Here is a 143,131-nt window from a genome sequence, read left to right as displayed (position 1 = left end):
CTGGGAGAGTCAGCTAAAGAATGGCAGATCTGTCTCTGAGAGACCTCTCTCTCTCTTTACTCTTTAAAAAAAGATTTATTTATTTATTTGAAATGCAGAGCTAGGGCCGGCACTGTGGCGCAGCGGGTTAACACCCTGGCCTGAAGCGTCGGCATCCCATATAGGCACTGGTTCTAGTCCCGGCTGCTCCTCTTCCTATCCAGCTCTCTGCTATGGCCTGGGAAAGCAGTGGAGGATGGCCCAAGTCCTTGGGCCCCTGCACCCACGTGGGAGACCAGGAAGAAGCTCCTGGCTCCTGGCTTCAGATCAGCGCAGCTCCGGCCGTTGCGCCCATCTGGGGAGTGAACCAGCAGATGGAAGACCTCTGTCTCTGTCTCTACCTCTCTCTGTAACTCTGTCTTTCAAATAAATAAGATAAATCTTTAAAAAAGCATATATTATCTAAGTATTTTAAAAAAAGAAATACAGAGCCACAACTGAGAGGGAGAGACCAAGAGAGAAGGAGAAAGAGAGTGAGCCTCTATCTGCTGGTTCACTCCCCAAATGGCCACAGTGGCCGGGTCTGGGCCAGGCCAAAGTCGAGAGCGAGGAGCTTCATCTGGAACTTTCATGTGGGTAGTGGGGGTCCAATCACTCAGATCATCTTCCACTGCTTTCCCAGGGACATTAGCAGGGAGCTGGATAGGAAGTGAAGAAGCTGGGACTTGAACCAGTGCTCAAATGCAATGCTCTCATTGCAGGCAGCAGCTTACCCAGCTGTGCCGCAATGCCAGCCCTTCTCTCTGTCTTTCAAACAAATAAATAAAATTATGGAAAAAGAAAGTGACCATCATGAGTGGGTTAGTGCCTCAGTCCCTGGCTTATCAGCACACATAACAGTTCTCTCCTCTGAGAGAGAGGGAGAAAGCTGCATGGCAATGCTGGAGCCTTGTGGGAAAGGGAGAATTTGAAGTAAGAGAAGGCTCCGCGGGCCAGGGTAAATTCGGGCCAGCCTTGCAGAGGCAGACGTTGATGTCATTGAAATGGGAAGAATCTGCACGTGAGGCCTCTGTGGGAAAGCTGGTCAAACGGTTGCATTTTGCTCGCTGATGGCATCTTTAGGAGAGTATAATTTACTGCTCTGAGTAATGCCCCAGCCAGGCGCTGAGGAAGGCGGTCACTTCCAGTGTGTAATGATAGATCCCTGGGGCTGTGGTGCGGGGAATGCAGGCCCTGGGCAGTGGCCCAGGCTCTTCACAAGCCGTAGCCATGGTTACGGGCTGAATCGTGAAGTCAGAAGATTGATGTGGAAGTCCTCACACACACACACACACACACACGTACCCCAGCACTTTGAGATTAGGCATTCAAGCAGTACTACGGATGGAAGGTTTGTGCTCCTCACAATTCATAAGCTGAGATCCTAACCCCCAAGCTGAGGGTGTTGGGATGGGTCCTCCTACAGAGACCTCTTGCATGGGATTTGTGTCCATATGACAGAGACCCCAGAGAGTTCCCTCCCCTCTGGGAGGACAGGGAGAGAAGACAGCTGTCTATGAGCAAGGAAGTGGACTCCCACCACTCTGGTCTGGGACTCTCCAGCTTCCTGTGGGATGATACATAATTGCTGTGTAAGCCAGCGTGAGGATACATAATTGCTGTGTAAGCCACCTGGTCTCTATAGCAGGAGAGGGGACGCTTGTTTCTGCCAAGGCTCATTTGGATATTTGTAACAGCATTCATGGGCTGTACAAAATTATCACATTAAAAATTAGCCTACTTTGATTGACTGAATTTTGAGAACCATGGCAGGCCAAATGATTTTACGGGCCATATATGGCCTGGCAGGCTAAACATTCCCCACCCCCATGTCTATGCTACAGCAATCAGAACAGATTAAGAAAAGGGCTAATTAAGTTCAAGTGAGGTTATTTGGGTGAGCCTTCACCCAATCTTAGTGGGACGCTTATGATAAGATGTTTAAGCACAAGAGAGACACCAGATGTGTGCCCACAGATAACTTGTTGAGACCCAGTGAGAAGGAGGCCATTTGTGAGATGTGGGAGAGAGGCGTCAGCAGACGCCAACCCTGAGACACCCTGGTCTTGAGCTTGGAGCTTCTAGAAAACAGAGTTGTGTTGTTGAGTCTCCCCAGGCTGTGACACTGGATTATGATGCCCCAAGTTACTGCACAGCTATGAAGGGGAGGACATGTGCTTGGCACATCCAGTTTCCCCCATGCCCTCCTGTACCCAGGTCAAACCTTCACCCTCACTTTCCATGTGGTTGTAAGCCTTTGTCACCCTCTTGACCCTGGTGAGTGCCCTGAAAGAAGGGATTATATTTGATCAACTTATATTTTTTCTTCTAAGATTTATTATTTTTTTAATTTGAATGGCAGAGTTACATAGAAACGGAGGGAGGGATCGTTCATCTATTTGTTCACTCCCCAAATGGTGACAGAGGCTGGGGCTGGGCCAAGCTAAAGCCAGGAGCCTGAAATTCCATGTGGGTCTCCATGTGGGTGGATAGGGGCCTAAGCACTTGGGCCATCTTCTGATGCTTTCCCAGGCACATTAGCAGGGAGCTGGATCAGAAGTGGAGCATCTGGAATTCAAACTGTTGCCCTTCTGGTGTGCGATGTTGCAGGCAGTGGTTAACCCACTGCACCACAACACTGCCACAACTTTTATTTTCAACACCTAGTGCTTTTATTCCATTGTGAGGCTTAGGAGAGGTATCATTAAGCATCTTGGTGTCTGTCTTGCTGAAGACATCGTTCATTCATTTATTCAGTTATTCAAAGTATTCATTGATAATTGGCTTTGTGCTGGGCACAGTGCAAGGTTCTAGGGGACCATCATACATATGGATTCAGAGCAGTCAATACATATATTGCAATACAGTTTGGTAAAATCACTGTGGGTAGAACAAACTGGTAACCAGACAGGAAAAGTGAATTGTGCCCATCTTCTACCCCAGGGAGTACAGGAGAGGACTCCTGCAAACACCTTAAGGTGTCTCCTTTCAGATTTGCTCATTCAATTAGATTGGTTGATGGTGATTCCTGCAAAATGGCCAGCAGCATTGTTAGGGCATATGTGATTCCAACAGTGGGCTTGAAAGTTTACTTTCTACAGCCTAACACACTAAGACTTCGAGCTGGATCCACTCCTAGAGAAAAGAGGAAAATTCAGAGCTTGCTTTGGAGACATTTCCACCTCCTCTTTACTCTGGTATGTGCTGAGAGCTGGCCAAACCTCCCTTGACAGCCCGTCATTTGTCTTACTTAGGTTTTGTCTTGGCTGGATGTTATCATGTTTTGATGAGAATGACATTTCTTTGGGAAGTCTGAGTGCAAGTGTACTGAGTGCATCCAATGAGCTGTGGAAACACGGTGCGGTTAAGTGTACTGAGCTTGGCAGGAAATACAGCAGGAAAGTGGGTAAGCAGGCATCCACCTTTCTGCTTGCTTCTTTCTGTCTCTTTGTCTGCTTTGTGTTAGTCCCTACCATCCACCTCGAAAGCAGCAACTTTTGGTTGTGGGTCACAGAATTAGAATTCAAGGTGATGACGTGGTCTTTGAGTACCCCAGAGAGAATGAGCAGAAGTAGGGGTTTGGGAATCAGATCTGAAACAAAAAGAAGCCTCAGATGACATCGACAGAGAGGAAATATGATGAGAAAACACATTCTCTTGAAAAGCACGAGAGGACTCACTGTGACAATTCGCTGTACCATAGTGGGGAATCTGCAAACTGGTGGTGCGTGACTGAGCAGACTGAGCGTTCACAGAGCCGAGACAGGGCGGTACTCCCACTTCCCAGCAAGGATGGGCTAAGCCTGGAGCTCAAGGAGCTGAGGAGCTGAACAGGGAGGCAGGCCACCTGCCCAGGAAAACAACTGAGGTGCTTCATCCAAAGGCTCTTTTGCTAGGCGAAACCACTAACACTGGTATGTTTGCAATGGGAAGAAAAATGTTTACCTGGACCTGCTTGAGGAACTATGGGCTCTAGGAACTTGAGGCATGTCCTGGCTTATTTCATGGACAGAAACGCCTCATTACCCCTGAGTAAAGTTGGCCAACTTGAACCCTGGCTTCCAGCCTTCTTCACTGCCGTAAAGCCAGATCTCCTGGACTCAAAGAAACTTACTCTAGCCATTGAAAAGAATCATCTAATAAAGGATTTTTGCTAACATAATTAGAAAGTGCATTACATCTCCTAGCATTGTTGAAGGACATCTTTTTAGAGAATGGGTTATAGGAAGGAGGACTGTAGGAAATGGGCTAGACAAAGTAAGCTGGGAAGAAAGTCTGAGAGACAGCCAGACATTCTGGTCCTCATGGAGTGTAGGGCCATGAAATCCCTGTGCCCTCCTTTTCCCCAGGCAGGCTGTTTGCCAATAACCAGGACAGCTTCACCTAAAACTCTTGATTATTACAAGCTCACGGTCCTCTTTCTCCTCTGCTTGACTCAGTTTGACAGTTCATCCTTAGCTAATCTGAGTCACAAGCCTATAGCCTTCAGCGTTGCTCTCTGTGATTCCTGTTGTGCCTTTCAACAAAAAGGTGGTGATTCTGGGCCCCAGCATCCCTATGGCATGATTTCTCTTGCCACTTTACACTTGACCTGAAGGTGAGTGCACCTCACAGTGTGGTCTTTGGGCCACTGTTTGTTGCATGCCAATTAAGTTAGCAGGTTGGTGGCTGGTTTGGCAATTTTGGAAAAAAATATGATGGTGGATATCAAGTTCCAAGAACTTAGGAATATAAGATTATGTATTATCCCAGCAATTTTAGAGCATTCTTAATTGTTACACTTTTTTTTAAAAAAAAGATTTATTTTTATGTATTTGAAAGAGTTACAGAGAGATGTAGAGACAGAGAAAGAGGTCTTCCATCCACTGGTTCACTAACCAGATGGCCATAATGGCTGGAGCTGCACCGATCTGAAGCCAGGAGCTGGGAGCTTCTTCCCATCTCTCACATAGGTGTAGGGGCCCAAGGACATGGACCATCTTCTACTGCTATCCCAGGCCATAACAGAGAGCTGGATCAGAAGAGGAACAGCCATGACTAGAACCGGCGCCACATGGGATGCCGATGCTTCAGGCCAGGGCTTTAACATGCTGTGCCACAGCGCCGGACCTATCGTTATACTTTTGAAAGGAATCCGAATTCTGCATTGATGAGTTGGCCTCTGCTTATATTTAATTAGGGGTATTATTTGAATCTATGGATGGTGTTAGTAGGTTATTGTGTGTGTGTTGTTAAGTTTTTATTGGTTATTTTTTCTGTCTGCCTTGTATCTCCAATTCAGAGACATGTTAAGCTACTGGACTCATTCAATGGAATATGAAAGTCCTAAAAATTAATAAGTAAAATTATACAGCTCAAAGTAACATCAAAAATTTTAAATAAGGTGAATTAGGACTCTAATGTAGTATTGAGTGGAAATGTGTGTATTCTGGAAGAGGTAAACTCAGGAATGATAAATATTCATTCATTTGCAAGTGTAAGTAAAGAGCAAATAGAATGTGTCATAATGAACATGTAGGGATGCACTTTGTTCTTTGCTGATTTCCTCATTCCCTTCTTCTCTCCTTCCCTGACGTGTTTTCTGTTGTGAAACCATAAAATAATAACTTTGAACTCTTCAAAGCCCTACATAATTCTCAATCAAAGCAGAGGTTCTTTTCTGAAAAACTGATCAAATTTGTCTGGGACAAGTGTAAAATCACATATTTCAGAGTAAAATTGACAGATATTGCTCCCAAATGGGAGAAGGCCCTTGAAATTCCTGTACCAATGGTCAGGTGTGGGGATGCATCCCAGAGTAGCTTGTTACCCAGACCTGCAGTGTGAACACAGAGACCAGACTTTGAAGGATGGGTGCCAGGGGACAATGAATCCTGTTTCCCCAAGGCTGAGCAGCTGTCTCCCAGCTGTTGTGTATTTCAGAGCTGAAGACAGATGCATGCAGATTTCCCACTGCATATGGAAAATGTGAGAATTTGATGGGCACATCTACTTGAGCATTGCATCTGCCCTGGGAGTTTTAATTGATTAGTAAAAACCCTATGGACATAGAAAACAGATGTCAGCTACCCACCAGTAATACTGGTGAGGATGAATCCACACCAGTAGTTAATCTGCAACCTTACACTCCCTGAGAGGAATTAAAAATCCTTCTATAGTCAGGGAATATGAGTTTGATTAGTTTTAAAATCTATGCCTTCCTCCCATGCTTGAGCACATAGGTGAACTATATTTAATAATACTGTGGTCAATTAAGAACCATTCCTTTTATGTCAGTTCTCATATGTGAATTGGGTGTTTCACACAGAAGTCACCTTGACTTCCTCATCTGTGCGGTTTGGTTTTTTCCATTGTGTTGGCTGTCTAATATCTATATCTTCTCCACATGGTAAGGATTCTCCATCATGTGCAGTGCTAGTGCCTTAATATCCTACAGTCCATTGCAGAATCTGCATTTGGAGATGTCTTCTTATCCTTATTTGTGATATTCACAGCAGGGGCTTATGGTTTAGAACCAGCCAGTCAGACATTCAATCAGGACTTGAATTTGGAATAAATGACAAAGAACACAGGATCAGTTAATAATTAGTCATGGTGTCCAGGTATATGCAGGGTCTGACTCCACTGATGGCAACATTGCAGCCCAAGTGTTCCTATTGGAAAACGATTAACTTCTTACTTTTCCTGCATGTTTTCCAAGTCTAGTTGCCATTTCATTCTATGAGTAGCTCATTTGTTTTCAATGCAAGGCTTTCCTGCCTAAGACATCCTGTGCTGATTTCCATTGCTTATATCCAAATTCCTAATTGACACACAATTTTTTGGTCTACATGTGGTGGGGAGCAGTGATGATGATAATCAAAAAAAGGCAGGGGGAAGACGGAGGTTAAAAGTAGACCTGGAGGTGAAAAACAAACATGAAGATGCAGACAAAAACAAAAAGAAGACAAATAGGGAGGTTAGGAAGTAGCTGAAAAATTCAGATTCTCACAGCTGCTTTAGAAGCAACACCTGTTCCCTTTGTTATTCCATCTTTCCACACACTGGTAGTTTTTTTTAATAAGAGGTGCAAAGCAAAAGTGACTTCCCTGACCATCTCTTCCATAATTGTAAGAATCAGGCTTAGAATATGAGAGGAGTTCACAAAAATTGTGGGAAAAAATGGAATTAAAAATAAATTAATTTTGGTGCTAAAAATTGAAATCCATGCACAGTTTTTTTTTATAATATGCAGACTTTTCACAAATCCATCAGGAATCTGCAAATTATGGTCTATAGGCAATCATTTATTCTTTTAAAGATTTATTTATTTATTTGAAAGAGGTACACAGAAAGAGGAGATGCAGAGAGAGAGAGAGAAAGAGGTCTTCCATCCATTGGTTCACTCCCCAGATGGCTGCAATGGCCAGAGCTGCGCCGATCCAAAGCCAGGAGCTTCCTTTGGGTCTCCAATGTGGGTGCAGGGGCCCAAGGACTTGGGCCATCTTCAACTGCTTTACCAGGTCAAAGCAGAGAGCTGGATCGGAAGTGGAGCAGCTGGGTCTTGAACTGGCGCCCATGTGGGATGCTGGCACTGCAGGCCAGGGTGTTAACTTGATGTGCCACAGCACAGGCCCCAATCATTTATTTTTGCAAATAAAGTTTTATTGGAACATAGCCATGCTCATTCGTTTCTGTATTATATATGGCACCTTTGGAGTCACAGTGGCAGAATTGAGTGGCTGAGACAGTGTGGGGGTCAGAAAGCTTTTACAGAGAAGCTTGCTGACTGCTGGAATAGAACATCTGAATCTCTAGGAAATGAGATTTGGAAATGTAGTCTTTTCTTATTCTTCACTTCTCCTTGCCTAAAAGCCCTCTTTTCCTGGCTAAACTTCCCCACGCTAACTAACTGTAAAACCTTGGGTACGTTACTTCTTTTCAGACTGTTATTTGCTCAAACATAACAGAATAGGGGAGTTGAATTAAATGGACTGCAGGTGGCTTTGCTTTTCTTAAAATGCTGGGGTCCCCTTACTGCTTAGAAAAACATGTGACCTTTCCACTGACACACACTGCAATTAGGTGCATAAAACTGGCTGATTTTGCACCAAAATCCACCCTAAATGGGGCCAGCCAAGGATGTAGTCATGGAGCCTGAGCTTTGATTGGATTTGTGGGAAGCCGTGCAGACAAAGGAAGCAAATGGCTCCGAAATACGAGTGCACTCACTGTGTCACACCAGCTTCAGGAACCAATGGGACGTGGTTGGGTGGACTCCTGGTTTAGACTCCAAGGATGCCTTTCCTCTACTGCCTAGCTTAAGACTCGGATAAAGAAATGCATTTGGGAAGGCAGCTTCAGCTCTGCTCCCTTTGTGGTTCGGGTGGAGTGTCTGGAATTGACATTACTCACATGGAAACATTTCGTTCCTTAATACTTCCAGGATCCTGGAATAGGCTTGTGGCAAATCATGAAAGCAAGCAGGACAGAGCTGCCTCATTATTTGTTGAATCAAATAATTAATTTCCAAGGCACTCAAGGTTTTATATGGGTTATTCCTAAAATTATGGAGATTTATTCCCTCTGTCTCTATTTCTGTCTAGAAATCTATCATTTTTTTTCAAATGCATGTGAAAAAATAATAGAAAATATCATTAAAATTGCACCAAGCTCTCAGAGTACTTACTGAGCACCAACATCTTATAGTGCTTATTTTGTATTGATCTTAAACTCTTAGTATGTTTAATGATTCAAGTCCTATTTTTAATTGCTTAATCACTAGAAGGAAGTATAATTAAATTTATGTTGACTTGATGTTTTTTTTCTATTAATTTATTTTAGTTTCACCCTCTTTTTTTCTATCCCTGAGCTATAATAATGGCCAACATTTGATTGTTGGTAGATGACAGATACTGTGCTGGAAGAGAGTACTTTACCATAGTACTATCTTATTTATTTATTTATTTTTTTTGACAGGCAGAGTGGACAGTGAGAGAGAGAGACAGAAAGGTCTTCCTTTGCTGTTGGTTCACCTTCCAATGGCCGCCGCAGCCGGTGCGCTGCGGCCGGCGCACTGCGCTGATCCGATGGCAGGAGCCAGGTACTTCTCCTGGTCTCCCATGGGGTGCAGGGCCCAAGTACTTGGGCCATCCTCCACTGCACTCCCTGGCCACAGCAGAGAGCTGGCCTGGAAGAGGGGCAACCGGGACAGAATCCGGTGTGCCGGCGCTGCAAGGCAGAGGATTAACCTAGTGAGCCGCGGTGCCAGCAGTACTATCTTATTTAATATTCACAATGAATGTTAAGACAGCTTCCTTTACTAATGAGGAAACTGGGACTTAGAAAGTTATTGGCTCCTGCAGGAATCTCCAACTGCTGCCCTGACCTGTGGGTTTCAGACTTTGCCAGCTGCCCCCCACCCCGCAAATGGGCAGTTCCCTAAAATAAGTCTCCCCCTCTTTCTCTCTCTCTTCTCTCCTCTTTGTCTGTTTCACTGCATAACCCTGACATTCCTCTGATGATAAAAACCTCCCATTTTGAGTAATTAGTGTTAACCTTTGAGGATGTGGCTGTAGCTCAGTAAGGTCTTTGAGAAAACTCTTGCTCTCCTTCATTATGCAAATGCATTTTGCCTGGTAAATGACCAGGAGGCTGGCATCGCATGGTGTCAGTGGGAACCAGGGTCCCTGAGTGTCAGAGTGGCTTCTGTTTCAGGCTTCCTCAGGATCTGGAGCAAGCTCATTTATTCTTTAACTACAGAGGTTAATGTCAGTTTTTTAATAAACAAAACTGGGTTAGGTGAGTTAGTCCTGGGCGAAGTCATACTACATTAGTATCCAGTATGTAGCTAGGTCATTTGAATGAGAAAGACTCAAAAGATTGTCAATGAATTTCCTCAATACAATTGAGTTGTCCTGGGTGCAAGCTCTGTGGGAAATAAAACTCTTGTATAACTATGTTGCCCTCTGTCTGAAGAAAGAAATTATTAGGAACAATCATGAATTCACTATCTACAATTTAACCAAAGAAAAACTCAGACCAACATGCATGATGTGCTCCAAGTGTGGCTTGACCATCTATTCTATGGCAAGAACATTCCTAGAGAGGGGATTGGCTCATCAAGTTATTAAATCTATGCTGTTGTTTTGAAATTCCAATCCAGCCTTCATAATACTGTCCTGGGTACTGAGACAGGAATTCTCTAATTTTCTGCTTTGTCAACCAATGGGAGTGCTACTAGAAAGTGCTGGAAGGAAATAGGGTCCTAGAAAACCCTTGCTCTTCCTTCTGCTTGTTTTTGTGAGCATTATTCAAGCAGGGGCCCTTTGCCCTGGAGCTGTAGTGGGTTCTAGGTCAGTGCCTTTATATATTCTCAGGAAATGCTTTATTGCACAGTTCCAGTGAGAGGTCTCCAGAGAGACAGAACTACTAGGAGATAGAGGATGGATAGATAGACAAGATTAGGGGAATTGACTCACATGATTACGAAGGTTGAGATGTTTCATTATAGGGTCAGGAGCTGGAGACTCACGGATGCCTGTAGGGTGGCTCAGTCCAAGTTCAAAAACTTCAGAACCAGGAAAAGCTGGTGGTACAACTCTCAGTCTGAGGCCAAATGTCTGAGAACTTGGAGGGTCACTGGTCTAAGTCCTGGTGTGTAAAGGCTGGAGAGCTTGGAGTTATGATATCCAAGGGCAAAAGGAGAAATATGTTCTTGTTCCAGGAGGAGGGAGGTAGGGAGAGTGGATGGGAGAAGGAGAGTGAGAGGTGGAGGAAGGAGATAGTGAAAAGGAGAAAGAGGGAGAAGGGCTGAAGGGAGGAGAGGGGTGAAGAGAGAGAGAGAGAGAGAGAGAGAGAGAGAGATTGTCTTTCCTCTGCCTTTTTTGTCCTATGGGCTCCTGGCTAATTGGATGGTGCCTACCTACACTAAGGGTGGATCTTCCCCAGCCAGTTGACCAACTCACAAGTCAATCTCTGGATACATCTTCAGAACTATACTCAGAAATGATGCTTTACAAGCTAGCCGAGTATACATTAATCCTGTCACACTGACACCTAAGAGTAACCATCACATACCCTAACAAAGTATTCCTGCTCTGAGTCCCAGTCCTACAGGGACCCTTCTGCCAGCTTCTAAATTTGAATAACACCAACCTCTTCCCATTTTTCCTCCAGCATTGGGGATGTTATGTCCTGCCATTACTATTTCTGTATTCAGTCAAGTCCTTACATTAAATTCTCTCTGTTGAAGCACCTAGTGTGGTTTCTGTGTGACCCTTGACGACCACAAATGCTGGTGACTATGGTCATTAACATTATACAAAAAATTCTTCCATGTGCCTACACACAATATCATGGTTGTCACTTAGCTCTCAGGTTAGAAGGTGGCTTCTCATGTAGATTTGCCTGCAAAGAGAATTTGTTGTTCAGCCAACAAATATATAACACACGTAATCAGCTTGAGAGCTATGCGTTTGAATGCCGGGATTTATGTCAATTTTTGACAGACTTATTTTTGGCCATGGGACACTGCCAGTGAGTTCCCTGAACCTGCTCAATGAGAGTCACACATTAAGCCATGAGATTCCACCTGGGTGATGACACTCTGACTTGCTGACCAGCCCACTCTCACGTTCGTGCTAGGACACTGCTCCATCGTGGTGGCAAGCACAGACCTGTTGTCATTAAAATGGCAATGACTAATATGAAGAAGCAATGCCCCCTTTCTGAGAACCCTTTCTTTCTTTCTTTTCTTTCTTTTTTTTTTTTTTAAAGTCAGAGTTATAGCAAGAGAGGGAGAGACAGAGAGAGGAGAAAGATCTTCCATCTGCTGGTTCACTCCCCAAATGGCCTCAGGGCTGGGCCAGGTTGAAGCCAGCAGTCAGGAGCTTTATCCAGGTCTCCCATGTGGGTGCAGGGGCCCAAGCACTTGGGCCATCCTCTTCTGCTTTCTCAGGCACATAAACAGGGAACTAGGTCAGTAGTAGAGCAGCTGAGACTCGAACTGGCGCCCATTTGGGATGCCGGCGCTGCAGACAATGGATTAACCAGCTATGCCACAGTACTGGCCCCCAACACTGTGTTTCTTTCTTTCAGTTCTTCTCCAAATAAAATTCCTCTTTAAAAGATCTGAAAATATCTTGAACCTCAAAATATTAACAATCCAATGCAGTCAAACTACCTAATTTATGGGGTGCATTTCAAGAAATAATTGGTTTAAATCGAAGGGATGAGTCTTTTCTTTTATAATCTCAGGATTCACTGGGCTGAGTGTAGTAATATTTTTCAGGAGATCACACTCCAACTGCTCCTGAAAATCATGCAAACAGATGCCTTCTTTAGATGCTTTTTAAGTTGGTGTTGATATAAAGACACGTTCAATTCAACACAGTTCTTGACTGTCCCTTGCCAGACCATAACTGATCTTTCTGGCCCAGGTCACAGTGGAACACCTTGGGGGAAGCACTAGGGCACCCACATCTCACAAGGGCCTCCTTTGTAAAGCTAAACAAATATTTGCCTCTGGCTTGCTAAGCTGGCGCATATAACCGGGTCTTTACACATACACTCACATGCGTCTACACCTCTGCTGCTCATAATCATGGCTGCACCATTAGGGCTGCAGCAAGCAAGATTCGGTGGATCTTAGGGATCCTCTGTGAGTGTTCCCAGCCAGAGAGAGCTGTGCAGAATTGGGACAGCAGCCCATCCTGAGGGGTTGCCTGGGGCAGATTCTGGCTATTGTCCATATCCACCCTGGAGGAAAGAATTATGTTCAACTCTTCTTATTGCGTGTTTAGAAATGGATACAGGGGACATCCTAGAGCATGTATGAGCTGAAATGATAACTACAAGTTGGCTTTAATAATAGGTCATTTTTAGGCCTGCTCCGCGGCTCACTAGGTTAATCCTCTGCCTTGTGGCGCCAGCACACTGGGTTCTAGTCCCGGTCGGGGCACCGGATTCTGTCCCGGTTGCCCCTCTTCCAGGCCAGCTCTCTGCTGTGGCCTGGGAGTGCAGTGGATGATGGCCCAAGTACTTGGGCCCTGCATCCCATGGGAGACCAGGATAAGCACCTGGCTCCTGCCATTGGATCAGCGTGGTGCGCCGGCCGCAGCGGCCATTGGAGGGTGAACCAACAGAAAAAGGAAGACCTTTCTCTCTGTCTCTCTCTCTCACTGTCCACTCTGCCTGTCAAAAAAAAAAAAAAAAAAAAAAAAAAAAAGGTCATTTTTTTCTTTATTTGACAGGTGGAGTTAGACAATGAAAGAGAGACAGAGAAAGGCCTTCCTTCCGTCGGTTCACCCCCAAAATGGCCTCTATGGCTGGTGCTGTGCTGATCTGAAGCCAGGAGCCAGGTGCCTCCTCCTGGTCTCCCATGCAGGTGCAGGGCCCAATCACCTGGGCCATCCTCCACTGCCTTCTCGGGCCACAGCAGAGAGCTGAACTGGATGAGGAGCAGCTGGGACTAGAACCCAGCACCCATATGGGATGCTGGCACCGCCAGGTAGAGGGTTAACCAAGTGAGCCACAGCGCCGGCCCAATAGGTCATGTTTTCATATGCATCTTATAGGACCGTGCTGGCGTGAAGTAAAAGGGACCTGTGTTGAGAGAATGGAGATTCTTCTCTGGCCCTGATTTGCTGCATGCCATCTATGAACACGAGCAATTGGACAAATCTTTTCAGACTACCATCTCTGCATGGCAAGATCAACTTTTTATTTTATTTATTAATTTTTATTTAAGGTATACAAATTTCAGGTATTTCATATATACAGATTTAAGAACATAGTGATACTTCCCACCCACATTCCCACCCTTCTTTCTCCTCTCTCTCCTATTCCCACTCTTAATTTTTACAAAGACCTATTTTCAGTTTACTTAAGATCAACTTTTAAAAAGTTTTCATATATGCTCTCTCTGTTCGTTTGCTAAGACCGCCAAAGCAAAGTGCCACGGAGAGAATTTATTGTCACAAGGCTCTGGAGGCTCGTCCTCTTTTGAGAACTGTAAGGGAACAATCTGCTTATGCCTCTAGCCTGGTTTTGAGTGGTTTGCTGGCGATCTTGGGCATTCCTTTACTTGTAGGTACCTGTCTGTCTCCGTGTCCAGGGTTTGCCTGTTCTGTAAGGACACATTTTGTTGGATTAGGATCCAGCAAGGGACCTCATCTTAATTGGATCATGTATGAAGATGCTATTCCTCAGTAAGCCCATGCTCGCCAATACTAGGGGTTAGGAATTCAGCATCTTTTAGGGAGATGCACTTGAACCCACTGCACGCTCTGACCACAGATCCTTGTGGACAGGCCTCCCAGCAGCACAGAGCTGCCTCCTTCACTCCACCATCAGCCTCCTGTTGATCTCCCTCCGTGTCTCTGGAGAAAGACAGGAAGGCACAGGCGGAGCAAATGGAGGGAGCCTAAAGCTGACACTGCTTTCCAACTGTGTGACACCAGACAGGTCACTCCGCATCTCTGAGCTTCGCATTCTCTACAGGATGGAAAGGATAGACTTGCTGAGAAAAGTCAGCGAGTTAAAGCAGATACACACATTGAGTAACTCTGACCTGAAATGCTCCTAAATCTGGAAGTTTTGTGCACTTACATAACATCATAGGTAGAAAATTCCTCACTGACCTCATGTGACTGGTCACAGTTAAAATGTTGGTACACCAAAAATATTATATAAAATGATCTTCAATGGCTTTATGCATATAAAATGTATATAGAACATAGATGGATTTTGTGTTCAGACTTGGATCCCAGCCCAAGATATTTCATTATATAAATACAATTTTCCAAAATTTGAAAAGACCTGAAATATAAAACATTTCTAGTCACAAGCATTTTGGATAAGGGATACTCAACCTGCACTCAGTTGGCACAGGGTAAGTACTCAACAAATTATAGATATTATTATTATTGTTCTTCATTCTTTGAGTAAAAGAGAGGACTGGTCAGTGACTCCTAGTCCTGGATGCACATTAGGTTGGGGAGGGCATTTGGGCCAGCTGTTGGGTTGTTGCTTGGGACTCTCACATTCTATATCAGAATGCCTGATCAGGTCCTGGCTCCTCTGATTCCCATCCAGCTTCCTGCTACTGTGCATCCTAGGAAACAGCAGATGATGGCTCAAGGGCTTGGGTCTTGGCCACCCATGTGGGAGACCTGGACTGAATTCCTGGCTGCTGGCTTTGGCCTGGCCCAGCCCTGGTTGTTGTAAGCTTTGAGGAATGAACCAGTGGATGGAAGATCTCTCTCTCTCTCTCTCTCTCTCTCTCTACTTCTCTTGCTCTGTTTTTTTACCTTTCAGATACAAAATGAAAATAAGTAAGAATCATTTGAATATTTATTTGAAAGGCAGAGTTACAGAAAGAAAGGGGACACACACACACACACACACAGACACCTTCCACCAAATTGCTGCAACAGCTACAGCTGGGCCAGGCCAAAGCCAGTAGTCAGGAGATTAATCTAGATCTCCCATGTAGCAAACAGGAGCCTATGGACTTGGGCCATCTTCTGCTGCTTTTCTAGGTACATTAGCAGGCAGATGGATTGGAAGTCAAGAAGCTGGGACTTGAACTGGAGCCTGCATGGGATGCTGGCATCACAGGCGGTGGCTTAACTCATTGTGTCACAATGCCAGCACCAGTAAAGTTCTTAAAAAAGCATCATGTGGGGAAATTTCTTTTTTCCCCTGTAACACTGTTAATATATTGTAAAGAAAAAGAAGAAATATTTAAAGACTGTAGAAGCATGACAAGGTTAAAGGCAATAACTTTACAAAATAATGATTAATAAAATGGAACCTTCCTTCATGACTCAATATATAGATGAGTCTTAAAAGATCAATTTTGAAAGATACAAAAATCTCAGTTAAACAAAATAAATTAGGTATGTCATGTAATAAATGCTATTCCTAAAATATGGACAATCTTGGGTTTTTAGAGTTTTTTATTTTTTTCTCCCAGAAATCTTTTATTTAAGGAATACAAACTTCATGCATTTCATAAGTACAACTTTAGGAAAAGAGTGATTCTTCCCACCATATCCATCCTCCCACACACACTCCCACCCCTCTTCCTCCTCCCGCTCCCATTACCATTCTTATTTTTTACTAGAATCTATTTTCTTTTTTAAAAAATATTTATTTATTTATTTAAAAGTCAGAGTTTCACAGGGAGAGGAGAGACAGAGAGAGAGGTCTTCCATCTGATGGTTCATTCCATAATTGGCCGCAATGGCCGGAGCTGCACCCATCCAAAGCCAGGAGCCAGGAGCTTCTTCCGGGTCTCCTATGCGGGTGCAGGCAGATTTACACACACACACACACACACACACACACACACAGAGCGAGAGAGAGAGAGAGAAAGAGAGAGAGAGAGATAGAGAGAGAGGTCTTTCCATAAATGGCTGGAACAGCCAGAGCAAGCTAGGAGCCAGGATCTTCTTCTGGGTCTCCCACATGGGTACAGGGGCCCAAGCTCCTGTGCCATCTTCTACTGCTTTCCCAGGCCATAGCAGAGAGCTGGATTGGAAGTGGAGCAGCCAGGGCTTGAACTGGTGCCCATATGGGGATGCCAGTGCTGCAGGCTGGGGCTTTAATCCACTGTGCTGCAGTGCCGGCTCCAAATTTCTTGATCTCTTGATACATCGGGTTATTAATCCTTTATCAGTTGCATAGTTTTTTTTTTTTTTTTGATAGGTAGAGTTACAGACAGTGAGAGAGAGGGACAGAGAGAAAGGTCTTCCTTCTGTTGGTTCACTCCCCAAATGGTTGCTATAGATGGTATCGTGCCAATCTGAAGCCAGGAGCCAGATGCTTCCTCCTGGTCTCCCATGCAGGTGCAAGGGCCCAAGCACTTGGGCCATCCTCCATTGCCCTCCTATGCCACAGCAGAGAGCTGGACTGGAAGAGGAGCAAGTGGGACTAGAACCTAGCACCCATATGGGATGCTGGTGCCGCAGGCGGAGGATTAACCAAGTGAGCCATGGTGCCGGCCCAGTTGCATAGTTTGCAAATAATTACTCCCATTCTGTTGATTGCCTCTTCATTTTGCTGAGTGTTTCTACTGACGTACAGAAGCTTCCCAACTTGATGTAATCCCATTTGTCAATTTTGTCTTTGATTGCCTGTGTCTCTGGGGTCTTTTCCAAGAACTCTTTGCCTATGCCAATGTCTTGCAGGGTTTCCCCAATGTTCTGAAATAATTTCATGGTATAGGGTTGTAGATTTAGGTCTTTAACCCATTTGGAGAGGGTGTTTGTGTAAAGTGTAAAGTAGGCTCTTGCTTCATGCTTCTGCATGTGGAGATCCAGTTTCCCAGCACCATTTGTTGAAGAGACTGTCCTTGTTCCAGGGTTGATTTTGGCTCCTTTGTTAAAGATAAGTTGGCTGTAGATGTTTGAATTGATTTCTAGCGTTTCTATTCTGTTCCACTGGTCTATCCATCTGGTTTTGTACCAGAACCATGCTGTTTTGATTATAACTGCACTATAGTGTATCTTGAAATCTGGTATTGTGGTGCCTCCAGCTGTGTTTTTGTTGTATAAGAGTGTTTTAGCTATTCAGGGTCTCCTGTGTTTTCATATGAATCTTAGCATCATTTTTTCTGTTTCTGAGAAGAATGTCGTTGCTATTTTGATTGGTATCCCATTGAATCTGTAAATTGCTTTCAGTAGTGTGCACATTTTGATTATATTGATACTTCCAATCCATGAACATGGAAGATTTTTCCATTTTTTGTGTCTTCTATTTCTTTTTTTAATGTCTTATAGATTTTATGGTGATCTTTGACATCCTTGGTTACATTTTTTCCAAAATATTTGATTTTTTTGTAGCTATTGTGAATGGACTTGATCTTAGAAGTTCTTTGTTAGCTGTGGCATTGTCTGTCTATACAAAGGCTATTGATTTTTTTGTGTTGATTTTATAACCTGCCACTTTACCAAACTCTTCTATTAGTTCCAATAATCTCTTAGGGGAGTCTTTTGGATTCCCTCTATATAGAATCATGTCATCTACAAATAGGAATAGTTTGATTTACTCCTTACTAATCTATATCTCTTTGATTAGGTCTTCCTTTACCGTTGGTTCACCCTCCAATGGCCGCTGCGGCTGGTGCGCTGCTGCTGGTGCGCCGTGCTGATCTGAAGCCAGGAGCCAGGTGCTTCTCCTGGTCTCCCATGCGGGTGCAGGGCACAAGCACTTGGGCCATCCTCCACTGCACTCCCTGGCCACAGCAGAGAGCTGGCCTGGAAGAGGGGCAATTGGGATAGAATCCGGCGCCCCAACCGGGACTAGAACCCTGTGTGCTGGCACCGCAAGGTGGAGGATTAGCCTATTGAGCCACGGCGCCAGCCTGATTCTTTTTCTTGACTAATGGCTTTGGCTAAAACTTCCAGAACTATATTGAATAGTAATGGTGAGAGTGAGTGTCCTTATCTGGTTCCAGATCTCAGTGGGAATACTTCCAGCTTTTCTCTATTCAATAGGAAGCTGGCTGTGGGTTTGTCATAAATTGCCTTGATTGTGTTGAGGAATGTTCCTTCTATACTCAATTTCTTAAGGTTTTCATCATGAAAGGTTGTATTTTATCAATGCTTTTTCTGGATATACTGAGATAATCATATGGTTTTTGTTCCTCAATTTGTTCATATGATACATCAAATTGATTGATTTATGAATCTGAACCATCCTAGCATACCAGGGAAAAATCCCGCTTGGCCTGGTTGAATGATATTTATGATGTGTTGTTGGATTCATTGGCTGGAATTTTGCTGAGGATTTTTGCATCTGAGTTCATCAGGGATATTGGTCTGTAGTTCTCTTTCTCTGTTGTATCTTTTTTTCAGATTTAGGAATTAGGGTGATACTGGCTTCATAGAAGGAGTTTGGGAGGATTCCCTCCCTTTCAGTTGTTTTGAATAGCTTGAGAAGAATTGTAGTTAGTTCTTCTTTAAATGTCTGGTACAATTCAGCTGTGAAGCCAGGTCCTGGGTCTCTCTTTGTTGGGAGGGTCTTTATTACTGATTCAATTTCTGTCTTGGTTATTGGTCTGATTTTTCATGGCTCAATTTAGGTAGGCTGTATGTGTCCAGGAATCTATCCAATTCTTCTAGTTTTCTTGATTTGTTTGCATATAGTTCTTTGTAGTAATTTCTGATGATTCTTTTTATTTCTGTGGTGTCTGTTGTTACATTTCCTTTTTCATCTCTAATTTTATTGATTTGGGTCTTCTCTCTCTCTCTCTCTCTCTCTCTTTGGTTAACTGGACCTATGGAGTGTCAATTTTGTTTATTTTTTTTAAAAACCAGTTCATTTCTCTGATCTTTTATATTATTTTTCTGGTTTCAATTTGATTTCTTCTCTAATTTTAATTATTTCTTTTTTCCTACTTGTGGGGAGCAACTTGGACTAGACTGTTACTGGAATTAAGACTTATTCTATGCATCTGCTCTCCCACAATATGGCGCTGGGAGAGGAGGAAACAGCTTCTACACAGCTGCCTCCAGTTCAACCAATAAACAGCAGGACCTGCTCCTGATTGGAGGAGAGCAGCATACTCGGCGTGTGGGTAGCAGAGTTGGGATTGGTGGAAGAGGACTATAAAGGAGGAGAGAGACAACATGCACCAGGAACATCTATCTGAAGGAACACCTGAGCAGCCCCTGAGAGAGCCGGCCGGCGGTGTGCTGCTCCCCCGCGGAAGTGGGGAAAGTGGCAGGGGGAACCGCCCTTCCACGGAGGTGGAAGGACGGTGGCCAACCCGGGAAGAACCAGCAGCAAACCCGGGAAGGGCCGAGCAGACAAAAGAACAGCGCAGGGTCCTGTGTCGTTCCTCCGTGAAGAGGGGGAGCAACACCTACTAGCTTTGGGTTTAGTTTGCTGTTATTTCTCTAGGTCCTTGAGATGTATTGATAGCTTATTTGGTGCCTTTCCAATTTTTGATGTAGTCATTAATTGCTATAAACTTTCCTCTTAACACTGCTTTTGCTGTATCCCTTAAATTTGGACATGTTTTACTGTCATCTTCATTCATTTCTCAAAATTTTTTGATTTCTCTTTTAATTTCTTCAGTGACCCACTGTTCATTCAGGGGCATGTTGTTCAGTCTCCGTGTGTTTATATATGTTCTAGAGATTCTTGAGTTGTTGATTTCCAGCTTCATTCCATTGTGGCTTACACAAGAGGCAAAGTATGATTTTGATATTTTTGAATTTTCTGAGACTTGTTTTTCATGGCCTAGCATGTTGTCTATCCTAGAAAAAGTTCCATGCATTAGTGAGAAGAATCTGTATTCTGCAACTGCAGGATAGAAAGTTCTGTAGATATCTATTAGGTCTATTTTGTCTATACAGTCAAATAATTCTGTTGTTTCCTTGCTGATTTTCTGTCTGGTTGATGTGTTCATTGCTGAAAATAGGGTATTGAAGTCACCTGTTACTATTGTATTGGAGTCTATGTCTCCCTTTTGATCCATTAACATTTCTTTTAAATAGCCAGTTGTCCTGTAAATAAGTGCATATATATTCATAATAGTCACATCTTCCTGTTGAATTGATCCCTTAATCATTATATAGTGCCCTTCTTTGTCTCTTTTGACATTTTTTTTGTGTTAAAGTCTATTTTGTCTGATATTAGGATGGCTACACCAGCTGTTTTTTGGTTTCCGTTGGCATGGTTTCTGTTAGCTTCATGTTAGCATGTGTTTCTGTGAGTGGTACATCTCTAAACATATTTTGTAAAGCTCAATGAGTGGTGACAAATTCAATTTCTGATTGTTATGGAAGGTCTTTATTTTACCTTCATTTATAAATTAGAGCTTTGCAGGGTATAGTATTCTGGATTGACAGTTTTTTCTCTTAAGATTGGGATATATCTCACTATTCTCTCCTAGCCTGTAGGGTTTCTAATGAGACATCAGCTGTGTCTAATTGGAGATCCTCTGAAAGTAATCAGGCATTTCTCTTGTGCACATTTTAGAATCTTTTCTTTATGTTTTACTGTGGAGAGTTTGACTACAGTGTGTTGTGGTGAAGATCTTTTCTGGTCATTTCTATTAGTTCTATGTCTCTCTCTCTCTCTCTCTCTCTCTCTCTCTTATCAGAGGAGAGGTATGTTGGCAAAGTATCATGCAAACCTCCTCTCCTCAAAGGAGACCAATGCCTGGGCGCATTTTACAGTTGGTACAGTTATTCATTCATTGTCCAGTTGATACATTCACGGTGCCACAAGAACTAAACAGTGTGAGCACTAATCCTGCAGCAATGACTCTCACCAGGGAATCAGGGTTCCCCAAGCATGTGGAGCTGCCTGCAGTGGCTGCCCACTCAGCCACACCCTGCACCCTCACATTCAGCCACAGTGTTTTCACAGTCTGAGCACACAAGGCTCCCACAGCCATCAGCTCCCTGTCAATTCTCCCAGCTGGAGTCAGGTGTCTCCTTTGGGCTGGTTGCGAGGTGTGTGGACACGAGATGGCACAGCTGTTACATATGTCCAAAATGGTGCCTGCCCTCTCTCAACTACTTACAGTATGCCAGTGCATACTGTGCATACCCCCTTTTTTCCCCTAGATTGGCAGGTACACTGTTCCTTCAGGGCTCCAAGCCAGACTCACATCAGGCACTTCCTGCAGCTTTGTCACCAGTATCTTGTGCTGCTACAATCTGGTACCACCTCACTCTCCATAGCTGGTGATGAGGCTCTTGGCTGCTGGGTTCCTGAGTTGTGCATGTCCACACCTTCCACATAGATCCACAGTGTCCATCTAGTTTGCATGGACTTTCCTCTGGAGTTTTTTTTTTTTGTTTGTTGTTGTTTTTTTTTTTTTTGTTTGTGTGTTTTTTTTTTTTTTTTTTTTTTTGACAAGCAGAGTGGACAGTGAGAGAGAGAGACAGAGAGAAAGGTCTTCCTTTGCCATTGGTTCACCCTCCAATGGCCGCCACAGCCAGTGCGCTGCGGCTGGTGCACCGCGCTGATCCAATGGCAGGAGCCAGGTGCTTCTCCTGGTCTCCCATGGGGTGCAGGGCCCAAGCACTTGGGCCATCCTCCACTGCACTCCCGGGCCACAGCAGAGAGCTGGCCTGGAAGAGGGGCAACCGGGAAAGAATCCGGCGCCCCGACCGGGACTAGAACCCGGTGTGCCGGCGCCACAAGGTGGAGGATTAGCCTATTGAGCCACGGCACCGGCCCTTCCTTTAGAGTTTTCTCCCTACCTCTTCCCTGAGATTGCACTCTCTCCACTTTTTTAAAACTATCTTCCCCTAAACTGGAGCAAAAAGCTCTCTCCCTATTCAGCCATTTTGGAAACCTCTTGGGAAATTTCTTAAAACTACTGGTACTTAGGCTTCACTAGAATTTCTGCCTGAACTGGTCTGGAAAGGAAACCAGGCACTGATATTTTTACAAGTCCCTGGTTTATTTTAATCTGCACCCTGGGTTAAGCACCACTAGAATGGATGAAAGGAAGGTACTAAGGGAAAGTCTCAGTGTGGTTGAAAGTAGTTAGCCAGAAAGCCATGGTGTGGAGATGGCTGGTGGTGACAGCCACAGATAGCGCTTAGAAAACTTGTGAATTAGGTGAGCTACTTGTCAGAGCTGTTTCTTGCTCTGGGGTCTCCCGGTGCCATTTTTTTTCCAGGCCTCCCTAATTTGGGAACATCTCCACTGGGACAATGCACTGGGCCTTCCTTCTCACAGCAAAGCTCCATCTACTTGCTCACCTATCAGACCCTCCCCTCCAACTCCTCATCTCCAGCTCCAGGTCTGTGAAAGGAAAGCTCAGTGCCAGTCAATGCCGGATAGCGGCTTGACATGCTGCCCTTTCCCGGGATGGCTGCCTTTAGTAGTGGGCACCACCAAACTAAGAATCCTCCAGCCAGACAATTGGAGCCACTCCAGGGCAGATTGGAGGAAGGTGGCTGACAGAGCCTTGTATACCCCACTAGGTGGCTATGGCTTGCTTTGACTACATGTGACTCCCAAGTCTCCCAGACTTGTGGCCTGCAGCCCTTTTATACCCCAGAATCACCTTCTTACTCCCTTACTAGAACCAAACACTTTCTATGGATAAACATGGTTCTTGTGGCAGTTGATGGAGTGGTTAGCTTAGCTTCTGTCAGTTCTGGCCAATTCAGGGGACAGGTTATTTTTTTGTTTTTGTTTTTGGTTCTTAGGCCTCTTAGATGAGTGGGGAGAGCAGCCGTAAGCAGCTCGCTCTTCTCTTTGTCCAGCTGCTTTGTGCTGTCATTCACAGCCCTGGCTGCTCTGAGCTTTTGCTTTCTTACGGAGCCACCCTTGTCCCCTTAGCACCAGACACCTGACACACATGTGCTGAAAGGTCCCAAATTCTCTCCTGTCCTCATGGGAGAGGGTCAGTGAATTTTTTAGTGCGTGCATATGTATTATCCACGACATGATATGTAAACAGAAGCAATGTTTACTGCCACAGCTATTAAAAAAATTCTCTATTATCATAGAGATTAGGAATGTCCATCTGCTTCTTAGCCTGATTAATGAAAGTGTAGAGACTAAAATAAAGGGAATGAGAATTCTCTTGATCCTGATGTTTCTGGAATAGTGTGTTTGGCTTGGTGCTTACCAGTTCTTCAGTTTTAATCAAGAAGCATGTGAGAAGGAAGAGCAGCCAGAGACAACCTTTTCTTAACACAGAGCAGGGCGTGGTATCTTCATCTGGCAAGAAGTGTGTTGGCTAACTTTGATTTAACTTTGGCTTTTGGAAACAAAAGAGAAAACAAGATAAATCCTAGGAAGGGACATTTCTCTCTTAAATCCCAAGACAGGGCACCTGAATTCAGCTCCGTGTTTCACAGTCAACCCATTGCTTTGTTCTGCCGGCATCTGGAGAGGAGAATGAGTTCCGTGAAGCGGGCCAGAGTAGGGAAACACTAGCTGTACAACTACAGAGCGAGCCGTCCCTTGATTGCCTGGGATGGGTTCCTGCTGCCATTTCAGATGAACTGATGCAGTTAAGCCGGAATTTCCTGGCAAGCTCCGGGGTAGGTTTTTCCAAAAGGCATTTTAGACCGCGAAGGCACAGCCTTTCCATGTCTAATCACAGAAGCAAACCACTGGACACATGCTCTCTGTTTCCAGCTGTATGTTTTCTCCACTCTCCAACAAAAACGTGCCAAGGTGTGACATTTGTGAACCCCACCAACTGGGAGCCGCGCTCACAAATCCGTCTTGCCTGTGGTGGGGGAAAGTGATGAATGGGAGCTGTTCTTTCTGGGGAGGAGGCTGCTGTCACTCTGGCATGCCTGCAGCCTTATTTATTACACGCCAAAGTATAAAAGCACCCAGCCGCCTGCACTTCTCATCTGCAGCCCTGGCATCTACCCGTGGAGAGCAGGGCGCCTGGGGCCGCCGCCGTCTTCCCGAGGAGGCTCTGTGGCTCTGTTGAGAACCATGCTCGGGAGGCAGCTCGTCTGTTGGCACTTGCTGGCTTTGCTTTGCCTCCCATTTTGCCTGTGTCAAGATGAATACATGGAGGTGAGCGGAAGAGCTAATAAAGTGGTGGCGAGAATAGTGCAGAGCCACCAGCAGACTGGCCGTAGCGGCTCCAGGAGGGAGAAAGTGAGAGAGCGGAGCCATGCTAAAACTGGGACTGTGGATAATAACACTTCTACAGACCTAAAACCCCTGAGACCAGATGAGCTTCCGCACCCCGAGGTAGATGACCTAGCCCAGATCACCTCACTCTGGGGCCAGGTACTCGGAATTCTCTTCTAAGGATTTCTGTGAAAGCCTAATGACTTGTTTTGTTGTTGTTGTTGCTGTTGTTGTTAAGCTAAGATTCTTAGGATCAATGCTTTTGAGAACTGTGCTAAACTGTTGTGGATCTCTTTCTGGGTTGCTCTGGGATATAAGGGGGTCTTGTCAGTTTCTGTTAGGAAATCAGCAGAAGTGGCAATGATGTGTTAAGATAAAGAGTGGCCTAACCAGCTTCCTGCTATGTGGGAACTTGGTTTCTTTCCTGCTCGGTTGGTGCAGCAGGGTGCTGAGCCACGTAGATAGATGGATTACTGTATATAATCAGTTGCTGATCCTGAGAATTGGACTTTATTAGTCCTTCCCAGCAGGAGGCAGCTGCCCTTTGAGGCTGTCAAAAGCAATCAAAGTTCTTTTGCTTTGACTTGTGAGTTGACTGGGATATTTCATACCAGTCTTGTTTCTTTGACTTACAGAAGTCTCTATTGCTAAGCCTCTATATTCAACCTGTTTTAAAAAGAAAGAGTTAAAGCAAAATAAGACCATGTATATTTAAAATACAAACCTTATGGTATGATTGATGTCTGGTAATCCAAGAGGGGTTGGTATATTGCTTGATGTATAGTTCAGCATTTAAGGAAGTATCTTTGACTCTCAGAGTAGTGTGGGAGTGAGTTAATATTTTGGTCTAGTAAATTACGTATCAGTGAAGCTTACTTTAAAACAGAACAAAAGAAACAGATTTCGACTCACCTTCTAGGCATCTACTATGCTAACAGTAGATGAGGGGGCAATAAAAATTACTTTGAATTATGTGATCTTTGAAAAAGTAGGGTTACTATAAGAACTGATGGCTTTTATGTATTAACCCATTAAGTCCCAAGTTTTCAATTCTGTGACTATTTCAGTGACAAATTTATTTCAAAGTTACTATAAGTGGTATGTGAACTGCTCAATTTAAGTCTTTTTTTAAAATTATTTATTTGGAAGGCAGAGTTAGAGAGAGGGAGAGAGACAGAGAGAGAGATCTTCCATTTGCTGGTTTATTCCCCAAATGGCCACATGGCTTAGGCTGGACCAGGCCAAAGCCAGGAGCCTGAAGCTCTAACCAAGTTTCCCATGCAGTGTCAGGGGCCCAAGCACTTGGGCCACCTTCCACATCAGCAGAGAGCTGGATAGCAAGTAGAGCAGCTGGGACTCAAACTGCCACTCATATGACATGCTGTACCATAATGTGGGCCCCATCAGTTTAAGTCTAGAGGCTGGCACTGTGGCACAATGGATAAAGTCACCGTCTGCAGTGCTGGCATCCCATATGGGCACTGGTTTGAGTCCCAGCTACTCCTCTTCCAATACAGCTCTCTGCTATGGCCTGGGAAAGCAGTAGAAGATGGCTCAAGTCTTTGGGCTCCTTCCCCTCCCATGAGGAAGACCCAGAAGAGGCTCCTGGCTTCGGATTGGCTCAGCTCTGGCCATTGCAGCCAACTGGAAAGTAAACCGGCGGATGGAAAACCTCTTTCTCTCTGTCTCTCCTTTTCTCTGTAACTCTCAAATAAATAAATAAATAAATAAATCTTTAAAAAATTTAAGTCTTTATGTCCTGTATATGAGATGATGGAGGCATAATGAGTTAAACAGGCCCTGGAAAATCTCATGCAATTGAAGTCTAACCCCCTCCTGCCACATATTAAGACGTTTAATCATCTGTTTATATGAACAGAGCAAGATTACACACAGAAACCATTGCAGATTTGATACTATCCTGGGACTTCTTTTTTTATTGTTATTTTTAAAAAAAATTTATTTGAGGAGGGAGGAAGAGTGTGTGTGTGTGTGTGTGAGAGAGAGAGAGATAGAGAGATAGAGAGAGAGAGACAGAGAGACAGAGAGAGACAGAGAGACCAGTAGACACAGAAGGAGAGAGCTCCTATTTGCTGGTTCACTTCCTAACGGCTGGGACTGGGCGGGGCCAAAGTTGGGAGCTGGGAACTCAATCCAGGTCCCCTTTGTGCTCTCACAGCTGCCTCCCAGGTTCTACTTTAGCAGGAAGCTGATGTCAGGATCCAGAGCTGGGTATTGAACTCAGATACTTTGGGTGTCCCAAATGCTAGGCTAGATGTCCTATCCTAACCTGGGACTTCTGCCTGGACCACACAAGGTGGTTGCCCCACTGTTCTGTGGAGCGGTGTCAGGAGGAAATTGCTTCTTAGAGTTTCTAGAGAAATTGAAAGCCTCTAAGTATGATGTCACTTTTAGATTATGCTTTCATCTGATAATTTTCTGACTAAAGGTTGATTAATGATGATGTGTTTTTCTTAGTGGTAAATATAATTTGCACTTTTGTTCAAGTCTCGATCTGGATTTTCCATTGCCATAGACGGTGTCCTTCTTGGCTGTGACTGTGGGAGGTCCCAGAGGTGGCAGAAGGCAGTGACACGTTGTCATTAGTTCCTGGCAACAACACTGAGCAGTCCAATGACATCCAAATTACATTTCTACTTCACCCCACCTTCTAGTCCTGGGATCCTAAAGAAATTCTTTTTTAAGCATTTATTTTAGAGGCAGATTTATACACACACACACACACAGAGGAAGAGACAGAGAAAGCGGTCTTCTACTCTCTGGTTCACTTGCCAAATGGCTGCCCCAGCCAGGGCTGGACCAGGCCAAAGCCAGGAGCCAGGAGCTTCTTGCAGCTCTCCCACATGGGTGCAGGGGCCCAAGGACCCAGACCCTCTTCTGTTGCTATACCCATTCACATTAGCAAGGAGCTGAATTGCAAGTGAAGCAGCTGGGACTCAAACCGGCGCTCATAAGGAATGCTGGCACTGCAGGCTTAACCCACTAAGCCACAACAGTGGCCCCCCTGAATGATTTCAAACAATACCCCAAAAGGAGAAACTGGGCGATTTAGAGTCACTGATATTCTGGTATTTTTCAATTCAGTTCTACCAGTAGAGATGGAGACACAAATTGAATTAAGGGTTGTACTATGCTCCTCCTCCTTTCGTTACCTCCCTCAAACCTCTTCTTTCACCTTCATTCTCCTTTTTCCTCATTAATTCCTTTTCTAAGCATTTCCTCTGCCCTACTTTGTACCAAACTTCAGGATGGGGACTGGAGAATACCAAAATAAACACACCCAACCTCCTGTCTCCTAATCATTTTGAAGATCTCCAGACACTTTGAGATGCGATGATTTTGAACAGTCCTTGCCTTGACTATTGAGACATAATGCTTTTCTTCTTTGTTTGCTTGTTTTTATTCTTTACTTCTTTTTTTCTTCATACTAATCAGTGAACTCTCTACTTAGTATAAGGTTAATCATATGAATATAAAAATTAACTGAAGATTGATCTTGGTAAAAAATAAGAATGGGAAAGGAAGAGGGAGCAGGAAGAAACGTGGGGGTATGGGTGGGCAGGAGGTAGGAGGGAATCATCATGTCCCCAAATTTGTAAATATTACATGAATAAAATTGTATCCTATAAACAAAATTTAAAAAATTTAGTGAAATTAAATTAATTAAGTTTCATTAAATGCCATGTTATTAAACAAGGTCAATGCACAACAGGCAGTTGGGGAAAAATGTCAAAGTGGTGATGGTTACTGAAGTGGATCTTAAGAGACCAGCAGGATGGATAGCCATGGCACAGACTTCAGAAAGGACCAAGCTATGAGGCTTGAGATCACCCATGAGGAGTCGGGCATAGCCAGGGCTTCTGGGCTGTGGGGAAAGGACGCTGGAGGGCTTAGTGCTTGGCTGGAAAGGATTCTGTTGGGGAGTGTGGCCTTTGCTGCCAAGAGCTTTGTTTGTTCATAACAGGGTGGTGAGGTGGTCAGATTTCTGTCCCGGAGTGGTAGTGTCCTGGTGTTCCTGGGGGATTCCAGAGGGCAGACCTGTGTTCTTTTTCCCTGGCATGTTCTCTAAATCATTCACCTGTATCTATCTCTCCTCCTCTGTCACATCCACTTCTCCTTCATCCCTCTCTCCTTCCTCTACCTTCCCTTCCTCTTTGGGTTAAAGAAGAGGTTATGGACTCTTCTTCCCACAAGTCACTACTAATCATAGAGCTTAATTCTGAGTCTCTGCCTCTAGGCCTCCATCTGGGAATAAGTGGAGCTTGTCTTCTCAATACTGCTCCCCTTCTATGCTGCCCATTTGCATGCCTTCAGCACACATTTAATTATGGGAAGGAGCTGGTAAACTTGAGAGTCTTGGGTAACAGCTGCCTCCATGCAATTTCTCCTTCATGGGGAAAAAAATTTCTGAATTAGCACAGCTTGTCCAACTTGTTCTAAAAAGCAATCAAAAGAGTCACAACCATTGTACTACTTAACTGAAAAGCAATGCTAGGGGGAGGAACGTGTGACAGAATGTCACAGGAGGGCTTTAGGAGGTGCGTGACTAATAGTAACGGGAAGTCTCTCACCACCTGGTGGCAGCTCTAGCTCCTTGATGTGCACCCAAGTGGCTTGAGCCCACATCCCAGGCCCAGTTAGCAGACTTCCATCTGCTGCCCTTAACTTCTCAAGCCCAGACTTTGAAAACAGAATCATTCTAAATTATTATTTGAGGCTTTGCAAACGTCTTCGGTTTCTTTGTATGCATCTTAGAGCAAGAAAGAAAACTCATGACCATCTCATCCAGTCTTCTGATTTAGCAGACAGGAAAATGACATCTGGGGAATGGTGACTTCTCTAAGGTCACAGAGATCTGGGATGGGATTCTGATGATTCTGGTTCCAGTTCAGTGGTTGTTCCAACAGCCTCAAGCATCTTAGCTTTCCAGTCTATTCTTACACAAATGGTTCCACTTCTGGACTTCCCCTCATTCTTTCCTTTCCCCATCCCTAAAACCCATCATTGGCAGAGTCCTAGATCTCCTGGGGTTTAAAAAGCTGTATTTTAGTGGAACACCAGAACTTCTTGGTCATTATAGATGATGATAATGTACTGTATATTTTCCTATTAAAAATAGAACTAGAAGAAAGGATTTCGAGTATTCTTATCACAAAGAAATGTTACTGTTTGTGGAGATAGTTATGATTAGCCCAATTGGGTGTCATGCAATGCATACATGTATCAAAATACCACATGAAACCCCATAAATATTCCCAATGTTTAAATGTCAGTTAAAATAAAGAAAAAATTTAAAAAACTACATTTCACATGAGCAAAATGAGTCCAGAAAATATAGAACATGTACTTCTTGTCTGAAAACAAGATGAGGAGTCAGCTCCTAAGTGCAGCTCCTGAGTGTTTGCAGGACAGTGCTTGGGACACAGATGCTGTCTGTTTTCTCTGAACAGCTTCATGGAAAATTTTAGAAAAAAAGGACAGAAGGGTGAGGACCAAGTCCATGCTCATTTTTTATTAAAAAAATAAGTAATATCTAGAGACACAGCATTGTGAAGCTTTCACCCAGTTTTCTGCTTGTATTTCTAGTGGGAGAGAAAACTTGGATTTTAGATTCTGTTTTTGCCCTTCTTCTATGTCTCTCTTTTCCTCTTCTGTCTTTCCTTTTTTATTTTCCTAAATGAATCCCATAGTAACAATATCCTGTTTTCAAAAGACCATTGAATTATAATTGGTGTCTAGGAAAGTTTCCACAAGTCTTCTGCATGACATAATTAAAAGGCAAGTTGCCAATTTAATGAGAGTCCACATTTTATATGCAAACCCAGCTCTTTTGCCAATCAACCCTCACCAGATCTTCAGCTCTTTGAAAATGAACACAAACTTTAGAAAGCTGTCTTTGTACAGAGAAGCATTTAACTAGTTCAGTGTCTCAGTGTCATGTCAGCATATTTACTACTCATTACTACTCATTAAATATGAGTCCAAAATGGGATAATAATTTACTTTTTAAAAAGTTTGACACACACACACACAGAGAGAGAGAGAGAGAGAGAGAGAGAGAGAGAGAAGAGAGAAAGCGAGAGCTCTCACGTGCTTGTTTATTCCCCAAGTGCCTGCAAAGGCTGAGGCTGGGCCAGGGTGAAGCCAGGAGTTGGGAACTCAAACTAGTTCCTCACATGGATGGCAGGGACACAGTCTCCAGAGCTATCACCTTGCATTACCAGGAAGCTGGAGGCGGAGGCCAGAACTGGAAATCAGACTCAGACACTCTCATGTGAGACAAAGGCACCTTAACACTTGGGCTAAATGCCCACCCCTCATCTTAAATTTCGAACTGCAATACATGGAATGAACTCATAGATTCTAAGTTGTTTCAGGATGGTGAGAATTAAGCTCAATAGGCTAATCCTCCACCTGTGGTGCCAGCACCCCGGGTTCTAGCCCCGGTCGGGGCGCCAGATTCTGTCCCGGTTGCTCCTCTTCCAGTCCAGCTCTCTGCTGTATCCTGGGAGTGCAGTGGAGGATGGCCCAAGTCCTTGGGCCCTGCACCCACATGAGAGACCAGGATAAGCACCTGGCTCCTGCCTTCAGATCAGCGTGGTATGCCAGCAGCAGCACGCCGGCCGGAGCGGCCATTGGGGGGTGAACCAATGGAAAAGGAAGACCTTTCTCTCTGTCTCTCTCTGTCACTATCCACATTGCCTGTCAAAAAATATATATATATGTATTAGACTTACAGTTAATAGCAATGTATTTTTAAATATTTTGTATTCTTAAAATTGTATAAGGGAATACATTTGTTAATTAGCTCCATTTAATCATTCCACAATATACAGAATAAAAATATATATATAATTTTTACTTGTCAATGTAAATAAATAAATATAAATAAATAATGTAGATGAATAAATAATGCATTGGAATAAATAATACTACGTCTTTTTTCCTCAATTTCCTTAGTTCAGCTGCTAACCCAGTACATGACTATAGTTAGTTTAATAACTATGTTTGGAGTTGGCTGTTTTTGCATCGAGGGCCATGCATGCCATCTGGCTACATCTGAGGGGTTGGAGGGTGGGATGAGGACCCCTGCTGCAGGAGTTTCGCCCTTTGCTGTCAGACCAGCAGTAGGAAAGCACCTTCAGAAGCTCTGCCCTATCTCCCCGCGCCTCTCCAAGGAACATTTCCTCCTTGACTTTGCTGTTGCCTTTTCTTTTGATCACCTATCCGCTCCTGCCACTCCTATGCCATTCATTTCCCCACCCCGTATCAGTTTTCCTGATGTTGTTGTGGGGTGATTCAAGGGCCAGAGCCTGAGGAAATTAAAAAATAAAATCCTAAGTGCTCACAGTACCTTCCCCTGAAGCTTCTCTTTCCATCTTTTTAAAGTCTCCACAAACCGGAGGACTGCCCCCAGACTGCAGCAAGTGCTGCCATGGAGACTACGGCTTCCGCGGGTACCAAGGTCCCCCTGGACCTCCAGGCCCTCCTGGCATTCCAGGTAAGGAAGAGTAAGTTGTGCTGCCAGTCTAATTGCAGATGGCACCCAGTTAGGAGCCAAGAACAAACCAAAAATAATTTGGGATTATGTGTGTGTGATCTAAAGGATATATATATAGAAAACCCAAAGGAATGAGAGTAGGGTAGGGGTTCCAGGCTTATTAAGCCAATTTTGTTGGCTAAATACTAAATTCTGTAGTATTTATTCTATATATCACTTGCAGGACCAGAACCACTCAAGACACCCTGGGGTACCAGATTCATAGGCTGGGAGACTCTTCACCAGCGTGGAGTGTGCACTGTTAGATCTTAATTGGATCCTATTCTTGGTGCCAGTATTTCTGCCACAGTGTGCTTTGTGCTTTATCCCATCTCTGATTTTCAGGGGATTTATGAAGTGTGGGCAGGGTAGGGAGGAGAACTTACTGGACTGGACTGTCGTCATCTTCACAGTGCCATTTAAGGAGCTATACACCCTTCGGTGTGATTCTAAGTCCAGCTAAGCTTCTCTTCCCCCAGTCTCAGGGACTCTCCAGGTTCAAGTGTCTCGCAGTTGATTTTCACGCCTCATCTGACCTCATGGAAGCCTTCTTGGGCTCCAGGAACAAGTTGTGTCATGTGGGATGTTGTGGAGGTGGCAGCAAGTCCTTCTAGTCCTGCAGTTCAGCCATCTCTCCTCTTCTGTGCTGCTGCCCCCATGCAGGGGGTCGTTCTGGGGACTTGCTAGGACCGCAGGTCAGCCGAGCACAGGGAAGCCCAAGGTTCCCTCTGTCCTAGGACTCCCAAACCTAACTGGGTTTTTAACTGACTTGTTCCTCTTGCAGTCGCTGGGGACAGCATTTCTTCTCGGGGTTCAACCAAAGTCCATTGTTCTTCTCTGATTCACGCCCATTGACTTTAATACTTATCAAATGTCTTTTACTATTTGAATATTTTGGACGAATCAGTCACAAGAAACCAAATATATGATTAGAAAACTCACTGTTAGACCTTGAACTATGAATCCTAGCCTGGACTCTGTCACTGCTCAGCAAGGGTAGCAGCCAGCAGGTACAGCGATGTGAGGTAAGGGGCTTCCATACTCTTGAAATATCCACAGCTCTCAACTGTTTTTGTCTAAACTGGACAGATTAGCCTTGCTTACATGTTTCCTATCAAGAAATGGCTTTCCCAAAGAACACAGTAATCTATAATAAAAAGTGAAAGTTCATCATTTAGAAGGATTGGAAGCTTGATATAAAACCTGATCACAGGTAGCATGAAAAAAATAGCAAAGGGTCCTGAAAAATAAAGGAAGAGGTGTGGATATGATTTATTAGTTAAAGTAAAATGAAGAGTTGAAATTGTTATTCATCTCTTGCTTTCAAAATTATTGTATGTTTTCATCAAGGAATTATGCCACCCCTATTATAAAAATGATTCATTTCCTCTGTATAAAACTTCAAGGAAAGAGTTGGCATTGTGGCACAGTGCAGTAAATCTCCACCCGCCTCACCAGCATCCCTCACTTAGCACCCTGGCTGTTCCACTTCTGATCCAGCTTCCTGCCAATGCACCTGGGAAGGCAGTGGAGGATGGCCCAAGTGCTTGGGGCTTTAGTTACCACATCAGGGACCAAGATGAAGTTCCTGCTCCTGGCTTCAGCCTGGCCCAGCCTCAGCCATTGTGGTCATTTAGGGAGTGAATCAGTGGATGGAAGATATCTGTCTATCTCTCCCTTTCTTTTGGGAACTCTGCTTTTCAAATAAATAAATACATAAATAAATAAATAAATAAATAAATAAATAAAATAATTCTTTTAAAAACTTCAAGGAGATAGAAGAGTATATAGAGTTACACACAAATCACTTATGATTCGTCTATTCTGGACAACACCTCTATAGGTATTTGTGTGTAATTTATTCTCATCTTGTTTTCCCCGTGAATATATCATATATTCCAAACAAAACTGATATTATGCTCTATTTATTTATAACCCTTTAATCTAAACATGTCATGGATATCATTATATATCACCAAACATTTTTATTTTAAAAAGAGTTATTTATTTATTTAACAGGCAGATTGACAGAAAAAGAGAGAGAGAGAGAAAGGGAGGGAGAGAGATATCTTCCATCTATCTGCTGGCTCACTCCCCAAACGGCTACAATAGCAGGGACTGGACATTGATGAGGCCAGGAGCCAAGAACTCCATCTGGTCATCCTCTGTGGGTCTCAGAAACTCAAGTAATTGAGTCATCTTCACTGCTTTGCAGGCATATTTGCAGGGAGCTGGCTCAAAGGTGGAGTAGCTGGGACTCAAGCCAGCACTCTGATATGGGTTGTAGGTGTCCTGAGCAGTGGCTCAACTGGCTGTCCCACAACACTGGTCCCTAAATATTTTCTTCAGCATCTCTTTTTATGACTGTATAACATCATTTATTAGACTTTGTCATTTTATTGTTTAATTCTTACATTATTGGTAGCTATTTAGATAATTTTTAATCTCTGCTATTCTAAATGATACTGAGAGATCAGTCATCTATTCAGCTTTCATCCAAGACTTTTCTCCATAGAAAAAACAGGCTTTGGAGCCTTGAGACATCTGAGGTTATTTTCTGAGCCCAATACTCCTTTTAAGAGAGGCCCAATTTGATGATATTCTTTGGCTATATTTGAGATTGCTTCAAATGCCCCCCTCCTACTACTGAGCTTGGACGTTTTTGGAGAAAGGAGCTGTGTTCATCTAAAAATAGTTGGTGAGTATGAATGCCTGGATTTTCTCATGTGGTAATGTCTGGTTGTTTAAGGAAACCACGGAAACAATGGCAATAATGGAGCCACTGGCCACGAAGGGGCCAAAGGTGAAAAAGGAGACAAAGGTGACCTGGGTCCTCGAGGGGAGCGGGGGCAGCACGGCCCCAAGGGAGAGAAGGGCTACCCTGGGATTCCACCAGAACTGCAGGTAAACTGCCCCTGGCACCCCTCCAGGTCACTTCTAACCTTGTCTGATCACCACCAAGGACTGGGCGTCAGAAGGCTTGACCTCTGGCTCAGTGCTGCACAAATTCTGAGTAAAGCTGAGTCTCACTTGTTCATCCACACCGCAGGGTATTTGCAGAAGACCTGTGCTTTCCAAACAGAGCCTTTAGGTCATTCTTAGGGAGGAGAGAAACTCTGAAGAGTGAAATCTTTTCCCTTATAAGACCACATTGCATACAAGGCAACCATGGACATAAGCTAACGTATTTTCCAAGTGAGAAGATTTGTTAAATAACAACTTGGACAGCTTAACTACATAAATATTTATATGTTTGTGTAGAATATAAATAACATGTTTAAATATATATATATATAAAATAGAATGTCTAGCTATAATATTTTAGTCATTAATTTTATTACATTCACATATTTCAACACATACATGGATATTATTCACATATTGCTTTCTCAGATTTTTGGACACAGTTTTTATGTAAATTTTTTGTATTTGAGTCATTCACACATAGTTTTTCATAGCAGATCATTTTCATTTAAGTGTAAGGTTTTTGAATCCATTTATAAGGTTACAAATCTATATCCTGTTCAAGTTTATCTATTTTTAATTTGTCTTTAATGTTTATTTTTGTCTTTGAAATTATCTTTTTAAAATATCTATCTATCTATCTGAAAAGCAGAGAGGTGAAAGGGAGAGACAGACAGAGATTGTCCATCCACTGGCTCACTCCCCAAATGACCACAACAGCCGGGGCTGGGTCAGACCAAAGCCAGGAGCTGGGAACTCCATCCTGGTCTCCCACATGAGTGACAGGGACCCAAGCACTTGAGCCATCCTCTGCACATTTGCAGGGAGCTGGATCAGAGGTGGAATAGCAGAGACTTGAACTGGTAGTCCTATGGGGGATGCTGGCATCACAAGCAGCAGATTAGCCCCATATGCCACAACACCCAAACTTTAAATGATCTTTACGTTTCTTGTTGCTAACAATATCTCAAACTTGTAATTATGGTGTTAAGTCACCAAACAAAATTACTAGGTCTGGGTTAATTTTTTTTCAGAGGCAGGGAGGAGCTAATATTTTAAAATTAATTCTCCCGAGGGACTTCTATCAATATTGAAAAATGAGCATTTTAAAAATTAAGATTATTTCTAATCAATATGTCTTCCCAAAGAAAAATTTGTGGATGAAATAAAGTAAATGGGGGCTGGCGCTGTGGCGCAGTGGGTTAATGCCCTGGCCTGAAGCGTCGGCATCCCATATGGGCACCGGTTCAAGACTCAGCTGCTCCACTTCAGATCCAGCTCTCTGCTATGGCCTGGGATAGCAGTAGAGGATGGCTGGCCCAAGTCCTTGGGCCCCTGCACCCACATGGGAGATACGGAAGAAGCTACTGGCTCCTGGCTTCGGATCTGTACAGCTTTGGCTGTACGGCTGTTGCGGCCACCTGGGGAGTGAACCAGCTGATGGAAGACCTCTCTCTCTCTGTCTCTACCTCTCTCTGTAACTCTGTCTTTTAAATAAATAAATCTTTAAAAAAATAAATAAAGTAAATGAGAGAAAGTCTATAAATGTGAGAGGCTTTTAAATAATCAGAATATAAAGCAATTCTTTTCCAAAAGACAGGGGAAATTTTGGCCTTTTATTTGGGCAGATATGGTGGTTGTTAGACTTGGAGTAAGTTCCACCAATTTTCTGTGTCTCAGTTTTTTTTTTTTTTTCAAGTGTGAAATCAAAGGTCCTGGTGTTACTTTAACTGCTCTTTGCAGTTTTTGTTACTTTTTAGTGAGTGTTGTTTGATAATTGCAGCAATATGGGATCCATGTGCCAGCATCAAATTACAAAGCTAAAGAAGAGAGATGCCACTCAGGCAGGTTAAGGCTGTTAATAAGATGGACAGTGCCCATCTCAAAGACAGACACTGTAACTCAGAACTCGTGGGTGCTTGTGCCAAGGTGAAGGGGCCCTGGAGCTGCCAGTGTAACAGTGCACATCCGTGCGGCTATTAAATTGCTCCGGTCACTCACTGCTTGGTCTTCAAACCACAGTACAATCTCTTGGGAGAACTCCTTTCACGTATGTTGCAGAAGGCAGTCTGGTCCAGGCAGTGTGTGAAGGAGGACACTCCGTGTTCCCTGAAAACAGAATCCCAGAAAGTGAAGGAATTCACCAATCTAATCCACACAGTTTCAATGACTCATTTAAAGAGGGCACTGGATTGACTTGCATAGGTGTCTCTCCCATGATGGTCTCCAGCAAAAGCGTTCTTGACAGATAGCATTTTCCTAAGGTTCTTTTAGCTATTGTTAGCAGTTTACATTGTGAAGTTCAACTTTGTGAAGGTTGGTAGTAGTAAGAGCAGTAGAGCAGGAGGAAGAGGAGGAAGAGCAGTGCCCCATTCTCTGCTTCAGTGCTATAGAAACTTGAAAGTCAATTACTGAACGACCTGCAGAATGAGCCATCAGAAATGACACAGCTGTGACTCAATCTCCTGTCTTTGGAACCTAACTACGCAGTTTATTCCGACTCACCGGGCCTTTCGGCTGCCATCATGAGCAGGTTTCTTCAATTAATTCTCTTCCCTGATGGAGCAGAAGCTTCTGGAGATCATCAGATCCTACCCAGAACGCACTCGTAACCCGTCCCAGCCATGGCTGCTGCACCGACTGGCTCCTCGCATTCCTTGATCTAAATTACTATTCCATTAACACATTTTTTTAGGCAAACTCATGCCCAGAAACGTTCACTTTCCCAATATCCAAATAGACTGCTAGTTTTGTTACACTATTTTTTGACATTTTCAATAACTAAAAACATTTCCTTTTGTCTTATAAAGATTATTCATACCTTTCCAGAAAATAGCTGTGGAAAAAAATGTCCAGAGATGATTACTATTAAAATATGATTATACATCTTTTCAGATTTGTATCTGTGTAAACACATAGACAATTTTAAAATGTGTTAGAAATATACAGTACTATTATTTCCTTATTTCATGAAGGACAATGTGTCTTAAACTGATATCAACAAGTAGAGTTCTACATCTTTTAAAGGTTTATTTTAAAGGTTTATTTGAGAGGTAGAGTTACAGACAGAGAGAGGGAGAGACAGAGAGGAAGGTCTTCCATCTACTGATTCAGTCCCCAAATGGCTGCAATGGCCAGAGCTGAGCCTATCTGGGATGTTGGTGCTATAGGTGGAAGCGTAGCCTATGCCACAGCACCGGTCCTGAGTTCTACATCTTTTTTTAAATTTTTATTTAAAAATTTTTAAATTATTTATTTATTTTGAAAGAATTACAGAGAGTTACAGAGAGAGGGAGGGGGGGAGAGACACAGATAGAGATCTTGCATCTGGTGGTTCATGCCCCAGATGGCTGCAATGGCCTAATGCTAGGCCACGTCAAAGCCAGTGGCTTCATCCAGGACTCCCACATAGGTGGCAGGAGCTCAAACACTTGCACCATCTTCTGCCACTTTTCTCAGGCCATTAACAGGGAGCTGAATTGGAAATGGAGCAGCTGGAACATAAATTAACACCCACATGGAATGCCAGTGTCACAGGTGGTGGCTTTATCCCCTAACCCACAGTGTTGGCCCCAAGTTCTATATCTTTAAAATGGATATATCTTTTTTCCTAATATAAAATTAGCATATGATCATTTTAAAATTATAGATGCAGTGAAGAAAATAAAAATTTCCCAAGGAACTTTTACTGAGATCTGCTATTAATAATTTTGTGGATATTCCTATAGATTCTTCCCTCAACTTGAAGAACCCCACCCACACAGATACATTCAACAAAGTCTGGCATCAGGTCACAATGATCTTATATTGTTTAATTTTTAATGAAGAATGTATTAAAGATATTTTTGTTATATATAATATATAGACATATATATGTATATATATACATTTTGATCAACATCAAGGATTCTCAAAGTGTGTTTGAATCATCTATTCCAAAAGAAATTAATAGATATCTGCTGGGGAGAAATAATACAGGGTGAACAGAATTTAAAAACTGACTGTATGGTTTCTCCAATTCTTTAATATGTTAATGTGAACTTGTTAGGTACAAATGGGTATTTTATGCAAATTTCCCCTGTATTACTTAATAACAAAATTTTAATGACAAAATTTATTTAAAGAGTGATGTCTCCTGAAACATAGGTTCAGAATTGTGACTCTACATAACTATTCTAATGGTTGCATAGCATAAAAATGTTAGAAATTACCATAATTTATTTACTCTCTGTCTACAGATGGATATTTATTTCCAATCTTGCTGTGATAAATAATGTTGCAATAAACTTATTTATGTGGAGAGATTATTTAAGATAAATTGCCTATTAACTAACCAGAAAATCTTTCCTTAGATTGCATTCATGGCATCTCTGGCAACTCACTTCAGCAATCAGAACAGTGGGATCATCTTCAGCAGTGTTGAGACCAACATTGGAAACTTCTTTGATGTCATGACTGGTAGATTTGGGGCCCCAGTATCAGGTGAGATGTAAATATAAATGACTGGGTTGATCAATCTAGGCCTCAAAAAAGAATAAGAAGGCAGGGTAAGAGGAAGGAGGTGAAGGAGATGGGGAACAAAGAAAGGAAGAAACTAAGGTGGAAATGTGTTCTGATTCTGTCTGAAATAAGTAGCTTATGTAGATTTCTGATGGATTTGAAAATAAATGAATTGAATCTGAAGGACAAAAACCCTTTCAAAAATGATGGTCAGGATTAGTAAGATGAACTCTGATTGGAACTGAACCAAACAATCCCTAAGAGGGCATAGTTACCTGTCCTTAGAGAGCAAGTCTCACACCTTCAGTGTGTTGTGACCTTGTTCTCATCCCAAGAAGGCCCAGTATGTTTTTTTCCTTTTTAAAAGTTTATTTGCATGCATTTCATAAATACAACTTTAGGAATATATAGGAATATAGTAATTCTTCCCACCATATCCGCCTACCCACCCACACTCCTATCCTTTTTTCCTCTTCCCTCTCCTGTTTGTCTATTTTCATTTAACTTTATACACAGAAGATTAACTCTATTCTAGGTAAAGAGTTCAGCACTTTGTATGAGGGAGAAAGAAAAAGAAAGAGAGGAACAAATAAACAGAAACAAAGAAACCCTAAAAACAAAAAATATGAAAAAAAAAACAAGAACAAAAACTGTTCTTCAACAGTCCAGACAATGGCTGTTCAAAGTCATTACATCTCAATTCTAATTTGCTTCTTTTTTTTTTTTTTAATTTTTTTGGAAACTTAATTATCTTTAAAGAGGAACCCAAGAATGATACATCTTTTGCAAGCACTTAAGACATAACTATAATTTGTGTGACATAAGAATACTCTCCACTTAATACACTAACACGCATGCATTTATTTGAGAGAGAGCACTCCCAATACTGATTAATTCACTCCCCAAATGCTTGCAAGGGCTGGGCCAAAGTCAGGAGCCAGGAATTCACTACAGGTCTCACACATGGATGTCAGGAACCCAATCACTTGAGCCCCTCCCTGCCTCCTCAGGGAGTCTGTGTTAGCAGGAAGGTGGAGGCTGAAGCCAGGGCCCTGAAGCAAATGCGCGTGCTCTGACATGGGATGCCAGAACCCTAACTGACACTGCCAGCCTAAATGCTCACTCCTAAGTTTTTTGAATTAAAAGAAAAAAATTAGGAGGTAGCACATTTGCATATTTTAAAAGCTAAAACAGTTTATGCAAGTAGATTTTCTCTCTTTTTTATCTAAAACCTAGCCCACTCTGCACAAAAACATCCTTGCTTTTTTTTTTAACAGTATATTTTAGAATTCTTTTCATACCGTTTCTTCCTTCTTTCTTATAGCTGGATGTCCCAAAGTATAATTACTTATTCCCTTATTGCTGGGCATTTGTGTTGTTTTTAGTTATTTTGGTATTAAAAGCAAAGCTGTAATGACTTTGAGTAAACTATATTGTAATTGAGCCTGTTCAGATATCCTTGTAGGCTAAAATACCAGCAGTAGGATTATTGGGTGAAAGGATGAACTTATCTGTAAGATTGATCAGTTTTACCAAATTATTCTTCGTGTGGTTGTACCAATGTATGTCTATTATCAAAATATGGAAGTATTTACTGCCAGAAAGCCTCATCAATGAAGTATGCTTTCAAATTATATCTGGACATAGGTAAAAAATGCTATTTAAAAAACAAAAACTTTTGACTTTGAAATAATTTTAGAAGAGTCACAAAAGTATTACATATCATCCTATCTCCTTTAGGCAACATTTTCCTATGTTAGCATTTTATATAATAAATGATAATGACTAACATGAAGGAATGAACCTATGTTCAACAGTATGACAAAAATTATGAACTTTATTTCAGATTGCCCCAATTTTTAGTTTCTTCTCTAGTCTGTCCATTTCTACCAAAAGTTCTTGCATTGGTTCTTTCATGGGGTTAGTTATGTCATTAATATATTTTAAACTCATTATGGATATTTGGCTATGTTTTTCATCTACTACATAACATATTTCATCTTGGTGAGTATTGCTCATTGGGGTAATTTCTGTTGTTTTCTACTTTTAAAAATTAACTGCTGACTGCATGAGTTGGGTTTGCCTGGACTCACAGTCTGTAGTAGCTGTAGGGGAAAAGGAAGGGCCGGGGTAGCCCTCCAGTCTTGGAACTCAATGGCTCCCTCCTCTGTGGCCCGAGGGCTGACTGATTCCTTTCAGTATGGCCTCCGTGTGTGCTTTCCTGACATGGCCTCACTTTCTCTGCCGCCCCAGACTGCACCAGATTAAGGAGTTCTTCTCAGACCTGCCTTGCACTTGCCGGTTCCCTGGCTTTTAGGAGCCTTATTTTTGCTGGCAGCTTCTGAGAGCGGCACTGCTTTCCACATTCTGGACTTTATCGTCACCTTCCCCTCAAATGCAGCCTTTTCTTGTCTCAGCTCTGCTCACAGGAGCTTCCTTTCAGCAGCTGCACATGAAAGCAAGGCGCCTCCAGCAGGGACTGCATTTTTCCTGGCACTGTTTGAGAGCTGCTGCTGCCGGGCCTCCTCAGAACCCCTCCCAGCCCTAGTGTCACCTGTATGTGAGTCTGCAGCACGTAGAGGACTCTGGATGTCTCAATTAGAGGTGTTCAGCCTCCAATTCAATAAATTCATGAGATTCAATAAATTATATGAGATGTTTAACACCTTACTATAAAACAGTTTGTGTTAGGTGATCTTGCCCAACTGTAGTTTAATGTAAATGTTAGCTAAGCTGTAATGTTTGGTAGGTTAGGTATATTAAATACATTTTCCATTTACTATATTTTCATTTTACAGTGGGTTTAGATTTATCAGGATGTAATCCCATCATAAGTCAAGGAGCATCTGTATTTTAAAATTTACTGATTTTTTTTTTCAGTTGCCTAGTTTTGCAGAAAATGGGTTTATTCTGGTTTTTGATTTTCAGTTTTCCCTGTTTTGTATAGAGTACCCAGCTGGAAAAGAGAAACAGTTATGGATAATGTGGTCATGGTACAGTTGTCACAAACGCTGTTAACGTGTGCCTTGTTTCATTAGTCAGCAATGAACTGACATATGACGCATGTGAAGCAACCTTTCACCACACTTCGGTCTGCTTTAACATGCTCATATTCATGTGGCTTTATGCTCTGAAGGTTTCTATTATGATTTCCCTGTGGCTGTTTTGTTGAATATGATCCATGCCACTTATTGCAGATCTACCTGGTCAGCCCAGATCTACCTGGTCAGCCATTGCACTGTTTCTCCTGGCTTCAGTGACCTTGTAATTGAAAACTAAAGACTTGGTTTCTAGAGAACTCTCTTGGGTTGGATGCCATTCTGGTGACAGCAACTATGAGAATTCCTCCAACAGACTGCAAAGTGACCCTTTTGTACTTTTCAGCTTTGATGAAATAGAAAAGGTTAAATTCTGCACTCACAGTAACACAAAGACCTGAGGACCACAGTGTGAGTGTGGTGCCTCTGGCTGCAGTACCTGCAGTTGTGAGAAAGCCCTTTGTGAATATCACATGGATTTACTTCTGTGTTTCCAATTCCAGGCATTTCATTTACTCAACATCTGGTTTCTTAGTCTGTTCTTTCAAAGATGTTTTTGCCATCCATATTTTTATAGTACTCATCATTTTTGAGGAAAACTAATACAATTTCCTGTTATTTTTGATTCCAGCTTTATATTCTTGAGCCACTGAAAATTGTGTGGAAGGGAGGAAGGAAGGGAATATCATTATGTCCTTAGAATTGTATCTACAAATCACATTGAATCTATTCAAAACTAATTTAAAATTAAAATAAAACAAATCAAAAATATAAAATTGTGTGTGGGTGAAGATTTGTAAAATGTAAAAACACTGGAGATATATATATATATATATACATACCATTTTGTTTAAATCCTTTAATTTTTATTTGCTTCTACTTTTCATCTGTGGGTCAATCTCTAGGCATACGAATGGGTGTGACTGATTTTTGTATAATTACCTTTGTACCCAGCACATTGCAATTGTACTTTTAAAATTTGGTTTGACTTGACTCAGAATCAGATGGGTCAACATTGACATCCTTTCAATTTCCATATTAGTTGCACACTTGGAAAAGAAATAGAATCGATCAGTGCTCTTTTTTTAAAAGATGTTTATTTCTGCATTTTTCTCTTGCAGGGCTACTAGTTTAAAAAGGTCACATGAAAATCAGTAAGAGCTTGATGACTTATATTCACTCACTTCCAAAATGCACTCGCAGATGCAAGCACATGTAGAATTGGGGGCATTTCCTTTCAGCAGTTCTCTTTTATCATTTCAATAAAAGCACCTTCTATGCTGGCATTTAGAGTACATCAGGCCATATTAAATTGCTTTCCGTGAGGAGCCCCAGGCTCTAGTAAGAAATCACACATCTTTTAAAGTATGTTGGCCTTTTTCAAATCAAGAGGATACAGACTTTCAGTAACAAGGTCAACATGGCAGTCACAATTAGATTTTTCTGTCTATTACACACTACTTCACTCTTACAATGAATAATGTGAGAAATTACTCAAGCTGTTTCTTTGAAACTATTAAATCTTCATTCTGTGTTACAGTATTGCCTCACTTTTGGCCAGCACCTTCAGTGCTTATAGGCATCTGGTTTAATGTTCTATTGAGTCATTTGTTAGGCCAAGGAACATAACATACATTTACCCACAGAGCTCTATGTACCTTGTCAATAAGAGTCCTGTGACAGCTGCTGCTGATAGTTAACCTACACCTAGAAAGAGCATTTTGTCAGGAGACAAGGTAGTGAACTTCAGTTCAGGTGAGTAGATTCCTTCTCCTAATGACTTCGTCTTATTTTTAGGGATACACGATGCACACAATGAGAAAATCTCAAATATCTTAAAGTACTTTGAAGGTGATCAGATAAAGAAACCCTTAGACAAACAAAGGCCAAGAAGAAATAAAGTACCACATAGACTATTAACAAAATAAATGTGGAGTCATTTGATATATCTTCCTGCTATCTCCAGCTCCTTGCTGTGCGATATGTTAATGTAACTCTGGATAAATACCTGCTTTTTTCAGGGGTGTATTTCTTCACCTTCAGCATGATGAAGCATGAAGATGTTGAGGAAGTGTACGTGTACCTTATGCATAATGGCAATACAGTCTTCAGCATGTACAGGTGGGTGGTCTTTTCTGTCATGGGTCTCTGTGCTGCCATTGTTTGTTCAAAGGATGCTCAATGACAGGCATGTGTATAGGAACCAGCAGAGCTCCTTCCAGCTCTTGTCCTCAATGACAGCATCACACACCAAAATATGGCAGGGTCTTACTACTGCTTGGGAAGAAATAAATCTGATGAACTTAAGCATCAGCATGTTGGAAAGAGGTTTTGAGCCAACTACTACCAGCTCCCCCTCCCCATACCCATCCATTTGAATTCTTTTCTTAACCCATACTTTCCTTCTCTCACTGCCATTCCTTCTGCTTTCCTACTCTTCTTCAGCTTTAGCCAAGGACTTAGGCCTTTTGGTGGCTTTCTCCTCTGTTGTCCTGGGCTAGTAGGTTCCAAAAGTTGGGAATAGGTCCTCCCTCTTCAGGTTGTGCTACTGTTCTGATATTTTTCCTTGCCACCTGGCCCTGTCTCCTTGGGCAAAAAGGAAATAACACTCTTTGCTCCAAGATTACCTTGGGATATGTCAGAGAGGCAGTGAGTCAATGCCTTTCTCATACTATTTTTGATAAATTTGGATGATTGATTAGCTTTTTTATTCTAGAGCCTAGCCTAAGTGGGAATATATATTTGAAATGCCAAAACAGAAAAAGATGAATTAGTGTAGGTGTAACTTCTGCAACAAAGTGATGCAGGATATGGGGGCTCGATCACGCAAGAACTATTTTCCTATACCAAGCCAGGGCAAGGGTTCTAGGTTGGGGAAGGATGGGAGAGGTGGAAAGTGTGGAGGAGGGAGTTGTGCAGATGCTGGGAGGGGGCTTCTTCCTTCTGGTGTTTGAAGGAGCCAGGCTGATGAAAGCGGCTGTGCCATCTATAAAACTGATTTCTAAATGCATGTAGGTCATTTTCATTGGCAGAGTCAGAGGAGGAAAGGAAACACTTGTGGAAATTTGTATGCATCAGATGTTCTTTTCAGAGAACTTGATCACATTGTTCCCCACCCCTAATCCCATCCACCCAATGCAAGGACAGCAAGGGCACTAGTGTAGCCCCTGTAGGGGAGGGCAACATGGATTCTGGCTTTCTCTGTTTCTCTGGTTTTGAAATATCCATTGAGTTCTTCTTTCTAAAATTAGCATATGTATCTCCCCATCTCTGCCTCCATGGGAGATAGTCTAAACCACCATTAATGCATCAAGTTCAAAGTCCAGAATGGGCAATGAGGAACTCTTGTCTTCCAAAATTGATCCCATATCTCTTTATCACCTGATTCTGTCTTCTGTGAGAGTTCTTTCTTTATTTTTCTCTATGGTCACATCTAAATGGTGAGTAGGTTTTCTCAAGGCTTTTTCATAGCCTACTTCCTGCTGTTGCAAATTTGAGGGCTAACTTCTCAAGCCTTTAAAAGGTCAAATTTGTGTCTTTGGTGCTTCCATTTCCCCCGAACCTTAGAAGGCTCTATTCATTACCAGTCAGTTACCTGTCTTAGTACATCCTACCCAATGTGCTTTTCTTGACAGACAGCTTTTCTGTTCTTCCTCTGATTCTATGTCCTCATACCTTATCCCAGTTTTCTAGTGGTTACCATGATGCTGTCTAAAACAGATTTGAGCAGAAAGTCAACATTTTTAACTATCAGATTGTGACACAGCTCTATTGATTGAATAAGAAGTCTTAATTGGGGCGGTGTCATGGCTCACTTGGCTAATCCTCCACCTGCGGCACCAGCATCCCATATGGGTGCTGGGTTCTAGTCCTGGTTGCTCCTCTTCTAGTCTAGCTCTCTACTATGACCCGGGAGGGCAGTGGAGGATGGCCCAAGTTCTTGGGCCCTGCACCCCATGGGAGACCAGGAAGAAGCACCTGGCTCCTGGCTTCGGATCAGCGCAGCACTGGTTGTAACAGCCATTTGGGGAGTGAACCAACGGAAGGAAGACCTTTCTCTCCCTCTCTCTCTCTCTCACTATCTATAACTCTGCCTGTCTAATAAATAAAAAAAAAAGAAATCTTAATTGGAAAACCCCAACTTTATCTGCTCTTCCAGATATAAAACTCAAATGACTTTGCAACCTTGTTCATGCCCAAAAATCCAGACTCTATTTACTTCTTCCACTTAAAACATGTCAGTTCTTGTCTGAGCTCATCTTTTATAAAAATATTTTTCTAAAAGTAGCAAACAGTATTTTTTTTTTCTAATCTCTCTCCTTAGAGTATAGGCATAGGTCTATTTTCTGAGTTAGCCCTTGTTTTCACCACTATATGCCATAAATTTCCAGCTCAGTATTTTCTCACTGCTCCCTGCAACATATTTTCTTTTGAGTTATGGGAGCACCCTCTGTTACTGCCAAATTCTAGATTAATTATTGAAAGCTAAACAACTGTAGCAAGGGCCTTATGTAATAATTCAAACATAATAGAACTTTTCCTTCTCATCAGTCCAGGATGTAGGCAGGGTAGGGGAAGGGTTCCAAGTTGGGACAGGGGACAGAACTCTCCTCTACAAAACCTTCAGGAATCCAGGAATCCAGGCTTCAACACACAGCTTCCAAGGTCATTCTAGTCATTGTTGCTAATGTTCTTGACAATCATAAGGAAGAAGGGGCAAGGAGGGCTGTTTGTGCAAGTTTTATTGGCTAGCTTTGGAAGGAGCACATGTCATTTCTGCTCATATGTCATTGACGGAACTTAATCACATGACCATACCTAAATGTGAGAAAGAAGCAGATGACAGATTTTGATGAAGAGCTGTCTATTCGTTATAAACACTAAGCAGTTTGTGTCTCTTTTTTTCTTACCAGCTATGAAACAAAGGGGAAGTCAGATACATCCAGCAACCACGCAGTGCTGAAGCTGGCCAAAGGGGATGAGGTTTGGCTAAGAATGGGCAACGGTGCTCTCCATGGGGACCACCAGCGCTTCTCCACTTTTGCAGGCTTCTTACTCTTTGAAACTAAGTAAACATATGAATAGGAATAGTTCTACTTTGGGGAACATTTGTAGCTGAGCTGGGATTGTTACGATGTGAGGAACAATAAAGTTGAGGGTTCTAAAGCCTGTATTTAAAAAAAAAATTATTGGTTACATTGCTAATCATGCTACAGATACACCAATACTGTTAATGACTCAGGGGCTCAGCATATAAACCATGTGAGTTTTCAGAGATGACCTTGACTAATATACCCAGCACTTTTATCACTCTTCTCTGGCACTAAAAGAGAATTCTCCTCTGATGCAGACTGGAAATCATTGTTCCTATCAGAGAAGTCATTTAAAAAAGTTCTTAAGTTGATATAAGCGTTCAGGAGCCTCTGAAGTTCTTTGTAATGTTTCAGAGAATATGATACAATAATCATGATGGAGCTGGGAAAAGAACAGAGGTGCTAGCCAGGACCTGGGTACCAGAAACATCTGTAAAGTCCAGACTAGGAAGTAACAGTGATCCAGTGGGTCAATATTCTCAAAGTCTAAGTGTTGTCTAGTAATTCCACTTAGTTTTTAGGTAGAAGAAGTATTGACAAAGCCCACAAAAAATTGACTCCTCTTTTTAAAATAAAGATATTTCTGTTGTAAAATCTTAACTTCTAATGCTTGTACTTTTAGAAATAGAATTTTCTCATGATCCAGGCTGTAGATTGTCAATCTGGTTTGTCAGATTGAATCTTTGCCACTGTAATTTCTTGAGTTGCAGTGGATCTTTGATGACTTTAGGCTGCATGACCAGCTGAGATGGTCTCTTAATGATGCATGTCTCTTGAGGACAAAATCTTTTTTCTTAATTTGGAAATTACTCCAACAAGTTAATCCTTTGCACATGCTATATCATGTTGGAGGGACTACAAACTCTATTGTGTACAGTCCAACTAATGGCTACACAAGGATATTCCATTTAAGAGACATGTGAGAAACCTTTTGGTCAAGAAAAAATATGATTTCCTGTATTGATTACTGTATTAAGCCATATTCACAGAGCAGCTTTTACATACCAGGTTTGTAAGAGGTGCCCCTAGCTGTTGCCTCTGCTTCCCCACCCCAAAATCTATTCTCAGAAAATAAATTTGGTGCCAAAGCAACATTTGCAAGAATATGCTATAAGTTCTGTAGGAAGTATGTAAATATGGTGCCCCTAACTGATTGGTCTTAAACAAAGGAAACCTCATTGGAATACGCATTTACTCTGATGTTGAGCCATATTTAAAATGCACCAAAGAGAGGCCTATCTGAAAAATATGCAATGAATTCTCTTTGAAGTAATGAACCCTCCAGTTATTCTGTATTTCCACAAAAGCTTTTTAACTATGGATTTCTTAGTGTTGCTCACCATTCCATGTGAGGTGGGGAGAAGTAACGAGGGCAACTCAGTACTAACTCAGTACCCTTCATGCTCAGTTCAGCTTTTGACTCTTTCCTTTGATCCACAAGCCTTTTGAAACTCTTTCTGAATCCACATGTAATGCTATCTTAAAGTGTATGGTTAGTAGCTATTATTGGCTTGGCCAGTAATGATTTTGTGATTATGTATATGTTTGTCTACTCTAGGCTATTTGGTTATGTGGTTGAAGTTGAAGTTTACTCTGATCAAATATCATAAGTATTTCATAGAAGTGTATTATCAATAAGTAATTGAATGTTGTGTGTTGACCAAAAAGATTCATATCTGGAAAGCATACGTTGCCTAATGCACTAGAGGAAAACTGTGGCCTGGCTTTAGGTAAAACTGCAATAAAAATGTAACAAGCAATATGTGAAAATAAATATGCCTTTGTAAAATGAATTGATGTTTTAATTTTTTAAAATGTTCTTAATGAAGTGTAATAGTGATAGAATTGTCAGTTCACTATGGTTAAAACAATGTGAACAGCCACACCAATCCATGATGAGGATACAGAATTGGGGTCCCCTTTCTCCAAAAGTTCCACTTTTCTGTTATTCCATTATTATAAGTTGAACCGTTGAAGACATTGATATGTAGAGGTCTCTTAGTAGAATCAGAATATCTCTGGAGGAGGGGAATTTCCTCACACACTTGAAGTCTTTCTATGTACAGGCCTACATTTTAGTTTGTAGAGACTCACATGGTTTGAGTGTAGGCAAATGGAAAGCATCATGAGCTTGTAAATAAATCCCAAGTGTGAGGTAATGAGATTCACAAGGGAAACTGGAGAAGGCCAAAGTAATTAACAATGCTTCGACAATTTTACCCCTGGATCAGAACTCTACATTAATTTTTCCTTAACCACAGTTTGTTTTCTTGAAGTTTCAGTTACTTGCTGTGAACCACAATCTAAAAATATCAAATGAAAAATTCCAGAAATAATTCATGAGCTTTGAATTGTGTACCTTTCTTAGCAGCATGCCATCCTGCTCTGACATGGATCCTGCATCCGTCCAGCACATCCACACTGTATATGCTCCTTGCCTGTTGGCCCTTCACTGTCTTCTCAGGTATCAGATAGACCATTGTCTTGCTGTTGCACTGCTTGTCTTCAGTTAACACTCATTTTTACTTAATAATGGCCCCAAATCTTTAAAAAATTATCATGCTGGCAATTTGGAAATACCACAGAAAAGCCATAAAATTCTTACTTTGAAAAGGTGAAAATTCTCAACAAGGAAAAAGAAGAATATGCTGAGATTGCCAAGATCTATGGTAAGAATGAATCTTCTATCTATAAAATTGTGAAGAACAAAACAAAATTCATGCTAGCTTAGTTTTCGCACCTCCAAGTGTAAAACTTACAGCCACAGTGCATGAGTGCTTAGCTTGGGTGGAAAAGCACTAAATTTGTGGATGTATGTATAGGAGAAAACATGGTATATAAAGTTCAATATTATTGGTGGTGGCAGGCATCCGCTGGGTGTCTTGGAAGCCCCTGAGGATAAAGAGGGACTAATGTGGGGCTGGTGCTGTGGCATAGCAGCTGGCTTGAAGTGCCAGCATCCCATATGGGTGCTAGTTCTAGTCCTGGCTGCTCCTCTTCCAATCCAGCTCTCTGCTATGGCCTGAGAAAACAGTAGAAGATGGCTCAAGTCCTTGGGCCCCTGCACCCACATGTGAGACCCAAAAGAAGCTCCTGGTTCCTGACTTCGGATCAACACAGCTTTGGCCATTGTGGCCATCTGGGGAGTGAACCATCAGACGGAAGACTCTCTCTCTCTCTCTCTCTCTCTCTCTCTCTACCTCTACCTCTCCTTCTCTCTCTGTGTAACTCTGACTTTCAAATAAATAAATAAATATTTTTATGTTTTTTTTTTACTTTTTTTAATTTAGCAAATATAAATTTCCAAAGTACAGTTTATGGATTACAATGGCTTCCCCCCCCTATAATTTCCCTCCCACTTGCATCCCTCCCATCTCCCGCTCCCTCTCCCATTCCATTTACATCAAGATTCATTTTCAATTATCTTTATATACAGAAGATTGATTTAGTATATATTAAGTAAAGATTTCATCAGTTTGTACCCACACAGAAACACAAAGTGTAAAATACTGTTTCAGTACTAGTTATAGCATTATTTCACATTGGACAACACATTAAGGACAGAGATCCCACATGAGAAGTAAGTACACAGTGACTCCTGTTGTTGACTTAACAATTTGACACTCTTGTTTATAGTGTCAGTAATCTCCCTAGGCTCTAGTCATGAGTTGCCAAGGCTATGGAAGCCTTTTGAGTTTGCTGACTTCAGTCTTATTCCGACGGGGTCATAGTAAAAGTGGAAGTTCTCTCCTCCCTTCAGAGAAAGATACCTCCTTCTTTGATGGCCCCATTCTTTCCACTGGGATCTCACTCGCAGAGATCTTTCATTTAGGTCTTCTTCTTTTTTTTTTTTTTTTTCCAGAGTGTCTTGGCTTTCCATGTCTAAAATACTCTCATGAGCTCTTCAGCCATATCTGAATGCCTTAAGGGCTGATTCTGAGGCCAGAGTGCTGTTTAGGACATCTGCCATTCTATGAGTCTGCTGTGTATCCCGATTCCCATGTTGGATTGGTCTCTCCCTTTTTGATTCTATCAGTTAGTATTAAAAAAAGGAGGGACTAATGTATCTTGAAAGCTGATAATATGTCTCTAAAACTGAGCTGCTAAAAAGCAGATGGTAGGTGAGTGTCATGAAAAATTCAAATGTTTCATCTAATAAATCAATGTTTAAATTCTTACCTCTGATGAAAGTAACCCTGTAAATTAAGTTGCACTAGTTTCTTCTTGCAGGAATGCACTACAGGGCAGAATGATTTCACAGAGTGATCAGCTTAGGTGACTGTTCCAGGAGAGCCATAGTTGACCTTTGGATAACAAAGAGATTATATGGTAAGCATTTTATTCAGCATATCATGAAAAAAACCTGAAGTCAAAAATAAAATTTAAGAAATTCAAACAAGAGGATGGAATATGCAGGTGTAACCTTAATGGATGTGGCTTGAGTTGACAAACATCTGCTTTGTGCAAGAGCAAAGATGGCAATTAAAGTAAATTCTTACTTTCCCTTGGATTTCATCTTCCTGGAGGACAATAGATTCAAGGGGGTAGGTGCATGGATAATACATGGAAAGCAGAATGCTTTATTGACTGCCAATGGAAAAGGGCTGAGGTTCCTAGGAGTTTCTTCCTAGTTTCTCCACATCCAGCTGAGAGCAGAAAAATGCTCCCAAAAGATAGCAATGGATGGCCACTGACAATTTCTTTCTTAATTATGTTTGGAGTGTTATTTTTAAAAATATCTTGTTCTTTTCTGATTATAGAAAAATATCATAGAAAACTTATAAAATACATGAAGTATTTGTATAAAATGAATTATCCCATCAAACATGAAATAATACTAATATTTAAAGTATTTATTTCAGTCTTTATGTTTATTTTCGTCTACCTGAAAGGCAGAGCAACACACACACACACACACACACAGAGAGAGAGAGAGAGAGAGAGAGAGAGAGAGAGAATCTCCCATACACTAGTTCACTCCCCAAATGCCTGCAACAGCTGGCTGGGCTGGGCCAGGCTGAAGCCAGAAACCAAAGCTCCATTTGGGTCTCCCATATGAGTGGCTGGGATCCAAGTGCTTGAGCCATCATCTGTTGCCTCCCAGGACACCTTAGCAGGAAGACGCACATCCACTCCACTATGCGATGTGGGCAGCCCAAGCAGGGGCTTACCCCTCTGCACCACAGTGACTGTCTCCTTGCTGTGATGTGTCTGAACATGTCAAGAGCACTCTCAAATGCTATGAAGGATCATTTTAAAATATAATGGCTGCATAATTTATTTAACCTTTTTGTTTGGAGAAATATTTTTTCTGTTTCCAGTTTTCTTTACCTGCATTTCTTTTCTATTACAAATTAAGAGTCATGAGCATTCTTTCTTTTTTTCAAGTATGTGTGTGCGTAATTATTTCCTTTAAATTTCTAGAAGTATAATTATTTGGTCAAAAGTTCTACACATTTTTAAAACTTTTGGTCATGTCAAATAACAAATTTGAACTTATGTAGTAAGGAGAGATTTTATTCAAAAGGATAATTATAGGAAGTGTAGAGAGACAATTGCAATAGAGAGAAGGCCCTCGCTGTGAGAGCACAGGCAGAGGATAGGCAGAGAGGAGCTTTCTTTTATAGGGAGGAGAAAGCAAGGCCAGAAGGAAGCAGGAATGGGGGATGAGATGAGAAGCATGATGGGGGAGTTGCCAGGGGATGGTTTCCCTGAGGTCCGTCTGAAGGGGTCACTAAGAAGTTGTTCTTTATTCCAATTCTTAAAGTGGGCCTGTGTTCAGGGGCCTGGCAGAGGGAGAGAAGCCTTACTAAAGTTTGAAAGTCAAGTTAGCGTGCATTTTGTCCAGATTGAACAGTTCAGCTAATATTCATGAGACAAAAAATTGTGAATTGGGGTTAGGGGGTATAGGAGGATTCTGTGTCTGGCCTTTTTCTAGGTAAAAAAAGGACATTTTAGGGGCTGGCACTGTGGCATATCAGGTAAAGCCACTGCCTGCAGTGCTGGCATCCCATATGGGTGCCGGTTTGAGTCCTGGCTGTTCCACTTCCGAACCAGCTCTCTGCTATGGCCTGGGAAAGCAGTAGAGGATGGCCCAAGTCCTTGGGCCCCTGGATCTGCGTGGGAGACCTGGAAGAAGCTCCTGGCTCCTGGCTTTGGACTCCAAGCTCAGCTCTGGTTGTTGCAGCCAGTTGGGAAGTGAGCCAGCAGATGGAAGACCTCTCTCCCTCTCTTTGCAGCAAGCCATTTCCCAGAACAGAAAAGGAAAGAAAGATTTCTTAAGTGTTTTTCTGAAAGCATGGGGCTCAAGGTATGGTTCAACATCACCCAATATTATTGATGAATTGCCATCCCAAGAATCTTCACTCCTCCTAGCAATATTTGAGTATACCAGAAAACCGGTTATGAGGATAAGTGATCAATCGTGCCATGCAGGAAGGAACAGTAGGGCATAGGCATAAAGGCAGGGAACCTGCAGGCTACTTGTAGGTAACAGCTAATCGGGCTGTGCTGTGCTGTTTGCCTGGAATAAACCGTTCACACTGTTCCAGAGAGGCAGATAAGTTCAGAAGAAGAACAGGCTTTCAATACCAAGATAAGGCATGTCAAGGAGTGAACAGCTGAAGAGTCACTGTTAATTCATGGTTTGATGTAGCTAAACCTATGTTTCAGGCAAATCAATCTGTTGAAAAGTGGGATGGCTGCAGGGGGTTCAGAGGGTTTATATTTTCTTTCTTTTAGAGACAAATATGGGTTAGCTAAAGTTCACTGTACAGGGGCCAGAGCTATGGTGCAGTAGGTTAAAGCCCCTGCTGCAGTGCCGGCATCCCATAGGGGTGCCGGTTTGAGTCCCAGCTGCTCCACTTCTGATTCATCTCTCTGCTAATGTGCCTGGGAAAGCAGCAGAGGACAGCACAGGTTCTTGGGCCCCCACACCCATGTGGGAGACCAGAAGAAGCTCCTGGCTCCTGGTTTCTCTGACCATTGTGGCCATTTGAGGGAGTGAACCAGCAGATGGAAGACCTCTCTCTCTCTGCCTCTGTCTCTCTGTAACTCTGTCTTTCAAATAAATAAATCTTAAAACCTGGGTTACCTATTAGCTTGAATATCAAAGGGTTGTTACCAGGAAGAAGCTAGTTACTATATGTATTAGTTATCTGTTAGTACATAACAAATAACCACAACTAATAGCTGGCACTCACGCACATTCACTATTTCCGTTTCTGAGGGTCAGGAGCCCAGCCATAGCTGAGGTGGATCCTTTGCTCTGGCGAATCTCACAGGGCTGCAATCAAGGTGCTGACCAGGGCTAGGTCACCTGAAAGCTCAGCTGGAGAAGGCTCTGCTTCCGTGTTCCTTAATGTTGTTACAGAAGTCAGTTCCCTAAGGGTTGTTGGACAAGGGCCTCAGATCCCCGCTGCCAGATGCACTTAGGTCCCTGTCATGTGGGCTTATCTGTTTGCTTCATCAAATTGTGCAAACTGGAAAGGCAGTAGGGAGCCCACTGGTAAGACAAAGATTACAATCCCCAGGAACCTGCTACGGCTTGAATGTGTCCCCCAAGTCTCATGGGTTGGAAACTTAACCCATAAAGTCCTATGTTAATGGAATTTGAAAGAGAGAGCTTTGGCAGAGCCCTCACAAATGGATTAATTCATTTATGAATTCATGGGTTATCAAGGGAGTCACTGCTATGATTTGGCTTAAATATGGGGTGCCTCCCTCCAGTACACAGGAGGTTTAATGATGCAAAGAGACTGGAAACTTAATCCAACTACGGTGTGGTCTTTGGAGACATGAGTGGAGTACTCATGATGCGGTTAGTGCCCTTACGATAAAGGACATGAAAGAGCCTCGGCCTCTCCCTCTCCTCTCCCCCTTCCCTCTCTCTTTCTTCTTTCCTTCTCTCCTTTGTGAGAAAGTAACTGGAAGCCAAGAGGAGTTCCCTCATCAATAACAAAGTCTGCCAGCACCTGGATTTGGGATTGCCCAGCCTCTAGAACTTTGAGAAATAAATGTTAGCATTTTAAGCACCCAGTGTGTGATACAGCAGTCTGAATGGAGTAAGATAACCCGTTATTAGCTGCTTGCCTAGTGTTTTTAGTAGCCATTGATTACTGCTTAAATCCATTATTTCATTGGTAGTTGTAAGTGAAAATTCTGAGCAAAACATTGCTGTGGTTTATATTTGGTTTGTCCCCTGAAATTCATGTTGAGATTTGACTGCCATTGTGGAGGTGTTGGGAGGTGGGGCCTTTAACAGGTGATGAGGTTGTTAAGAGGAATTAATACCCTTCTCCATCGGGTTAGTTACCTAGTTTTTTTATAATGCAAGGCTGTCCTTGTGTGTGTGTATGTATGTGTGTGTGTATTTTATTTTATTTTTTAAAGATTTATTTGAGCCAGCCACGGCTCACTAGGCTAATCCTCCGCCTTGTGGTGCCAGCACACCGGGTTCTAGTCCGAGTCGGGGCAGGGCGTCGGATTCTGTCCCGGTTGCCCCTCTTCCAGGCCAGCTCTCTGCTGTGGCCAGGGAGTGCAGTGGAGGATGGCCCAAGTGCTTGGGCCCTGCACCCCATGGGAGACCAGGATAAGTACCTGGCTCCTGCCATTGGATCAGCGTGGTGCACTGGCCACAGTGCGCCGGCCGTGGCAGCCATTGGGTGGTGAACCAATGGAAAAAGGAAGACCTTTCTCTCTGTCTCTCTCTCTCAGTGTCCACTCTGCCTGTCAAAAAAAAAAAAAAAGATTTATTTGAAATTCAGAGTTACACAGAGAGAGAAAGAGAGGCAGAGAGAGAGAGAGAGAGAGACAGAGGTCTTCCATCCGATGGTTCACTCCCCAGGTGGCTGCAACGGCCGGAGCTGAGCTGATCTGAAGCCAGGAGCCAGGAGCTTCCTCCGGGTCCTCCACATGGGTGCAGGGTCCCAAGGACTTGGGGCATCTTCTACTGCTTTCCCAGGCCACAGCAGAGAGCTGGATTGGAAGAGGAGCAGCCGAGACTAGAACCGGTGCCCATATGGGATGCCAGCGCTTCAGGCCAGGGCGTTAACCCACTGTGCCTCAGTACAGGCCCCCTTGTGTGTGTGTATTTAAAAAATTAATTAATTTATTTTAGAGGGAGAGTCAGAGATAGAGAGAAAGGTCTTCCATCTGCTGGTTCACTCCCCAAGTGGCCTCAATGGCCAGAGGTGAGCTGATTCAAAGCCAGGAGGCAGGAGCTTCTTCTGGATCTCCTACACAGGTACGGTGACCCAAGCACTTGGGCCATTGTCTGCTGCTTTCCCAGGCCATAAGCAGAGAGCTGGATCGGAAAAGGAGCAGCCAGGACATGAACCAGCACCCACATGGGATGCCGGCCTCACAGGTGGGGGCTTAGCCAGCCTCTGCCCTTGTGTTTTGCTTCTTTTGCAGGAAGCCAGCTGCCCTCCTGCTTCCCACCATATTTGCAGCAATAAAAGGCGCTCACCAGATAGGACTGCCTGAGGTTGGCTCTCCAGCCTCTAGAACTATGAGCCAAAATGAACCTCTCTTTATGAATTACCTGGTGTTCTGCAGCAGTAGACAGGGCTCTGAGATATACATCCTTCCATTAATTATTTGGCTATGCTGAAATACAATTCATGTGCTATATAAATACTTGATTTTTAGAATAAGTTGGTGCTCTATGAAGCTTCAATGGTGATTAATAAAGGCTTTAAAATTATTAACTCATGAATATTCATATATGTGTTTCGATCCACCACAGACATAATTCTAATTTAACGGTCTCATTTTAATTTTCAAGTTAAGTCAAGTCAGATTTAGTCTGGTGCAAATCCTTCACAGCAGGGCAGAGGTGGGTAGAAACTGCAGATTCTCTACTGTAACTGCATTTTCATGCTGTGACCCTGAATGTGAGTTCTGTGGCCCAAACTATTCCCTGTGCTGTTAGTTGCCTAAATTCCAGCATCCTCAGCAGTTATGTGAGCTGTCTGCCATTACAGTGGATCCTTTTTGTATTTATACCAAGAATCCTGTTTGATTTTAAAGGAAGTAATAGAAACAGGGAGACCTGTTAACATTTTAGAGTCAAAAAGTTAGGTCAGAAATGTAAGGGCAATATAATATCATTTATAGAAATTAAAAGCACAAAATAACATTATATTTTTTCTGTCAAAATATAGTATATAAGTAGCATAGCTAGGTTATACATAGAAATAATGGATTATGGGACATACATCGAAATACTGGGGGTGTTTGTTTCTTGAACTGTGTGTGGGGTGAAGTCTAGCTGCAGGTGGAATTAAACATTTCACTATGGAATGAGTTAAAAGCAGCTGGTGCACGATGCACTCTTTAGTATGGGAGTGCCCCTGGAAGCGAAAGGAAGTCAGGTGAACCTCCTTATCAGTGTTCCTGGAGTAAATATATATTTGAAACAAGAAACAGGATTTATTTATTGAATGCACTTAACAGCATATCCTTGGCCAACGGATTCCTTACAGTAAATAAATTCAGAATCTGGGAAGCACAGTTCCACAGCTAAGCAACTCTCTGGGCTACAAAATGCAGTTCCTTGGGTGATCTGAGACCTCATTAGAGACCTCACCTGTAAGTATAGGTTAGAGGGTATATTAGTTTGCCAGGGCTCCCATAGCAGCTACCACAGACTGGGTGGCTTAGAGAACACATTTATTTTCTTACAGTTTTGGGGGTTCAAAGTCCAAGGCCAAGGTGTTGGCTGGCTTAGCTTTTTCCCAAGCCTCTCTTCAGAGCTTTCCCCCGGCTCTGTTTTCTGTGGCTAACCTCTTCTTCTTATAAGGAGTCATATCAGAGTAGAGCCCACCGAATGACGTCATTTTCCCTTAATTATCTGTTTAAAGGCCTTTTGTTCCAATACAGACACGTCCTGAGATACAGGCAGTTAGGACTTCAATGCACGGATTTGGCAGGGCCCTAATTCAACCTGTAAAACAGGAGGTGTACTGGATGCAGGAAACACAGGGCCTCAAGAGTCACATGGGCCTTCCCGATTTCTTTGTGCTTTGTCTGAGCCTTTTGATGACCTGTATATTTTTTTAACTTATTAGTTTCTTTTTTTAACTTTTATTTAATAAATTTCCAAAGTACAACTTTTGGATTATAGCGGCTTTTTCCCCCCATAACCTACCTCCCACCTGCAACTGTCCCATCTCCCACTCCCTCTCCCATTCCATTCACATCAAGATTCATTTTCAATTATCTATATACAGAAGATCAATTTAGCATATACTAAGTATATACTATACTGCTTTCAACACTTTGCACCCACACAGAAACACAGAGTATAAAGTACTGTTTGAGTATTAGTTATACTGTTAATTCACAATGTACAGTACATTAAGGACAGAAATCCTACATAAGGAGTAAGTGCACAGTGACTCCTGTTGTTGACTTAACAATTGACACTCTTGTTTATGATGTCAGTAATCATCCGAGGCTCTAGTCATGAGTTGCCAAGGCTATGGAAGCCTCTTGAGTTCGCCAACTCCGATCTTATTTAGACAAGGCCATAGTCAAAGTGGAAATTCTCTCCTCTCTTCAGAGAAAGGTACCTCCTCCTGTGATGGCCCGTTCTTTCTGCTGGGATCTCCCTCACAGAGATTTTTCATTTAGGTCATTTTTTTTTTTTTTTTTTTTTTTTGCCACGTTGTGATGACCTGTATATTAACAGAAAACATGCATGGCTGGTAAGGTCTCTGATTTTTTTTATTTAGAAAAATAGACTGGGAGCAAATATGATGAAATACTAGTGTGTCGATGTGAATGTCTGGTGTAACAGTCTTTCTAACTTTATCTATTTTAAGTTTCTCAAAAATAAAAAGATGAAAGGATAAGGAATTTTCTTCTTGAGGAAGGAACGATGCCTTTTAAGATGCAGGCAAAGACAAGGTGCTTGCCATTAATGGGTGGTAACCCTCACAAGAAGTCATATGAGCCCTGGAATAATTTTTTTAATCAATAAATTGATGTAGATAAAAAAAATGGCCATCAATGTCTTTGGCCAGCGAGCAAATTGAAAACCAACCAAAAGCAAAGTCATAGGAAGCTGGTTTTAATAAACGGATACCCTTTCTGTAGCATGTGTCAAGCTGGTTGCTCCAAGTGTGTATAGGGCCTAGGGGTTCACGGCACACGGGTTGGGGATCACCACAGTGAGTGTGAAAGCTTCCCGGGAGGTCGGGTCCACGCGTGCACGCTCAGGCTCAGCAAGTGAAATTTAGGGCGAGCCGAAAATGAAAACAACCCAGGTCGGCCGACGCCAGCGACCCCGCGAGGCCGGGCAGGGGAGCGCGCCAAGTGCGCAGACTCGGCGGCCGCGCGCAGGCGCACGACGAGGAGCGGGCGCGCCGGCCGGGGGCCGGGCTCCGGGTTGGGCCCTCTTATAGCCGGGCTGACTGCTCAGCCTGGCAGGCGCCATGGCGCTGCGGGGCATCTGCGTGCTGGAGCTGGCCGGCCTGGCGCCGGCTCCGTTCTGCGGGATGATTCTGGCGGACTTCGGCGCGCAGGTAGTGCGCGTGGACCGGCCCGGCTCCTCCGGCGACGTGAGCCGCTTGTCCCGGGGCAAGCGCTCGCTGGTGCTGGACCTGCAGCGGCCGCAGGGGGTGTCCGTGCTGCGGCGCCTGTGCGCGCGGGCGGACGTGCTGCTGGAGCCTTTCCGCTGCGGTGAGCCCGGGCCCGGGGCTGCTGGCCGCGGGGTGGAGGCTGCGCCCGTGCCCCGTTGCCGCCCGGACCCTTGACCGCCGCAGCCTGCCTAGGGCTTTCTGTGGCGCTTGGTGTTCGTCCTTTGCCCCTGAGACACAGCGTCCAGCCCTGGGCTTCTGATAACTTGCTGTAACCCCCTTTCTTGACCTCTTTTCTTACTCCTGACCAGCCCCCCTCCCCGTCCTCCCATCTCCCCGTCCCCCCACCCGCCTTTTATCGGACGTTTCTGAGCCCTGTGAGAATCTAATGAAAGCCGGAGATTCCCTCCCTGGGAAACTGCATGTGGATATCTAGCCCGTCAGATGCCGTTTGGGGTGGTGTACCCCACACCAACCTCGGACTGGGTCAGCGCGCCAAATTCCAGCTTCAGTTCGTGTTATTTACTCTGCACTCTGCTCCCTGGAGCCACTTGGGTCATTTCCAGTGTTTCCACCTTTTAAAGACACATGATGCCCAAACCTTGTACCTGCGTCCTATCTGTTGGAGCCTCAGCTGGCATGCACTTGTCCCTCTGCTGTTCCCACAAATCTCAGTGGCGTCTCCTCCTCCTCTACTGCTTACCTCCGCGGGTGGGACCCGTGTCTCCCCAGGTACCTGACACAGGTATCTGTATTTCCTTTGACGCGAATCTTCCATCGACCCACCTGCTCTCAATGATCATCGGTCCAGGGACTCTCCATACCAGGTGCAGTCACCTTGACCCTAAGTTGGCATCCTTTTAAAAACTGGAGTTTGAGCCTACCATCACTCTGATGTATTCCCGGCCGCCAGAGAAATTGTGTTCAAGTACAGGTTCAAAACACCGCCAACGTAGATAGCTGGAAGGCAGCAAGTACTTGGTGAGGGAATCGAATGTCTGGAGAGGTGTATTTAAGTGTAACTCATTCCACCCTCGCAGCTAGTTGAGGACCTAATTAGATCATAAATCCTACCTTGATGGAAGATAAGGGAGGCTCAACTTGTATAAAGTCATAAAATTAAGGGGAAGCTGGAGGTGTGAATTCTGACAGAGCCTCCAGGGGAGAGATTTTGGCTGGGGTCTTGAGTTCTTTGTAGAATTCTCGTAGCTTTGGGAAGACCAAGTTTATTATGGAATATTGATTATATTTAATTCCAAGGGACATCAGGTGCCAGGTACCTGGGTTTTGTGCAATAAATATATTTGTTCATAGATTGAGAGCTCTCTGGTGCCATTATAATGAACTTTTTTTTTTTTTTTTTATGGATCTTTACCTTTTCCGTGAAGATGATATGGTAGCTGGGCACTTCAGGGGCTTGTGGAAACACATCATGAGTGAATCTTGCCACGGGAGGAGCTCCTGAGTTGATAGCAAATAAATTTTAGAAATCATGCATACTTTTTCATAATGCACATTTTCCATATATTATGAAAACTTTTTTTTTACCAAAACAATTTTTGTTTGCATCCAGATAGGAATACTTTTAATTTCATTTTCCATGGGCTTTTTGAACTACCTGCCTATAAATACGACATAAGTTTGAAGGTGGTAGGGACTGATGTGAGAATGGAGAGGGAGAAATGGGCAAGGTGTCTGCTCTGGGGAGTGAGTAGACTTGGATGTGCCTAGAAGGAAGTAGAGAAGTCACAGAAGGAGCCACATCCTGGGGCAGAAGCCGCACATCCCAGAGATGGGGGCTTCACTCTGTGGGTCCTTAACTAGAGGAAACATGCTCTGAAGTAAGTCCACAGCCAAGGTGGTGGTTGGTGTCACTTGCAAGGTGCTGTTTTGCGTTTGCCTCAGAGAAGGGATTTTCTGTAGGCTCAATTCCTGCTGTCTGAAATCCTTCCTTCCCTCTGAAGGTGTCATGGAGAAACTGAACCTGGGCCCCGAGATTCTGCAGCAAGAGAATCCCAGGCTGATCTACGCCAGGCTGAGTGGCTTTGGCCAGTCGGGACGGTTCTCCAGGGTAGCTGGCCACGATATCAACTATTTGGCTTTGTCAGGTATGTTGCAGATTTCTCTACACCTTGTTTTGGTTTCTGTCAGGATCTGTACTTCCAGTGAAGCAACGTTACATGTGAAGATTTAACTGGTTGTCAGAGTCAATAAGGAGAACATGGCTGTCGAAGATGAGCTGGTGTCGGTTTTGGAACAGTCATTCTCTGACCAGCACAGTGGAGGGATGCTACAGTCTCACTAGTCATGTTTTCTTACCACATTTGTGGTGTCAGTTCTCAGATGAACCCCTGCCAGCAAACAAGAGACTGGGGAGTGCTGGAGAGGTTGCTCTGTAGTTTCAGAATGTTGGTATAGTTTGATTCTGGCACCCCTCTCCCCACCCCCACAAAACTAATGGCTTGAATCCTCATTTCAGACTTCTGTGAACACTAGAAAAAGCCCGTGGTTTTTGGGTCCTATTAGCACTTCATTAGAACTTTTGCCTGTGAGAACTTGCATTAGAAGGGCCTGATTCTGGCCAGCGCCGTGGCTCACTAGGCTAATCCTCCGCTTTGTGGCACCGGCACACTGGGTTCTAGTCCCGGTCGGGGCACCGGATTCTGTCCCAGTTGCCCGTCTTCCAGGCCAGCTCTCTGCTGTGGCCAGGGAGTGCAGTGGAGGATGGCCCAAGTCCTTGGGCCCTGCACCCCATGGGAGACTAGGATAAGTACCTGGCTCCTGCCATTGGATCAGCGCAGTGTGCCGGCCGCGGCGGCCATTGGAGGGTGAACCAACGGCAAAGGAAGACCTTTCTCTCTGTCTCTCTTAATCACTGTCCACTCTGCCTGTCAAAAAATTAAAAAAAAAAAAAAAGGGCCTGATTCTAGAATTCTGGGAATTTTGGGTTACTGACTAAAACATGGGTAGGGTTGTATTTATTTTTAATTTTTTCAGATTTATTTATTTATTTGAAAGAGTTATGCAGAGAGAGAAGGAGAAGCACAGAGAGGGAGAGAGAAAGAGAAAGGTCTTTTATCCACTGGTTCACTCCCCAATTGGCTGCAACGGCCAGAGCTGCACCAATCTGAAGCCAGGAGCCAGGAGCTTTTTCCAGGTCTCCCACATGGGTGCAGAGGCCCAAGGACTTGGGCCATCTTCCACTGCTATCCCAGGCCATAGCAGAGAGCGGGATCGGAAGTGGAGCAGCCAGGATTTGAACCAGCGCTCGTATAGGATGCTGTCACTGCAGGCGACGGCTTTACCCGCTATGCCACAGCACTGGCCACAATGTTTTAAAAATCTGTTTGGAAGGCCGGCGCCGCGGCTCACTAGGCTAATCCTCCGCCTAGCGGCGCCGGCACACCGGGTTCTAGTCCCGGTCGGGGCGCCGGATTCTGTCCCGGTTGCCCCTCTTCCAAGCCAGCCCTCTGCTGTGGCCAGGGAGTGCAGTGGAGGATGGCCCAGGTGCTTGGGCCCTGCACCCCATGGGAGACCAGGAAAAGCACCTGGCTCCTGGTTCCTGCCATCGGATCAGCGTGGTGCGCCGGCCGCAGCGCGCCGGCCGCGGCAGCCATTGGAGGGTGAACCAACGGCAAAGGAAGACCTTTCTCTCTGTCTCTCTCTCTCTCACTGTCCACTCTGCCTGTCAAAAAAAAAAAAAAAAAAAAAAAAAAAAAAAAAAAAATCTGTTTGGAGGCCGGCGCCGCGGCTCACTAGGCTAATCCTCCGCCTAGCGGTGCCGGCACACCGGGTTCTAGTCCCGGTCGGGGCGCCGGATTCTGTCCCGGTTGCCCCTCTTCCAGGCCAGCTCTCTGCTGTGGCCAGGGAGTGCAGTGGAGGATGGCCCAAGTCCTTGGGCCCTGCACCCCATGGGAGACCAGGAGAAGTACCTGGCTCCTGCCATCGGATCAGCGCGGTGCGCCGGCCGCAGTGCGCCAGCCATGGTGGCCATTGGAGGGTGAACCAACAGCAAAAGGAAGACCTTTCTCTCTGTCTCTCTCTCTCACTGTCCACTCTGCCTGTCAAAAAAAAAAAAAAAAAATCTGTTTGGAAGGTATAGACACACAGACACACACATACACACATGCAGAGACAGAGAGAGAGCTTCCACTCACTGGTTCACTCCTCAAATGCCTGCAACAGGCAGGGCTTGGCCAAGTGGAAGCCAGGAGCCAGGAACTCCATCTAGATCTCCCACGTGGTGGCAGGGACCCAGCTACTTGAGCCATCACCCACTGCCTCCCAGGGTGTATGTTATCAGAAAGCTGGAGTTGGAAGCTGAGCTAGGACTTGAACCTAGGCTCTGATATGGAATACAGGCATTCCAAGAAGTATCTTAACTGCCATGCCAGCTGCCTGTCCCCTCACATTGTTTTAAAGCAATAGACTAAATTGATAACATTCCCCACCCAAGAACTCAGCTTAGTAAAAGCTTAGTATTAAAGTTCTGCACATGTCAGTTGGAGTACAGTTTTAAAGATAAAAAAAAAAAATCAAAACCAGAAGCCTGTTAGTATGCCTAAGAGGTCGGATTTGGAATAGTGCTGTGTACTAATTTTCACTTAGTTCAGCAGCTTGAGAGATGAGTTGTCCCTCTAAGATACTCAGGTATTTACTTAAAAGAGATATTGTTTCTCATGGTGCAGGTATTCTGTCCAAACTTGGCAACAGCGATAAGAACCCATATGCCCCTCTGAATCTTCTGGCTGACTTTGGCGGCGGTGGCCTCCTGTGTGCACTGGGCATCGTGATGGCCCTTTTTGAACGCACACGCTCTGGCAAAGGTCAAATCATTGATGCAAACATGGTAAGTATTAACTGGAGGCTGTGATAAGCTTGCCACTTGTTCCAAAGTGCGACTTGTACTGCCTCAGATCCTTTTCTGTGCAAGAGATAAATAAAGGTTTGAAGTTGGAATGCAGGTTACCAGGGATATCCTTTTCTTTTAAGATGTCTCATATCCTTTATACACGTCAGGATGTTTTATTTTAATCATGCATGGAGTCAGTTCTGTAAACTTTTCATGGATCATCTTATTCCTGTGTTGTATTTAACCACTTTTTCCTAAGTTATCTCCCTCTCTCTTAAGATTTATTTATTTATTTGGAAGGTAGAGATACAGAGAGAGAAGGAGAGAGAGAGAGGTCTTCCATCTGCTGGTTCACTCCCCCAAAATGGCCGCAGTGGGCAGGGCTGGGCCAGGCCAAAGCCAGCAGCTTCATCCAGGTCTCCCATGTGGGTACAAAGTCCCCAGTACTTGGGCCATCTTCTGATTTTCCCAGGTGCATCAACAGGGAGCTGGATTGGGAGTGGAGCAGTTGGTACTTGAAGCAAGGCCCATCTGGGATGCCTGTGCCTCAGGCGGAGGCTTAACTTTCTATGCCATAGCGCTGGCCCCCTAAGTTATCTCCTGTGCTCAGAGCAGTCATCCCTCGTGACTGAGTTCAGGAAGTCTCCCTGAGTACACTGAGAAGGTTATTGAGGATGCTAAAGTAGAGTGGACCCCATGCTGTGCTTTGCTGGGGCTTCTCTGGTATCATCATGTGAGTGCTTCTGATTGTCACTGTTGTGCCTGGAAGGCTTGTTTCTTCCTGTTCTGGACACTTTCTTGTGTCATTTCTTCTAATCTTCAAAACAGCAACTTCATTTGAAGTCCTGAAGTTCCCTCACTTGTGAGGGGTGTGTCCCAAGGCCGCTAGTAAAGGCATGAAATCACATATAGTAGCAAACCGTATACTGCAGATGCTAGTCTTATACATACATATCCATGATAAAGCTTATTGAATAAATTAGGCACAAGATTATCAGCCATAACTAATTTTAACAAATAATGATTATCATAATGTGCAATAATGAAAGTTATTTAAAATTTATGAATTGTGTATTTCTGGAATGTTCCATTTAGTATTTTCAGACCACAGTTGATTCAGAAAGCCAATTACAGTTAAAGGGGGGAACTCCATTGTTAGTGTAGAGATTGCTTCAAGGTCTCACAGTGAGTTGCTAAAAGCCCAGTCTGGTGTCGCAGCATGTTTGCATTTTCAGAGATCTTTGGAGTCCAGATGCAGGATAGATTTGAGGGAAACAAGAATGGAGACAGAGAGATAACCAGTTTTGGGGTTAGTGCTGAGCGATAAGGGCAAATAAGGAAGCAATATTGTTAGGGTAGATCTGGAATTAAAACATATTTGAGATGGAAAATTACTGGGATTTGGTGGTGGATTGGCCAAGAGAGAAGAGAAAGAGATTGAGGAAGGCTCTCTGATTCCTGGCTACGATGACCTGCCAGGTGTTGTCCCTGGCCAAGGCGGTGCAGGGCAGAGGTCAAAAGCGCAGACTCTGGCAGCTGACTTCTCGTGGCCCAGCTCTGCCATTTGCTAACTCTGATCTCTCTATGTCTCAGTTTTTGTTTTTTTGAAGGTGAAGATAATAATGGCATTTACCGTATAGCATTGTTAGAGTATGAAATGAGTTTGTCCTTTGCTGTGTGTGCAAGAAGTGCCAGGCATGCCACAGGCTCTCTGTATGAGTTTTTATTTTATTTTATTTTAAAGGCAGAGTTACAGGAAGACAGAGAAACATAGAAAAAGAGATATTTTTATTTTTAAGATTTATTTTATTTATTTGAAAGACAGATACTTTCTGGTAGAGCCAGAGAGAGAGAGGTCTAACATCCTCTGGTTCACTCCTCAGATGGCCACAATGGCCGGAGCTGCACCAATCCAAAGCCAGGAGCCAGGAGCTTTTTCCACATCTCCCACATGGGTGCAGGGGCCCAAGCACTTGGGCCATCTTCTACTGCTATCCCAGGCCACAGCAGATGGATGAGAAGAGGAGCACCCGGGACTAGAACAGGTGTCCATATAGGATGCCGGCGCCTCAGGCAGGGCTTTAACCTGCTGCACCACCGTGCCAGCCCCAGAAGAGACCTTCCATCTGCTGGTTCACTCCCTGAATGGGTGGACCTGGGCCAGACTAAAGCCAGGAGCTTCCTCCAGGTCTCCCAAGTGGGTGGCAAGGCCCTAACCACTTGGACCATCTTCTGCTGCTTTTCCAGGCTCATTAGTAGGGAGCTGGATTGCAAAGAGCAGCCAGACTTGAGCCAGTGCCCATATGGGATGCTGGCATTGCAGGCAGCAGCTTTATCTGCTGTGCCACAGTGCTGGTCTCTGAGAATCTTTTACTATAGGAAAATGAATTCATCTTGAAGTGCCTTTCAAATGGTCTCATTGAATGGTTGAGGTAAGGGACTAGAAACCAATTTCGGTGTCATTTGGAAGTAATTTGATAGCAGGGTGGAACTCTGTGGTCCACCAGGGCAGGGGACAGAACACCAGTGTTAAAAGAGTGAAAGAAGAGAAGCAAGGGCTCAGGAGAGCTAGGGAGAGAACCAAAGGAGTATTGTCATCGAAACCAAGGAGCCAGAGGAGTTGTCAGAGGGCCGGATGATGAGGACCAAATTGTGTAAATTGCATTGGGTCATTGGTGACCTCTGCAAACTCCCTTCCCCACCAGAATCTCCACATCTCGGAAGCCTTGGCCTGCTGCTTCCTCTTGCTCTTTCAGGAGAACCAGACCAGCCCTGTACTGTGTGCCTCACGGCATTGTCTTCAGGGCGCATCTCACATTGTCCTTTGTGCCCTCCCTGATGTGTCTTTCCGAAGGGGCAGCATGTGATTTCTCTAATTTCTGGCTTCTTGGTCAGTCCTGGCACAGTCACAGCATGAAATAGCAGCAACACTAGTTTTGATGGGCATGGGTGGGCACATGGAGTTTTAAATATTTTTCCAGGTTCTTGTCTCACACAAAGGCAAGCATTCTAAGTGCAGACATATAAGCTACACAAAGTAACAGCAGAATTGATTTAAAAGGTGAGAAAGTGAACACACACATACCCAGAGACATTCCTCTCATCATGGGCCAGAGGGAGGAGGTGTGGGGGAGGGGAGAGGCACTGTGAAGCACCTCCAGTTGTGGTCCCTGGCGAAAGAGAGAGAGCACACCCCCTCCAATGGTGGTCTCTTTTATGAGGTAGGGGATTGGGGTTGGGCCTCTAACAGGCAGGAAGCCTCCTGAGAATTTTTTGATACCTCCACAAGCTCCACTTGGAGCTTAATCTCCATGTTTTCATGACATCTCCTTAGGTCCTGGATGAAAAGGGGGCATTTTCATTAACAAGTAGGAAGACAGCAATACATATGGGGTGTGCAGTGACTTCCAGCTCATACAGATCTAACTGGCTACCTAACCAGTTAGACACATCAGTTTCACCCTTAGCTGTCCACCATGTGTGAGGCTCAGTGCCTTTCATCTGGATTCCCTCCTTTGATCCATGACTTCCTGCGGGAGATAAGCTCACTCTCATTGGGCATGGAAGACTTTAAGGCTAGGGGAGGCAAACTGCCCCCCCACCTTTTTTAAAAGATTTTATTTATTTATCCAAGAGGCAGAGTTACAGAAAGAGGGAGAAACAGAGAGAAGTGCCTTCCATCTGCTGGTTCACTCCCCAGATGACCATAACAACTGGAGGTGGGCTGATCGAAGACAGGAGTCAGGAGCTTCTTCTGGGTCTCCCACGTGGGTGCAGGGGCCCAAGCACTTGGGCCATCTTCTTTCCCAGGTCATAGCAGAGCACTGGATCAGAAGAGGAGCAGCTGGGACTCGAACTGGTGCCCATGTAGGATTAGGGCACCGCAGGCAGAGGATTAGCCCACTACACCACAGTGCCAGCCCAGACTGCCTTCTTCTGTAGCTGGCAGCTGGTAAGGTTAGAAGCACCCCCTTCCCCAGGCGATTTGAGCCAAAAGCCCAGGCTTTCAGTCACTTGCCTCTGCTGCCCTTTACATGGTCCGTGTGGCCCAAAAAGAAGAAACAGAGCAAACATGGGGCCCTGGAGTTTTAAGGAGAATTTAAGGCCAAATGCTTATCTGGTCGTAATTTGAGTAATTTACTAAGTGCATGAAATTGCTTGTTTAGAGTCAAATATAAATGAAAGATGATGACTGCTTTCACTGGACTGTATGTAAGCAGAATGAACATGTATGTTTTTTGCTGGGTTTGTGTTTATTAAAAGATGGTGAGTGTTGGCTAACTACTGAAGGCCAAAAGTTAATTAAATCATCATATTCATTACTTCTTCGTTGCTGGCAACCTTTGTGACAGACAGGTGTGGAAGCTGATAGGAGAAGACTCATGGCTTCTTAGGGCCTAGTAGCTTTCATGTGACTTCATCAGCAATGTCCTAGACCCAGACTTGCCCTGAGATCTGCCTTTTCATAGTGCTGTTTTCTTGGACACTGTGGAATTTAGAGAACTGTGGATGGAAGTCTGTTTTGCTGTAGGTAGCTGTATGTAGCTCCAATCTAGATGAGCACTTCTGGCCTGGGGGCACTGTGACGTGGCATGCAGGCCAAGGATGCAGGATGACTACAGTAAGAAAGTTGGGGGGAAACTGAAGCTGCAGTTTGCTTGTATCAAGGGGCTCTCATCTGTGGCAGCTGCATGGCATTCGGCTGAGGGGGTAAGAGAAACCAGATGTCCAAGTAGCCGTGTCCAGGCCTGGAATGGAGATGAGGACTGTTACTCTGTCTCTCAGGGCCTGTATTCTCCCATGATACTGGACTGAACTGAACCCAGAGCTTCCAGTGCAAATGTTTTCAACAATCTCATTAGGACATGCAGTATATAAAGGAGATTTAAAATGTGTTTTTATTATAAGTCAATTTTGTTTTTACATATTCAGTATCACAGGTTGTGCTGTCAGCCCAGTGGGTCTTCCTTCTGTTGGTTCACCCCCCAAATGGCTGCTACGGCCAGCGCGCTGCACTGATCTGAAGCCAGGAGCCAGTGCTTCCTCCTGGTCTCCTGTGCAGGTGCAGGGCCCAACCACTTGGGCCATCCTCCACTGCCTTCCCGGGATACAGCAGAGAGCTGGACTGGAAGAGGAGCAACCAGGACAGAATCCATCGCCCCAACTGGGACTAGAACCCGGGATGCTGGCACTGCAGGCGGAGGGTTAGCCTAGTGAGCTGTGGCGCAGGCGACATTCTTTCTTTTTTTAAAAATTTATTTATTTGAAAGGCAGAGTTATGGAGAGGCAGGGGCAGAGAAAGATAGAGAGAGAGAGAGAGAGAGAGAAAAGTCTTCTATCCGCTGGTTCACTCCCCACATGTCTGCAATGGCCAGAGCTGCACCGATCTGAAGCCAGGAGCTTCTTCCAGGTCTCCCATGCAGGTTCAGGGGCCCAAGGACTTGGGCCATCTTCTGCTTTCCCAGGCCATAGCAGAGAGCTGGATTGGAAGTGGAGCAGCCGAGACTCAAACTGGTGCCCACATAGGATGGCAGCACTGGAGGTGGCAGCTTTTACCCGCTACGCCACAGCTCTGGCCGGAGTGATAAATTCTTATCACTTTGAATATTCAATTGATCTCTACATTTTGTTTCAGACCCAGTGTTAGGAAAATACTGAATCCCAGAGATTAGTTGGAAATGTATGGCCTTTACATTTTTAAGTAGCTTGCTTAAAATTCCGGTTTGTAGGGCCAGCACTGTGGCTCACTTGCCTAATCCTCCGCCTGCGGTACTGGCATCCCATATGGGCACCGGGTTCTAGTCCCGATTATCCTCTTCCAGGCCAGCTCTCTGCTGTGGCCCGGGAGGGCAGTAGAGGATGGCCCAAGTGCTTGGGCCCCTGCACCTGCATGGGAGACCAGGAGGAGGCACCTGGCTCCTGGCTTCAGATCGGCATAGCTCCAGCCGTAGCAGTCATTTAGGGGGTAAACCAATTGAAGAATACCTTTCTCTCTCTCTCTCTAACTCTGTCAAATAAATTTTAAAAAGAATTCCAGCTTGCATTTCACTTATGATGAAGCAGAATAGATGTGCTTCAAGGGTGGCTCACTATCTACTCACATTCCTTGGCCTGAATACGAAAGTCAGATAAACAGTATTCACAACTCCATTAAGACCCTCTTTAGTACTGAATGACAACTCAACTTGCTTTGAGTTCACTTGTTATTGCCCCATTGACTAATAGGCTCTGACAGAGGCAAGGTCTGAGCGGGAAGTAGGCAAGTAGGCACTTGCTTATAGTTGGTACTCATTTGTTGAGGTTTATAAGAGAAAACCCAGGTTAAAAGGAGGCAAAACCATTCATCAGCTGCAGTTTTTGTGAAGTGTTTCAGTTGCAAGCTAAAACTTGTGCACAATTGGAGGGAGAAACTTGTAATGAGTAGAGTCTCTGGTTGTGTCCAAATTTGGAACAGGACACATCTAAACATGTGTGTACTTAAATAACAAAACATAAACACAAAGATGTGTAAAACAATGTACATATTTATGTGCTCAAATATGTGTATATATGTGTGTGTGTGTATACCGTTGTGTATGTTGTCTGTATAACCCTGTCTCACAAAAGCATCAAGTAGGTCATTTGTTCAAATTCTACTTCTGTGGTCATGTGCTGCATAGTGACCTTTTGGTCAATGGTATTCTGCATATAAGGTGATGGCCTGTCAGATTATACTGTCTACTGCCTAGTAATGTCTTAGCCACCTTTACTGGTTTGCATAGCTACAAAGTCACCTAACATACATGAAATAGAATTATATTATGATATAAATCCACTCAGTTAGCTTCAGCAATTACATTTTGCCAATCTTATTTGAAAAGGAGCACAAAAGTAGTTCCTTCTAATAACTCTTATTATTTTCTGAACTGAATAGTGCAGCCAGTTGTTATTCTCCCATAAGCCTTCTCTAACTCAATTTCTAGAAATAACAAAAAAGTAGCATTATTAGATATAATCTTTGTATACTTAAGGATTGTCACAAAGAGTTTTTTAAAGATTTATTTATTTATTTTAAAGTCAGAGTTACACAGAGAGAGAAGGAGAGGCAGAGGGGTGGGGGGAGGTCTTCCATCCGCTGGTTCACTCCCCAATTGGCTGCAATGGCCAGACCTGCGCCAATCCGAAGACAGGAACCAGGAGCTTCTTCTGGGTCTCCCTTGTGGGCACAGGGGCCCAAGGACATCTTCTTTTGCTTTCCCAGGCTATAGCAGAGAGCTGGATCGGAAGTGGAGCAGCCAGGACTTGAACCAGCACCCATATGGGATGCTGGCACAACAGGCCGCAGTTTTACCTGCTACGCCACAGTGCTGGCCCCACCACATAGATTTTTTTTTTATTTGACAGAGTTATAGACAGAGAGAAAGGTCTTCCTTCCGTTGGTTCACTTCCCTAATGGCCACCATGGCTGGCGCTGCGCCGATCCAAAGCCAGGAGCTAGGTGCCTCTTCCTGGTCTCCCCATGCAAGTGCAGGGGCCCAAGCACTTGGGCCAACCTCCGCTGCCCTCCCAGGCCACAGCAGAGAGCTGGACTGGAAGAGGAGCAACCAGGACTAGAACCTGCACCCATAGGGATGCCGGCACCAGAGGTGGAGGATTAACCAAGTGAGCCATGGCGCCAGCCTGACTTTTAAAACTACTTAAATAACAATAAATCATGCTTGTACACTTGAAGTTTCTGAATTTGCATTGTGTTCTTCTTTAAAGGTAGAAGGAACAGCATATCTAAGTTCCTTTGTTTGGAAAACTCAGAAATCAGGACTGTGGGAGCAACCTCGAGGACAGAACCTGTTAGATGGTGGAGCTCCTTTCTACACAACCTACAGAACAGCGGATGGGGAGTTCATGGCTGTTGGAGCAATAGAACCCCAGTTCTACCAGCTGCTGATTAAAGGTAGTCTTCACATACCTCCCCTCCTCCCCACTTTCCTCTTGCGATGGGTGTTCTTATTCTATTGTGGATCCTTCTGAGAGTCATGATGTCTTTTATTATATATCCACTTTCTAACCCCGTGATGGGCTTCAGAGCTAACTATAGCTCTAATAGATTTGAAATTGGGAAGCATAAGTCCTCCAACTTTGTTCTCTTTCAGTGTTGTTTTGGTTATTCAGAATCCTTTGCATTTCCACGTGAATTTTAGAATCAACATCCCAATTTCTGCAAGCTGCCATTTTGATAGGGGTTATATTGAATCTGCATCAGCCTGGGGAGTATGGCCGTCTTTTATGCCTTCTAATCTTGGAACAGGAGATACTTTGCTTTTATTTAGGTCTCTTTAATTTCTTTTGATGATGCTTTGAGTTTTTAATGTACAAGTCCTGCACTATTTTTGGTTAAATTTGTTGTGAAAATATTGCTCTTTTTTAGTGTTATTGTCAGTGGAAACATCTTCAGTTACTTATTGCTAGTTTATTGAAATTCAGTCGGTTATTATATTATTGGTCTTGTACCCTGCAGCCTTACCATACTCATGTATTCTGTTTTTTAATTTTTTAATTTTATTTTTTTAAAGATTTATTTATTCATTTGAAAGCCGGAGTTACACAGAGAGAGAGAGGAGAGAGAGAGAAAGGGAGAGAGAGGTCCTCCATCTGATGGTTCACTCCCCAATTGGCCGCAACGGTTGGAGCTGCAACAATCCAAAGCCAAGAGCCGGGAGCCTCTTCCAGGTCTCCCACATGGGAGCAGGGGCCCAAAGATTTGGGCCATCTTCTACTGCTTTCCCAGGCCATAGCAGAGAGCCTGACCGGAAGTGGAGCAGCCAGGTCTTGAACTGGCACCCCTATGGGATGCTGGCACTTCAGGCCAGGGCATTAACCCACTGCGCCACAGCGCTGGCCCCTTATTCTGTTTTTTTAGATGTATATACTATAATTTTATTTCAACCACACAGATGAGTTGTAGGAAATTTATGAAACAGTTAACAGTAAAAATAGCAAAGAACTGAGGAATCTAAAAAGGTAGTACATCTACAGCATGATAACTCTTGGTGTGGATCCTTGAGGTTATTGGGTTTTTTTGGATGTGTAGATTAAGGTTTTTCATTAAGTTTGGGAATTTTTTTTTGCCTTGTTTGTTTAATGATTCTTTTTGTCCCTCTTTCCTCCTGAGACTCCCTTAATGCACATGTTGGTATGCTCAGTGGTGTTCCACAGATGTGTAAGTTTCTGTTCAGTTTTCCTTATTCTTGGAGTAGATAATTTCAATTGACTTCTTTCTTCTTTCATTAATTGTTTTCTCTGCCAGTTCGTATCTATTGTGATATTTCCCTATAGCAAATGTATCATTTATTATCATACTTTTCAATTCCAAAATTTTCATTTTTTTTATTTAAAAAGAGTTATTTATTTATTTGAAAGGAAGAATTACACAGAGATACACACACACACACACACACACAGATCTTCCATCTGCTGGTTCACTCCTCAGATGCCTTACCCTGCTATGCCACAATGCTGGCCCCATGTTTTCACTTTTTTAAAAATAATTCCTATTTTCATAGATTTTTTTTGTATTTGATGATCTATCACTGTTACACTTTCCTTACATTCTTTTTTTTTTTTTAAAGATTTGTTTATTTGAAAAGCAGAGTTCCAGGGAGAGACGGGAGACAGAGAGTGAGAGTGAGAGAGAGAGAGAGAAAGAGAGATTGATCTTCCATCCTCAGGTTCACTCTCCAAATGGCTGCAGTGGCCCAGGCAGGACAGGCCAAAGCCAGAAGCTTCTTCAGGGTCTCACACATGGGTGCAGGGGCTCCCAAGGACTTGGGCCATCTTCTGCTGCTTTCCCAGATGTGTTATCAGGGAGCTAGATCAGAAGTAGAGCAGCCAGGACTTGAACCGACACACGTATGGAATGCTGGCATTGCAGGTGGCAGCTGACCCTGCTATGCCACAACGATGGCCCCTCTTTTCTTTCTTTAGAAATGATTCCCTTTAGTGCTTTGAACATACTTAAAATAGCCAATTCAGGTGCAGTCATTTGGTGCAGCACTTAAGAGGCTGCTTGGGACACTGCATCTCATATCTGAGAGCCTGGCTTGAGTTCTGACTTCTGTGCTTCTGACCCAGCTTCCTGCTAATGTGCACCCCGGGAGGCAGCCAGTGATGACTGAACCCAGGAGGCAGCCAGTGATGACTGAAGTGCTTGGATCCCTGCCACCCTGAATCTGGCTCCAGGCTCCTGGCCTCAGCCTGGCTGTTGAGGGCAACCTGGGGAGTGAACCAAGGGATGGAAGATCTCTGTCTCTCTGCCATTCAAATAGAACCAAAATAAATAAATAAACAAAATAACCACTTTGGAGTTGTCCGGTGAGTCCAGCATCAGCTTCCTTGGGGACAGTCTCTGTGGGCTGCTTGTTTTCCAGGCATGAATCATACTCTCTTGCTTCTTTGCATGCCTCAGAATTTTTTGCTAAAACTGGAGCTTTTAAATAGTGTAGTAATTCTATTTAAAATCTAGTCACCCCTTCCCTTTCCCAGGCCAAAGTCCTGGATTTGTTCATGTTGCTGTTACTTTTTTTTTTTTAAATCACTTTCTTAAACTAAATCTGTATTCTTTTGCATGAGTAGCCCCTGAAATCTGCTCAGTTAACTTAGTGGTCAGCTAATGACTGGGCAGAGATGTCCTTCAGTGTCTTGAATCAGTACATCTCCCATCCTTTTCTGAGATACTCTGTACCTTTACTTCTTTGCTTTCGCAGACCTTCAAGGTCTGCCAGAGGTGAGAGGTTAGGGTCTTCTCAGATCTCCTCTGGACACGTATGCAGCCCTGTACCTGTGTGTGGATGTGCGTGACTGTCTCAATTTTCAGGAAAATGTTAGGACTTTTCAAGCCCTCTGTGTACGTCCTATTCTCTAGGTTTTTTTTTTTCCCCAAGTTTTTATTTATTTGGCTTCTTGTTAGCCCAACATGTTTTCCTATCTTAGACAGCTATGACGCTGAACCATTGCCACCGAGTTTTGCATGTGTCCCAGGGATAGGGCAAGGCAAACTCTGAGTCAGATCAAACAAAGACATGCCAGACAGGCCAGGTGATGACAGTTGTCTCAGAGGGGAGGGTCTTTTGGGGAGCTATAAACTCGTTTCGCTCCCCTCACTTCCTGTTGGCCTGCTTGTCTTATAGCCTTCTTTGTTGACAGGCTGTTGGCCTTCAGTGCTACTGCCGAGCTGGGGAGAGAACCGATGTTAGCACACGTTGTAACACCACAAAGCTTGCTGATTTTTACTGAGATCCAGCTCTTTTTTCCTGTATAAACACTTCCTGAATTGGTGCAAGTTTTTACTTTCCAGAGCTGTGAAAAGTTGATTCTGACAGTTTTTGCTGGTGTTCTCATTGCTTTTATGTGGGAACGTTTTCTGAAGGTCCTTACTGGTCCTTTGCTGAACTATAAACTCCCGTCCTTGGTATGGCTTGGTATAAGTTTGTGTGTAGCGCTCATTGTAACATCTGCATTCCACTTCAATGAGTGAGTCATTCTGGAAATGCTAAAAATGAGATCAGACATCTTTCTAGCAAATTGATTGCCCCAGTCCTCAACTTCTGATCACCTTCTCCTGAGTTTTTTCCTGTAGAGTCAAACTCTTTAACACCCTAATTATTTTGTAGTTCTCTCTGCATCCACAGTCCTTTATGGTGGCCTTAACCTGCTCTCTTACTTCAAAGTCTACGAAGGATCCTTAACTGACAGGGGAGGAAAGGATGATAAAGGAATGCATAAGGAAAAGGCCTTTCACCATCCACATTACAGCACACTCATCTGTGAGAGAAGAAAAAGGACGTTGATACTTGGCCCAGGAAGGGGCCTTTGGGTGTAAGTTAGCCAGCATGGAGCTCAGGTGTGTCTGCAGCACAGGCTCATGCAGTCAGGAAAGTCCAGATGGGACTTGGGGCTGGAGAAGCCGTCCTTCCTGCCAAGTCCCCAGGCGCAGGCTTTCATCTCCTCTGTGCTGTGGCGGTGATGGGCCCTTCAAAGCCCTTTCATGCCCGAGAGATCCATCTGCACACCCTGCTGTTGATTGGCTGGCTAAGAACTTGCTGGCATCTTTGTGTAGGAGTCTGTGCCTACCTTACAAGTCCTTTGTTCCTAGCACAAAGCCTTTTCCACTTCCTTTATTTTAACCAAATAAAAAGAAATGAATTTTTAAATGAAACTGCAATCCTGAATTTAATCATTTGTCTTTAGGCTTCTTCCTTGAAAACTCAGATAGTCATGTGTGAAACTGTTTACATTTTAATGTTTTTAAGGGCTTGGGCACATTATATAAAACATGAGGTTGTTTCAATTCAATATAACAGATAATAACATTCTGAGGAAATTTTTTTTTTCAAAACCTACTCAGAGGGAAGAAGTTGAACTCTGGAAACTGGGTCATTGACAGTGGACTCCTTTGATGAAATGTCCATATCAAAACCTTAGCATGACTCTCTGTTGTGAGTCCTGCCTCCCCTACCACCTCTCCCTTCTCCAGCCTTTAGCTTCAACTTCAAACTGAATTTAAGTTTCTTCTCTTGACTCACTTGAGAAGTTCTTATGGAACATCTTATTTGGAACAGCATGGTGGGCTCAAAATTCATTTCCATTGATTCTAATCACTCTATTCAAAGCACAGTAATTTCAGAAATTGCATTTTCCCCCCAGGACTTGGACTGAAGTCTGATGAACTCCCTAATCAGATGAGCATGGCTGATTGGCCAGAAATGAAGAAGAAATTTGCAGATGTATTTGCAAAGAAGACAAAGGCAGAGTGGTGTAAGATCTTTGATGGCACAGATGCTTGCGTGACCCCAGTGCTGACCTTTGAAGAGGCTGTCGCTCACGAACATAACAGGGAACGGGGCTCATTCATCATGGATGAGGGGCAGAATGTGAGTCCCCGCCCTGCACCACTGCTGTCCAGCACCCCAGCCCTCCCTTCTGTTAAAAGAGATGCTTTTGCGGGAGAACACACTGAAGAGATCCTTAAAGAATTCGGATTCAACCACGAAGAGATCAATCAGCTTAAATTAGATAAAATCATTAGAAGTCATGAACCCACAGCTAATCTTTAACTTTAGGGCCCATAGCTCAGATGCATTTGGATTTTGAATTTATAGTATAGAACAATCTGTAAAATTGTATGCATGGAAACATGGAAGAACAGGAATGCAGCGATCCAGTTATTCTAATCAAGAAGCAAAGACTGATTACACAGTCATGATGGAGTTCTCAAGATGATCATCATGAAAATGTTTAACAGCTTTTTATGTACTTATAATGAATTGTGACAGCTTTTCTGCCTTCCAATTTAATTAATAGTATATTTTGGTGATATTAAAATGCTACTATACCTATAATATATTTTAAATGAATAAATGTAATTTTTTTAAATGAAGCCTTTTTCCCCTAAAGTGTACTTGTACCTTAAAACACTTTAATATTATTTAAGAGGCAGAGAGAGCTCCCATTCACTGATTTACTCCCCACAAGTTGGTGGTGACCTGGTTACTTAATTCATTACCACTGCTTCCTGAGGTTTGCATGAGCAGGAAGCTGGCATTAGGAGCTGGAGGCAGGGTTGAATGCAGTACTTTGATGTGAGACCTGGACATCCTATCTTGCATCTTAACCCCTAGGCCAAATGCTCACTTCCACTTGTACCTTTATGTTTGTGAGAATCTTTCAAGAGGGCCTTTTAATACTATTTAAATAACATTTTGTGATTCACTGAAATATTTTTAGCTCTACTGTTTTACAAAGAGTAGTGAACATTCTTAGAGAAGTCTGACCCTCGTAATTTCACAACAGCCAACATAACACACACTGTAATGGAAGCTTTGGGAGAGATTTTGTACATTTTATTCACTGTTAAATCTCCAGTTTCTAGAATAATGACAAGCCCATGGCAGAAGCTTAGTAGATGCTTCTTGACGATTTATTTATTTGAAAGAGTTACAGAGACAGAGAGAGGCAGAGGAAGAGAGGGAGATCTTCCATCCACTGGTTCATTCCCCATTCCCCAGATGGCTACAATGGCCAGCTCTGGGCCAGACTAAAACCAGAACCCAGGAGCTTCATCCAGGTCTCCTACCTGGGTGATAGGGGTCCAAACAATTGGGATATCTTCCGCTGCTTTCCCCAAGCCATTCATAGGGAGCTGAATTGGAAGTTGAGCAGCTAGGACATGAACCGATTCCATAAATATTTAATTAGTGAATAAATCTCAGCGGTGAGTGTTAAGTGTTTAGCTTCGTGGCAAAGATGCCCACATTCCTATATTGGAATACTGGAGTTTGATACCTGGCTCTGGCTCCTGACTCTGACTTCCTCCTAATACAGAGACTGGGAGGCAGTGTGATGGCTCAAGTAATTAAGTTCTTGCCACCCATGTAGGAGAACTGGATTGAGTTCTTGGCTCCTGGCTATGACCTAACACAGCCCTAGCCATTGTGGGAATTTGGGGAGTGAACTGGCAGATGCGAACACACACACTCTTTCTCTCCCTTTCTCTCCCTCTTCATCAAATCAATCAATAATCCCAGTAGTGAAGTGCTGTCAGTTCCCCCTTAATAACTCTCCTATCTATCTCCCCTGCCCAACTCAGTTGCTGTTTTCATTCAGGCCTCTATTAGCTTTGCTTTGGAGGCTGTTTAGTTTCCCTGCATGCATTGACTGATTTAATCTTTTCCCTACCATGTTACTCTTTGACACCAAATTAGTCCTGCAAAATTCTTCAGTGGTGTTTTTTTTTCCATGAACTAAAATATAAACTTATCTACACTGTATGTTATCAGCTTTTCATTACTATAAGAAAATGCCATCTAAGACAAGCCTCTTATAAAAGAAGATTTATTTTGGCTCTTGGGTTTAGGGGATCACAACCAAGTTTGGGTGGCCTCATTGGTTCAGTGTCTAATGATGGCATTCCTGCTGGCAGAGTCCCAGGGCAGCTTAGAGCATTGTAAGGCAAGAGGAAACATGTACATCTGTTTATGTCTTTCTTCATAAAGCCACCATGATTTGATCATGTAGGCTTCACCCTATGGACTCAATGCAATCCAGTTACCTCCCAGAGGACAAACCTTTAAGCATCATAATTGGATTAAGTTTATACTCGGTGCCATTAACCTAAGACTTTGGAGACCAAGCCTTTGACAAACAGGCCTTTGTGGGACGCCCAAACTAATGTCCAAACCATAGCATTCTGTCAAAGTTTCATGTCCATCTCACGCTGGAGCCACATTCGGTGGAAGCTGGGACTATAATGGAGATGGGACCACTGCCAGCGTCAGCTCAGGAAGGAGACAGGTCTGAGAGCTGAGGGGTGGTGATGCATTGACTTATTCCCTTCTCCTAGCCCTGCTTTTCCTACCAGTACCTCCCATTGGCAAAATCTACCTAGAACCTAGAGAGGGAGGGAACATGAGAGTTGTCTAATAAGATAAAGAGCTTGGGAAAGAATAGCTCTGAGCAAACACACGGTGGACTGGCACTACAAAATGCTATGCGTATGCTTGATTCACTTAATCACTCCTTCAGCAAATATTTATTAACTTGAGTGCCAGGAGTCATATTAGAGATACAGTAATGAGCAAAACAGACCTGATCTCTGCCCTTGATGAGATCAGACTAAGCAACACAGGACACAGAACAGACATGGACCTGTCTCATTATAACATGCATGATGTGCAATCAGAAAATATTAGAGTGCCAGGAGATAGTTAACGATTAGAGGAAGGATGAGCCTTTGCACCATTTTAAGTCTGGTTTATTTTTTGTTTTGCTTTTAAAGATTTGAATTACTTGAAAACAAGAGCAAGATACACACACACACACAAACACACACAGAAAGACAATCAGAGAGAACTTCCACCCTCTGATTCATTCTGCAGATATCTGTAGCAGCCAGTTCTGGGGCAGGCTGAAGCCAGGAGCCTGAACTCCATCTGCATCTATATGGGTGGTAGGGACCCAAGTACTTGAGCCATCATCTGCTTTCTCCCAGGTGCATTAGCAGGAAGCTGGATTGGAAGCAAACATAGGATTTGAACCCAGGCATGTTGAAATGGGATGCAGGCATCCCCAGTGGCTGATTAACTTACCGTACCACAACACTTGCCCCTAAGTGTAGTTTTTGACTCCTGAGCTATATGCATAGAAAGATTATAGTCTGAAAAAGAATATCTAAAGCCACAAAAAGAAATTTATAAAAGGGTATTGACTCATTTCTATTTTGATATACGCACAGTACTGGCTAAGGCTTTATTATCTCAAAGCCATGAGAGACAGAGACAGAGCGAGAGAGCAAGAGAGAGAGCAAGAGGAGAGAGAGAGAGAGAACCAGGGCAAAGGAAGATACTTTGAGAAACATTCAAATGTTCTAAGGAGCCAGAGGGATCACAGCAGCTAATCTCCGTCATGCTTTCTACCCCAACACCCCCCTCCCTCTCATCATAACTTGTGATCTTAGAGGCATGAAAGAATTTGAGCCCCTCCCCCAGCCTGACCATCTCTGTTGGCTGCTCAGCCGGCTTCTCGTCAAGCCGTTTGTAGCCAGAGCTGGGGACCACGCAGGAGGTGGTGGGCACCCAGGAAGGTTCCTCACCTAGCGGTCATGGGCAGCAGCAGTGGGCAGACTGGCACCCACACCTATCAGTCCCTAGCTGAGGATCGGCCCTTTGGCTTTGTGGAGCCTCCGAAGAGACCCACGGGCAGACTCATCATGCACAGCATGGCTATGTTCGGCCGGGAGTTTTGCTATGCGGTGGAGGCGGCTTATGTGACCCCAGTCCTGCTCAGTGTGGGTCTGCCCAAGAGTCTGTACAGTACTGTCTGGCTCCTCAGCCCCATCCTCGGATTCCTGCTGCAGCCAGTGGTCGGATCAGCAAGTGACCACTGCCGGTCCAGCTGGGGCCGCCGGAGACCCTACATCCTGGCCCTGAGCATCATGATGCTGTTAGGCATGGCCCTGTACCTCAACGGGGACACTGTCATATCAGGTATGTGGACTGCGCGAGGCGGGCAGGCAGGGATCAATGTCCTCCTGTGCCCCTCTTTAGGAGGAGATTGTGAATTTCTTTGTCACTTAGTAGAAATTGGTTAGAGTCAATGTTCACAATCAACTTCAAGGTCTGTGGTTGGGAGCCTTTATTTTTAGAAGCATCAGCATGCATTGACTTTTATCATTGTGAGGATTTTAAAATAAGATTAAATATTTACCGATTTTATCAAATTAAATATTTTTATGTATTTATCAGTTGAATTTCTCTTTGAGCCTATTACACCCTACTTAATACTTTATTCAATTGGTCAACTACCAAATGGCTCCATAAATACTTGTAATAAGTCACCTTTGTGTACAAATGAGCATTTATTTGGCTCATAGCTTTGTATAGAACGTTTTAATGTGTGTACAACATCAGCCTGTCAGCTCAAGGGGACGTTTTTGCATTGTAAACCTTGACAAAAACAAACCTGGTGGTAAGTCCTTTTTCTAGTCATTAATCAACCTTCAATTAAACAGTGGTTGGCAGCGGAACATAAAAGTAGCATTGAGAAAAAGAATTGTTAAAAAATAGCACACATTTTAGACTGTTAACTCTCAAGCTAGCAGAATATGTGATTATGAAGCAGGCTAATCAGGTGCTGTTTGTATATGTTTTAAAAAAGGCATAAATGAATAAATGCAGGATATTTCTGGAAGAATGAACAATAAACTGATAAACATTGTTGGTTCTAGGGAGAGGCAAAGGACTGGAGGTGAGAGATGAAGAGTAGACTTTTTTACTTTTTCTTTCTTTTTTTTTTTTGAAAACGAGAAACTCCCATTCATTGATTTTCTCCCCCAGACGTCTTGCTATGGCTGGGTCTGGGCCCGGCTGAAGCAGGAGATGGAAACTCAATCCAGGTCTCTCACTTAGGCGACAAGGACCTAACTATTTGAACCATTATCTTCTGCCTCCCGGGTCTACTACATTAGCAGGAAACTGGAGTCAGGAGCCAGAGCCAGGTATCAAATCCAGGCTCTCCAGTGTTAGTCATGGGCATCTTAACTGCTAGGCCAAATGCTCACACCTTCACTTATTTTTATACTGTGAAAGTTAAAACATGGACATACCTTACATGTTATTCTTAAATTAAAAAATAAAGGAATCGTCAGTGTATCTTCAATAGTGAAAAAGACTGAATGAGTTGCAGTATATCCATAGAATGAATGCTATTTAGCTGTTAAAAATTATAAGGTGGCTTCATTAACCAAAATAAAAAGGTAAGAAAGCTGGTTCTAGATGAGCATGCACGTACTCCGTGATCTCATTCTCCAGTGCTACTGAAACGTGTGGCCCTCAGATTGCCAACAACGTCAGCATCAGGTGGGGCTATTAGAGCTGCAAATTGTCAGGCTCCCCTGAGAACCCTTTAAAAAGGGGTCCAGCAATCTGTTTTACATGGTGTTCAAGTGATAGTTAAGCACACTCAAGTTGGAAAAGTATTGCATTTGAGCACAGTGGTACACCTGCATCTGTGTGTTGAGGTGCATAAATAAAATTCTGAGAGGGTGACCATTGCTGAGGCTGGGATAGGAAGCATTTCTCTGAGCCTTTTCTTTATCATTGGTATTGTTTATTTTTTTTATTTTTATTTTTTGACAGGCAGAGTTAGACAGTGAGAGAGACAGGGAGACAGAGAGAAAGGTCTTCCTTCTGTTGGTTCACACCCCAAATAGCTACCACGGCTGGCACACTGCACCGATCGAAGCCAGGAGCCAGGTGCTTCCTCCTGGTCTCCCATGAGGGTGCAGGGCCCAAGCACTAGGGCCATCCTCCACTGCACTCCTGGGCCACAGCAGAGAGCTGGACTGGAAGAGGGGCAACCGGGACAGAATCTGGAGCCCTGATTAGGGCTAGAACCTGGGTGCCAGCGCTGCAGGCGGAGGATTAGACTAGTGAGCCGTGGCGCCGGCTGGTATTGTTTATAATAAGTATGCATAAATTGTTATTTAAAGAGATAAAGAGATATCATTACCAGAAAATTCACCATTTAAAAGTGTACAATTCAGTGATTTTTAGTATATTCACAAGGTTGTACAACATCACTACCATCTACTTCTGGAAAATTTTCATCTGTCTAAAAAAATCCATTAACCCTTACCAGTCACTCCCTTTTACCTCCAATGAACCAGCCATAGGAAACCACTAATCTATTCTCTCTATATATATTTGTCTTTTCCGGACATTCACTTCTATAACTTTTAAAATTGGAAAATCTAGTAATTTTGAATAATAATAAGCTATTTTTATTTGGAAAACAAAGCAAAATGAAAGCAAAGAGAGATGAGTTGATGACTGGAAGTTTAGATGGAAACAAAAAGTGTGGATCATTCTAAAGCAGAATTTTGGAGACTGATGTTTATTTCTCTTTTAGCTTTGGTTGCTAACCCAAGAAGGAAGCTGGTTTGGGCCATAACCATCACCATGATAGGTGTGGTTCTCTTTGATTTTGCTGCTGACTTCATTGATGGGCCCATCAAAGCCTACTTGTTTGATGTCTGCTCCCATCAGGACAAAGAAAGGGGCCTCCACTACCATGCCCTCTTCACAGGTAGGGAACATTCCAGAAAGTCTCTCCTTCAGATCCCCAGACAGGAAGGCACTTCCTCAGAAGCCATCCGGTGTCTCTGTACATGGAATTATTTGAATGAATGGATCTGTTGATAGGATGTTCCCATCACGAGGGCTCTGTCTCTCAGTGCCTTTCTGTGAACAAAGTCAGCTTGTGACTGGCACTGCAGAGTTTTTGCAAAGGAAGTTTACCCAAGAGCTTTCTTAAGAACCCTTTGTAGAGACATTTACAAGTGAAATAAAAGAAACTTTGTGAACTTCTGTTTTAGAGCAGTGGATCTCAAAAGATCAGGAATATAGCAATAGCATTAGGTAGAAGCAAAAAATGCAGATTCCTGGGCCTCTCCCAGTTATTCTGATTCAAATGATCTGGGGTGGGGCCTAGAAATTTTTATTTTATTTAATAAGGACTTCAGACGATTTTGTGGCAAGAGTGTTAAGAACCACATGTACGAACAAAATAGAAACAAACCAAGTGAATTAAATATCCCAGGTCTGCGATTTCTTGGTTACACAAGAGTATTTCCTCAGTCTCCTGGCTTGAAAAAGTAGATACCAGGAGGGCAAGGGTGTTAGAGGTTCTTTTGGTTACTAGAGGTTGATGTTAGCCTTCTTTGGTTGTTGTTTGTTCAATCATATAGAACAATTCTACTTATGGTACTAGTTAGTACAGTGCTAGGATAAATGTTGCATGACAGCTGGATTCTGGCCCAGGGAAGATTCTGATATCTAGGAGAGTGGCCCTATCAACCCACTTTATTAGAATTGTCTTCATAACCCAACCAATGCTTTTATTTTATGTTTTGATGTGTTCTGGAAAGAAGGCTATCACTTTTGTTCAAGATTTGTATCTGTTGAGTGATGAATAGTGTCTATATGTATATTGTGGGTGGCTGGGTCCAAATGCTTATCTTTGGTACAAGGAATTCAGGGATGAGATATAGGTACAGATCAGCAGATACAAGATTTGTACACATGCAAAGAGAGAAAACACACGCAAAATGGAGTGTGGCATGCTCAAGAGAACCCTGTACTCAACAAGGTTTGGGTCTATCCATTTATATGATCTGGAGGCATGGGGGTAGGTAGTGTTTGGGGTTGGGTTTAATTGAATATTCATAAGGGGCTTGATTCGTGTCCCTTTTTGGAAATGTTGGGAGTATCATGGTGTCAGGTGCATGATGGGAATATGAGAGAGAGAGAGAGAGAGAGGAAAAAAAAAAAAAACCATCTGCTATTCACACATGAAGGCAGAGAGGCAGAAGTCCAGCCTGCTCATCACTGACTCTGACAACTGTGTCTCTAGAGTCTTTAAAGCTCATGTGATCCCCTCACTGTCAGCATCAGCTCTGCTGTTTCCACTTAGCAACCTTCTTTCCTCACCTGGGCTTCCACACACACCACATTTTGCACCTGTCTCCTCACACAGGTGCTCCCAGCCTGCTAGCCGCCTGCAGCTGCGTTAGCAAGCCTCCGCTTCCTCTCTGCTGGGGGCAGTCTTTCCTAGATGGTCCCATGGTTCATGCCTTCCTTGCGCTCTGTTTTTCTCATTAGGTATCTCCTCATAATGAGGTCTTTTCGGCTGCCATGTGTAAAACAGTGTGACGACTTCTGTCTCTCCCCTTATCATCCTCATCTTGTTTGAGTTTTCTTTCTAGTTATCACTACCGACTAAAGCTTTCTTTCCTGCGACTCTGTCTACATTCTTTGGATTCTAAGCAATTTCCCAACATGTCTCCAGGGCAGAGGCCAGGTCTGCTTTATACACTTCACTCCTCATTTCTCCACACAGCACCTGACACAGCACAGGTGCACAATAGAAATCCTAATGGACAAGTGAAGAAACCTGCCCTTCCTTCTCCAGGTTCTGGGTCTTAGAAAAACGCTTTTCTGTCTTCTGCTGTGGAGATCAAAGCTGCTTTTTTTTTTCCCTAGGGAGAAGGCCTCTTACTCTCCTAAGTTGTGAGTACACTTAATTTCTTCCTTTTCTTTTCTTTTTTTAAAAAAAGATTTATTTATTTATTTGGAAGTCAGAATTAGAGAGAGAGAGAGGGAGAGGCAGAGAGAGAGAGAGAGAGAGAGAGAGAGAGAGGTCTTCCATCCAATGGTTCATTCCCCAATTGGCCAAAACGGCTGGAGCTGCACCAACCCGAAGCCAGGAGCCAGGAGCCTCTTCCAGGTCTCCCACGTGGGTACAGGGGCCCAAGGACTTGGGCCATCTTCTACTGCTTTCCCAGGCCACAGCAGAGAGCTGATCGGAAGAGGAGCAGCCGGTACTAGAACTGGCACCCATATGGGATGCCAGTGCTTTAGGCCATGGTTTTAACCCGCTGCGCCACAGTGCTGGCCCAGAGTACACTTAATTTCTAACTCCATCAAGGACTCAGTCCAAAAAATAATCAAGCACACACATTTATTGAGTGAATGAACATCAGTATGTGAGTGAGGTCTATCACGCAGCAGGAGGAGACAGTCTGGGCTGCAGTTCACACACACACACATCCTGAGGTTGGCCTCCACTTGGCACCTGCGTGTTCTACTTGGACTGACATGCCAGAGACCCCTGACCAGAGAGGTCAGAAATGCAGGGTCAAGGTGCCAGCATGGTTGCTTTCTGGTGAAACCTCTCTTCCTGTCTTGCAGAAGCTGGTCATCTCTCTGTGTCCTCACATGGCCTTTCCTCTGCATGCCTGTGGATTCTTCTCACATCAACACCAATCCTATTGGTTCAGGGCCTCATGTAATCTTAATGAACTCCTCCGAGGCCCCTCCTACAAATACAGTCACATTGGGGGTTAGACATCAACATATGGATTTGGGAAGTGGAGGATACAACTCAGTCCATAATGGGGCCTTTTACTTTTATCCTCTTGTCATTGAGCTAAGCTTAGGATGCTGGAGAAGATGGGATATGGAGAAATCGAATCCACTTTCCCCTCTCTTCCCACCTTTCCTAATCCCTTTAATTTCCTTCTTGGCATTGGATATGTTCTAGGATTTCCAGACAAACAGCAGCAACAGCACAAGAGGTCTTTTTATGTTCTTAACAAAAGCTAAACACCTTGAATATTGGGTTCAACTCCATTGGTTCTCAGGTTTTATGACAGTGCTTTTTTTAAGATCTAAATTCCCCTCAGCCCCTGTCCTAGGAGGGAAGGGAAGTTGGTAGTAAGGGGGAAATTTGGCTCACATCCTGAGGAAACCATTTTACTACTTCCCAGTTTAAATAAACCATCGTGTTTCCAAAGGGTTAGTTTTATATAATCTCTTTCTTGGCTATTGTCATTTTCTACCTTCCATTTAGTTATTTGTGTCTGTTTTCCTTTGCTACATTTTAGATATTATTTGAATGTTGAACCTCTCCCTAAGGCCCATTTTAGATGCTATTTGACCCCATATGTTAAAGCCTTGGACCCCAGGAGGGTGGTGAAACATTTAGGAGGTGGGGTCTACTGTGAGGTCTTTTGGTCACTGGAGGTCCTTACCTGAGCTCAGAAGGTAGTTCATGAAACGGTTTTTATAAATGCCTGAGTTCAAGTCCAACCTCTCTTCCTCAACTTGTGTTTCACCACTGCCATCTACTGACCTTATCAGAGAGACCAAATCAATGAGGCTGCCCGATCCTGGACTTGGACCTCCCAAACTGTCAGCTAAATAAACCTTTTCTCTTTGTAAGTTAGCTGCCTCAATTATTTTGTTATACTAACAACAAGCTGATTAATACACCCTCATTACACTACATGATTCTGGAAGCAACTACCTAGAGATAATGTGAATGAATAGGTGGGCAAGGATATATGAAAGGAAGACAATCAACATTTTGTGCATATTAACGATCTACTTGGGGACAGGTGCAAGAAAATCCATGCTGACTTCTCTTATGACCTTGCCCTTGCTTCTGGCCCCTTCCCCATCATCACTTGGGATGCATTCAAGAAATTCTTTGTTTAGTAAAACAATTGGTTGCAAGTAACAAAAGCAAAATCCCGCAATGACAATGGCTTCAACACATAGGTTCATTTTTTTCACATGAAATAGCCTGGGAATAGACATCTGCTGCTAACTAGATGGCATCTGGCTGTAAGAGGTCCCACTTCCTGAGTAGTTTTTGGTCAGCTGCTAGATGTCAGAGCTGGCAATTTTGTTTCTTTGGCTGCTTCTTTGATACGCTGCCTCCTATATACAGGATGATTGCCACAGGTCCATACACCATACATGTTTCAATACAGGAAGAGGCTGGTGCCACGGCTCACTTGGCTAATCCTCCACCTGCGGTGCTGGCACCCCGGGTTCTAGTACTGGTTGGGCACTGGTTCTGTCCTGGTTGCTCCTCTTCCAGCCCAGCTCTCTGCTGTGGCCCTGGAAGGCAGTGAAGGATGGCCCAAGTCCTTGGGCCCTGCACCTGCATGGGAGACCAGGAGGAAGCACCTGGCTTCTGGCTTCAGATCGGCGTAGTGCGCCGGCCATAGCAGCCACTTGAGGGGGTGAACGAATGGAAGGAAGACCTGTCTCTCTGTCTCTCTGTCTCTCTGTCTCACTCTCTCACTCTCTCACTGTCTAACTCTGCCTGTCCAAAAAAAAAAAAAAAAAAAAAAGACGGGAGGGGAGCAGCAGAGCACAGAAGAAGTAAGAGAAGGGACCTACATGTCTCGGTAAGCTGGCTTACAAGCAATGGCAGAGGAAGAACTTGATCTCAGGAGCTCCACTATGGAATGCTGGCATTATAAACAGTGATTTGACCCACTGTGCCACAAGTCCTGCCCCACCCATGCTATTTAAAATGCTATTCCTGTCTTTCCTGTTCTCTCTCTTTCTCTCTCCCTCCCTCACTTTCTCTTTTTTTGAAATGTGACTAGTTGAATTCTGGTGAGTTAAATGTAGACATATGACACCACTGTATTGTTCTTGCTCTGAATGGAAGATCATATTAAAAAATGGAGTGAAAAATAAAAAGCAGTGCATTGTTACTCTGTTCTGTATTTGCATGTGTGCCAAACCCCCTGAATTTACATAAACTTGGCAAAGAGATGACTACAGTATTCTACTAGAAACAAATATTCTTTAACAAAGGCTTTTTCAGTGTCATGGCCCATTTTGATTTTTTGTTAATAACAAGGTACCATTCATCCAAGGAATCTCATCATCCCAGTAAATTGAAATTCTTTTTATTTGTTTCAGAGTTTTAGATCTGGACCAATAATTTCAAATGTTTCACAAATAACTGCCCAAGGGTTCATTCCCAAGATATTTCCCAGTATATTTTGACACTATTTTTATATTTTAAGATTTATTTTGTTTATTTGAAAGGCAGAGTTATAGAGAGAAAAAAGGAGAAAGAGAGAGAGAGAGAGAGAGAGAGAGAGAGAGAGGGAGAGGGAGAGGGAGAGAGAGATCTTCATCTGTTGGTTCATTCTCCAAATGGCTGCAGCAGCCAGGGCTGGACCAAGCCAAAGCCAGGAGCCACAGTTTCCATCTCGGTCTCCCACAGGGTAGAGGGGCCCAAGGAGTTGAGCAATGTTTTTCTGCTTTCCCAGGTGCAAAAGGAAGGAGCTGGATCATAAGTGGTGCAGCTGGGGCTTGAACCAGTGCCCACATGGGATACCAGCATTGCTGGTAGTGGCTCAACCTGTTACGCCACAACACCAGTCATGATAATATTTTGTAAAAGAGCCTACTAGCTTTCAAGGAGAAATTTTTCTTCCAGCTTCTGTCTCTTATGTTTAAAAAAAATTATTTTTTGAGACGTTCAAAGACAGGAAGAGAGGCAATTATAGAGAGAGCTCCCATCTTCTGTTTCACTCCCTGCAATGGCTGAAGTTCTGCCAGGGTCAAAGCCAGAAGCTACAAACTCAATTCAGGTATCCCATATGGGTGGCAGGAACCCAATTAGTTGAACTATTACCAAGGCTTTCCAGTGACTGCATTAGCAGGATGCTTGAGTCAGGAGGTAAAACCAGAAATTGAACCTATGAGCTCTGATGTGAGACATGGGTTCCTTTAGGCTAAATGCCTACCCTTCCACCATCCCTGGCATACATGGTACTCATGTTGTGTTTGGTGGCTCCACCTATGTCTTAGCACATAGATGCTGGGTGTATCTGAGGCTGTGAAACTCGATGAACTAACAGACCTATGCTCACCAGTACGAAATTCCTTCTTTATGCCAAAAGCTTCTAACTGAGCATATTTCTGCCAAGTTGAACACAAGACCTGGCTGTCCTTAGCAGTGAGCTCTGTCACTTGGTGAAAGGCTAGGATAAGGTATGATGGGAACTGATGTCTCCTACTCTTCACTGTGATACAACTTCTGCATTTATGAATTTTTCTCTACATAGGCTTGCAGGTTTCCACACAAGTATCCCACACAGAGAATGTTAATATTTTTGTGCATACTGTGAAGTATGAAAAAAAAAACAAAGACATTAAAAGGAACTGAGCCTGACAAGGTGCCCATTCTTCTTCCAAAGATGTACATAGGGCAAGTTCTTTGCAGGTCTGGTGAGCATAGAAGAAATTAAGAAACTATAAACATTTAGTATTTAATCTTTTTAGATGGTTCCTTGTTGTGTGACTGGGGCCGTTTTTCCACAAGTAAAAATTATCCGATTAGCTAATAATTAAGGATGTAGAAAAAAGTTGTAGAAATGAAGTTGAGACCTGGGCCCCTTGGAAAGGAGCTGTGTTTCATGGAAGTGGCTACTTTTAACCTTTTCATTCATGATTAGTTGCTGGATGAGCGATTTTGTTTCATCAGCTGAGTTCCCTTTGAAGTTTCTGCCCATGAAAATTTTCACAACTCCTCATTCAGGCAGCTTAGGAAGGATGCAGTCATGGCAGAAACCATGAATTTAGGAATTTTAGACTATGGGTGGCAAGTGTGACTTAGGGAAATATAATTCATGTCTCCAACTGCCCTCTGCCTGATACTGAAATACAGTCAACATGACTCACAGAAAACTTCAAAGGCAGGTTAAAGAAGAGAAAGAATCTGGGGAGCTTCCCCCCTTCTCTCCTGTCTGCTTGAAAGCTCTTTGCCTAGACACCAAATGACTTGATTTGCCCCCGTGCTCTGTTACAGTCTCTGATGACATAGCCCCTCCTCACAAATGCACCCACATCACCTGCTGTTTTGTTACTCATTTATTGTTTACTGTCTGCCTCTACAACCCGCATTTCATTTCCTCACAGATAAAAATATTATCTTCCCTGTTTGTTGCTCTAGTTATTACCAGAGCTTTCAGTAATTTTGGAATTTGGAAGGTGCTCAGTAAATATCAGTGAACTGAATATTACATTTTTACATCCTTGTTTTACCAGTGATGAAGCTTGTGCTACTTGGAGGCTAAGTGACTAACACAGATCTCACCACTGGCTAGTGCTAAACTAGAAGCAAAAGTCAGCCAACCAGCCAACCAAACATGTGATTCATATCTTTGTCTGGGTTCCTCTGAAAGTTGAACTCATGAGGTTTGTGTGCAGGGAGAAAGAATAAAGAAATTGTGGGGTGGATCAGGCCCATCAGGAAGCACTGTGGAGTTTGCTTCTACTTCAAGAGGCTGCCCTCTACCTCACAGGGCCCTCTGAGGAAACTTATCAAGTGTAAAACTTCCCATTCTTGAGAATAAAAGAATTCCATTCAGCCCCTCCATCTTCACTGATTGTGAGAGTGCTGAACCCCACCTGTGTTGGGTTCTCTTTGTCAAGGTGTGTCTGGGTACACCTGTGTGAACCTGGCCCAAGTTGGCTTGCTTAGAACTGGTCACAGAGGCAGTGGCTAGAGCAAGGGAGGGAGTGCCCAGAAGGTCTGTAGTGGCTCACAAGGGCTGTCCCATTAGGTACATGACTTTTTTTAAAAAAATTTATTTGCATGCATTTCACAAATGCAACTTTAGGAACATAGTAATTCTTTGTACTGTAGCCATTCTTCCACTCACACTCCCACCCCTCTTCCTCTTCCCTTTCTTGTTCCAAATCTTGTTTTTTACTAAGATCTATTTTTCATTTAACTTCATATGCAAAAGATTAACCCTGTTCTAGGTAAAGAACTCAACACTTTGAGAAAGAAAAAGAAAAAACAAAAACAAACAAACAAAAAATGCATTCCTCAACAGTCCAGAAAAGGGCTGTTCAGTTATTGCATCTCTAAGGTAATTTCGCATTCTTCTTTAGAAACTTAATTACCTTTAAAGAAGTATCCAGAATGATACATCTTTTGCGAGTACTTGTACATAAGTATAACTTATGAGACAAAAGAATACCCTCCACTTAATACACTAAAATGAAGTAATTCTTTGAGAACAAGTTTTACTATTAAGTTTCATAATACAACTCTTTGAGGACAGAGATCCTACATGGGAAGTTAGTACACAGTGACTCCTGTTATTTATCTAACAGTTAACACTCTTATGTATGATGTTAGTGATCACCTGAGGCTCTTGACATGAGCTGCCTAGGCTATGAAAGCCTTTTAGATCCACAGACTCCATTAGTATTTAGACAAGGCCATAACCAAAGTGGAAATTTTCTCCTCCCTTCAGAGAAAAGTACATCCTTCTTTGGTGACCACTTTTTTCCACTAGGGTATCACCTGCAGAGGTCTTTCATGTAGAACATTTTTTGCCACAGTGTCTTGGCTTCCCATACCTGAAATGCTCCCCTTGGCTTTTCAGCCACAGAGGAATGCCTTAAAGGCTGATTCTGAGGTCAGAGTGATGCTTACGGCGATTGTCATTCTATGAGACTGTTGTATGAACTGCTTCCCATGTTGGAGCCTTCATTCCCTTTTAATTCCACCTCTTATTATTACCAAACAGTCCTATTTACATGATCACTTTTAAAAATTTATTTATTTGACAGATAGAATTACAGACAGTGAAAGAGACAGAGAGAAAGGTCTCCCTTCCATTGGTTCACTCCCCAAATGGCCACAATGGCCAGAGCTGTGCCGATCTGAAGCCAGGAGCCAGCTTCTTCTGGTCTCCCACATGGGTGCAAGGGCCCAAGCACCTGGGCCATCCTCCACTGCTTTCCCAGGCCACAGCAGAGAGCTGGACTGGAAGAGGAGCAACCGGGACTAGAACCAGTGCCCATATGGGATGCTGGCTCTGCAGGTGGAGGATTAACCTAGTAAGCCATGGCGCCAGCCCCTACATGATCACTTTAACACTCGATCCTATCTATAGCACATGACTTCTGATCCCAAGCTTGTTCACGTTACCATTTGATCACCACTAGGAGGAGTGAAAGTATTTTGCAAAGCACTTTATTCATCTTATGGGTGCCATGAGCTATTGCAATTCAGAACTAAAAGTAATGTGTTAGCTCTGTAGACTTACAGAAAATTCAAGGTAGCCGCAAATGGCTCCAGAATCAGGCATGTTAATTACTTGACCTTACATTTCTTTCTTTTTTTTAATTTTTATTTTATTTTTTTGACAGGTAGAGTGGACAGTGAGAGAGAGAGACAGAGAGAAAGGTCTTCCTTTGCCGTTGGTTCACCCTCCAATGGCTGCCGTGGCTGGCGCGCTGCGGCCGGCACACCGTGCTGATCTGATGGCAGGAGCCAGGTACTCATCCTGGTCTCCCATGGGGTGCAGGGCCCAAGCACTTAGGCCATCCTCCACTGCACTCCCTGGCCACAGCAGAGAGCTGTGGCCCGACCGGTGTGTGACCCGACCTGGTCCGGTGCCCCGACCAGGACTAGAACCCGGTGTGCCAGCGCCGCAAGGCAGAGGATTAGCCTAGTGAGCTGTGGCACTGGCCTAAACCTTACATTTATTTCTAATTTAAAAAAAATTTTTTTTTGACAGGCAGAGTTAGACAGTGAGAGAGAGAGACAGAGAGAAAGGTCTTCCTTCCGCAGGCTCAACCCCCAAATGGCTGCCACGGCTGGCATGCTGTGCCGATCCAAAGCCAGGAGCCAGGTGCTTCCTCCTGGTCTCCCATGATGGTGCAGGGCCCAAGCACTAGGGCCATCCTCCACTGCCTTCACAGGCCACAGCAGAGAGCTGGACTGGAAGAGGAGCAACCAGGACAGAACTGGCGCCCTGACTGGGACTAGAACCCTGGGTGCCGGCGCCGCAGGTGGAGGATTAGCCTAGTGAGCTGCGGCGCTGGCGTTTCTAATTCTTAAGCAAGAAAAGAAGCAGGGGTCAGATATGATATGTCACATAAAATGGGAGGTTTCAAGAACCTTATTTGAACTAGCTTAGCAATCATCATTAATTTTCTCAAATTGGGAAATTTTCCTTTGGAAAAATGATGGAATAATAATAAGGTGAATGCTTTTATGTGGACTATTATTGCATTAACCAAATTAGCACAAATTAGAAGCTCTCAGCAGGCACAAAATTGTAATCTCTGCTCATATTCTGTCACTGGCAAACATAATTTCCAAGATACTGTGTTTCTTGTTAGTGTTTTCACTGTCTAAAGTGTCCCACATGTAGTGCTGAAGTGCTGTTTAGGGTTCCTAAATGCAAGAAGACAATGAGCCTTATGGAGAAAATAACACATTAGACAACTTTGTCTAGGCATGAGGTAGAGCACTGTTGGTCATGAGATCAATGTTAATGAAATAATAACATCTATTGAATAAGGTGTCTTTAACAGGAACATCCACAAAACAGGGTAATGAATTGAACAGTTGCAAATAGTGTTGTGACCAGTTGCTCCCAGAAACTAATACTGTATTTTCCCTAGAAGGAATGGGTCGGTATTCATTAATTCAGTGGTTTTGGTAGGTATATAGGCCATAAATACCATGAATAATGCATACCTTCCTAAAAGAGTTGTTGTGAGAACTGAAAGTATCCATATAGGACAAGCACTTAAAATAGAGCCTGGAGCACTGGGTCTAGACATACTATACTGACATTTCTTCCTGTAGATCTTATTGCCTCTCTGGGGTCTGTTCAGAAAATGAAGCACCAGGCGTGCTTCTGCTCTTGGAAACCCCAAGCCCTCCGAGAGAAGTTCTACCCTCCAACCCCAACTAGGTCCATTGAGCAGGAAACAGACTGCTGTTGCCTTTGGGTTCCCCGATATGTGAGTACTCAGGAGTGCTCAGCATAGTCTGGGAGGCCTTGTTCTTTTTATTTATTTATTTATTTGACAGGTAGAATTACAGGCAGAGAGAGAGAGAGAGAAAGGTCTTCCTTCCGTTGGATCACCCCCTAAATGGCTGCTACGGCTGGCGCTGCGCCAATCCGAAGCCAGGAGCCAGGTTCTTCCTCTGGTCTCCCATGCGGGTGCAGGGCCCAAGCACTTGGGCCATTCTCCACTGCCCTCCTGGGCCACAGCAGAGAGCTGGACTGGAAGAGGAGCAACCAGGACTAGAACCTGGTGTCCATATGGGATGCCGGCGCTGCAGGTGGAGGATTAACCAAGTGAGTTACACAGTGCCAGGGAGGCCTTGTTCTTAAAGCACACTTTCTACTGAATCTATGATCTGTGCCTTTGGAGCCTAAGGGCTTTTGAAACTCAGCAGCAGGGAATCGCATTCCTATTTCTCTGCTTTGTCCTGTCACTTCGTTTTTTCAAAGCAATGTAGCATCCTGGCCCAACTTGTCTTTGGCCAGAGGGATCAACAGGAGAGGGAAATACTAGGATTAAAGGCAGGTGGATGGAAGCAGTGGGCAGTGTTTAAACATATTATCATACCATCTTTTAAGAGCAAAGATGCTTTGTAAATCTAAAGGAATATTGGATTAGCTTGTGTCTTTCCTCTTGGGCAGAGCACCTGTATGCTTTTGAATGATTTCCCTTATTCCCTTAGCCTGCAAGAGGGTAGAAGTCATGTCTGTCTTATTCACTATGTCTTGCAATTCCTGGTTATCACAGATACTCCATCAATATCTATTGATGAACCAATGAGTCAAGGAAACACACACAGAGTAGCTGGTACTTATGATAATTCTCTGGGATTTATTGTGTTATGGTGAGAGTAGATAGGGATCATGCCTATATGGATACATTCCATGCTATTTACTAAACATGTAGAAAGGTATCAGAATTGCCCTCACATGAATCCCACGGGAATGTGGCAGTGTCTTTAGTCTGTCTTCCTTTTGAGGTAAAGCAGTCAGCAGAACATTGCATGCTCTCTTGACCTGAGCTATGTCCCATTGGTGTTCAACTTGCTAAGCCACACACCTGATGCAGAGAAGAAGTTACAGGCACGTGGTAGGTAAAGAATCTGAATTAGACTTTCTTTAGTTTCCTTGGTCCTTTAGATTTTGTAGTCCTGAAAGTGCCCCAGTTCTCATTTTACCTAGTAGAGTTGTGGACTATGAAAAAAAATACCTATTTCTGTCGATTTGGACCTCTTCCAGGATGAGCCGTTGCTCAAATCCTATCATGAGTTATGAAATATGACATTTGTCTGCTAAAGTGATTCATTCGCATGAGGTTAGCTGTGGTCTTGGTCTGCAAATAGCCAGCTCTGCAAGAAAGGCGCCAGCTGCCCGACTTGTGGGCCCTTCTTTGTGAGGCCTGTTATCTAATGTGGCAGCAGATGTCCCTTGGATGCTCTGGCTTAGGGCTGGCCCAAAAGCCTGGTGGTTGATTCCAAGGGCCTAAAAGAGGCTGATCTTGGCAGCAGAGATAAATGCTGTCTGGATGTAGATGTGGGAGGTGGTAAATGGTAAAACGATTAGCCTTTATAGCAGCTAAAATGAGGAGGCGTTGCTTAGAGACTGTCTTTGCAGATAAAATCCTTAGCTTAAGCCAATGAAGCAAAGCAATGGATTCCTACAGTCCTCTACTGGCCTGCTTCATATTGAAGGTGTAAAATAAAGCTCCATGTCTCCTTCTACTGTTTAATATTAGAATTATTTCCTCTGTGGCCACTAGGCCTTCCAGGAACGTCCTGTGGTACTGTTGTGATTTGAGGCCACACCTGAAAATAGATTTGGGGTTAAAACATAGCAGTTTTGCTTGTTTTCCCTTTTCCTAAGAGAAGAGGGTAAAGGAAATTCTCTAAGTTACTTACAGCATATGTTAAAGTTTTATTCAATTGATTGATGGTGGAAAGAATGAGGAAGTCATAAAAACTGGTTCCCCATGTTTTTGAAGGAAGTATCTGTGTGTGTGTGTGTGTGTTTAGCAAAAGAAAAAAAAATACCAGATTAGATACTAACATTCTACAAGGCAATAAAACTGTAGCTCCTTTGTAATGCTTTTGGGATAATTTCCCTATCAGTCTATAAAAACTTAATACAAACTCCTATTAATGTCTGTAAAGTATCTTAACTTTACAGGACTACAAACTGCTGTGCTTCATTATTTTTATCAGGTGGATTTTTGATCAAATATCCTGTGGCAACAAAGTCCCATCCCCAAGAATGTCAGAGAGGGTGTGGGACAGGCTTGTTGGAAACCACTCTATCACATGGTTACTCCAAGAGTTATATTTGCACCAGCAGCACTGGTGTCACTGTGGAATTTGAAAGGAGTGCAGAGTTTTAGGCCCTACCTTGAATCATCAGAATCAGAATCTGCATTTTAATAAGATGCCTACATGAAGTTTGTTTTGTGCACATTAAAGTTTAAGAAGCTGCTAGGGTTGGGATATTAGTTTAGGTGTCTCCCAACAGGTTATATGTTAAAGGCTTGGTCTCCAGAGTTTTATGTTATGGTATTAAAAGAATGGAAGCTTAACCCAATTAAGCTCTTTGGAGATAATGTCTTGGAGAGTGACTAGGTTGGACTAGGTTATTAGGGTGAAGCCCCCGTGAGTAGATCACGGTAGCTTTATAAGAGGAGACATAGACCCATGTGCACCCCCTCTTGCCATGTGGTGCTCTGCACCAATCTTGCGACTCTGCCGGCAAGAATGCCACCACCAGATGCCAACACCAACGGGGCCACCCAAATCATGAGCTTAAACAAACTTCCTTCCTTCGGGAGTAGCTTGTCTTAGGTATTTTGTTGTAGTAATAAAAAGCTAATACCAAAGCACTGGTCTATGCTGATAAAGCATCAGGCAGTTGAAATTTTTACACTGTAAAAGCTTAAAATACATTTTTCTTTCATTTATTTTCCTCACTGCATTCAGGAGTAAGCTCAGAGTGACCCACCAGTTCTGTCACTGGGTCTTGAATGAACAGTCCTTTCAGCCAGTTCTAGAGAGGTTGTCCACCCTGAATTCAGCACAGGGCTTGTCTTCTCTTATTTCTGGAGGGAGTTTTGGAATTAGGGTTTCTGTATGAGGTCAGTAAGGCACTTGGTTTTGGCCCTGGTAATGCAGGTTTCTGTATGAGGTCAACAGGGCACTTGCTTTTGGCCCTGGTAGTGCCACTCTGTGTGCTGGCATCTTGTATGTGTTATCATATTAATCCTCATTAGACTCATTTGAGGAGGCATCACTGTTAGGGTTTGCATCTGGTTTGTCCCACAAAAGTTCGTGTGCTGTAAGCTTGGTCCCTACTATGGTGGTGTTGAGGGAGATCCTTTAAGATGCTGGGCCTAATGGAGTCTACTTAGGTCACGGAGTCCCCAGTCTCATGAATGGGTTACTGCTGTTACTCTGGAGGAATCAAGTCTCCTGTGACTGGGTTAGTTCTCAAGACAGCAGACCATAGTAAACTGAGGCCCTTCTTGCACTTGGCCCCTTCTGCATGCAGCTGTTTCTCTTTTTGCTTCTTTACTGTGTTCTGACCCTCATCAAATAAATACTAAGGTGTTTGGACTTTTCAGCAACTGGAATTGTGAGCCAAACAGGTCTCTTTTCTTTATTAAGTAGCCAACCTCAAGTAACTTTTTTTTTTAAATAGGAATACAAAAGGGCTAAGATGATTGTCAGCTCCACTTCTCAGAGAAGTGTCCAAGATCTCATGACTAAAAAGCACTTGGGTGAGATCCAAAATCAGGCATGATGCTGCATCCCTTTTTCTTTCCATGAAATCTTCCCTCCTTAAAATGCCGCAGCTCATAGCTTTCTTAGCTAATTCTTCAAACATCCATATACCTCTCAAATTTCTTGATTCACTATTTTAGTGAACTCATAGAACTCCATTGCTAACTAAGATGAATTCTATAATAATAATTAATAATCATCACCCTTTTAATACCATTTACTAAGCACTAATACTTGACTCTTTGGTACTCCACTATAGTCACTCAATACCCAGTTCACTGTTCTACCTTATCATTTATTACATGTTTCAAAAATAGCTTCTCCCACTTGCTTATCTGCTTCTCCCACTTGAAATCATCTTCACAGTTTGGGACACTGAGTCCTTTTTATATTTATATCCTCAGAAGCTAATGGAGTCCTATATATATAGTTAGTGCTCAATAAATGCTTTTGGAAATAAACAAAACCAGTAGATACACAACTGGATTGTGAATCCCTGCATTTGTAGGCCTTAGTCATTCAAATCAATATCTAATATAAATCTTTCTTCATATTTATAGCCATGCATTTATATACATACAATTGCTATTCCATTGCACCTGGAGGATTTATTTCACATGCCAGTTCTTTCAAATGGGCAGGGAGTAGGGGTCTTCTATATTCCCTTGGTGGAACCCACCAGAGATGCTTAATGGAACGGTAAATTTGAAGGATAGAGGTACAAATGATAGGAGGATTGAATGACAATAAAGTATAGGCTTGTCAAAGGGTTAATTATGGTCAGAAATTCTCAACTAGGGATCCTTTTACAGCCTCTGTCGCTCCCCCTCTTCGCGGAGGAACGACACAGGACCCTGCGCTGTTCTTTTTTCTGCTCGGCCCTCCCCGGATTTGCTGCTGGTTCTTCCCAGGTTGGCTACCGACCCTTCCACCTCCGTGGAAGGGCGGCTCCCCCTGCCACTTTCCCCACTTCTGCGGGGGAGCGGCACACCGCCAGCTGGCTCACTCGGGGGCTGCTCAGATGTTCCTCAGGTGTTCCTGGTGCATGTTGTCTCTCTCCTCCTTTATAGTCCTCTTCCGCCAATCCCAACTCTGCTACCCACACACCGAGTATGCTGCTCTTCTCCAATCAGGAGCAGGTCCTACAGTTTATTGGTTGAACTGGAGGCAGCTGTGTAGAAGCTGTTTCCTCCTCTCCCAGCGCCATATTGTGGGAGAGCAGATGCATAGAATAAGTCTTAATTCCAGTAACTTAGTCTAGTCTGAGTTGCTCCCCACAAGCCTCCACTCCCATTCCCCAGGCATATTTGGAAATGTCTGGAGACATTCTTGGTTGTCATAATGGGGAGTAAGAAGAGAGGAAATTCGTATTTTTTTGGTGGGATACTTGTCTTGGCAATGATCTCTGACACCATCTGCCTTCCCATAGCTGAATAAAGAGAGTCACTGTCTGCTGATGACCATGGGCACTGCAAGTCTCAGAACTTCCTGCCGTGTCAGGAACAGAGTGTGGCTGCATGAGGAACCCACTTCCTCTCAGATCTGGGGCATTTCACCGTCATTTATCTGTTGACAAATATTCCTATCACCTGTAACTAGGCATGCAATCCTTCATGGCAGAGAACATATCTCTTACTTCCTCGTAACCATTGGTCACGATTTACCATAATTCCTCCTTAAAACACTTTGACATTCAGGGCATGATAACATTGCTTTACTTTTGGAATCCAATGGTTAGACAGTCATCTATACATAGTGTCTATGTTAAATTGCAACTAACTGGAATGTGAAGTGACCACAATTGTCCCTTCTCTCACAATTCTTGATAAATTATGGCTTATGGTGTTTGTCATTAAGGTTTATGTCCTTGGGGTCGGGTTTATGTAAGTTTAGGTGTTTAGGATCAGAGATAGGAACTTTTAAGTTCTTTTTTCTTCCTTGATTCCCTGGTTCATGAAGATATTGTCTTTCCTTGGGAAATAAAATGGACGCTTCACGCATAAGGAAAACAAAAATAAAAACAAAATCTGATCTGTTCAGGTAGATAACCTGTGTTGGGTAAGGCATGATAGGAGGTTGAGAGTTAAAGGTTTTTGTCAGAAGGTTCGGCCCTGCATGCACTTTTGACTTATGCAGAGGATATGTTTGATGTTCAACTCTTTAATTCCTCCTACCCTGTGTTATATGCCCTCTTCAGCCTGGGGTCCCTGGGAGTCCTGCAATGGAAGTAACAGCAGAGGAACAATTTTATGGTGCTAAATAGTGTGATGACTTGCCCATACTAAGAATGCTTATACTTTAAAACAGGGACTTCAAAGACAAATTGCTAAGAGGACGATTTCAAATATTAGATAATTAGGGTGGAATTAATTTTGAGGAGCCCTATCTCAGTATTCCTCAAGTGATATTGTGTGTAAGCATAAGCAAATGAAACAAGTATCACAAAAACTTCAGATTGGAGTCCTATGGGATGATAATAGGATTTTTAAAAGCTTCATATTTAACGTTTGTTTTCAATCTTCTGTAGCTGTCAATTGCAAGCAAGCATGTTGAACTTCTATTAGAGGAGAGAAGAGAGTTATCAAGATTGTTTAATCTTTACAAGTTTACCTATATCGTCCTAAGATGCTTAATGACAGATAAATAAGAATACAAAATTTTATTTTATTTTTGCTAAATACTGGTTTTCTTTGGGACCATTTCAGATCAGAATTTAAGTTCAAAAGTGCTGTAGAGAGCGCAGCTTGGGAAGGCCACTGTGCCTCTGAAGATGGCAATATTTACCAACACTAGAAGCTTCCTTCTTTATTATTACCCCACATTTTGGTGATGATGCCTAGGGCTGCAGCCAGTAGATGCTGGAGCTGGGACTAGAACTCATGTTGCCTGGCTGCAGGTGTTGCAGCCCCTCACTGTACTGCCTCGCCAGGCTGCCTCTGCTGTGCTTGGGGAGTTTTTCCACTGGAGGGCCTGTGTTTAGTGGAGAAGGAAGACGGTTTTCTCAGTGTTGTAATACCACTCTTTTTTGTTTCTAGGTTTTGGAGGTGCCCTGGGTTACCTTTTGGGTGCCATGGACTGGGCCCATCTGGGAATGGGAAGAATGCTGGGCACAGAGTTCCAGGTCATGTTCTTCTTCTCCGCCTTGGTGCTCACTTTGTGTTTTATTATTCACCTGTGCAGTATCTCTGAAACCCCACTTAGAGATGTTGCGGAGGCTGTGCCTCCTCAGCCAGCCCCACAGGGACCTCCATTGCCATCAGAGGCACTGTATGATTATGGCTCTATCGAGAAAGTTAAAAATGGCTACGGAAACCCAGAGCTGGCAGTACAGGGAGGAAAAAACAAAAATCCCGCTCCACAGGTAAGCAGGCAACTTCTTTTTTCTTTACTTGGGAAAAACATTTTGCTTGTGCTCATTCTTCTCTTTGTAAAATCTTTGCTTTGTTTGTTTGTTTGATGTGAAGAGTTTTGTGAAGTCTAATTAAACCCTCAAATCCCCAGAAGCTATTATCCCTTGGAATTAAAATTCTGCACCTCAAAGACAAATGTGTGCATTTTTCTCTGGTTCTCTTGTCTCTTACTCTTTTCAGATCATCAAACTAGAAAGCCAGTTCTGAAACATTAGACCTTGAAGAGTAGCCTGGAAACATTTGGGGGCCAGAAAAAAATGTTTTTTAAGGCTAAGTTTATAAATTATGAACTTATTCTTCCACATAGTAGCATACTTAGGTTAGTGACTGGGTTAGACATGTTGAATTTACGTATTGAGAGTTAATTCCATATTCTTTTTATTCCATTTTCAGTGAACTGTGTAGTGAGTTCTTTAGCTCAACCTTTTTAAAAAAAACCTCAATTAAATGCCAGTGAAATGGGACCACATTCAGATGAAGAAGAGGCTAGAATTATGCTAACCAATACAGTAGCTATTAATATTTTGAGGCTATTTAAATTAAAATCAATTCAACTGAAACAAAATTAAAACTTTAGTCCCTTCACATTTTAAATGCCCAGTATCTCCAGGGTGCTAGTAGCTACAGTATAGAACAGTACAGATATAAAACTTTTCCATCATTATACAACACTGATGCAGCAATTGCATATTCCTTCAAGATGAGTTTGAATACCAACAACTCAGGGGGTATGGTACAGAGGCTTCCCTCATTGATGAAGAAGTTGTAGATATGGGTTCAAATCTTGGTTCCTCTAGCTGTGTGATCTATATTATGCATTCAACAGATATCTAACAGGAATTTGCTGTAAGATACCTAAAAGATTAAGATCATAGGTGTTCCAATCCTGTCTCTATTACCTTAGAATGTGTCATCTTGTATAGGTATATTTTTGTAAAATAAGAAGGTAATTCCATCTATCCACAGGAACTTTGTGTAGGTTAAATGAGATAATCCATGTATAGTTACTTAGAATGATTCCCAACATGGTAAGGTGTAAGGTTTAGGTATTATGAGCCTGGCAGGATGTTAAGTATTCTAAGCACAAACAGGGAACACAATGGGAACTCTAATAACTTTCAAATAAGCCCAAGGAATCCCATCTCCCTTTGAGGTTGATATCTCTTGTTGGCTTTGCCTGTATATTTTCTTTTTTTTTTTTAAACTTTTATTTAATGCATATAATTTTCCAAAGTACGACTTATGGATTACAATGGCTTCCCCCCCCCATACCGTCCCTCCCACCCACAACCCTCCCCTTTCCCACTCCCTCTCCCCTTCCATTCACATCATGATTCTTTTTCAATTATCTTAATATACAGAAGATCAGCTTAGTATACATTAAGTATGGATTTCAACAGTTTGCTCCCACACAGAAACATAAAGTGAAAAATAATAGATGATTTTTTTAAATGATGATGAAATCAGAGCAGACCTATTGTCATGTTTAATCCCAGTGAGAGTCAAGTTGGGAATTGATAATTTCTTTCTTTTTTTTTTTTACAGAGGATCAGTTTAGTATGCATTAAGTAAGGATTTCAACAGTTTGCACCCCCATAGAAACACAAAGTGAAATATATTGTTTGAGTACTCGTTATAGCATTAAATCTCAATGTACAGCACATTAAGGATAGAGATCCTACATGAGGAGTAAGTGCACAGTGACTCCTGTTGTTGACTTTACCAATTGACACTCCTGTCTATGGCATCAGTAATCTCCCTATGCTCCAGTCATGAGTTTCCAAGGCTATGGAAGCCCTCTGAGTTCTCCGACTCTTATCTTGTTTAGACAAGGTCATAGTCAAAGTGGAGGTTCTCTCCTCCCTTCAGAGAAAGGTACCTCCTTCTTTGATGACCTGTTCTTTCCACTGGGATCTCACTCGCAGAGATCTTTTGCCAGAGTGTCTTGGCTTTCCATGCCTGAAATACTCTCATGAGCTTTTCAGCCAGCTCCGAATGCCTTTAGGGCTGATTCTGAGGCCAGAGTGCTATTTAGGACATCTGCCATTCTATGAGTCTGCTGAGTATCTCACTTCCCATGTTGGATCACTCTCCCCTTTATTTACTCCATCGGTTAGCGTTAGCAGGTACTAGACTTGTCTATGTGTTCCCTTTGACTCCCAGTCCCTTCACCATGACCAACTGTGAACTGAAACTGATCACCTGGAACAGTGAGATGGCATTGGTACATGCCACCTTGATGGGATTGAATTGGAATCCCCTGGTATGCTTCCAACTCCACCACTTGGGGCAAGTCAGCCTGAGCATGTCCCAAATTATACATCTCTTCCCTCTCCCATTCCCACCACCATGTTCAACAGGGATCACATTTCAGTTAATTTTCAACACTTAAGAATAACTGTGCATCAATTACAGATCTAAACCAGTCATATTAAGTAGAACAGATAAAAAAAACTACTAAGAGGGATAATGTATTAAGTTGTTCATTAACAGGGCTAGAAATCCAGTCATTTGCAACAAAATGGAGGAATCTGGAACACATCATGCTGAGTGAAATAAGCCAGTCCCAAAGGGACAAATACCATATGTTCTCCCTGATCGGTGACGACTGACTGAACACCAAGAGGGAAACCTGTTGGAGTGAGGTGGACACTATGGGAAATGGTGCCTGTATATTTTCTAAGATTGATGGGACATTCAACAAAAATAAAGCATATGAAAGTGTTTTCTAAACTTTTCATAACTAGATAAGCATATTATAATCACTATTGATTCAGTTTTGGGTACCGTACTATAATAGGTATTTGGGAACTGTAAAATTGACTTATGTCTAATCCCTACACACAGGAATTTATGGCTTACCTAGGGGCATGCAGCTTTTATATTATCACTGATAATCCAAGTACCCAAGGTAGAGCACAGTAAATTGTGCAAAAGCAATGTGTCAGTTCAGTCTTCTAAAAAGCAGGCACCAGGACAGAATTAGATAATGCAAGAGATTTATTGGGGAACAGCATGAAGAATAGCGGGGAAGCAGAGGCAGAAACAATGGCCAGGAGAGTCTTTGTTTCATTACTCAGGACAGAACCTATGAAACAAGATGGAAAGGGGAGAAGGCTGAGGCAGGCAGCCTCTCAGCTGAAGCGCAGTTCTAAGAAAGCTTCCGTTGGGCCAGGAGGGAGTCCTCCAGCCAACATTGCCTTTAGAATAGTCCCAAGTTTTGCAGGACAAGCTAGCATTAGCATCCCCAGTTGGCTAGTCATTGGCTAGAAACAGCCAGGGAAAGGGTAGCCTTGGCTCAAACAGATGGGAGATCTGGATTGGCAGTAGTTGGGGCTGTGAGTCAACTGTGCTTTCTCCTGCAGGGGAACCAAAGGGCACAAGTGATGTGATATCAATTGCTATTAGATTTGCAAGAGGGAGAGACTGTTTTAGGCAAACAGCAAGAATTCATGGAAGAGATCACCTTTGAGTTATGCCTTGAATGATGGCCAATATTTGAATTGGTAAAGAGCTGGGGAAGTAACACTCCTGGTAGAGAAAAGGACATTGCAAATCCACAGAGATAAGACAAAACAAAACAGAAATGTGTGTGTGTGGGGGGGGGAGTATAAGTGATAAGGAGATGATGAAGTTTGTAAAGATAGAAATAAATTAGGAAAGCAAATTTTGTATGCTTTTGAAAGCCAGAATAAGAGCTAAAATTTTATTAAGTAGAAGATAAAGGATATTGAAGCTAGGATAGAGGCCTGCTTGATGTTGTGTGTGTGTGTGTTTTATTTTAAATATTAGCTGGCTGTTGATGATAGTGGGTAAAAAGGTAACCAGGAGAGCAACATAGTGACCCCAAGTATGAGCTAACAATGGGCCAGAATTAGGGAGATGGCCAATGAAAATAAAAAATGTGAAATTAAGGAGGTAAACAAAGAACATAGAAAATTGTTATATGTGTAGAGACTGAGAAATAGAGGCATTAATAAGCTTATTTCAGCTGTGACTGAGATATGAGGATGCACATGTCTGGCAGTTAAGAGGGAATGCAGGCAGGGAGAGAGAGAGATAGAAAGAGAGAATCAAAAAGATTCAAAGATGACACGATGACATTTAAGCCACTGGAAATGATTGAAATCACCAAGGAGAAGTAGAGAAATGAGTAAAGAAAATGGGAGGAGGGAAAGGTGCCAGTGATAGGAAGTAAAATGTTAAAGGATATACAATATGAAAAGATGTGATTTTTTATATCAAAAATATAAAAGGCAGAGGATATGAAATAAACGTATAGCATTATACTCACATGTAATCAAAGTTAGGTTATTACTAGCTTAACATAGTTTGCTATAAAATATTTTAGGTGAGCCTCATGATAACTGCAATGCAGTCACCTATAGTGGATACCCAAATTTATAAAAAACTAGAAATTAAAACCAATAAACAGAGCAAATAATCTAATCATAAGAAAAATAGCAAGTGAGGAGGAAAGGAACAAAAGATCTATAAAATAAGCAAAAAGCAATATCTAATTAAAAAAACACAAAATGGCTGAATAGATATTTTTCCTTTTTTAAAATATTTATTTATTTATTTGAAAGGCTGAGAGTTACAGAGAGGCAGAGGCAGAGAGAGAGAGAGAGAGCGAGCGAGTGAGCTCCTCCATCCACTGGTTGACTCCCCAAATGGCTGCAAGGAGTGGAGCTGTGCGGATCCAAAACCAGGAGCCAAGAGCTTCCTCCATGTCTCCTACAAAGGTGCAGGGGCCCAAAGACCTGGGCCGTCTTCTACTGTTTTCCCAGGCCAAAGCAGAGAGCTGGATTGGAAGTAGAGCAGCAAGGACTCAAACCGACACCCATACAAGCTGTTGGAAGAGCAGGCAGTGGCTTTTACCCACTATGCCATAGCACTGGCCCCGTAGATATTTTTCAAAAGAAGACATACAAATCACCGATAGGAACATGAAAAAAACCTCAGCATCACTAATCATCAACTAAATGTGAATCAAAACCAGAATTAAGTACCATGGCACACCTGTTAGCATGGCTATTATCAAAGAGATGATAGGTGAGTATGGGTGAGGATGTGAAGAAAAGGGAACCCCTGGGGCTAGTGTTGTGATATCGTGGGTTAAGCTACTGCCTATGATGCCCGTGTCCAATATGGACATTGGATGAAATCCTAGATGCTCCACTTCCAATCCAGATTCCTGCTAATTTGCCTGGGGAAATGATGGGTGGTCCCAGGACCTGGGCCCCTGTACCCATGTGGAAGATGAAGCTCCTGGTTCCTGGCTTTATTCTATACCAAAAATATGTTTAATTTTTACTTAACTAAAAATAATAAAAATTGGAGAATCAACTGGGTAATGGCAAAACTTGGGTAGAGAGTGGGCAGCCCCGTGTTAGTTTAAAGACTGGCAAGATGCCTAGAATTTGGCACTTAGGAGATTGTGCACAAACTTGAGGGTATGATGCCAGGAGAGTTACAGTTTATGACAAGTTGCAAAAAAGTTTGAGGGAGGAGGGCATTTGGCACAGTTGTTAAGACACCTCTTTGGACACCTGCACACTGCATCACGGTGCCTGGCATCAAGTCCCAGCTCTGTTTCCAACTCATGCTTCCTGTGCACGCATACCCTGGAAGGCAGCAGATGATGGTTCAAGTCGTGGGTTCCTTTCCACCCATGTGGGAGACCTAGATTCAGTTCTGGACTCCTGGCTTCAGCCTGACCATTTGTGGCATGTGAGGAGTAAACCTGCTGTCTCTGCTTTTCAAAGGAAATGAAAGTGAATAAAAAGTAAAAATTTAAAGAAAGTTTGAGAGGAAAACTCTGGAAAAAAAAATTATGTGTTTAGGTGAGTATAGTGGAGATAAAAGTTCCTAGGAATTGCCAAAAGTATTGGCTGATAGTTGTGGCAATGCCTTGGGAAGAATCAAGTCAGAGTCCTTCCTTTAAAAAAATGTTTAATTGTACAAAAAGTTGCAAAGGCAATAGAGAGAGTTCCTGTCTACTCCGCAGCAGCTTCCTCTGAATGTTAACAGCTTACATAATTATGCACATTTGTCAAAACTAAGAAATCAACAGTGGAACAATACTGTTACATAAACAGTAGACTTAGTTGGATTTCCTCAATTTTTCCATTGATGTCCTTTTTCTATTCCAGGATCCTATCTAGGAAACCACATTGTGTTCAGCTAATCGGTTTATAAAATTGGGAAAGTGTGCTTGCTTTCAGTGGTATTTGAAGAAAATATTTTTGCTTCTTAGAGTCAGTAGAATTTATACATTGTGTGTATGAACAAAAGCAGTAAATCTTAGCTGCTAATCATGAAAGTCTATAAATAGTTTTCTCAGAATGAAATACCCCCCTCCAGTTCTGTTTGCTCTATTCAAAACTAATGCTTAGCATTTGGTTTTGCAAAATTAATGCCAAAGTAAACTTCAGCATTGCCTGTGTTTGAATTGCTAAAATGCTTACTTAAGTGGGGTGTGTTGCAAGGAGGCCTCACTCTATGACCAGGACTGTCTTGGAGTGAAGTTTCTGTGGGTCCCTCCCTGCCTTCCACCAGGACACCTGATGAAAGAATGCAATGGAAGAGGGACCAGCGTTGTAGCATAGAGGATAAGGCTGACACCTGCAGTGCTGGCATCCCATGTGGCTGCTGGTTTGAGTCCCGGCTGCTCCACTTCAGATCCAGCTCTCTGCTATGGCCTGGCAAAGCAGTGAAAGATGGCCTGAGTCCTTGGGCTCCTGCACACATGTGGGAGATCCAGAAGAAACTCCTGGCTTTGGATCTGTGCAGCTCTGGCCGTTGTAGCCACCTGGGGACTGGACTAGCAGATCAAAGACCTCACTCTCTGCCTCTGCCTCTCTAACTCTGCTTTTCAAATAGATAGGTAAATCTTTTTTTTTTTTAAAGAATGTAATAGGTCTGATCTGATTTCATCATCATTTGAAAAATCATCTATTATTTTTCACTTTATGTTTGTGTGGGAGCAAACTGTTGAAATCTTTACTTAATGTATGCTAAACTGATCTTCTGTATATAAAGAGAATCGAAAATGAATCCTCATGTGAATGGAAGGGGAGAGGGAGTGGGAAAGGGGAGGGAGCCATTGTAATCCATAAGCCGTACTTTGGGAATTTATATTCATTAAATAAAAGTTAAAGAAAAAAAACACACATAAAAAAAAAAGAATGTAATGGAAAAGAACAATCTTCCATTTGTCTGACTCCAGCAGGAGCTCCTATTTTAGGATGAATGAACTGCTTTCCACACAGGAAGAGTACAAGGAAGCACTAAGAAATCATTGGCATGAAGTCTTCACTTTATCTTCTGCAGCCAGAGTTAGACAGTGAGAGAGAGAGAGAGAGAGAGAGAGAGAGAGAGAGAGAGAGATCTTCCTTTTCTGTTGGTTCACCCCCCAAATGGCCACTACGGCCAGTGCTGCGCCAATCCGAAGCCAGCAGCCAGGTGCTTCTTCCTGGTCTCCCACACGGGTGCAGGTGCCCAAGCACTTGGACCATCCTCCACTGCCTTCCCAAGCCACAGCAGAGAGCTGGACTGGAAGAGGAGCAACCGGGCCCAGAACCTGGTGCCCATATGGGATGCTGGCGCTGCAGGTGGAGGATTAGCCAAGTGAGCCACAGCACCAGCCCCTTCACTTTATCTTGACCACAGAGCAAATAGAGAAAATATGAGCAGGTAGGTCACTGGAGACTGAGCTCTACTCCCTTTCCCTACACCAGGTTGCCTGGGAGAAGAATACCTGCCCCTCTGCTTCTCTTTCACTGATTAATCAGAACCCTGGGACCACTCTTTGTGCACTTCTGCCTGACAGAAGGGGCGTCATGGAACGAGTGTACAGTGAAGTCTTCTGGTCTTTAAAGATGTGTCTGTTTTTGAAAATTTCTGAAAAGCACAATATATTAGGTGAAACACATCTACATGCTCGCAGTTATCTACATTTTGGGAAAAACAGTACACATACAGAGAAAAAATGGGAAGAAAATACAACGAAAATGCTAACTGCAGTTATTTTCTCTGGGTGATAGGCTAACAAGTCATTTTAATTTTCTTTAAAAAACCTCTGAATCATATTAAACTTTCTATAATGGATATACAAAATAAAGAAAAAATTAGAAAACCGTGACAATAAAGAATAAATAATGTCATGGTTTAAGGAACAAGACAACAGGGAGTTTTACTGAAGAGCCGGACATTACCCTGATTGATTATCTGCCTCTTTCACCATCCCTTGGGAAGACTGTAGGTCTCCCTCAAGAAGTCACCCAGTGTGGGTTGTCTCAGCCCTCTAAGGCTGTTCTGAGGATCAGATAAAATTAAGAGAGGGGAAGCCTTTTGCAAAGCATAAAACCCTCCACGTTAGTAAGAAAACAAACGCATCAGATGCAGTTCAGACAACTTTCACAGGACAGATGCTGATTGAGAGGTTAGGAGGAATAAATTCTGGAGGTTGGTCTGATCTGTTGTACGACATGGTGCCGTACAACAGCAATGTATTGCGTACTTGAAAATTGATAAGAGTACATTGTAAGCACCCTCAGCCCAACACATTGATAAATATTTGAATTAATATATTTATTAGCCTCATTAGTTATTCTAAAATGTGTACATATTTCAAAATGTTATATTGTATATCCTAAAGATATACAATTTTGTCAATCAAAAAAAATAAGGAAAAAATTAATGAGTTTCTAGTATGTGCCACCTACCTGTACAATGTTGTAGACTGAGTGGTTTGGCTACTTGATTTGAAAAAACAAAATAATAATAAAAGCAGGGCAATGTGTCCTAGGCTCAAAGTCAAGCACAGGGTACTTCCTTCTATATGTGTGTTGTCCTGGGAGGTCTCCAGCTGACCTGGGACGTCTACACTGTGTCAGGGCCAGCACCAAGGCTGCCATGATTTGTCAGTCATTTCTTTCCAAAGAGAGGGTGGCTGTGCACTTTGAGAGCTGCGATTTTTCATGCTGAGGGGCCTGAATTATTTTAGAGTTCAGAGTGGATCCCATCAAGTCCATCTGGAGTCCTCTATGCCTCAGTTGCCCCCTTTAGCATTTGAAGTCTCCGTTTGATGCACGTTTATGGAGTTCTCCTTCCCCTGGCATTTCTGTATCTTTTTTTCCCCACTCATAAATCCATCAATATCCCCTCTGCAGCTGACAGTGGTGCGAGTTTTATGCAGCAAAACAACTCCCAGGGAGCTCAACACCAGTGAAAGGGCCTTGCAGCAACTGATGAGTCAGAAATGTGGTGCCAGCTGAATTTTCATTCTGAGTTAAAATATCCCACAGAGCCCTGAATATTTACATCACCAGCCTTTACAGAAATCCTGGGCACAAGTTGAAAAGGCCTGTTTATTTTTGGGGAGAAAAGAACAATGGGGCTACAATGAAAGTGGTTTGAAAATTATGTGTAAGGCAGAGGCATAAATTAATATTTCACTGAGGCTGAATATTTGATGATCAGATTAACTTTCTCAACTGTGCGATTTTGGAAAGAGGGAGAGGAGAGTGAAGACAACCACTGAGTCTGAGGTACAGAAACCAGGCTGGTGTCCCCTAGGCTGATCTTCAGCTGCTTTTTCTGTGGTTGAGGAAAAGGTAATAATTCTGCACTACATTTGTGTTACAACTCTCACTTATTTGGACAGGTGCCATGTTCTACCTACAGAAAGACAGTTATTTTTTCTCACTCTAGGGGAATGGCTGTACTTCTTGATGCTGGTTAAATATACAAAAATCAGTACAGTCATGGTCAGTGAGTTCATTACTATAAGATTGATAATTTTATACAAAAAAGCTAAAATGAGTAAATATAATTTTCTACAACAAAGAATTGTCACACAAAGTTAGAAGTTATAAAACAACACATGACTGTAGTTACACAGGAGACCATCTTATAAATAAATGTTTCAGGACCCAATTTCATCATGTCGAGATTCAGCATAAATGAAAATCAGACAGGAACATACCATCATGCCACATGGTGAACACCACGGCTCAGTGTCTTCCAGGCAGCTGACTGCTCGGCACGTCTGTGGTGCCTTTCTTCGCTCATTGTGACAGGGTGCTAAAGGCCGTGTCGTACTTTGTGTTTCAAAACAGTTGTGTCGGCAGCAGTTGTCAGTTGCTGGCTACCCTGCCTGCCTGCCTGCTGCTCCCTCCAGCATGTTCAATCAATCTAACTCTGCTCACTCTGAAAACAAAAGAAACACACAAAAAAGACATTGTGTTTATAGTTTGAGTCATCATTCTCTCAGGGTTCCTTAAAACCCAAAGATTATAGACTCTTGTTTAATATAATTTAAATCTAAAAGAGTTTGGGACACCTGTATGCATTATGTGCATGTACGTATATAAGAGGTACTTTAAAAAGTTCATAGAAATGTAATTAAAATGTAACTATTGCTGTGCAAAGGAAAATTGAATCCATGTTTTTTTTATAATATGCATTTTCATGAAATTTTTGAAGACTTCTTGTGTGTGTGCATATGTAGTGTTAAGTATATTGTGTTGTGTGTGTATGCACTATGGGTGTGTGATGTGTGTGTAATGTGTGTCTATGTGTGGCATGTGTGTAGTTGGACTGTATGGTATGTATGTAAGGCAGGTGTGTGGTTGGGGTGTGTAGTGCATGTGTATTTGCTGAGTGTGGAATGTGTGTAGTGTGTGGTGTGTATATGGTACATGTGTGTGGTGTGTGATGGGTGTGTGGTGTGTGTGTGGTGTGTGTGTTTGAGCTCTACATTTTTCTCATTTTGACTCAACATGGGGCACGTTCTCATGTGTCATGGCAGGATGCAGAGCAATTCCCTGGCAGCAGGCGTGTGACCAGCAGCAGGGAGTTGTAGACTCTATGACTTGTCAGTTGCTGCATAAAATACCACCAGAAGCCCAGCAGCTTGAATGAGTGCCCATTTGTTATCTCAAAGTTCTGTGGATCAGAAGTCTGACTGGGCTCCGTGAACTTCTCTGCTCAGAGTCTTACAAGGTTGAAGTCAAGACACTGACAGAGCTGTGCTGTCGCCTGCAAGTTTGACTGGGGAAGACTTTTCTCTGAGCTCATTCAGGTTGTGGGTAGAATCCTGTTCCTTGTGATTGTGGGACTGAAGTCCTTGTTTTATTGCTGGCTATCGGCTGATTGCTTTCACCCTCTGAAGCCTAGCATCAGTTCTTTTCCATATGACCCTCTCCACCCTCAAAGCCAGCAATCTTTGTGCTTTGAGGTGGAGAAAACTGTCCTTCAAGTGCTCATGTGATTCATTTAGGGTCACCCAGGTAATCTTTTTCATTGGTTCAAAATCAGCTTATTAGTAGTCTTAATTATATCTGTAAAAATTCTTTTGTCATGTAACCATGGAACTAGATTTTGGGAACAGGGATAATGAAGGTCATTGTGGATTTCCCTTACCATGCTTTGAAAGTCAAGAAATCTAAGAATTATCATCATCTAAGGGCTGGATTACATATGAGCCTTTAAACAATGCTTGTTTTTATTTGAGGGCATGGAGGCAGAGAAAGAGAGCGAGAGCAAGAGAGCCCCCAACCATTGGTCCCCAAATACCCACAATGACTAGGACTGGATCAGGGCCCAAGCCAGGATCCAGGAGCACAGTCTAGCCTTTCATGTGAGTGGCAGGAATCCAATCCCAATTACTTAAGCTGTCACTTCTGCCTCCCACTTTCTTAATTGAAAGGAAACTAGAGTCAGGATCTGGAGCCAGGATTTGAATCCAGGTACTCAGATGTAGGATATGGGTGTCTTAATTGCTATGCTAAATGTCCCACTCCCTAGATATGAGGTGTGTTCTTGTGTGGCAGTTCTGTCATTCAAAGACAACATTCTAAGACAACCTAGTCCCTTTGTCCTTAAGTCACCAAATCCCCATTCAGGACATAAAACTACTAAATATTCACACAGAGTGAACACATACTATGAGTGTATTCCATGGAAACCTGGGTGCCATGCCTAGGAAAAAAAAAGATCTCATGTGACAGCCAAGTGGCAGATACACATAGTACAGCTGTGTGCTCTGGCTCCTGTGCTTTCTCTACATTGAATTTCATACCTGTTTCATGTTTTATTCCAGACTCGGAGGACGATGACCATGAAGTCGCTTTTGAGGGCATTGGTGAGCATGCCTGCCCACTATCGCTGTCTTTGTATCAGTCACCTCATTGGATGGACAGCTTTCCTGTCCAACATGCTTTTCTTCACAGATTTCATGGGCCAGGTAATGAACTTGTGTGTGTGCCCTCATTGACTCACATATCAATCAATCAGCAATTGTCAAGCTTCTTCTGAGCTGGCCTTTAGGATGGGCATAGTAAGAGCATAAGAACGAGTACCATCGAGGAGCTGGTTGTAGAAGGAAGCTGCTCTATCCTGGACAACTAGAAGGCACTGTAGGGCCAACTAGTACTTGATAAGATACAATGGGGGGAAAATCAGTGCTAGCTGTTGTGATCATAGAAGGCTTCATAATGGAGGTATAGTATGGGCCTTGCAGGGTGAGTAGGATAGGAATTGGAGAGATACGAGAGGTCTTCAAAAATTTGCTAGAAAATGTGTATTATGAAAAAGCTAGGTATAGATTTAAAATTTTTTGTAGCAAAATAAACTTATCTTTTAATTCCATTGTTCTTTGTGAACTAGTTGAAGAATCCTTGCATAGGTGAAGAAAATATTTCAAAAAGGAATAGGAATGCATGTGAAGATGAGCTAGAAGCCTGGTGCTGTACTAGAGAGTAAGTGGCAGGGTTGCCTATATCAGGTGAGGCTAGATGTTGGGTAAAGGAAGGGTGTTAAAGATCCAGGGGAATGTTGTTTAGATTCAGCCAGAGTAAGCTTCAGATTTCAAAGAAGTCTAAAAGTCTTAAGTCTAAGGAGTCTTCCTTGAATGGAGATGTGATAGAATGAAAGGGGTGACTTGGTTTTGTCACATTGAGCTCTGTGCCCTGGGAAGGAATCCTTGGGCAGGGACACGTTGCTACCTAGAGCACATGAGAAGGCATCTCCACAACATTGTATCTGTAGCTCAACAACCCCATACTTCTCTTTCAGATTGTGTTCCAAGGGGACCCCTACAGCCCGCACAACTCCACAGAGTTTCTCATCTATGAAAGAGGAGTTGAGGTTGGATGTTGGGGCTTGTGCATCAACTCCGTGTCTTCATCACTTTATTCTTGTAAGTCTTGCTCCCCTAATGCATGTCTTCCATCGGGAGCTTGTCTAGAAGAACTTAGGTTTAATACATTTGTTTTATTTTCTGCTGTTCAAAAAGCCACATTCTTGATAAATATATGGAAGTCAGGAAAAACTGAGAAAGGACCACAAAGGTATCTTTTTACATAGTGAATTCTAGGTGCCATTTTCCTTTGTATTTGGCACCAGTGAATTCTTGATCAAGGTTCTTTGGAAAATGGAAAGGAATCTCATTAAAAAAGATGGGTAAGTGTTGGATGGGTGAGAGATGGAGTGCCAGCAGATCCATGGTCTGCTGAGGCAAGATCTCTGGAGGCATTCATAGACAAAGTCAACAAGTGGAATGATCGGAGCACAGATGCACAGGGTGGTAACCTAAAGGAGTGCTATTAAAGAATTATGATCAACTGGCTGCCCTCTGGTGCCAGCTTTCTTGAGCCTTTAATCCTCCATGGAGCTAAGTTTCAGCTGTGAGGAGGCTGGACAAAGCTGTTTCTGTCGCTGATTTTAAGTAAGTCCAAATGGTTGTGTTGTAACTCTAGGGCATCACCCTGGCTTACCTTGTTTGCGCTAGCTGAGATCTCAGCCTCTGTAAACGTTGAAATATGTATCTAGGTTCCCTATTTATGGTGGAAACTTGGCTCATTATTATAATGAGGTCTTTTCACCCCTCCATGTTGCTCTAGGGCTGTGAGGAGAGTGACTGATCCCAACTCAGAGTCCCAGGCCTTGTACAGGCCCAGGGAACAACAGGGATATGGCTCAGGTCAGGCAAAGGAGAGGACATGGGGGAGAATCCCTGTTATCATTCTCATAAGCACCGTGTCACTAACGTGCAAATGGTTGAGCCTACCTCTACCCTTCGCCTGCCCATAGCACAGTTGGAAACCTTCTTCGAGAGCTCTTTAAAAATTTAGCATAATTGGGAAAAAGGGGGCTAATGATAAAAGGTGTTCATGAATTCAATAATCACAAACCATAAAATTCACAGTTTAATAATATTTACTATTTAATAACCAAATAGTGGTAGTGAAAGCTTACATTCCTTTTCTTTTTTAAAAAGATATATTTATTTATTTACTTGAACAGCAGAGTGGCAGAGAGAGAGAGAGGAAGAGAACACTTCCATCTACAGGTTCACTTCCTAAATGCCCTCAACAGCCAGGGCTAAGCCAGGCGAATGCCAGGAGCCAGGAACTCCATCCGGGTCTCCCACCTGGGTGGTAGGAACGCAAGCCTTTGGGCCATCTTTTGCTACCTCCAAGGGCATTGTCAGGAAACTGAATTGGAAGCACGGGGTAACCAGGACTTGAACCACGCATGCTGACATGGGCATGGGATGCAGCTGTCCCAAATGGCGGCTTAACCAGCTGCTCCACGATGCCTGGCTTAGCTTAACGTTTCTTTAGCAAACCTTTTCTTTCTGTTAGAGTGAGTGAACTCAGAAAATTCCAGGAGGAAGATTTCAAATGCTTAGAAATGGAGAGTATGAGAACAAATGGTCTAACCAATTATCTGTCTTAATTCCTTCATGATTTCAAGAAGTGAGGGGACTATTTACTGCTACTCTCATTCTTGTAAGAACACATTTCCCCACATGTAACTGGTGCTAAAATTTATCATCTCCCTCCAACCCTAAAGAGAGGCACTGTGGGCCGGCGCCGCGGCTCACTAGGCTAATCGTCCGCCTAGCGGCGCCGGCACACCCGGTTCTATCTAGTCCCGGTCGGGGCGCCGGATTCTGTCCCGGTTGCCCCTCTTCCAGGCCAGCCCTCTGCTGTGGCCAGGGAGTGCAGTGGAGGATGGCCCAGGTGCTTGGGCCCTGCACCCCATGGGAGACCAGGAAAAGCACCTGGCTCCTGGCTCCTGCCATCGGATCAGCGCGGTGTGCCGGCCGCAGCGCGCCAGCCGCGGCGGCCATTGGAGGGTGAACCAATGGCAAAGGAAGACCTTTCTCTCTGTCTCTCTCTCTCACTGTCCACTCTGCCTGTCAAAAAAAAAAAAAAAAAAAAAAAAAAAAAAAAAAAAAGAGAGGCACTGTGTAAGCATCTGACTGCCACGGGGTATCAGACCTATCAGCGGGCAAGGCAAGGTTGGCCCTGAAATTTACTGATTTCCCTTCATGAATAAAACATTCTTTACCAGACCGTCAGTCTTTGTACAGAGGTTATGTGTATTTCGAAATATCTCTTTTCCTTTCTTTGTTTTTTTTTCCCCACTGGCCTACACACTTGCATGAAAGCATATCCCCAGTGACTATTGGAGGTGTCTTTCAGGTACTGAGACACCTTGGATTGCCTTTTCTGCATAAATATCAGCATTATGCAAATAGAAACCAACCTAGCATTATACTGTTTTCATTCTCAACCTTAACAATGGCCCTGCAGGCATGGCTTGAATTTAATAGAGGATGCAAGATAGTCCACTTGTCATTTCCAGAGCTTTGTGTTCTTTCGGATAGAGACAGTGTATTGTTTCAGAATTGATTCAAGTATGATGCAAATTATGTTTTTTTGTCCAATGTTAAGTCCAATAATTATTTGGATAGATATGGAAAGTTTCCTGCTTCAATAGGTTTACTTCAAATATCTAGCATTTACCTCCTGGTTTGTGTGTTCCAGTAGAACAGAGTAGGGGAGAGATAAGAAATGTGCAGATTAAAAAAAACAGATTAAAAAAGGAAGATAAACACTCTGGAGATTTTCCCTACCATTGTGGAAAACATCATACCTTTTTTTTTTTTTTTTTTTTGACAATCCGAGTGGACAGTGAGAGAGAGAGAGAGAGACAGAGAGAAAGGTCTTCCTTTGCCGTTGGTTCACCCTCCAATGGCCTCCACAGCCGGCGCGCTGCGGCCGGCACACCACGCCGATCCAAAGGCAGGAGCCAGGTGCTTATCCTGGTCTCCCATGGGGTGCAGGGCCCAAGCACCTGGGTCATCCTGCACTGCACTCCCTGGCCACAGCAGAGAGCTGGCCTGGAAGAGGGACAACTGGGACAGAATCCGGTGCCCCGACCGGGACTAGAACCCGGGGTGCCGGTGCCGCAAGGTGGAGGATTAGCCTACTGAGCCGTGGCGCTGGCCAACATCATACATTTTTAAAGCAGAATTTTTAGTTTTTAAAACAGCCTTACCCTGTGCTTTGATGAGCATGCTGTGTTTACTTACTGGGAGGGGAGCTCAGGTAATCATGATCTGACCTCACCCAGGCCTCTATTTGTTGAAATGGCAATAACACACTAACTAGATGTCTTCTATGGGTTTGGCATTGGGCTGGGTGATTTCTCAGCCATTTCATCACATTCAGTCTTGACACCAACCCCAGAGGAGAGTTTTATTGTTCCCGTTTTTCAGATGATCCAGTGCTGAGAGGTTAAGGAACTTGCCCATGAAGAGTGGGTAGGTAGGCTCACTAGGCTAATCCTCCACCTGTGGCGCCGGCACACTGGGCTCTAGTCCCGGTCGGGGTGCTGGATTCTGTCCCAGTCACCCCTCTTCCTGTCCAGCTCTCTGCTGTGGCCCGGGAGTACAGTGGAGGATGGCCCAAGTCCTTGGGCCCTGCACCCACGTGGGAGACCAGGAGAAGTACCTGGCTCCTGGCTTCGGATCAGCACGGTGTGCTGGCTGCAGCGGCCATTGGGTGGTGAACCAATGGAAAAAGGAAGACCTTTCTCTCTGACTCTCTCTCTCACTGTCCACTCTGCCTGTCAAAAAAAAAAAAAAAAAAAAAAAAAAAAAAAAAAAAAAAAGAGAATAGGCACTTACCAGACTGTGGTGGCCACTTACCAGACCAAGACAGGGAAAAGCTCCTGCAGATATTCGTGTGACCTTTTACTTCGTTCTTGGGTGTGTAGATTTCATCCTGGTGAGGGCTAGGAAATTGTGAAGGCCTTGGCTCATTCTGCAAAACCTGGATGTTTTCATTTGTCCCATGAGCCATTGGGCCAAGGTTGGCCTGTACTGTTGTTTGGTCCAATTGTGCCAGACATCTCTAATTAGGATCACCCCTACTTTTCTCCCACGCCTTGCATCCCGAGAGTCCCACAGTCAAGGTGAGGCTTCTCATCCCCTCTTCTGCATCCTTTTGCCCTTCAGCTGCCTGCTGAACAGTGCCTGGCCCTCCTCTGTGGGAATGAAAACCAGTCTAGCAAAGCAACCTCAGGCTGCCCTGTATGTGAAGGATTTAAGATGGAATCCAAAGCCAGATGTTTTCAACCCACAGATAAGGAGGCTCTTTTGTTTCTGACTCAGTATCAAAGGGCGTCTCCTAAAAGAAAGTGAATCTTCAAAAGAAAAGATTGTCTGACATTACTGAGTGCTGTGAGGCGCCACCAGCTGTAATCTCTCCCTCTCTTCTCCCCACAGACTTTCAGAAGTCTTTGGTATCCTACATCGGATTAAAGGGTCTTTACTTCATGGGGTATTTTCTGTTTGGCCTGGGGACAGGATTTATTGGGCTCTTCCCGAACGTCTACTCCACCCTGGTCCTGTGTGCCTTGTTTGGCGTAATGTCCAGCACTCTATACACCGTGCCCTTTAACCTCATTGCCGAGTACCACCGTGAGGAGGAGGAGGAGGTGCGTCATCGTCGTTGAACCCTTGCCCTGGGTAACACTGGGAGTCACCTGCAGGCTGGGGTGGGGGATTTTGTAGGAAAGTTCCAAGTGGAGCTGGAAAATAATGGTTCTTGAAAGAGCAGAACAAAGATGCTCACCCACTCATCAGCATGGTGTGAGGCAGGCATAACCAGCAGTCTAGCTGCTTCCTCCCTCTGGCACCCCGTGTTCCTGATGAGCTGTGTGGCAAGGAGCCTTACTCCTGTTTGTCTGATTAGGAATAGGGGCTCAGTAATGCCAAGAATCCAGCTCACAAACACACAGAGACAAAGAAAGGAGAATCTGGCTCTTCTCCATCCTCCCCACACATACCCCCAGTGCACCTGCAACATTTTTGGATGGCCACAATGAGGGTCTCTCCATTTCCACCCAGAAGAGGTGCAGAGGTGCTTCAGGAAGCTTTGGGTCATAGACAACATTGTTTTGGGGAGTCCAGGCTTTAGTAAGTGTGCAGGGAATGAAGATGTAGCCATCAGTGGTCATCCCTACCAGGCTATCCTGAGTGGGACTATCCCATCTACACTTAGAAACTCAGATTAGAGAGCAGGATGCCATCCAGTCCTTAAAAGAACACGGGATTGGGTATTTCTCCTCTAAAATTAACACTTTTTATCAAACATGCAACTTTTTCTGCTCCTTTGCTGGGGCAGCAAAAAAAAAAAAAAAAGAAAAGAAAAAAGAAAAAAACTAGATAACTTTGACTTTAATCCATCTCAGCTTGAAACTGCAAAAACACTGAACTCATGTCCATGTGACAGTAAATCCAGCCTGCTTTTCCATCATTTGATCTGGTAAACACAGCAGGGCAGAGCTATAATGGGAGTTAGATCCTTTCAAACGGGAGTTGTAGATGTCCTCACACCCAGGCAAACATTGTAGGCGATGTTTCAGTGCCTGACAAGGATTTTGCTGTTAAAGAGAGGGTCACTGTAAAGAACTTTCCCTCCCAGGAGATAGTCACATGGCAGGAAGGCAAAAATACATGAATTTTAGACTCCAAGAAACCAGGATTCAAATTCTTCCTCCCTCACTCCAAAGCTGTGTGGCACTGGAGAGGTTACTAATTAATTACTTAGAAAGAGTTCATTTTAATTTTTTAAAGTATTAAAAATAATTTTATTAGAAAGGTAGAGAGAGGGAGACACACACACACACACACACACACACACACACACATCTCCTGTCCACTGGTTCACTCCCCAAATACCCATAGCAGCTGGAACTGGGCAAGACCAAAGCCAAAAGCCCAGAGCCTAGAATTCAATCTGAGCCTCCTATGTGGGTTGCAGAGACACAAGTATTTAGGCCACGACCTGATTCCTCTCAGGACCTGCATTAGCAGGAAGGTGAATTAGAAACAGAGCCAGAATCTGCACCAGGGACTATGATATGGGATGCAAGTGTCCCAAGAAATGTTTGGCTACTGCATCAAATACCTGCCCCAAGAATTTATTTTTAAATGAAATAATATAACCATGGTTCAACAATCACAATGATATATAAAAGTACACACTGTGAAGTAACTGCTTCTAGGACTTTCCTACTTGTTCCCAGTCCTACTATGTTGCAGTCTTATTTCCTGTTTAGCTTTCAAGTCTTTAAGTGAAAATAAAGCAAATATGAATCAATTCTTCAGTTTTCTTTATCTCACTTAAAGAATAACATACATTTCCAGCACAGCACTCTTTTTCTGAGTAGTATAGGAAATCATTCTTCAAATCATTCTTATTGCAAAATAGGAATAATAAAATGTACCATATAGGGTTGTTGAAAATTAAACAAGGCTGCTGCCACGGCTCAATAGGCTAATCCTCCACCTGCAGCGCCGGCACCCCGGTTCTAGTCCCGGTCGGGGCACCGGATTCTGTCCCGGTCGCTCCTTTTCCAGTCCAGCTCTCTGCTGTGGCCCGGAAGTGCAGTGGAGGATGGCCCAAGTGCTTGGGCCCTGCACCCCATGGGAGACCAGGAGAAGCACCTGGCTCCTGGCTTCAGATCAGCTTGGTGTGCTGGCTGCAGCGTGCTGGTGCAGCGGCCATTGGAGGGTGAACCAATGGAAAAAGGAAGACCTTTCTCTCTGTCTCTCCCTCTTTCTCACTGTCCACTCTGCCTGTCAAAAAAAAAAAAAAACTTTATTTTTTATTTTTTTAACTTGTATTTATTTTATTTAATGAATATAATTTCAAAAGTACAGCTTATGGATTACAATGGCTCCCCCCCCCAATAACTTCCCTCCCACCCCCACTCTCTCTTTCCTTCCATTCACATCAAGATTCATTTTCAATTCTCTTTATATACAGAAGATCAATTTAGTATATATTAAGTAAAGATTTCATCAGTTTGCACCCACACAGAAACACAAAGTGAAAAATACTGTTTGAGTACTAGTTATAGCATTAAATCACAATGTACAGCACATTAAGGACAGAGATCCTACATGAGGAGTAAGTGCACAGTGACTCCTGTTGTTGACTTAACAAATTGACACTCTTGTTTATGGTGTCAGTAATTACCCTAGGCTCTTGTCATGAGTTGCCAAGGCTATGGAAGCCTTTTGAGTTCACCGACTCTGATTTTATTTAGACAAGGTCATAGTCAAAGTGGAAGTTCTCTCCTCCCTTCAGAGAAAGGTACCTCCTTTTTTGATGACCTGTTCTTCCCACTGGGATCTCACTCACAGAGATCTTTCATTTAGGTCATTTTTTTTTTTGCCATAGTGTTTTGGCTTTCCATGCCTGAAATACTCTCATGGGGTGATCCCTGTTAAATATAAGAGTGGGAATAAGAGAGGGATGAGATATACAATTTGGGACATGCTTAATTGGACTTGCCCCAAATGGTAGAGTTAGATACATACCAGGGGATTCCAATTCAATCCCATCAAGGTGGCCTGTACCAATGCCATCTCACTTGTCCAAGTGATCAATTTCTGTTCACAGTTGATCATAATGATAGGACTAAGAGTCAAAGGGATCACATAAATAAGACTAGTGTCTGCAAATACTGATAGAATAAAAAAAAGGAAGAGAACGATCCAACATGGGAAGTGGGATACACAGCAGACTCATAGAATGGCGGATGTCCTAAACAGCACTCTGGCCTCAGAATCATCCCTTAAGGCATTCAAGTTTTTTTTTTTTTTTTTTTTTTTTTTTTTTTTTTTTTTTTTTTTTTTTTTTTATCAGTGATTTGACATCCTTCTGAAAATTTTTAAATTTTTAAAACTAAGAAACCGAAGAATTGGTATTTATTGAGCTTCTGCTACATTGTATTTACTCTCTTCTTAGGAAGAGGCAATTTTGCATATTTTAATCATTTAGCTTCGTTTTATGTTAATGAAGGCATCTGAGGCTTTGTTGTGGGTAAGGAAGGCTGCACGGAGCAGGAAGGGGAAGGGCTTCCCGGGCCCTAAGTCAGGGTTGGTGACCAGTGCCTTGCTGGGCAAATGCAGCCTGTCACCTGTTTTTGTGCAGTCCACGAGACAGGGATTTCCTTTACATTTTTAAGTTATTGAAAAAACATATCAAAAGAAGGATAATATTTAGTGCCAAGTGAAAATGCCATGTGATCAAATGCCAGTGTCCATAAAATGGTTGGAACTCAATTTGTTGACCGGTAAGATCATTTTGCACCATGGCAGCAGTGTTGAGTAGTCATAGGATCCAGAGCGATCTTCAGAGAAAGTTTGTCCGCCTGTACCCTCCGCGACAGTTCCTCACGATCAAATGCTGTTCCTGTGCTTCTCTTGCAGAGGCACAAGCTGGCCCCAGGAGGGGCCCTGGACAGCAGCGGGCGAGGGAAGGGCGTGGACTGTGCTGCACTCACCTGCATGGTGCAGCTGGCTCAGATCCTGGTCGGCGGTGGCCTGGGCTTCCTGGTCAACACAGCCGGGAGCGTCATTGTCGTGGTGATCACAGCCTCTGCAGTGGCATTGATCGGCTGCTGCTTCGTGGCTCTCTTTGTTAGATACGTGAATTAGGTCAATAAAGAGACATTGATCCTACCCTTTGACAGGTGACACGCATGGCATAAAACCAGTCTTTTTGGAAATTTTGCATCCTGGGGGTCTGCCCTTTGGATTCCCGTGCTGTGATTTCAGTTGTGGTCAGCAGCCTCCTACACTGTCCAGTCCTCTGCACAGCAGTCCTCCTATTTGGGCACCATCACGTGGGCTATGTCTCCGTGCACTGGGGGCAATGAGTGTGTGTGGGTGGTAGCAGCAATGAGCACCCTCCCTACTGCCTCTCAGCATGTAAGTTGGAGAGACAGAGTGAACCTCTAGGCCTTGATGAAACTTGAGAAGCAGACTAATTGCATATGATGTCATTTGCACATGACACTTGGATTTGTTTTATGGCATATTTTTTTCTATCTTAACCAGGAGCCGTTTGTAGTTGGGGAGTCATATTTCATCAAATATGCCAAATATTATGCTGATGATTTGTGGTATTACTTTATTCATATTTAATTTGCTCATAATTAATTCCTATTAATTTATGATGCTTCTGGCAAATCTGCCCAAATGTCTCATGCTGGAGGATTTGCTACCTTCAAGCAGCTTATTTCATTGACACAGGGAAAAAATAAGTCCTTTCTAGTCCACGCTCTTTTTTCCCTCCTCTGGAGTTGATATTAAGTCTTTCAAAAAACAGCCTCCGGTTTCTGCTGTGATCTTCTGTTCTACAGGCTAAGCAGTTTTTCGCCAACCATTCCTCTTCAGCTGCTCCTAATAGGGTGAGGTTTTTAGCAGTCTCCAGAGACGAGCAAGGCTTAATAGAATGATCACAAACTTTGGCATCAGGCTGGTTTAGAATCCTGGCTTTGTTATCCAGCAGCAAACGGACTTCCTTCAGCCACATCTGCCCATCTGCACATTTAGAATGGTTGTTCCTACCTCAGTCATGAGTAATGACACAAAACTCCGAGAGTGCTTCCCACTGCACTAAGTATTTCACCTGTGTTCATCAGCAGTCCTGGGAGCTGGTGCTGTCACTCACTGGTCTCATTATGAGGATGAGGAAACTGAGGCAGAGAGTTCTAGAACTCACCTGAAATCAGCCAGGTCACTAGTGGCAGAGCTGCGCTTTGCACCCTGGTACTTTGGTTCTGTTGCTTCCTGTGCCCACAGCACCTAGGCTGGGCTGGCCCTGGTTGGTGCTCAACAAATGACAGCGAGTGCACCAGACTACTGCTAGTGGTTCATCCTCCTGTTCCCCCACCCCAGGTCTTCTCTGGTCTTAAGCGTTTGCCTGTACCACACCCAGTGAGCCTGACTAGTGCAGAATGGAGATTTGTCCTTCTGTATTCAGGAGTTAATGCTGTGCTGCTATCTGACCTCATCTCGGAGTCTGGGCGTGCACTCATGGATTGCCTCCATTGGATTTCTAACCATCCCAGGTCTTTGTTGCCAGGAAGGAAAAAATGAAATGAACTGTCTTTGAGATACTGTAGTCGTTTGTCCCATACATAGTAGAATTTATGGGCTCAGAGCATGGCCAGGCCCCTGCAGCATCAGCTCATAGAGGCAGTGATCCTGGGAAGAGGAAGCATGTCCTGCTTGTCCTCTGGAAAGCTTTGGGTCCTCTTACACACAACTGTTGGGTGGATGAGGGGCTCAGGAGCACTCCTAGCATTTGTGGAGTCCAGCCCGCAAGTATGGATGCAGACCCAGGTCCACAGCCCGTTCGTCTTCCCTTCTCCTTGCATTCTTATTTCTGTCCAGCACCTTGTGAGTCCTTGTGTGCACTTTGCCTTCAGCACATCCATGGTCTCCCACAACCCTTCACCCCCTGCCACTCCTGCAAACAGCCCTCCTTACCCCCTCTCATACTAGGGTCTCATAGCCTCAGTCGTGTGCTTTGCCCTCTGGGGGGTGGATTCCAGAAAGGATTTGTGAGGGATTTGTCAACGGACTCAGGGGTGTTTGGATGAATTATTCTGAGGTCTGAGGTACTGGCACATGATCTAGAAGGTGGGGGGCACAGGCTGCACTCAGCCCGGTGGGTTCCCTGTGCAGAAAAGAGCGCAGCTGGAGGGAGACAGGTAGAGCTGAGTCCTCTAATGATAAAACCCAGAGCAGGGGCCCAAGGCCAAGAGCAGCTTTGCAGATTACTATCCCAAAAACACAGCCTGCAAGCAGATCCGTTGTCATTCAGTGTTTCAGCTTCCTCCTTCCAGTGGTCTCCAAACGCAGCTAGATTCCTGTCATCTCAATTTGTTCTCTTCCTCCTCCTCCTGCCTGGGCTTGTACTTTGCTGCTGCAATTCTCTCAACTGCTTTCTCCTTGATTAAAAAGCCTGCTCTTTGCTGCTACCTGGTTATCACAATGGGAACTGCGGCAGGGTTAGTGTTGTAGGCTGGGACATCTGGAACATCCTTGTGGAGCAGGCCACATGTGTGTATGTGCAGAAAGGGCAAGAGGGCTGATGGAGGGCTGGGGGCTCCTTCCTGTTCACTGCTTACCTGTGTTACCAGCAGGACACACATCTTCCTTACCTGACACCAAGCACTCCAGGCTCCTGTAGTTTATCCCATTCTTTCCAGATCTCTGGTGCTGTCCTCACCAGGCTGGGCTGTCTTCTCAGACCCGAGTGCATTGTTGTTTCATTTATCAACCCTCAAGCATTATTCTCTCCAAACCAGCACTTCTCGTGCTCTGCCACCCTACTCCTATTAGTGCCTCACTTGCAGATAAAACTCTCCCGTTCTTTATAGGATGCATGTGGACAACTACCCTATCTTTGCCATTCTTCTTTCCACCCTCTTCTCCACATCTTTCAGCCTCATCATCCATCCTGAGAAAATGAGGTCATGACTGACTTAGAGGAATAATCAGGAAAAACCCCTGCTTCCATGGGGTTTTGCTTGGGGTATTGAGGGTCACATACTCAGAGGACCCCGTGTCAGTACTCTGAGCATTATAAAAGAAGTGGAACCAAACCACCTTTCTTGCTTCACCTATCTGCACTGCCTTTGTAAAGTTTAGAAATGAAACATCCTGGGACCAGCACTGTGGTATAGCGGGTAAAGACACTGCCTGCCCTGCCGACATCCCATATGGGCTCCAGTCTGAGTCCCGGCTGCTCCACTTCCGATTCAGCTCTCTGCTATAGCCTGGGAAAGCAGTAGAAGATGGCCCAAGTCCTTGGGCTCCTGTACCCACGTGGGAAACCTGGAAGAAGCTCCTGTTCCTGGCTTCGGATCGGCTCAGCTCCAGGGGTTGCGCCCATCTGGGGAGTGAACTAGTGGATGGAAGACCATTCTCTCTGCCTCTCCTTTCTGTGTAACTCTGACTTTGAAATAAATAAGTACATCTTTAAAAAAAATAAATGAGACATCCTGCAGGGTTCATACTGATTTACTGTTTCTCTAAAGACTGTTCTGGTATTGGAAGATTTAGAAATGACTGGATGGGGGAGCTGGGAAATTGATCCATCCTATATGGTCCCTCAAGAAGTTAACTCTGATCAATGACAGGGCATCATCTTTGTTACAAATGAAACTTCTTTTTTATTTATTTATTTATTTTTATTTTTTGACAGGCAGAGTGGACAGTGAGAGAGAGAGAGACAGAGAGAAAGGTCTTCCTTTGCCGTTGGTTCACCCTCCAATGGCCGCCGCGGCCGGCGCTGCGGCCGGTGCACCTCGCTGATCCGATGGCAGGAGCCAGGAGCCAGGTGCTTTTCCTGGTCTCCCATGGGGTGCAGGGCCCAAGCACCTGGGCCATCCTCCACTGCACTCCCTGGCCACAGCAGAGAGCTGGCCTGGAAGAGGGGCAACCGAGACAGAATCCGGCGCCCCAACCGGGACTAGAACCCGGTGTGCCGGCGCCGCTAGGCGGAGGATTAGCCTAGTGAGCCACGGCGCCGGCTCGAAACTTCTTTTAGATGGGACATCAGATAGGATACTGAGCTGAGGAAGGGAGCTATAGCAGTTATGATCCCCTCCACACACCCACTAAAACATGATGTGCAAATACTTTACTCATTGTACTCAGTTCCACTGAAGTTTGACCAACTGGGTAGAATCCAATTTTAAAAAGCCTTTAAGCACTGTTGGGACCTCAAATGCTTCTTCTCAGTACACTAACAACCTGTTCTCTCTGGCAAAAAAGTTCTGTTTCCAGACAGATAAAACAAATGTAAGGACACATATAACTTCAATGGAAATCCTGGGAAGGAGTAGGGGAAGCCAGTGCTTTGCTTCCTGCCTCCTCAATCAAGCATACATTCCAGCCTCCAGGCCTTCGGTCACACTATGCCCTCAGCTTCAAATGTCTTCATGACTCCCTCACCACCCTGCATCGGGCCCACACTGTGCCCTGTATGTCAAATACCCCTTTGACCAGGAAGTCTCTGAATCCCTCCTGGGGAATCATCTTCCTTTCCCCTGTCTTCCCTCTGAGTTTTCTTTTAGCCTTGCTGTGGTGCTCCCTGTCTGATCTTGCTTGTGTCCATGGCTGGCTGCCCTTCTAAACATGAAGTCAGGAATGTATCTGGACCATGGACCTTACCTCAGCACCCAACACAAGGTTTGGCAAGAGGTACACGTGAAAACTATTGGCTGATGTCAGTTGAGTTGACTATTTCCTTTCCAACCCCTTTGTCCTTGTGGAGGACAGAAATCACGGTCATGGATCCCCCTGTTATGGTCTCAGAAGCCTTCAGCTTTGGATTTGGACAGGCAATGCTTTCCACAGAGCTGTTTCATATGAAGACCTCACTTCTAGCCTCTTCTGTCTTTCCAGTGCCCATATAGCATAACACACACACTCCAAAACACTTTTCTGAGTTCTAAGCTACTTACACATGAACTTATTGTCCCAACTGAAGTGATAAGTTGTTTTAACAGGAGTTTCTTACTAAAAGTTTAGTATGGGTGTTATGCAGGGGTATGCTACTGTTGGTTCTTACTAGTGTTCACTCATTTATTTTGTATTTTGGGGGACACCTCCACTTTTGTTATCCCAATTGTTATTCAGTATCAACAAATTTTCTCCCCAAGGAAAGACTAATTTGACTACTTCAGAAACATGAGTCTGGTTTCTAAAAGAACTAACTTCTCAAGACTGCTCAGGACTGAAATTGGGCAGTTTTGTTTTTGTGGCAAGGGATGAGTGGTTAGCAATTTCACTGTGTTGTGTGACAAAGCAGGACAAGCAAGGGAGGCTGGAGTTTTACATCTCACATTTTGAGCTTACATCTGAAACACTGCAGAAAAATTTCCAACAAAATCACTCAGCAATTCTACAGCTCAGAGACATGTATTTTCTAATAACGATTTATTGTATTAAAATAACCACAATACTGCCTACATTGCTGGTTTCTTGACCCCAAACCAAATCATCAAGGAGAACAGTAGTGCTGCTATCAAAGCAAGCATATGAATGGGGACGCTGAGGTGTGATCCCAGTTCTCAGAGCAGCTCAAGACAGGACTTTGTGAGGGTCTCCAATATTCAACGGCTGTGACTAGAAGAGAGCTGTCATGAGAAATCTGTCATTCTTCGGAGACAGCCACAGAGACTGGAAGTTGGGGGGTGGGCGGGATTCATCACACATGCTCAATGTGCAAAGCACAAATGGAATGGGTTAAGGTAATGTCCTATGGGAATTCTATTTCTGCTTTCTCTTGTGAACAGTATGAGCAGTAAATAACCCACACCTGATATTCCGGGGCGTGCCCTCAAACCAGCACCTCCCCTCCCCTCCTCCCTTTAGGACAGGTTTTGCTTCTCTTCCCTTCTGTTTCTCACCCTGCCCCTTCTCTTGAAAGATCAGACTTCAGCTCCGAGGATTTGCTTGGCAAGAGCCCCCTGCACATTGGAACAGCATTGCTAGCTCAGCCTCCTAAGAACGGCCCTGAGCCACGCCTCTTGTCTGGGCCACAGCCTCAAAGGGGAATCCGGATTTTCACGGAGGGAAGAGGAAGGGCCTCAGGAGCGCCCCCACCCTCCAGTAGAGCTCTGGTAGGCGTTCTGGGCCCGGCTCACCTGCGGCTCCCAGAACGGAGCTCAGTCTCCAGGTACCCAGAGAGCCCTCAAAAGTGAAGCGCCAGGGCTTTCAGCCCGCGCCTGGAGCTCCACTTCCTGTTGTTACCAAATGAACAGGTGAGCCCACGTTTTCCTTCTTGGGACAGTACCCCGACGTGGTTCTCTCCTCAGTCCCTGTAGTCAGCTCCCTCTCGCGCGGCCACACTACTCTTAAGTGAATCGCTCCCCCTTGCTGGCGGCAGGTGTTATGCTCCTGGTGACTTCTGAGCTCAGAGGCCGATGAGGTAGGACGCAGAAAGTGCCCAGCCTCCCAAAGCAGGGTGATCAATGCTACAATGACTCGGAGGGAGGTGCTTCTCCTCCCACACTCCCCCTGGGAATGGACCAACACGCCCCCTCTTCTAACAAGGGGGAAAGTTTCTTGCCTCTAAAACTCCAGGCTCTCTAGACACTTTGAGTTGGACCTTTGCACAGCCACAGCCTCCAGGGCCAAAGCGTAGAGGGAGGGATCTGAGAGAGCCGCACCTCTCGCTGGAGGCAGCCGGCAGCCATTATCAAAGACTTTGAAAGTCGCTGGAAAAAATGCGCTCCATTGTGCACCTTGTGGCTGAGCCTCACTCTCAAACCCTTGCTTCTCTGCATTCCCGGTGCCGCTTCTTTTGTGGGCGCCGCCACACTGGAGCACCATCCCCTTCCCACCTACTTCAAGGCCATTTTGCCCAACAGACCTCACACCCTGGGCCTCCGCCGGCGTTAGTAGGCGGAGCTGCTGGGCAGCAGGTCGTAGTGCCCCCCGCTGTAGACCACGACGCCAGGCGGGTAGTAGAGCAGGTCGGGCTCGGCGGCTGCGTGGATTGGCGCCAGGGCCTGCAGCCCGTGGTCTTCGGGTTCTGGCTTAGTGGTGGCGGTGAAGGGGCGCATGCTGGTGAGCGAAGGCGACGCGATGCGCCACAGCAGGCTCTTGAGCGCCTTGCGGAACTCACGGCGCACGAGACAGTAGAGGATGGGGTTGAGGCAGCTGTTGGAGTGTGCCAGGCACACGCTCACTGGGAATGCGTACACCTGGCACAGGAAGTACTCTTGGCTGAAGGGCACCGCATTGAACTTGATGAGGATGCTCCAGGTGGTGAGCGCCTGGTTGGGCAGCCAGCAGAGGAAGAAGGAGAGAACGACGATGGTCACTGACTTGGTGACCTTGGCCCGTCTCCGGGCGCTGGCTCCCGTCAGGCCGCCCCTGGCCGCTGTCCCTCCTTCGGTCCCCACCACACGACGATCGGAGATGAAGCGCACCAGCAGCAGGTAGCACAGGCTGATGACGCCCAGAGGCAGCAGGAAGCCCAGCAGCACCTTTTGCGAGTGGTACAGGCCCAGCCAGAACTGCCGGTCGCCGCCCAGCAACTTGTCCGGGAAGCGTACCAGGCACAGCTCGTCGCCCATCACCTTGATCGTGGTGGAGAAGATGGCATTGGGCAGCGAGGCCAGCACGGCTGAAGCCCAGATGAACACGCACAGGGCTTTGGCCGAGAAGCAGCAGCTGTCTCCCAGGCTTTGGCCGCAGCAGTCGCACCGGCTGTGCCCTTGGGTCCGGTGGCTCTTTAGAGCCGAGGCCACCGAGTAGTAGCGCACCACGCTCATGGCGGTGAGGAAGAAGACGCTGGCGTACATGTTCATGGACGTCACGACAGACACGATCTTACACATGGCGTTGCCAAAGGGCCATCTGAAGTCGAGCGCATTCTCCATGGCCCAGAAGGGCAAGGTGAGCACGAACTGGAAGTCTGTCAGCGCCAGGTTGGTGACGAAGAGGTTGATGGAGGACTTGCGCCAGCCCTGCTTGCTCTTCATCAGGTACAGCACCAGCAGGTTGCCCGCCAGCCCCAGCGCGCAAACCACCCAGTACACTGCGCTGATAAGGATCCGCACCCGCGCTTCCGTGTCCGCACTCTCCGCCGCGACACTGCCGGGGGGCGCGCCGTCCGGCAGCTCCAGCCCCAGCTCCCACCACAAGTCCTGTAGCTGCAGCGACCCGTTGACACTTGAGTTGGCAGCTTCCAGGAGGTCCGGTACCAGACCCAAGAGTCCTGCGAGCTCGTCCCCGCCGGCCGCCGCCTTCTTCATGGTGTTCATCGCGGCTGTCGCAGCCACCTGCATGCGCAGGTGCCTCTAGGGCATGTTCCGGGGGGCGAGACTGTAGGGAGCACGATTGGCAGCGGGTTTAGTCCCCAGGCAAGCGCGCGGCCAGTGCGCGGGAGCTTTCAAAGTAGCCGCTGAAGACAGCGCCTGGGAAGCGAGTGCAGATGGGGGTCAGAGCGCAGGTTCTGGAGTTGAACTCAGCGGCTGCTCCGGAGAGGGGCAAGAGACCAGAGAAATGCAGCTCCCCAGGCGAGCCAGCGGTCGGCGTCCCAGGCTGCCTGGGCCGGGGGCGCAGTCACCGGGTCCCCATGCATGCACGCCGCTGACTGCCTCCCTCCGTTCCCCGCTGTCACTTAGGGCGCTGGCGCCTAACCCACCCAGCCGCCCAGGGCCCGCGCCTGCCGTTTCCAATACCTTTGTCGGTTTTTCTCTACTGTTGCTGCTGAGAGAAAATGAGGTTGGGATGTTCTGGCTCCCCGGCTCTGACTGCCTGGAGGTCCGCGGGTGTCTGGATCTCTCCGCTATTGCCAACTCCGAGAGAGTTGCCGGCGGCGCTCGCCGGAGTTGTATCAGTGCTCGCAGACCCGCGGCGGCGGACCCCAAGGAGCATGCGTGGCTCCCGCGCGGAGCCAGGGGCGCTTTCCGAGGTGCTGAACGCAGCCGCGCCCGCGGGACAGGCAGAGCGCCCGCAACGCCTCTCTGCTTTCCCAAGATGCAGAAAGAAATGATCAGAACCCTTTATTGTCCTGTATTGCTGGAGAAAGCCTATTATAATCTGAGTTCCCTTTTCCTTCCTTATTCCCAAACATTGCGGCTCGAGCTATTTGGTTTTTTTTCTGAACTTCTCATTTCCATTTTATTATTGGAACGATCCTACCCGCTTCCGTTTTTACAGCAGTGATAGTGGCCTCCCGCACACTAAGACGATGGGTCCTAACGGAATACACAGAGGCGAGCTCCTCTTCTTCTACATCTTCCTCTCTGAGATGGGGTTTTCAAAGGGTCTCCACATAGCACAACTCTGGTTACTGTTGCCTGTACTTTACTGTGTTCTGAGAAGTGAAACTAAACATAGCAGAGAACAGGTGAGCCTGCTCCACCTGTACAGTCCTCATCCAGAACTCCCCAACAAATTGTTAGATTCACCCACACTGTCTTCATCTAGAGGTAGATGGAACAGAGGAGACCTTGGGGGGTGGCTATGGATGCAGTCTTCTAATTAACACTATTATTATAACCATCTATCTCTGTAAGGTGTTTTTCAGACCACTGGGAGTAAATTCTAGGGAATCTCTTAAATGCCTTTTGGCAAAGGAAACAGTGGAAACTGACTGGCTTCTGAATTTTGTGTTGTTGAAATTCCAGGTCAATTTCTCTGGTTAAATATGCTTTTAAAGAATGGATTTAAGAAATTTAAAAATTAAAAATGTTCCTCATTGAGACTAAACAGAAACAGAAGTATTGTAAGCATACAGTGATTGTCCTCACTCCTGGGGTAATGTGGAACTTGAGGCTTTGCTTGTGGAGATAAAATGAATGTGACTTCTAAGAAAAGAATATATAAAAAACACTTAGTAGTGAAGAAACATGGTGTGTCCCCCACCCCATAAAAAAAGGGAAACAGAAAAAAACCTTGATTCCCAGGCCAGAACACAGGTGGTTAGGAAAACTTCTCTGTGTGGATGCTAGATTGCTCTATCTTTTCACTAGAGGGCGCCAGGGCTTTAGAAAAAACAGAACCCAAGCCAAGCCCTCTCCTTTCCTCCTTGTATGCTCTGATTCTTCCTGAAAACACTTTATTCCCTGTTAGCAGCCCGACCTTCACACTCACTTTCGTTTTACTTTTTGCTAGTTCTTTCTCTGAAACAGTTTTATCTTTCATAATAGTGCAAGGTGTTATCAAAAAACAAGAAAGCCTATCCCAATGGCTAGACTAGAGTTTGATGCCTGACTCCAAGTGGTGATTCCAGTTTGCTGCAAATACAGACCCTGGAAGGCAGCAATGATGTCTCAAGTAGTTGAGTCCCTGCCACCCATATCAGAAACCTGGGTTGCATTGCCGACTGGCCTGTTGTAGCTATCTTGGCAGTGAACTAGAAGATGGAAACTGTTTCTTTTTTTCTCTCTTTCAAATAAATAAAATAAAATAAAGGAAGCCCGGGAAAAATTTGAAATCCCTCTGTTGTTAAGTTATTCATATGTTCACAATAATGGCCCTAATCAACCAAGTATACAGCTTTTTGTCTTAGTGCTTCTAGCCCTACCTAGGACCATATGAAAAAACTTCAAATTGTGGAAAAATAGAACTGCAAGGTAAGTTTAATTTGGTGCAAAAATTTTCAAATTTATGTATAGGTTTTTCATAGTATACATTTCCATGAACTTTTTATGAACCTCTTATCATGAATTTCAATGTTTTGGCACCAAAATAAACTTATTCTTAATTAGAGTTTCTACAAATTTGTTGAAGTACCCTTATATCTACTTTTTCTGCCTCAAATCATGTGAAGTTTTCACATTTTATTAAGAGTATTGCAAAGGGCTTGATCTGATGCATCTCACACTCATTGGCCATTTACTCTTTGCTGGGCACTGAGTGAGACTGAAGGATTTACTGTGACAAAAACCCTCTGTTTTGATCCTCTCTGAAACTTTTCCTTGAAATAAGTGTCCAATATAGCACTGTCTGTGACTGTATTTTTTGTTTAGTCTAGTGCATGACTAAGTTTTCTAGAATGTAATGATCTTTGGCAGATACATGGACAATAATTTTAGTTTGATTTTCCCTCTAATTTTGTTAAGATTTGGGCACATAATAAGCCATTATACAGTACTTTGATGAGTTGTTCCAGTTTCAATTTTTTGTTATCTCAAGGGTTTTCTATTTATGTTTGTTTTGAATGAACCATGAAACAGGAAGGATGCAGACCTTGTTTTACCACATGCATTGTGTTTTTCTCTATCCCCATCTTCCCCTCAAATTAAGGTTGGGTTGTTATGGATGTCCAGAGAAATATCCTATTACCTACAAGAAGTCCTTTCTCCTTCTTAGTGACAGAATGTGAGACCTTGAAACCATTTTCTGCACTGTATTTGTATGCTTGAAGCCATGTGAATTTTGTGAAGCCATGAGTGTGGACAATGTAAAAAGTATATCTTAGTTAATAACCACTGGAAACCCATAATCAGAGAATGTAAGAGAGCACTGGCTTTAGTCTTGGTATTTTGCAGAGGAAGCCTGAAGATGTGAAGGAATTTTCCCAGAATCCTATGGTTAGGAAGTAGCCACACTAGGTCTAAAATATAAGTGACTTCTCTTGTTCCATGTTCCATTTCTCAACTGGATCTGACTCAATCAGAATTTTTCAATAAAGTAGTGTGTGGTAGGCTGAATCACGAAGTACATCTGCATTCTGACTCCTGGGCCTTTGAATGTTACTTTATATGGACAAAAGGACTTCAATGAAATCAAAGGTCTTGACATCAGAGAGATGACTATGGATTATACAGATGGTCCCAATATATTCACAAGAGTCTTTATAAGAGATAAGAAAGAGGAGTCAGAATCAGAGAAGAAGGCAATGTGATGACAGAAGCAGTGATTAGTTATGATTTTTGAAGACAGAGGGAGGGACCACCAGCTAAGAATACATGTAGCCACTAGAAGCTGAGGAAAGCAATAATATGGATTCTTTCCCAAAGCCTCATGAAGTAAACCAGCTCTGCCACTACCTTGACTTTATGCCAGTGGAACTAATTTCAGACTTCCGATCTCTAAAGCTGGGGAAGAATAGGTTTTTCGTATCTTATGCCACAGTATTTGTGGTCTTTTGTTATAGCAGCAATAGAAAACCAGGAAGGTGGTACATAAGCCTGGCTTGAACATTACCTGCTATTCTGAGTTAAACATATTAGCTCATCTTAACATATTGTTCACACATCAAAGAGCTATTCACTGAGTACAAACTTATGCAAGGTACTAGGCCATGTAAGGGAGATTTAGTGAAAACTGTCATCTACCAGAACTCACATTCTAATAGTTGATACGAATATGTAGAAAATTAGAATTGTAATGAATTGTATGATTAAAATTATCACAAGAAAGAAAACAAAGTGAAATAGAAAGTTATAAAATTATATGCAAGAAGTAACTTTTTGGGACTGGCTTTGTGGTATAGGAGGTAAAGCCATCCCTGAGGCACTAGTGTCCCCTATGGGTTCCAGTTCTTTTTTTTTTTTTTTTTTGACAGGCAGAGTGGACAGAGAGAGAGAGACAGAGAGAAAGGTCTTCCTTTGCCGTTGGTTCACCCTCTAATGGCCGCCGCGGCCAGCGCACCGCACTGATCTGACGGCAGGAGCCAGGTACTTATCCTGGTCTCCCATGGGGTGCAGGGCCCAAGGACTTGGGCCATCCTCCACTGCACTTCCTGGCCACAGCAGAAAGCTGGCCTGGAAGAGGGGCAACTGGGACAGAATCTGGTGCCTTGACTGGGACTAGAACCCAGTGTGCCGGTGCCACAGGCGGAGGATTAGCCTAGTGAGCCGCGGTGCCAGCCTGGGTGCCAGTTCTTATCCCTACTGCTCCACTTCCAATCCAGTTCCCTGCTAATAGCCTGGGAAAAGAAGTAGAAGGTGGCCCAGGTACTTGGGCCTATGCCATCCATATGGGAGACTTGAATGAAGCTCCTGGCTCCTGGCTTTGGCCTGGCCCATCACTGGCTGTTGTGGCCATCCAGGGAGTAAACCAGAAGATGGAAGATAGATCTCTCTTTCTCTCTTTTTCTCTCTCTCTGTCTCCCTCTCTCTCTCTGTAATTCTGACTTTCAAAATAAACAAATAAATCCTTAAAATGAAGTAACCTTTAACTATTCATGAACATCTTGATTTAATTGTAATACCTCTTTTCAAATGAAAAGTTTTAAAAATCAACATGAACTTCCAGTTGCTATGAGAGCATTTAATGAGATTGAATTTTATTTTTTGGAAAGGTATTAATAAATTATATATCTTATTTTTTCCATTGTTAGCTTTTATAGAGCCCTCTGTCAGCTTGTCTCTGAAGGCGTGCATCATTACATAAGGAGCACCAGGGCCCTTTCTGTGTATTTCTCATCTCATTAAAACAGTGTCATCCTTGTGTAGGAAGGGCATGTGTCATTATCATCGTTTGCTCTTAGTATTGAGCCTAGATATTTCACATGTGTGGATACAGGACAGAATAGTTGATTGGATTCTGCATTTGGGTGAGATCATACAGTAAAGGCAATCCAAAACAGGATGCAAATTTTCAAAGGTAATTTAGAAGTTTCCTCTAATTATGCACTCATTGAAAATATGCAAATCTAACTCTGTTTTATAATACTTTATTTTCTTCTAAGATTCATCTATGTCTAGCTTAAAGCCACCTGTACTTCAAAGTCAGTGTGAAACCTTTAAAAACATTGATGCCAGTGCCAATCTTAGACCAATTCAATGAGAAACATTAGTGGAAGAGTAAAATGTGAAAAACTGTAGCTCCCTGATGGCTGAACCTGCTCTATTCAGCTACCCAGAAGCACATTCAAAGTATTTTAAACAGCTATTTTGCTATATGTCTTGATAAATGTGGTAGATTTGCTTGTATTGTTTCTGTATTTTTTTCATTGTAAGCATTGTTTTTCACTTCACACAATGGAAGGTGAATGGTTAGCCTCTTTTCTTCACTGTCTTTTTCCACTTATACTGACATTCCAACACCTCTCCATTTAGTTATGTTTTTTATTTATTTATTTGATGGATAGAGTTAGACAGTGAGGGAGAGAGACAGAGAAAGGTCTTCCTTCTGTTGGTTCACCCTCTAAATGGCCACTACAGCTGGAGCTATGCAGATCTGAAGACAGGAGCCAGGTGCTTCCTCCTGGTTTCCCATGATGGTGCAGGGCCCAAGCACTGAGCCATCCTCCACTGCCTTCCTGGGCCACAGCAGAGAGCTGGACTGGAAGAGGAGCAACTAGGACTAGAACCTAGCGCTGCAGGCGGAGGATTAACCAAGTGAGCCACGCCGTCAGCCCCCACTTAGTTATGTTTTACTTTGGGAAGATAAATATCTGCCCTTTACCCTGCAATGGCCATGGAAACTTGGTTAATGACAAGTCACGCAGTATGCGATGATTGATATTATTTTCTTGTGTGGCTTTTTGCCCCATTAGAATTCATTATTCTTATTTGTTCAGTGTAATTTTCACTCAAATATCCCCAAATTCTCCTTAAGTTGTGAAAAATCTTTACTCAAAATTAAAATAAAAATTGGGTTCTTCTTCATTTGAGAATGTCAGCTTCTCCTTGTCTGAAGAAACTGCAATGTTCTGATGCCTTGCAGGGCTTTGCTCCTTCTACTTGTTATCCAGGGGCTCTATAATTAGACTGAGTCCTGGCAGGGCCCAGAAAGTGAGACACGAGATGTGACTGGCAAGGAAGAGTGATGCACATCAAAAGAATTCCAGCATTTAGGCAATTTTACTGAAGAAACCTGGGAATCTTTATAGGAATGAAATCCTAGTAGTGGAGGGCATATAGTGCTGGAGGGTCATGTTGGTTGATATGAGTGCACAAAACAGAGATTCCAGATTCAGTGTATTACTCAACCTGCAGGAAGCAGCTCTAGCAGTATGCTCATGGGTTGACTGAAACAGAGTCAGAGTATCCTAGACAAAATGATATTGAAAAGCCAAAAGTTTCATGATATACTTTAGGGAGCAGCATATAGGAGCTTAGGAAGAAAGAATGATAGCAAAGATTTCCTATGTGAGATCTGCTCAGTCATCCATAACTTGCTTCCCAAGAGGGTCAAGAAGCCCCCCCCACCATATCCCTATGGCAGACGAGAAAACATCCCTGAGGGGACTTTGAAAATCTTTTTCTTTGAAAATCTTTCTGTGGTGGCTGTGATCAGTAAGCCAGGAATGGAAGAAGGAGCTGCTGCTATTGAGCTAAACTTGCTGAATTCAGTAGTGATGTCCTCCCAAGGCATCAGGGATTCCGTGGAGGCACTTAATTCCCAGAGGTGAGGTGGGACAGATTATGGCCATGAGCAGCAGTGTGAAAGAGTAATCAGAACAATTTGACCTAAACCTATACTCCTTGTTAGCTAACTGACCATTGCCTCTAGTGCTGAAATAGAAGGCAAGCTAGAAAAGTCCTACTTGGTATGCATAAGCAAAAAAAAAAAAAAAAAGTCGCTGTTATGAATAGAAGTCTTACTTGAATCAGCCCCTCCAACAATGAACGGAGTTGAGCTGATTTATAGACTTACAATCTCCTGGATGAAGAAGAGGCAGGTCTCCTTGAGGAAGAACTGTGAAATGTGTACTATAATCATTCTTACCTGTCACCAAAGAAACTGCCTTCATTTACCAGGTTGATCAGACATTAACGAAGGGAAATAATAGGACTTTGGCTATGAGCTGACACCAATTCCTGGTGAAACAACATTCCATTGCTATTCACCAACTAGAGTAGAAGCTTATAGAGATTAGGTGATCAATTATGTTTTCATCAATTCTATCATACAGAGGGCTCAATGGGTTCCTGACACCATACTGTGATTTTTCATACAGGTTCAGAAGGCATATTCAACGACTAGCATATTTACACAGGTTCAGAAGGTATATTCAACAACTGGGGCACAATCTCTACTTCGATTCCCTAGTCTATGGAGTGAGGGCTATGATATTAGAAAAGACCAAATAGAAGCTAACAGAACTGCTTCTATGTAACAACCCAAAAGCTATGCCACATAGCTGGAGGAATCTTGCAAAAATTAGATTCACATTCAAGGAGTGAAAAGATGCAGGATTGGGGCCAGTGCTGTGGTTCAGTGGTTTAAGCTATTGCTTGCAATGTTGCCATCCCATGCTGGATTGCCAGATTGAGTTCCAGCTGCCATGCTTCTGATCTAGCTCCCTGTTAATGGATGTGGGAAGGCAGCACAAAATGGCCCAAGTGCTTGGGACCCTACCACCCACTTGGGAGACCTGGATGGAATTTTAGGCTTCTGGCTTCAGCCTGGCTTAGCCTGAGCTATTGTGGCCATTTGGAGAGTAAATTTGTGGATGAAAGATTCTCTCTTCTCTCTCTCTCTCTCTCTCTCTCTCTCTGAGTGTATTTCTCCATGTGTCACTCTGTCTTTTAAATTAATAAATAGATATTATTTTTTGAAAAGACACAGCATTGGGAGTGAAGCAGCAGCTGTTTATTTGAAGGAAACAGGCACTGTTGTACCTTGCCCACATTTGCAGTGACCTGGTGGCTCACTTATTGGCATTGAGCAGCACATAGGATTTCAGCTCTCCTGTGTCCTACCAGATTTCTTCCTTTAGATTTTTTTGAGTCCTGGGCCAGGCACATTTGCAGCTCTCTTGCAAGGCATCTGCATTGTCAACATTGGAAGCAGTGAGAGACACACATTGATTCATGTTTATCTTCATGGGTTTTGGCAGAAGGACATGTAAAAACAGAAAGACAGGACAAGGCAGTCTGTCTGCAAGTGGCTGAAAGTTCTCTAACTACAACTCTAAACAATAACCGGCCAACAGATTTGGGCAGACCGTTCTAGCAGGTGCAGGCAATGAGCAAAAAATACAAGTTAATCCTGCATGAGAGACCATGCTTGGGGAGTGACCCATGAAGAGGCCATCATGAGCAATAGCCTGGAAAACCATGAATAAGAGTTTGGATTGCTTTCAAAATGTAACAGGGAGCTGCTGGCAGGATTTAAGTAGGAGTAGAAAATGCTGTTGATATCCTGTCCATCTCCCCTCAGTGCATGCCACATTCCTAGTTGACTATTTGACTTTCAGGGACCGGGCCCTCTGACTCCTCTATGGCCCTTCTCTGGCAGTCAAAACCTGCTCTGCATGCTTGTAGGGCAGCCTAGAGGAGATGGTGAAAGACCTCCCTTCCCCCAGCTCTTACATTTCAAGGAAGTGTACAATCAATTGCTGACAGGAGCCAATGCACAAACACCTTAGCTTTCTTGTCTCTTAGGTAGAGTAACTAATAAAATTCCCAGATCATAGTCATGAGTCAATAAAATGATAACTTGCTTGAAAGTATTTCCTGTATTGGATTTCTTTCCTTCCCTATCTTATATCCCTACGATACTCTTAGTGTTCTTTGGGGTCATCTCCCAAAGAACTCAGGATGAAAGTTATAGTCATTACAATCTAGTATCAGAAGTGGCACTCTTGCCAATTCCATAGTCTATTGTTTAGAGGCAAATCAGTAAGTACAGTTTACACTCAAAAGAAGGGGTTTGGGACTGGCACTGTGGTGTAGTGGGCTAGGCCTCAGCCTGAAGCACCGGCATTCCATATGGGCGCTGGTTCAACTCCTGATTGCTCCTCTTCTGATCCAGCTCTCTGCCATGGTCTGGGAAAGCAGTTGAAGATGGTCCAAGTGCTTAGGCTCCTGTACCCGCATCAGGGACCCAGAAGAAGCTCCTGGCTCCTGGCTTCAGATTGGCACAGCTCCAGCCATTGTGGCCATCTGGGGGAGTGAACCAGTGGATACAAGACCTTTCTTTTTCTTTTTTTTTTTAGATTTATTTATTTTATTTGAAATTCAGAGTTACACAGAGAGAGGAAAGGTAGAGGAGAGAGGTCTTCCATCTGATGGTTCACTCCCCAGTTGGCCGCAATTGTCGGAGTTGCACCGATCCAAAGCCAGGAGCCTGGAACTTCTTCCAGGTCTCCCATGTGGGTGTGGGTGCCCAAGGACTTGGGCCATCTTCTACTGCTTTCCCAGGCCATAGCAGAGAGCTGGATTGGAAGTGGAGCAGCCGGGATGCGAACCAGTGCCCATATGGGATGCTAGCACTGGAGGTGGTGGCTTTACCCACTATGCCACAGTGCTGGCCCCAGTCTGGTCTTATTTTAAAATTTTATTTATTGGAGAGGGAGAGGGAGAGGGAGAGGGAGAGGGAGAGGGAGAGGGAGGAGGGAGAGAGAGAAGGGAGATAGAGGAGGAGGGAGAGGGAGAAGGGAAAGAGAGAGGGAGGAGGGAGAGGGAGGAGGGAGAGGGAAAGGGACAACGCTTCCATCTGCTCCTTCATTCTCC

At 43.8% G+C, this 143,131-nt stretch overlaps 4 protein-coding genes across 8 annotated transcripts; 3 read left to right on the top strand and 1 right to left on the bottom strand.

The window, feature by feature from the left end:
• The first annotated feature begins 23,741 nt into the window (after positions 1-23,741).
• C1QTNF3 (C1q and TNF related 3) lies at positions 23,742-49,531 on the top strand. 3 transcript variants are annotated; one of them, XM_002714126.5, is made up of 6 exons: positions 23,742-24,741; positions 31,993-32,104; positions 34,893-35,047; positions 39,460-39,589; positions 44,667-44,766; positions 47,559-49,531. In XM_002714126.5, the coding sequence occupies exons 1-6, from the start codon at positions 24,439-24,441 to the stop codon at positions 47,716-47,718; spliced, it is 960 nt and encodes a 319-aa protein (XP_002714172.1). In that variant the 5' UTR covers positions 23,742-24,438; the 3' UTR covers positions 47,719-49,531. The 3 variants fall into 3 exon arrangements, with proteins under 3 accessions (XP_002714172.1, XP_002714173.1, XP_069913001.1); XM_002714127.5 differs by having other exon boundaries at positions 24,080-24,522; XM_070056900.1 differs by having other exon boundaries at positions 24,247-24,702.
• A 10,548-nt stretch (positions 49,532-60,079) lies between these two features.
• AMACR (alpha-methylacyl-CoA racemase) lies at positions 60,080-78,585 on the top strand. Of its 2 annotated transcripts, none has more exons than XM_002714121.5 (5): positions 60,080-60,425; positions 62,287-62,430; positions 65,011-65,171; positions 72,918-73,104; positions 77,853-78,585. In XM_002714121.5, exons 1-5 carry the CDS (start codon positions 60,179-60,181, stop codon positions 78,260-78,262), a joined length of 1,149 nt encoding a protein of 382 aa, XP_002714167.1. In that variant the 5' UTR covers positions 60,080-60,178; the 3' UTR covers positions 78,263-78,585. The 2 variants fall into 2 exon arrangements, with proteins under 2 accessions (XP_002714167.1, XP_069913000.1); XM_070056899.1 differs by having other exon boundaries at positions 65,011-65,175; positions 72,922-73,104.
• A 3,033-nt stretch (positions 78,586-81,618) lies between these two features.
• On the top strand, positions 81,619-130,227 carry SLC45A2 (solute carrier family 45 member 2). 2 transcript variants are annotated; one of them, XM_002714118.4, is made up of 7 exons: positions 81,623-82,189; positions 84,612-84,788; positions 102,701-103,026; positions 115,185-115,328; positions 116,159-116,282; positions 120,666-120,877; positions 124,665-130,227. In XM_002714118.4, the coding sequence occupies exons 1-7, from the start codon at positions 81,805-81,807 to the stop codon at positions 124,890-124,892; spliced, it is 1,596 nt and encodes a 531-aa protein (XP_002714164.1). In that variant the 5' UTR covers positions 81,623-81,804; the 3' UTR covers positions 124,893-130,227. The 2 variants fall into 2 exon arrangements, with proteins under 2 accessions (XP_069912999.1, XP_002714164.1); XM_070056898.1 differs by lacking the exon at positions 84,612-84,788 and having other exon boundaries at positions 81,619-82,189.
• RXFP3 (relaxin family peptide receptor 3) lies at positions 130,214-134,686 on the bottom strand. Its single transcript, XM_017344667.3, has one exon. It carries the CDS (start codon positions 133,052-133,054, stop codon positions 131,657-131,659), a length of 1,398 nt encoding a protein of 465 aa, XP_017200156.1. The 5' UTR covers positions 133,055-134,686; the 3' UTR covers positions 130,214-131,656.
• Between the last annotated feature and the right edge of the window lie 8,445 nt (positions 134,687-143,131).

Source organism: Oryctolagus cuniculus, chromosome 14 (genome assembly GCF_964237555.1).
Source record: "Oryctolagus cuniculus chromosome 14, mOryCun1.1, whole genome shotgun sequence".
Taxonomy (NCBI): domain Eukaryota; kingdom Metazoa; phylum Chordata; class Mammalia; order Lagomorpha; family Leporidae; genus Oryctolagus; species Oryctolagus cuniculus.
The sequence above is the reverse complement of the archived record's forward strand: the minus strand, read 5'-3'. Positions and strand labels throughout refer to the sequence as shown.

Bases quoted from the DNA above. Each gene is read 5' to 3' on its own strand.
- C1QTNF3 (XM_002714126.5), top strand. From the start codon at position 24,439: ATGCTCGGGAGGCAGCTCGTCTGTTGGCACTTGCTGGCTTTGCTTTGC. The intron at 24,742-31,992 runs GTACTCGGAATT...ATCTTTTTAAAG, and splicing joins TCACCTCACTCTGGGGCCAG to TCTCCACAAACCGGAGGACT. The intron at 32,105-34,892 runs GTAAGGAAGAGT...TGGTTGTTTAAG, and splicing joins AGGCCCTCCTGGCATTCCAG to GAAACCACGGAAACAATGGC.
- AMACR (XM_002714121.5), top strand. From the start codon at position 60,179: ATGGCGCTGCGGGGCATCTGCGTGCTGGAGCTGGCCGGCCTGGCGCCG. The intron at 60,426-62,286 runs GTGAGCCCGGGC...TTCCCTCTGAAG, and splicing joins GCTGGAGCCTTTCCGCTGCG to GTGTCATGGAGAAACTGAAC. The intron at 62,431-65,010 runs GTATGTTGCAGA...CTCATGGTGCAG, and splicing joins CAACTATTTGGCTTTGTCAG to GTATTCTGTCCAAACTTGGC.
- RXFP3 (XM_017344667.3), bottom strand. From the start codon at position 133,054: ATGCAGGTGGCTGCGACAGCCGCGATGAACACCATGAAGAAGGCGGCG.
- SLC45A2 (XM_002714118.4), top strand. From the start codon at position 81,805: ATGGGCAGCAGCAGTGGGCAGACTGGCACCCACACCTATCAGTCCCTA. The intron at 82,190-84,611 runs GTATGTGGACTG...TTTCTCTTTTAG, and splicing joins CGGGGACACTGTCATATCAG to CTTTGGTTGCTAACCCAAGA. The intron at 116,283-120,665 runs GTAAGTCTTGCT...TTCTCCCCACAG, and splicing joins GTCTTCATCACTTTATTCTT to ACTTTCAGAAGTCTTTGGTA.